This window comes from Chrysemys picta, chromosome 13, assembly GCF_011386835.1.
Source record: "Chrysemys picta bellii isolate R12L10 chromosome 13, ASM1138683v2, whole genome shotgun sequence".
In the NCBI taxonomy this organism is placed as follows: domain Eukaryota; kingdom Metazoa; phylum Chordata; order Testudines; family Emydidae; genus Chrysemys; species Chrysemys picta.
In genome coordinates this window covers 22,688,521-22,831,530 of record NC_088803.1, presented here as the reverse complement: position 1 = coordinate 22,831,530, position 143,010 = coordinate 22,688,521, and the positions used below count along the sequence as shown (strand labels likewise).

Below are 143,010 nucleotides of genomic sequence, written 5' to 3'. Positions count from 1 at the left end.
TCTGTGGGACATGGACATATAATAGCCGGGTTGAGAAGATTTGATATAGATGAACATTTTATAGATATTATTAGGGACCTTTATGATAATTGCACAACTAGGGTATGGGTGGGTGATGAAGCTACTGAGTCTATTTTAATTAGGAGGGGGGTCAAGCAGGGTGACCCGTTGTCCCCAATTTTGTTTAATATTGCTATGGATCCCCTTTTAACTAGATTAGAAGTAGAAGGAAGTGGTTTTTATGTTAAGGGTAATAGTGTCACGTCATTGGCTTTTGCCGATGATGTGGCAATTTTAAGTAGCTCATATAAAGGAATGATCAAAAATTTGGGTATCTTAGAGGAGTTTTGTAAAAATACTAATCTCTCTGTTAATGTGAAGAAAACGAAAGGCTTTCATATTTTAACTAAACATAAAACCTATGTAGTTAATCCTAAGGATAATTGGCAGATAGGGTCAGAGAAGATTGAATATGTTCAACCAGGGGATTTTGAAAAATATTTAGGGGCTAGAATAGATCCCTGGATAGGTGTAGGGGGACCGGTACTTAAAGAAAAATTGAAAGATTGGAGTGAGAATTTAATCAAGGCCCCATTAAAACCGGCCCCAAAAATATTAATTTTACAGACATACATCTTACCGAAGCTATTTTATAATCTTCTTTTAATAGAACCCCCTTTTAATCTTTTAGACGATCTTGATGTGTTAGTTAGAAAAATAGTTAAAGAGATTTTACATTTACCTCAGTGTACCACAGATGGGATATTTTATTCTAGAGGTAGGGATGGTGGTTTAGCTCTCACTAAGTTTAGTGTGCAAATCCCAAATATGTTAATTCGTAAATGGAGGAGACATATTGTCTCGAGAGATGATTGGATGGACCTATCTTATCTATATGCAGGAGAAAATCTTGTGGATAAAATATTGTCATTTAGTGCAGTAACATCTCATCCCAAGAAATGGAGGGAAGAGGAATTTTTAAGATGGTCGGAACTGAGATGTCAGGGAATAGGGATAAAATATTTTAAAAATGATTTAATTAGTAATTCGATTTTTAGAAACTCTAGTAAAGTTAAATCGTCAGCGTATATCGCAGCATTGCAGCTTAGGGCAAATATTTATCCTACTAGGGAGACATTAGCAAGAGGAAGAGGAGGTGTGAATGCTCTTTGTAGATGGTGCGGTAAAGTGCGGGAGACTGTTCCCCATATCTCAGGACAATGTTATAAGACTAAGAATGCTAGGATAAAAAGGCATAATAGAGTAGTGTCTGCAGTTGTGGATAAGGTTGGTAAATTAGGGTGGAAGGCAATGATAGAGCCCCATTTGAGAAATAGTAAGAAAGCCGGATATTATATTTATAAAAGGAGATACAGCAGTGGTGGTTGATGTTACAGTGCGATGGGAGGATAATGCCGGAAGTTTGGAACAAGCCCACAGTGAGAAGGTGGCTTATTATCTTGAGTTAGAGGAAGAAATAAAAAACTTAACGGGAGGTAAAAATATCCACTTCTTTGGTTTTGTGCTTGGGGCGCGTGGCAAGTGGAGTGAAGGTAATAATGATTTGTTACAATTATTGGGAATGGACAGAAGTAAAAATTTTAAGGAGAGTATATGTAGACTTGTTTTATATTCCACTATTGGTATGATGGCTATATTCAGTGACAGGTAAAGATCCCGGAGTTTCCATTCCGTGTATCTTGCCAAAACTAAATTTTAGCTATTTTGGTTTCCATGCTCTAAATTTTCAAATTTTTAATATTGTTTTGAACATTAACATATTTAGTGTTATTTAATATCTGCCCTTCAATAGAATGGTTTTAACTATATAATAAATACTTATTAATGGATGAAATTCCAATTTAAATTATTAGTTTATTTATTTATTTATTTTAACTACTGGATGTGGATGCGGACTGGCCGCGTATAGTAACCAGGAAAGGACAGGTAGTCACGCCTGTACATAAATAGGGGGTGGAGTCCTGGGGGGCAGTTAGGGGCAGGGGTCCCAGGAGGTGGCAGTCAGGGGACAAGGAGTGGGGGGAGGGTTGGTGGTTCTGAGGGGGGGAAGTGGGAGGGGAAGGGGCGGGGCTAGGGCAGAACAGGGGCGGGGCTCCTCCCGTCCTCTTTTTTGATTGCTGGATTATGGTAACCCTAATATTTCCATGTAAGTTTTCTGGAGCCAGCCAGCACAAGCGGGTCGTGGCTGCCAAGGGTGTGGGGGTGGCTACAAACAATGGGGCAAGTTCCCTAGATGGAAGTGAGCAGCCCTCTGCCCCAGTTCCACGGACTCAGATGGGCAGGGGACACCTGGGCATGTTTGGGATGGTCTCCTGCCTCCGTGTTGGGGGCCTGGAGGAGCTGGGAGAGGGGAGCTGGGACTCAGGACTCCTGGGTTCTCTCCCTGGCTCTGGGAAGGGAGTGGGGGCTAGTGCTTAGAGCAGTGAGGGCTGGAAGTCAGGACTCTTGGCTTCTATTCCTAGCTCCTCCACAGACTTGTGTGAGTGGCTTATGGAGAGAGCCTCCCCCCAACCAAAGGTAACTGGTAGGTGGGGAGAGTGCTGTGGTCCCTGGGCTGGGTGCAGGGAGTGGGGAGAGTGAGTGGAGGGTGGGACCCTGGGGGAGGGTGGTGGTGCAGAGGGTGGGGCTACAGGTGGAGGAGGCAGAGCAGAGGTGTCCAGTCTTCAGAAATTGGAAAGATGGCAACCCCCTGTTGTCAATGTCACCAGCTCCTCTAGACAGCAGCTTCACCCAGGGCACCAGAGTCTGCAGGCCTGGCAAAATCTGGGACATGACATTTTGTGTCATACCAAAAGGGACATCTGGACAGGCCTGATAAACAAGGACATTTTCAGGTTCCTAGAGACAGAGGGTCACCTCATTATTATTGTTGATCATTTTGCTGGACAGCTGAGTCACAGGAAGGTGAATCTTCTCCATTAGGACTTTGCAGTAATAGATTTCAGCAAATAGTTGCTCTCCTAACACAGTCTGTCGGTTGATGCTGCCTATGCAGTCTCCTCCTCCTTTTTGGATAGCTCTTTGGTCAAGGTGTAGATTCTGTCTGAGCCCAGTGTCTGGGAGCTTTTCTCTTGATCAGCTCAGCCCTTATCACTGCAGTTAGTATGATTCTTAGGTTTCAGGGGACAAGGGGATAATTCCAGACAAAATGATAAATGCATAAATGAATTTTAGATAATTTCTAGAATAAATTGGCTGTTCTAAGCACGCAGCAAAGGGCATTTACTATAGATATTTGTCTTCCAAAAATAAATTCAGATTTCCCTCTTTATTAGAAGTTGTTGAGAAGCAGTGAAATCTGGTGTAATTTTGTGTCTGTCTTTTAAAAATACCATTTTATTACCCAACAGCAATAGTAATTCATAAAATAACATGTGATTGACCATGACTACGGATTTTTTGTTTGGTTTGTACATTCTTATTAGGCTTGGCTAAGATGTTGTAAAAGCAGTATCTTTTAACACCTTTTATTATACAAGGGTCAAGGGGTTTTTATGTTTCTTAAAGACAGCTTCAAATAGCCTACATAGCGGGTTACTGCATCTTTCATACGGCTGCTGTATAAACAAGCACATTTTACACAGGAAATGACATAACCATGTAAAAGTGTACATGGAGTATAGGCACATATTCAAACACTAATGGGAATGCATTGTTTTAAATGGCATACTTTTATGTTTACCTATTAGCTTAGTACCCATATTTTAGCCAAATACAACAAAAATTAGCTTTACATACCTGTCTTATAGTGTTCTGTTTATTTGAAATTTGGACCTTTACAAAGACTCTCAAGGGACAGCTAATGACCCTAAAAAGAAAATACAAATGAGGCATTCTCAGTGAAAGTGAAACCTGCTGTCATAAACATGGAAAGTTGAATTTTTAACCTGTATTATTTTATCACTCGTGTTTCTGCATGCTTTTACCGTTGGACTGCAAGTGCCAGTTCACCCATGGAAAGTGGGGCCGCTGACAGTACCAATAATTAGGGGTGCCAGGTTTTGCACACTGTATTAGGATTACCAGTAGAAAAAACAGTGTGGAGTTTTTGTGATTCCAACGGCCTCTGCTTTTTTCCCAACTTTCTCCATGTGCGTCATTCCCACATTGGTGCCCTAGAGCTGACCCTCTGTATTCAGAAAGGAAGTTGGCTGAATGAAGTCCACCTGGACTGTATTTTTGAGTTTTTCTGTGATAATTATTATTTGTAGTAGTTAGAGACAGAGCCACTGTTAGTAGTACTTTTGAGCCTGGAATATGTCTGTTTCTATTCTAGCTCCAAATATCTCAAACTGCAAATTTTTATGAGAAACCCTGGCAAGATTTACAATTGTGAACAGAAATATACTAAAAATGTTGTGAAATTCAAAAAAGATTTAATGGGCAACTCACTTTGGAAGTGGTTCTACTTTGCTCCCAAAACTTTAGACATAAGGAATACAGGAATTACCTTCAGAAAAGCAGATAATACTGCAGACTTCAGTGATCCATAACCCTGATAATCAATTATGGAGACTTAGGCCTGCTCCAGATACCCCTTTATGGCAGTTACAGTACATCAGCAAAAAGTCTGCATGATAGTCTATATTCTACACCACCATTGAGGCCATTCAACAGTTCCCAAATAAAAATTAAGGTTGAGTTATTTAAGGGTAAAACCATTATAAGGATGTTCTCCTTATTCCCCCCAAAAGCATTGCAAATCAAGGAAGTGCAGAGTTGAAGTTAAACTTAAAAGAAAACCTTAACTTTGCCCTTTAGTGATGCCATGCAATTAACATACAATGATAATAAATGCTTTTTAGCATTTGTAGTCCCAGATTAGATTAAGTTAATTTTTAAAGACATAGTAGGGTTTTTCTTTCTTTATGGTCTCATTCTATGGCTGAGTTAAGGTTGTTTGGGTGCCTAAAATGACTTTTCCATACCTTAACATATTTGTATGTCTTTTATCTTTAACCATAACTCTGAATTCCCTAGGTTTGTAATGCTTGGTTTTGGGATAATTATAACATTCCTGTAATGATTTTACCCGTAAAATACTGATATGTACTCTCAACCTTAAATCTTGTTTAGCATAGATTTTATCTGTATGTTTTTAAATTATGTTCCTTGTACATTTTTTTAATTATTGAAAATTTCATATATGAAATGAAAAATCCAAAGACATTACCTATGAAGTAGCAACCTCAAATATTTTTATATTAACTTTTACAGCCAGATACATCGGTACATTCTGGCCATTTTGCACCTTTCTGGAACAGCACAAAGCAGCCAGAAGTTCTGGCCAGATTTCCAGATTCTAGAGCTCTCAATATATGGGGGTAAGGCTACAGTCTACTAATAGCTAAGGTCCCCTATTCCAAAATAGCCACTATCTCACTGTGGGTGAAACCAATCTGCCCTCTGGGAAGAAAGTGGTTGATTATGCTGTCAGGGGCTACCATCTTCCCTGAGAGCAGCTTGGCTTCATTCCCGTTTGGAAATAAATTGGAAACAGTAGCCATTTTGAAGAGCGCATCTTTGCTAAGGGCAGTTTTATTTATATTGAGAATAATGGGAGATGGCAGCCATTTTGAAAGAGGATAGTTCTTCATGGAATTTTCTGTAGCACACTATTCTTCAGAAGAAGAAACTTTCATTTGTGAAGAATAATGGCAAAAAATGACCATTAATCCTAACATATTGTTGCCCCTTTTTGACCCGAGCAGCTACTGAAAGTTTGGGGGCCCTGGTGATGTTCCAGCTGGAAGCAAAAATTGATGGAATCTGGTACTTAATTTGATGCAGTTTTGTTTATTTACACAGAATGTACAAAGTCCCATATCACTGAATGCAGAAGGAATCAAATAGTAGGAAACAGCTTCTTTTGTTCTCAGCACCAAGAGCAGTCTTTTCAACCTGCTCCTCTCATGCAAAAACCTCTCCTCAGGTTTCTTCCAGGGTCAGCTTCTGTGCTTTCAGCTGCTGCTTTAGGCTGTTTCCCAGTTTTCCTGTTCTGCCTCCCCCTCCCCTGACACCTATCCTAAACAATACTCAGCCAAAAGCTCCAGGGCAGGTTCACACACTTTTGTTTTAGGTGGGGCTTAGCTCAGCCCATAAGGAGGTTCCGCCCAACTCATAACACCCCCCCACCTCAGCTTTACTCATGGTCCTGATGAGACCTAAAATGGTGGCAACCACTAACCCAACCCAGGCAGAAAGGAAAAAAAAATAGTTTCACAAATTTAAAGTGATACAAGCTACTGACATATATACAGTGGCTTTCTGTTAAGATGTTTTCATATCACCAACCCAAAATAACTTTATTTCCACCCAAATCTCATTGGGGCTTTTCGCTCACTGGATTTCCATCCAGTGTGCTCCTGAGGTGCATCTATTGTTTCTGTGGAATTTGCTGGCTGACTCAGACCCTACCCATTTTGTTCTAATGGGGAATACACCTCTATACCAACTTTTGCAGCCTCAGCTTCCACAGATACATTGTCAGGCCATGTCTACATGTACAGTGCTGCAATGGCACAGCTGCCCCAATACAGCTGCAGCACATCTGGTAAAGACGCTTTATGCCGACAGGAGAGAACTCCCCCGTTGGTGTAAAATAACCACCCCTGCGAGCAGTAGAAGCTATGTCGGTGGGAGAAGCTCTCCTGCTGACAGCACTGTGCACACTAGCGCTTATATCAGTGTAACTGATGTTGCTCAGAGGGGTGGTTTATTCACACCCTGAGCGACATACATTTTGCCGACATAGACGGTAGTGTAGACATAGCCTCAGATACAGGGGGCAGCCAAATTGAAATTCTGTCCCCCTGATATCTTTACAAATGGTCCTTATGGATAAGGTTGGGTTTAGTCCTGGGACCCCACTGTATCCTATCCTTCATTTCTTTGTGTCAGTATTGTATAGGGTCCCTCCCAAGGTTTATCCAGTTTAGGGCTCCTATCATCTTTTGTCTAAGACTGTGGGATCAGTCCAGGCGCCCTCTTTTAAAAGTTTCCCCATATGATCATACAGACTTTTCATTTTGTCAGAGGCTGGCCTCACATTTTCCCTAGCATTTCTTTTGGCTCAGTTTCTGCCATTGGCGGCCCCACATGAGAGCTCTCCTGCTGCAGGCCACAGCATGACACATACCTGCCTCAGTTTCCCTCCTTCAGAATCCCCAGGAATAGTCCACAAAGCCTTTCTGAGGGCAAACAGCCGTGGTGGGGTTCATTTATTACAAAAGTCCCGTGCACATAAATATCACAAAAGTCCCACAACTTTTGTCCAAAATCTAGTCCTGGGGGAATTCTGCGCTAAAAAATCCAAAATTCTGCATATTTTGTCAAAATAATGCAATATAATCACACCAGTTTCACTTATTTTGGTAATTTATTTAAACTACACCTCTACCCCTATATAACGCTGTCCTTGGGAGCCAAAAAATCTTACTGCGTTATAGGTGAAACCGCGTTATATCAAACTTGCTTTGATCCACTGGAGTGTGCAGTCCCGCCCCCCAGAGCGCTGCTTTACTGCGTTATATCTGAATTTGTGTTATATCGGGTCACGTTATATCAGGGTAGAGGTGTACCATAAAGAAAAAAAACCACAATAACTGTTCAGCATTTTCTAAATACATGAAAGTTAAGTTACAAATACTTGGTAACCAATACCCTGCATTCCAGTTATAATCCCGGATTTTCATGTAAATTACATCACTTTTATTTTGGTGTTTTGTAAAGTAGAATGCCACTTTAAATTGCTCAGACTTTCACACATGAAAGTCATACAGTTTTGCTAATCATTATCCTGAATTTTTTTTTTTAAATGGATAAGTAAATTAGATCTTGAGCTGTCATCTAATCCCATTGTGCCTCTCTGGCACAGGGAAAAAAGCGAGAAAGCTCACAGACCTTCCTAGCTGAGGATTCTGTTACAGGCGAGTCTCATCTTATGTGCATTTAACATGCGCGAATTCAGCTTTGCGCGTTCAGCAAAACCAAAAAAAAAAACCCACCCCAAAAAGAGAAAAATAACAATGTAAATACTGTACCTGTAGTGCTGGCGACTCCGCCCGCCATTCCACTCAATGTAATTTTGACTATACGCAATTTTCACTTTACGTGCTGACAGTGGAACGTAACCCCAGCGTAAGATGAGACTTGCCTGTACTGTCATTTACAATAAGGCTTCTTTACACCACCCTGGCAAGGGAAAGGAGCCTTACTTGACTAAGAATGGGAACAATTAACTAACAATGGGAACATCAGCAGCCTGCCTGCTTAGCTGTTACATTTCTGCTTGGCCTCAGGGACAGAGCCTGCTTCACACAGCCCTACGCCTCCAAGCCCGGGATGCAGCGAGAGGGACAGGGACAGAGTGAGTCTCTCTCACCCGTTCGCACACAGGCACGCATGCCCAGCCTCCACCCTCCCCCCCCCCCCCGACCCACCCCGTAGTGATCTGCTCTCTGCTGCTGGCTGCTCACAGCAGACGTGCCCGAGCTGCCGGAGAAGGGGCGTGTGTTCCCCACAGATTTCTTGGCTCCCCCATTTAGGGTGACCAGATGTCCCAATTTTATAGGGACAGTCCTGATTTTTGGGTCTTTTTCTTATATAGGCTCCTATTACTCCCCACCCCCGTCCCAATTTTTCACACTTGCTGTATGGTCCCCTACCCCCATTTTTCTGCAGGGGAGCCAAGAAATCTGCAGAAGATATGAATTCTGCATCCCTGCAGGGGAGCAGAGTTCCCCCAGGAGTAAAAATCCCCCAGCATAGTCCCACAAGTACAGTCAACATACATCCCTGCCATCCCTCACCACGTCCCAGCTCTCCAGCGCAGTCCTGGCTTCCCTCACCATGCCCTGGCTCTCCAACACAGTCCTCTCCTGTCCTTTTACCAGCATAGTCTCTGTAGCTCTTCCAGCTGGAGTGCAACCGGCTCTTCCTGGGGGAACCTCCACAGCCTCTCTGCTGGGGCCATCCTTGCCAGGGGAGCATCCCTCACTCCCTCTGGCTCTCCTACAACTCCTCTGGATCCAGCTCTCCGGCCCTGGAGATGTCAGTAGGTAAGCTCCTCCACTGCTCCCCCGCCTTCAGCCCTTGGTTCCAGCTCCCCAACTTAGCGCCACCAGACAGCTCCCTCTAGATGCTCTCCTGCCTTCAGCCTTCTTCCAGGTCCCATAAAGTCTCATAGCCAATTCCTCCCTCTTCCCAAGGAGGGCCAACACAAAGTTTTCTGCTCTCTACAGCTTTCCCCAGAGATCCTCACCAGTCTCCTGATTGATTCTCACCAGGACTCTCTGAGTCTCCCTCTTACTGGCTCCCTCTTCTCTCTAGAACCCAGGTGCCTTGATCTTTTGGGTATGTCAACACAGCACTTTGGAGCAAGCATCATAAGAACAGCCATACTGGGTCAGACCAATGGTCCATCTACCCCAGTATCCTGTCTTCTGACAGTAGCCAATGCCAGATGTTTCAAATGAATAGAACAGGCATTCATTGAGTGATACATCCCCTGTTGTCCAGTCCCAGCTTCTGGCAGTCAAAGGTTTAGGGACGCTCAGAGTATGGAGTTACATCTCTGACCATCTTGGCTAATAGCCATGGATAGGTCTATCCTCCATAAACTTATTTAATTCTTTTTTGAACCCAATTATAGTTGTGGCCTTCACAACATCCCCTGGCAATGAGTTCCACGGGTTGACTGTGCATTGTGTGAAGAAGTACTTCCTTTTGTTTGTTTTAAACCTGCTGTCTATTCATTTCATTGGGTGACCCCCTGCTTCTTGTGTTATGTGAAGGTAAATTACACTTTCTTATTCACTTTCTCTACGCCAGTCATGATTATATAGACCTCTATCATATGCCCCCTTAGTCGTCTCTTTTCCAAGCTGACCAGTCCCAGTCATTTTAATCTCTCCTCATATGGAAGCTGTTCCATACCTTTAATAATTTTTGTTGCCCTTTTCTGTACCTTTCCCAATTCTAATATATCTATTTTGAGACGGGGGACCAGATCTGCATGCAGCATTCAAGATGTGGGCGTACCATGACTTTATATAGAGGCATGGTATTTTCTGTCTTGTTATCTATCCTTTTCCTAATGGTTCCTAACATCCGGTTCACTTTTTTGACTGCCGCTGCACATTGAGCAGATGTTTTCAGAGAACTATCCACAATGACTCCAATTTCTTTCATCAATAGTAACAGCTAATTTAGATCCCATTATTTTGTATGTATAAAAAGATCAGCCTAGCGGGACTTGTGCTGGCTCTCTAAAAGTAGCATTATAGGCAGTGCTTTGAAGCTGCAGCTCGGGCTTTGAAGCCCACTTCCCTCCCTAGGCTTCAGAGCCCCAGCTCCAGCCTGAGTTGCAATTTCAGAGCACTGTCTGTACAACTATTTTTGGAGCGTGAGGATGAACCCCACAAACTTGAATCTGTTGACCTAGGCTGGGAGACTCACTCCAAAATGCTGTGTAGACATGCTTTTATAACCCCGGGGAGCTGATCCACCCTCTTAATTGGCCACCGGTTTTGGCACAGGGGAGCTGGACCTGCTTCATTTACAGGGCCAGCCACCTTGTGACAGTTTCAAATTGGCCAGCTTCAGCTTATCACAGACCATTTGTAAATGTGTTACTTCCTGCTCAAATGTTTTAGCATGTACCAGGATATCCTGTAGGCATAACTGCCAGGCTGAGCGGGGTATGTCACCCTCTCCATTACTCTCTCAAATGTATCTCGTGCATTGCACAAGCCAAAAGCCAGCACTTTAAATTACCACAAGTCTTGTCCTGCTGTAACAGCAGTTTTTATCTGTCTTTTGGATACACTTCCACTTGCCAATACCCATTTCTAAGGCCTTGTCTACACTGGGGTGGGGGGGGGTAAGCGCAAGAATCGATCTAAGTTAAGCAACTTCAGCTACGTGAATAACGTAGCTGAAGTCGACATACTTAGACCTACTCACTGCGGTGTCTTCACTGCGGTGAGTCGACCGCTGCCGCTCCCCCGTCGACTCCACCTGCACCTCTCACAGGAGTCGACGGGAGAGCGCTCGGGGGTTGATTTATCGTGTCTAGACTAGACATGATAAATCAACCCCCGCTGGATCAATTGTGTAGACATACCCTAAGATCCAGTGTGGAAAACCAGATTGAACCTGCTACAGAAGCTAGGGTACCATCTATTTGTGATAACAGATAAGAATCCTTTAAACTGACTTCATTTGATTTTCTATAGTCCACACAGACTCTGGTGCTGCTGTCCTTTTTCTTAACCAGAACTATGGGTGAGGCCCAAGGGCTGTTTGAAGGCTCAGTTAGGCCTTCCAGAGACATTTCTTCAAGGATTTATTGTGCTTCTTTCATTTTTCCTATGGGTAGATAATGGGGTGGCTGTTTAATGGGTCAGTTCCCTCAGTATCAATCTTTTGTTTGACCAGGGCAGTACAATCTATATCTTTGTTGGACTAGGAGAACAACTCCTGATTCCTAACCAGGAAGTCTCTTAGACTTAGGGCATGTCTTCACTACCCGCCGAATCGGCAGGTAGCAATCGATCTATTGGGGATCGACTTATAGCGTCTAGTGAAGACGCGATAAAATCGATCCCCGATGGCTCTTCTGTCGACTCTGGAAATCCACCGCGGCAAGAGGCAGAAGTGGAGTCAACAGCGGCGCGGCTGTGGTCGACTCGCCGCCGTCCTCACAGCCAGGTAAGTCGACATAAAATACGCCACTTCAGCTACGCTATTCACGTAGCTGAAGTTGCATATCTTAGGTCGACCCCCCCCCCCCCCCCGTAGTGTAGACCAAGCCTTAGTTCTGCTGTTCCCCATTTTAAGTGTACAGCACTGCGCTGGAACAAGTCCAACAGAAACTCTGGGAGCCTCTTCCCCCTTGTTGTTTTCTTCTATATCAGCATTTACCAGAACCACTGGCTGGCTTCACAACTGCAGACCCTTTTTTCACTGTTTGCTCTTTGTCAGAAACATTCAGCAAACAAGCAGGGATCAGTTCTTGTTTCAGCTCCACAAGAGCTTTAGCAACTAAATTTATGTCTACACTGCAACTAAAAACCCACAGTTGGCCTGTGCCAGCTGACTTGGGCTCACGCTAAGGGGCCATTTAATTGAGATGTAGATGTTCCAGCTTGGGCTGCAGCCTGAGCTCTGGGACCCTCCCACCTCTCAGATCCTAAAGCCCAGGCTCTAGCCCAAGCCTGAACATCTACACCACAATTAAACAGCCCCTTAACCCAAGCTCCACAACCCTGAGTGAGCTGGCACGGGCGAGCTGTGGGTTTTTAACTGCAGTGTAGACATATTCTCAGATTCCCCCAAGACCCTGGATCTCAGCACAGATTCCAAATACTCCCCATCTTTCTGTTGCTGGAAACCTTCCATAGCATGTAGCTGTTATAATGATTTCTGCCCCCAGAGGAAGGGCAGTTCATTCACTGTAAACCAATTACCTATAAACCATTTGTCTCACCCGGGCCATATCTTTAAAGGCAATTTCCATAGACTGAATTTGTAAGACACCTTTCCTGGCACTGATTACACATTATTAGCCATAATGAAATCTAAGCCAATTATTAGCTCATCCACTATTTCATCCACCCAGACCTCTTGCTCGAATTTTGAAAGTCCAGTTTTCCCCGTTTTTGGACATGTGGCCTTGCCCTAGTCACTACCTCCGTTTCAGACCAATTAGGCAGGTCAGTTTGGGATCCCCTATTCCCTAACCTTTTTAGCAAGTCTGGTCTAATAACTGTTATATATGAGTTCATGTCAATTATCCCTATACACAGCACAGGTCCTATTACACACATAATAGCCAAACTCCCGTTATTGTTGTTTAACTGCCCAGATTTAAACATAAGCTGTGGGGCTCATCTTTGTACCCCCAAGCTTTGCCCCCTCAGTCTGATGTCCCTCCATTTCCCTAACTGGGAGAGAGGCTTTCACTAGGCACTTGCTACAGTGCATCTTGGCCTGCCTCAAATTTATAACAATCCTTCTTTTTGTGGTGAATGTTGTCACAGTACCAGCTCTTTCCTTTCCTTTAATTTTTGCATTATTGCCAATTTTTCTTGTTTTACAAACCAATTTTATCATTGTTGCAGTGCGGGAGGTCTAGGTTGGATATTAGGAAACACTATTTCACTAGGAGGGTGGTGAAGCACTGGAATGTGTTACCTAGGGAGGTGGTGGAATCTCCTTGGAGGTTTTTAAGGCCCGGCTTGACAAAGCCCTGGCTGGGATGATTTAGTTGGGAATTGGTCCTGCTTTGAGCAGGGGGTTGGACTAGATGACCTCCTGAGGTCCCTTCCAACCCTGATATTCTAGGATTCTATGATTCTGTGATTGTTCCAATCACTCAATAGGGCTGTGGACAAGATTAGAATCCCCCTTTCATCATACATATTAGAAAAAGAGTTGTACTTACAGGACTCATGGTAATCAGCTTCTCCGTCACTAGCAGCTGCTTCCTCTTATGAACTGCTGCAAGATTCAAGTCCTGTAGCAAATTGCACAGCCTCTCAGAATGTTTTTGGCCTCCTTTTATTGTTCTTGATCTGCAAGTCTAAGTCCAGCTGAGCATCTAGACATCGGTCCATTGCCCATCTATCCTGAAAGGCCTTGGTGGTATCCAGAGATGCTAGGAACACAAGTCTCTGCAGGTCCTCTGCTAGTTCAGGTGAGGCTTCTTCTTTCCTTCTCCTTCTAGCCCTTAACTGTGCTCAGGCCAGTTCAGATTGATGGCTAGCTCCAAACCACATGTCCAGGGCTAGTACCAGGTCTGAATATCTTAGTCTCTTTTCTGGTGGTTAGTTCTGCAGCACTATCAGAGCTGGGTCACCCCTTTGACCACTAGTAACCTCCCTTTCTGCCCATCTTCCAGACATTGATTTGAGCTATAATGTTGAACTGAGCCAAATAAGCCTCCCAGGGAATTTTTCCTCAAAGATAGTGGGGTTTTTGCATTGCTGGAGCTCAGAGAGCTTGACCTCTCCCCTCTTGGCCTCTGTGGGTTACAAACAGGCTAGAAAACTGTTGTAAATGTCTGGTCTGACCCAGGCCTGTGTCTGATTCAATTCCTCATCCAGGTGGCTGCCTTCCATTTTGATCTGTGACCCTTTGATTTCCTTCTGGAGTTGAATTTTCAGCACCTGAAGTCCTTGGTGCAGCTCATCTCTGTTAGAATATTCCAAGCTGGCTAAAGCTTGCCTTTTCTCCACTATTTCATGGAAGAATCTCTGGTCTATGGCAGTCAGGTTTTTGGTTACCTCTTTGATCTATCTTGCCATTCCAGCCTGGAAGCTTTGCAGCTTGGCTTCCCAACCCGTCTGGACACTTTGTAGTAGTTGCTCCAAAAGAGATTTGACCTCCACCTGCAAGGCAATCCTCAGCCCTTTCTGGGAATCCTCCAAATGCTGCTTTAGTTCCCTTATGAAGTCTTTAAAACAAGACTTAAAACAGCACTCAATTTCCCTTGACCATCTTTTATTTCTGCAAGCATTCTATCATTTGCTCCATCTTGATTCAGCAGGCGTACCAGCTCCCTATTTCTCTCCTTTTAAACTGGATCCCAATCCTCAGAGTACCAATGTTTCTCCTTTCTTATCCCAGGAGCTTGTCAAAGTTTTGGGGTTCTCGGGATGTTCCAGCTGAAAGTAGAAATTGATCAAGTCTGGTATTTTCTTTCATGTAGTTTTGTTTATTTACAACGAATATATAAAGTCCTGTGTCACTGAATGCAGAAGGAATCAAAGAGCAGAAACAGCTTCTTTTGTTCAACAGCACCAAGAGATCTCTTTTCAGTGTGCTTGCCTCATGCAATAACCTCTCCTCAGGTTGTTTCCAGGGTCAATCTCCGTGCTTTCAGCTGCTCCTTTAGGTTTGGCTGTCTCTCTATGTCTTTCCCAGTTTTTCTGTTCTGCTTTCTCCCCTACACACACAACTACCAAAACAATACTCAGCCCAAAGATCCAGGGTAGGTTCACACACTCCTTTTATGTTAGGTGGGGATTTTAACTCAACCCATAACAAGGTTCCATCCAGCTGATAATAATATTTCTTCAAAAGTAGTCTAATCACAAGATCTCACTGAATGTTAACTGTATGGGAAATCTGAATATCTGTAATTAGGTTACTGATATCATTTGGGGCAGAAAGAACAGGAATACTTGTGGCATATTAGAGACTAACAAATTTATTTGAGCATAAGCTTTTGTGGGCTACAGCCCACTTCATCGGACGCATAGAATGGAACATATAGTGAGGAGATATATATACATGCAGAGAACACAAAAAGGGAGTTGCCCAACCAATTCTAAAAGGCTAATTAATTAAGATGAACTGTTGTCAGCAGGAGAAGTTTTCTTTCTCCTGCTGACAACAGTTCATCTTAATTAATTAGCCTCTTAGAGTTGGTTGGGCAACTCCCACCTTTTCATGTTCTCTGTATGTATATATATCTCCTCACTATATGTTCCATTCTATGCGTCCGATGAAGTGGGCTGTAGCCCACGAAAGCTTATGCTCAAATAAATTTGTTAGTCTCTAAGGTGCCACAAGTACTCCTGTTCTTTTTGCAGATACAGACTAACACGGCTGCTACTCTGAAATTTGGGGCAGAGAAAAGGTTGAACAGACGGATGCTAAATTTCTCAAAGAGCTCATTGTTAATTAACTTTAACTTGTAAAATAACTAATGGATTTACTTGTAAATTCTCAGAAAACTCACTCTGTTCCCAAAGAGTAATTGTTGTAAATTTGGGGAGAATTGCTTTAATTCATCTCAATCTTAACTATGGAACCTCACCCGATGCTTCCTTAATGCCAGCTGAGTCCAGTAGATACTGTTCACAAGCTTACAGATTTCTCAACAGCACATGACAGTAAAAGAGAGATATGGTAACAGGAGGTGTGGCAGCAAGAAATCATAGAATCATGGAAGTGTGGGACTGGAAGAGACCTCAATAGGTGATCTAGTCCAGTCACCTGCACTCAAGGCAGGACTAAGTAATAACTAGACCATTCCTGACATGTGTTTGTCTAACCTGTTCTTAAAAACCTCAAGTAATGGAGATTCCACAATCTTCCTAGGCAGTTTGTTCCTGTGCTTAATTACCCTGACAGGAAGTTTTTTCCCAATGTTTTCATAGAATCATAGAATATCGGGGTTGGAAGGGACCTAGTCTAACCCCCTGCTCAAAGCAGGACCAATCCCCAACTAAATCCCCAAATCCCTAAATGGCCCCTTCAAGGATTGAACTCACAACCCTGAGTTTAGCAGGCCAAAAAACCTCCCTTGCTGCAATTTAAGCCCATTGTTTCTGGGACTATCCTCCTTGTAACAACCTTTTATGTACTTGACAACTGTTACCAGGTCCCCTCTCAGTCTTCTCTTCTCCAGACTAAACTAACCCAATTTTTTCAATCTTCCCTCACAGGTCATGTTTTCTAAATCTTTAATTATTTTTGTTGCTGTCCTCTGGACTTTCTCCAATTTGCCCACATCTTTCCTGAAATGTAGCACCCAGAACTGGACACAATACTCCAGCTGAGGCCTGGAGTAGAGTGGAAGAATTACTTCTCATGTCTTGCTTATAACACTCCTGCTAATACATCCCAGAATGATTTTTGGTTTTTTTGCAACAGTGTTACACTGTTGACTTATATTTAGCTTGTAATTCACTATGACCCCCAATTCCCTTTCCGCCGTACTCCTTCCTAGGCAGTCCTTTCCCACTTTGTATGTGTGCAACTGATTGTTCCTTCCTAAGTGGATACTTTGCATTTGTCCTTATTGAATTTCATTCTATTTATTTCAGATCATTTCTCCAGTTTGTCCAGATCATTTTGAATTTTAATCCTCTCCTCCAAAGCACTTGGAACCCCTCCCAGCTTGGTGTCATCTGCAAACTTTATAAATGTACTCTCTATGCCATTATCTGTCATGTGCAGAGGTATGGCAGTATGCAGAATGGTGGCAGGAGGCATGACAGGAGAATGCTGCCATAGGAGGCACAGCATTAAGAAGTATGACAGTAAGAATGACAGCAGTGGGACTGGCAGAAAGAGATGGAATCAGGAAGAATTGTAGTAGGGCATCACAAACAAATCCTCCATGTCTCTCTCCTATTGTCATGCTTCCAGCCATCATGTCTCCTGCTCCCATGCTCCCTGGTATAATGTTTCTTCTTCTTGCCTTCTGATGCAGCATTAGTGACAAAAGTACATTTGGGGCAGACACTTTTCACAAAGGGTTGTGGCAGTGTGGTATCAGGCAGTGAAGGTAGGTGGATAGGCGGTAGTAACTGGACACGTGAGAAAGAGCCTGAAATCTATGGTCCTTGGAATTCTTGGCAAATCTCTTTGTAATTTCACCTAAAAGTTCCAGCTTTGTAGTGAAAGGTGGGGCTTATCTACTTTACCCTCTGAATTGGCGGGCAGCGATCAATACGGCGGGGAACGAGTTATCGTGGCTAGTATAGACGCGATAAATCGACCGCTGAGCACTCTCCCGTCGACTCCGATACTTCACCAGAACGAGAAGCGCAAGCAGAGTCAATGGGAGAATACCAGCTGTCAACTTACCGCAGTGAAGACACCACGGTAAGTAGATTTAAGTACGTCGACTTCAGTAGCTGAAGTTGCATATCTTAGATCGACCCCGCGTGGTAGTGTAGACAAGCCCGTAGTGATGAGTAAAGCTCAGAGGTTTGGTCTGAAGAAGTTCCCAGCAGTTGCTTATCCAAATTATCTGCATTAGAATCTGTGAGATGAAATTAAGAAAGGGGGAAATTAGGCCATATTTTCCTTACAAATGGCTGGAAAGACAAGCTGGTCTTGCTCATGTCTGAAGTACATGACTCTGTGGTTCTTTGAGCTACATAATTGGGTTGCAAATCTCCTCAGGGTGGTTTTTGCTATGGTACTGAGTTCCTTCTGCTTCCTGCCCCGCCCCAGGCTTCAAGAGCTGTCAACAACCTCCATCAAACAGAATAAGAAACTTCACCAAATTTTTCTACCTTCAGGAAAGGTTGTGTTGTTTTCAGTCCAAGGGATGGGGGAATGCTTTTTTTTTTTTTAGACAAACCAATGTACGGATCAGTACAAAAAATCCTTATGTAAGTTCAGCGAGCTTGTTTACACAGCATACACAGAACAATGGCATTTTTCCTTTTCTAATAGCTACTTGTACTTGAATATATAGCACTTGTGTGTGGGTGATAACCATGAGGCAGATTTCAGAACTATGGGATAAACTGCAGAGCCATGCATGTTTAACTACCTGCTCATTGATCCATCTCCCCAGGACTTATTCTAATACGGTATTACAAAGCCCTGAGCAGCTTCAGGCAGCCGTCACTTTAAAATGTATATCAACCTGCTGTTGAGTGATGCTTCCCCCTTTAGTCCCCAAACGCAGAATTCTCATCTCCCCCAGCCCTGTAAAAAAAATAAAAATCACCCTGGCACAAGGCCCAGGATGGGTCATATTCAGTCCTGCAGGTAGAAGCTTTATACCATTGGAAAGGGATCATACATTGGGAAGTTACCTACAATCATTTTTCTAGATCTAAAAATATAATTGCCAGATTCTCCATTATGATCAGGCACCTTTGAGTTGCACAGGCAGCACAACAGAGCTGGAGTCTCACTGTGTTTCACCAGAGGGGTGGCACCCCTCCTGCATAAAGCCAGCAGAAGTCAGCTTCTGTGCCAACTGCCCCAACCCACTGCAGCACATGGGGCGAGGTGGACAGTGTGGGGCTCCTCACGCCATTGACCCACAGTGGAGGGATACAAAAAATAGTCCCAAGACAAATTCATACCTTAAAATATTTCTAAAATAGATGCAGCATGCACACAATACAGTGCACTAAAGGTTAGGGACACTCATTTGCAATCACCACTCTCATCCCACACTCAGCCTAATAAACCCTTTACCCCACACCCTACCATCCTGCATTCTCTCAGCAAATAGTTCTTCTGATACTTCCACAGTGAACAAATGCAACTGGAGGCAATCAAAGGTACACACACAAACATGGGATCGACACCGTTAGCACCCTGCCTTACTGACAGCTCCCTTTCCATTGTATTTATTGTACAGGATTCAAAGCAAATGATGTTAGTAAAATTATAATTGTGCAGATTAAGAGAGCTAGCTACACCACAGCACTGTGTCAATAATTTATTACATTTTATGCTGTTACTGAGTAATTTTACTACGAGCACTTGAGAACAGCTTGAACCTTATACAGAGTAATACAACTTGCAATATACCAGTGGATAGGGTGAATAGTTAAGAAAGAGATGAAGCTTGGAACAAAACATACATTGAAACAAATATGCTTCCGCATTTATCTAGCTCCATGTACAATCGAATACTAAATCAACATTATTATATTTAATGATTTTTTTTCATATACACATGATTTTAAGAGCTAATTGGAAAAGTTAATCTTACAGTGTAACTATTTACACCAAACTCTGAGTGTTTAGGGACATTATTTTCTCTTACAGACATTAGTATTCTCTTCACACATTTCCTAATGGACATGGTGAGGAAGATATTGGAAGTGGGACTCAGACTTGTCTTAAGAACAACATTTAAAGGAACAGTAATGTTTTTTAAGAGGTGTATATGCTGCCTATTGACTTTACATTTAACAGTATCCTTAGGGATTAAAACAGCAGAGCTGTTTGTGGTATGGAATTTTAATTTCCTTGGAAGTGATCTTTAGTGAGAACAATTCTCTTAAGATTATGGAATTCTTTACTCAAAGCCCCATTCTGGGCTAACTTTGGAGTGTAACAGTATTGAACTACTGCTAAAATGTGTCTACCACTAAGAGCCATACAGACACAGTGAGATTTTAGCAGATTGTTTCTTATTACCGTTGTTGTAAACATACTTGTGCTAGGGCTAAAAGGATTAGTTACTCTTGTTTGAGAAGAGGTTCTTGTCAATTTTTGTAAGTATCTTTGTTAATGTATTAATGTGAGGGATTGTGCTGCTACCTACAACCACATGACTCCACTACCATGTCTTCATATTGTTTGTAGACCACGTTATTTGCAGAGTCTATAAAGAGAATGCTAATAGGACTCAGTCTGGTTGGAACACAGCAAGTTGGAGGAGTAGATTCTGGGTCCATTGAGTTCATTAACGTTTGGATAACTGCGTGATTGGTGGGTTCTAAGTGAGATCGAAGAGGAAATTCACAAAGCCCTTCACAGTGATAAGCTTCATATTCCAGAGGGGCTATTATCCAGTCATCCCAGCCCATATCCTTAAAATTCACATGGAGAGCTTTTTTACTACACCTTGCCTTCAGGTTCTTGTTGGGCCTCTTCCCCTGCCTCGTTGCTAGAGGAGCTCTTCTCTTCCTCCGCTGATTGAATAAGTATTCATAAACAGTTTTGTCATCTTGACCTGATCTCGCCTTGATTTCATTGAAAAACAGGTCCCTTTTTTTTGTTCTCCCAAATACCAAGAAGAGAGCCTTTTCATTGACCTGCCTCCCTGTTCTATTCAATCCCATACTCCTTAGATCAATAGCTCTCCCCCTATCAAAAGCTTCGAGTTCAAAACACAAGTTAACGGAGTTTTTAAAATTCCTAAAAAGTTTCCAAATGTCAAATACTTCCCATTTTGGTGTATCTGCAATGCTGACAGTGCGAGAGTCCAGGAGAGTTGCTGCTTGTCTGTTTGTGGGGCAACTGAACAATTTCACTTGGGAAGTTTTCCCAGGAGAATGAGTCTTCCAGGTCTCAGAGGGCTTTTTCCTTAATATCCGCAGCTCTGCCCCCAACAAACCATCTTTTTCTAATGCACTGATATCAAAAACATATTTTTGTTTTCTTATGGCTGGAGCTCGGTCATCTAAAACAAAACAAAAACCACATACACTTTTAAGTTTATTGTAAACAAGAATGAGTATTAGCTCTAAAATTCCTCCTGTTACTTCTGAAGTTTGCTCATAAACTCACAAGGTCACTCGCTATTAGCCCACAGTCTTGGAAGTCATAATAAAGAGCCTTTTAACCAATACGAACGCAGTCATAAAAATCTGCTCTGAGCTGAGACTCAGAGGAGCTTAACGACTCAGTAGTGAAATGGCATTCTGAACTCTTCTTGTTTCAGCCAAAGAAATGTCATCTCACCTGTGTGTGTTTTCTGGCCCCAAAGTATCAATTAGTCAACTGGCAGAGATTCCTCCTTCAAGTGTGAGCCTTCACAGTGCATAGCCACCACTTACATTCTTGAAATAGGACTGAAGTGGGGCTTAAGTCGTCCCTGGACCTCATGGTGGCCCCCTGTACAGAGGTGAGTTTCACCAATAGACAGTACAATGGTTAATTTGTCCTTTAAAACCCAAATCCTCCAGGAACTGCCAGGCACCAGGACAACTGCTTTATTAACTACACAAGGCTCACAACTTATTCTGACGGAGCAAAAAATATAACCCCCAGAACGATTGCCTGGTAAGGTTCATAAGAAGCATTATTAAGAAAAATGGCTATTTAAATTCAGCATGATACATTGACACTGCCTGGTAAGGTTCATAAGAAGCATTATTAAGAAAAATGGCTATTTAAATTCAGCATGTTACATTGACATTGTCTTCCAAAGGAGAATCAAGTATTTCATCTGGAATGCAGCTCTGCTGAACAGCATTCCATTTCTCTACAGCAGCCAAACTGTGATCATTAAATGCCTTTTGTGTCCCCATTCTAGACTGGATTGTCAGGTGACAGCCTCATCATTGCTCCCTCATCCATAGCATTCCCAGGAGCTGCTCTACATGGGCACCATCAATTCTCACTGAAATCCCTGAAAAAATGCATCCTAACATCATGGAGAGCAGCATTAGGCTCCAATTGCCCTACTTGAGCAGTCAGGTGAACACCTGATCTGGGACACTGTCCATCTCACCAATAAGAAGCTACGCGATGAACAGGAAATGAAGCATGTTCATTTATTGGAGGAAGGGGTGCACTAGGCTAGCTCAATTTTCTCAAAATTTTCCACAATCAGAAACTCGTGCCACAGAGTCTCAGTTCTCCCCTTGAAGAGGCCAGCATTTTCACAAAGAAGCTCTTTGTTTTGCTCCTGGAAAAGCACAGAAATAGCACTGTCTTTACAGCGCCATATGCCTGTAGACATATGGCTAACAAGAAATAAAATGGTATTTTACCAACGACTGTAGTTTAAGTATGAAAAAAGCTTCCGAGTCATATTTTCAAAGGTGTTTAGGCACCTAAACGTGCAGACAGGCAGTCAGTGGGTTTTCAGAATCACCTAGGCATCTAACAGCCATTCATTTCAATAGGAGTTAGGTGCCCCAGTGCTTTTGAAAATCCCATTAGGCACCTAGCTGCATCTTTAGGCATCAAAAAGCCTTTGAAAATGTGTCCCTAAATGTTTTGCTTAACTAGCATACAAATACTATGTCCTGCTGCCAGAAGAATCTTCTGAGCTTAAACTGAAAAGACAAAAACTGCCTATAAGTTACATGATTCTGATTACATTCGAATCAGTCAAGCTATTTTTAATGAGCATTATTTTTCAATTAACAATACATGCAGACATGCATCACACACATACCAATGTCACACACACACACACACTCACACTCATAAATGCTGTAGCTCCTTTCTTACCTTGTCCTTTATCTATAAAGCTTGTTATTGTATTGGCAAGTCCAGTCTCCAGTTTTACACTTCCATTAATGCCTTTTCTTTCTGCATCCGAGAGAGTCCTGTAGAGGGAGAGCATGTATTCATGTGGCGTTATAGGGGGGTGTTTGAAAGTCTCTTTAGGTTCCCTTTGTGTTACAGGCTCTTTAGTCTTTTTGGTTTTGTAAGAACTGGCATCAGTATTGCCTGTGCCAGTTTTTCTGAGCGAGGCTTTGCTGCCAAGGTTCTGAACCTTTGGGGTCACTGTCCTTACTCCAGATTGTCTGTTTGGGGACTGTCCTACCTTTGTGTCTGTGGTCCCTTCTCTAGAGAGACTCTTCTTTGATTCATTATTCTTTGCCAAGAGAGCTGCTGCTTGAACAGTATTGCTTTTAGCTCTCGCCTTTAAGGTCCCAGCACTATATCCATGGTTTCCAGTCCTAAAGGTACCTGCCCTTGGCGAGAGATTTGTCTCTTTTCCTTCTGCTTTTAACAATCCTAACTTGGATCCTGGATTACTCTGACCTGCTTCGGAATTACTCAACACTACAGAAACTAGAACTAGGTAAAACCAAGTCAAGTGCCAAAGCAATAAAGTGAGAAAGTGCAAGATTTTCATCCTCTGGTCTTCCTTTGAATGCCACTAAAGAAAAAATCAGAAAAGGTTCCTCCAGTTTGGCATAAGAAAACATGAAAGAAATTAAAAACTGAAGTCAGCAGGAATAGTTTTCTTTTAAGCTTAATACACTTTAAATCTGTTTGTTTAACATTTGTATCCAGTCCCATAGTGGAAATGCTCATTTATTCAGATCTAATCTTCTCCTGGCCTCAGTTAGCAGCTAAAAAGAACTTGTTCTTGAAAAGAGAAGGTTTACCACCCCTTTTTCTTCTGTAAAACTGACTGAAAGCTTGAAGGAGTCTTGTTTAAATCTGAAGGGTTTTTTTTCCAAGAAGGAAGAATGGCGTAATGCTGCCTCTGTGTTACAAGTTTCTTTTTCTTTCTTTTTTTTTTTTAAAGTTTTGAATCCTTTCCAGTGAAAATATTTCACACACAGAGACCTGCAGGTGCTTAGAAATTTTTTACAAACCTGAACTCAGGAATTGGAAACGGAATTCCAACAAAAACCTATTTAATTACTCTCTGATGTCATGCTGTCTAAACTAATTTAACTGCGATATATTTCTTTAAAAAAAATCTTCTTTACCCTTTCCATTAGCATGAGTCATACTCTGCTTCATGTGAAACAACTCTGTACGATCAAAACTCCAGAGGATGCCTTTTAAAGTGGCAATACGACCTTTACATTAGCCTTAGATGAACTTCACATTTAAACAGAACAAAGTACAAACTAACAGTATGAATCTTGTACAGAATCTATTGGAATAAGTACATTCAAATATCTTATGATTCATAAGACATATTTCAAACAGTTCTGGACTTGGAATCTTTTCCTGATAATTGCAACAGTGAAGTTGCTTTTTCGTTTGGTAACTGAAGGACTTTGCTAACAACGTCATATGCATCCATTCACACAATAAACATATTTTGAAGCCATTTATTGTTACACTTTTAGAAAATAAAGTTAATTTCAGTTTGATGCAAACACTTGAACAAATGAACTGAAGCCTCATGAAATACTGAGGGAATGTTTCTCTGATTTGTAGACAGCATTTTCATGCCTCTCCAGATTTCCCCATTTCTGTAACGTTCCCTGACTATAGAGCTTACCCATCAGTTCTGATTCTGTCCAGAATTAAGCAGCAGTGTCCCCTGCAGGAAAATAGAGTTTCTGTCAACCTAAGGCATTGAGGGAGCCAGAGAGACATGATTCTAAAACTCCCAGTCACAGGCTTGGTTTACACTAGCAAGTTATCTTGGTATAACTAAATTGCTCAGGGGTGTAGAAAAACCCCTGAGCCACATAGTTATACTGACCTAACCTCCAGTGTAGACAGGGCTATTTTGATGGAAGAAGCCCTCCTGTTGGCGTAGGTAGCTGTGGCACCCTGTATCTTGGGGGAAACACCCCGCACCCCCATGTTCAATCCTTATAATATGATTGTGTGGTATCCAATGCAAAGTTTGTCATGTCGGGTGTCTTTGAAGGCTCATGATGCACTGAGCATTGTTGTTATAGTAATGTTATAGGTTGTAATTTCATGTATATAGTTATGAGGATGAAAATGTGTCCTCATGGCTTAAAACAAGCCCAGACAAAACTCTCCAGTTCACACCTCATCAGGGCATGTATGGGACAAACCCAGCCCAGCCTCACAGGAACAAAGGACACTAGCCTAGGCAGCAACAAAGGATCTGTTGGACTCTCGAGTGAGTCACCCCCCCTTCCCTTGGCCAGTTTGGGACTGTGATGAGGTAATGCTCACCTGACCCTGAGGGGGGGAGGGGCAAAGCCAAAAGGGAAGAAAGAACATGATAAAAGGGAGAGACGTTTGCCATGCTCTTCCTCTCTCTTCCACCTACATCTACAGACACCACCACCAAGCGACTGAAGCGCTGATCAAAGGGGAGAGCCCGGCTGAAGGACAACCAGCCAGCCTGTGGTGAGAAGCATCTAAGTTTGTAAGGGCACTGAAAGTGTTAAGATCAGCTTAGAATGCGTTTTGCTTTTATTTCATTTGATCAAATCTGCCTTGTTGTGCTTTGACTTATAATCACTTAAAATCTATCTTTTGTAGTTAATAAATTTGTTTGTTTATTCTACCTGAAGCAGTGAGTTTGGTTTGAAGTGTGTTAGAGACTCCCCTTGGGATAACAAGCCTGGTACATATCAATTTCTTTGTTAAATTGACAAACTCATATAATCTTGCAGCGTCCAGCAGGCATAACTGGACACTGCAAGACGGAGGTTCCTAGGGTTGTGTCTGGGACCGGAGATATTGGCTAGTGTCATTCCATTGCATAATCCAAGCATCTTACATGCCAGGGGCTGTGTGTGAATAGCCCAGGAGTGGGGGTTCTCACAGCGGAGCAGTGTAAGGCTGGCCCCCAGATTCAGGGATTGGAGTGACCTAGCAGATCACTGGTCCAGATAACACCAGGGGAACATCACAGTGGCGCAGCGAGCAGGGTGTATGTACAGCTTGTTACCCCAAGTGGAGTTCACACTTTAAGCACTGATATTTGTGATTTTAAGTGAGTCTTAAGTGCAGTGGCTAAGGACAGTTAGGAGGAGGTCACAGTTTTGTTATTTTCTGTTTGTTTGTTTGTTTGTTTGTTTGTTTGTTTGTTTGTTTGTTTGTTTTGGGTGAGGGAAATAAGCACAAGAAAGCAGAAAAATGACTATCAGTGAAGCAGCTACAAAATTAGAGCTGGCCAGATTGGAAGCGCCAGAGAAGGCAAAGGACTGCAAGTTTCCAAATGGGGCAGGCAGAAATGAGGCCCAAAGAAGAGGCTGCACACAGAAGGGCTATGGAAGAAAGAAAAGAGAGAGAGAGAGAAAACACCAGCAGGACTTGCTAGAGAAGCAGAACCAGAGACCCTTGACCCAACGACTCCCATCACTCCAAAACCCACAAATGGGAACACTTATGTCCTGCATACAGCGAGGAGGACGATATTGCTGAATATCTGACTACCTTTGAACGGCTATGTGTAATACATGAAATCCCTGATAAGAGAGTTCCTGTTTTGCGAAGTTTCAGATTACCCCTGAAACGTATAGGGTTAAATTTAGGAATCTTAAGAGGGATATTGGCGTGAGTAATGGGGAGTATGTAAACAAAATGAAAGATTTGTTGGGAAAATGGGTGAGGAGTAAAGAGGTGGCAAGTTTTGAAGTAATGCTTGATCTTGTTGCTCAAGAGCATTTCCTAAGCATATGGAAGGCTGATGTAAAGCAGTGTCTATGGGATAAAGATGTAAAGACTGTGGATGTGTCGCTGGGGGGGGAGGGGTTAGGGAAAGGTTCTCCCCCCGCCCCCCCGACTCACTGGTGGCGGGAAGCGGAGCCCCGTGGCTGGGAGCTGGCGGAGTAGAGCTGGCTGGGGCCGCGTCTCTCCGCTTCCCGCCACCGGCGAGTGCGGGGGGGGGGTGTGTCCTTTCCCCAACCTCCCCAGCCCCCGCACTCACCAGTGGCTGGGGCCAGGCTGCTCCACTTCCCACCACTGCTAGTGAGTGCAGGGGGAAATCCCTTCTCCCAAGCCCCCTTCCCCGAGCGACATGGCTGGGGCTTGGGCAAGGGAAGCAGAGTGGGCTGCTCCCGGCCCCCCGCTAATCCCCTGGGACACTCTGGGCCCGCAAAAGTGCCCCCCACAGCTCCTGCCTCCCAGACCCAGTGGGGAGGGAGGCCTGGGGGGCTGCGTAGGGCACCCAAATGGCTACGGACAGCCCTGACGGTACCCAAATCCAGGTCCCAGTTTTTCAGGATGCTATTTCTGGTAAGTTTTTGGAAAGTAACGGTCTCTCTTTACATCAAGATGCAACTCCAACGCCTGGGACAGCAGAAGAGTTGAGACCAGGATCTTGCCAGGTGGTAGTTTGTGAGAACACAAATGACCCAACTGACAGAGAAGGGGTGTTTTCCCCCAAGCTGGTGAGAGACAGGAAGCAGTTATGGAAAAGCAGCTGGGAAAAGGTGCATCTGATTAAAGGGTAAACACACCTAGCCCAGAGAGCACAGGTCACAGCCCTCTAGGGGGCAGGGAAGGACTCAGTGCTGGGAGAGGGAAACACCAGGTAACCCCAAAAGGGGAGCTGGATTTTCTGCATATGTACAGTCCTGGGGTTGGGAGACCGCTCCCCAAAGGGCCAGCCAATGTGTAGGAGCCCCCTGAACCCTTATCTTGCCAGACCCTGAGATACCAAAATTCCAGAAACATGATTAAATTAAGAGCCCACACAGAGGGGAACACTGGAGGGAAAGAAAAGCCAGTGACTGATTCTATGGGGGAGTGTCAAAGGACACCATGGGTAATGAACAAACTAACCTCAAACTACACTATTTGAACAGAGGACGTGGTATCATAAAGATACTAGTAAACGCACATCTGTGATAAAATTTTTGGTATTCATGTTAAGTTTTGGGGATAAGAATTTTGACACGGATGTTAAACCTTATGATAATGCTACTTTTCAATTAATACCTGTAAAGAGACTTAAAGCTTACCACAGCGGAGAAACCATAACAAACCTAGTTTGCTGGGTTTGGGGGAAACTGAGGCACGCTGCCTCATGGCCTTAATGGCTGGATGCCAAGAGAACTATAACACAAACTGCTTTTGAGATACTCAGTGACTAACCCTCTTGCAGTAAACTAAGGGCGCAAGTGTGACACCCTGTATCTCGGGGGAACACCCTGCACCCACTACATTCATCTTAAACCCAGAAGGGCCACTTCTGGATAACAGTGGCTAAGAGACACTGTAAAAAAGAAAAAAAAAACTATAGAGCATGCTCCAACTGGGGGTAGAATCATAGAATCATAGAATATCAGAGTTGGAAGGGACCTCAAGAGGTCATCTAGTCCAACCCCCTGCTCAAAGCAGGACCAATTCCCAGCTAAATCATCCCAGCCAGGGCTTTGTCAAGCCGGGCCTTAAAAACCTCCAAGGAAGGAGACTCCACCACCTCCCTAGGTAACGCATTCCAGTGTTTCACCACCCTCCTAGTGAAATAGTGTTTCCTAATATCCAACCTGGACTTCCCCCACCGCAACTTGAGACCATTGCTCCTTGTTCTGTCATCTGCCACCACTGAGAACAGCCGAGCTCCATCCTCTTTGGAACCCCCCTTCAGGTAGTTGAAGGCTGCTATCAAATCCCCCCTCATTCTTCTCTTCTGGAGACTAAACAATCCCAGTTCTCTCAGCCTCTCCTCATAAGTCATATGCTCCAGACCCCTAATCATTTTTGTTGCCCTCCGCTGGACTCTTTCCAATTTTTCCACATCCTTCTTGTAGTGTGGGGCCCAAAACTGGACACAGTATTCCAGATGAGGCCTCACCAATGTCGAATAAAGGGGAACGATCACGTTCCTCGATCTGCTGGCAATGCCCCTACTTATACAGCCCAAAATGCCGTTAGCCTTCTTGGCAACAAGAGCACACTGTTGACTCATATCCAGCTTCTCGTCCACTGTGACCCCTAGGTCCTTTTCAGCAGAACTGCTACCTAGCCATTCGGTCCCTAGTCTGTAGCAGTGCATGGGATTCTTCCGTCCTAAGTGCAGGACTCTGCACTTGTCCTTGTTGAACCTCATCAGGTTTTTTTCTGCCCAATCCTCTAATTTGTCTAGGTCCCTCTGTATCCGATCCCTACCCTCTAGTGTATCTACCACGCCTCCTAGTTTAGTGTCATCTGCAAACTTGCTGAGAGTGCAGTCCACACCATCCTCCAGATCATTAATAAAGATATTAAACAAAACCGGCCCCAGGACCGACCCTTGGGGCACTCCACTTGAAACTGGCTGCCAACTAGACATGGAGCCATTGATCACTACCCGTTGAGCCCGACGATCTAGCCAGCTTTCTATCCACCTTACAGTCCATTCATCCAGCCCATACTTCTTTAACTTGGTGGCAAGAATACTGTGGGAGACAGTATCAAAAGCTTTGCTAAAGTCAAGAAATAACACATCCACTGCTTTCCCCTCATCCACAGAGCCAGTTATCTCATCATAGAAGGCAATTAGGTTAGTCAGGCACGACTTCCCCTTCGTGAATCCATGCTGACTGTTCCTGATCACTTTCCTTTCCTCTAAATGTTTCATAATTGATTCCTTGAGGACCTGCTCCATAATTTTTCCAGGGACTGAGGTGAGGCTGACTGGCCTGTAGTTCCCCGGATCCTCCTTCTTCCCTTTTTTAAAGATGGGCACTACATTAGCCTTTTTCCAGTCATCTGGGACCTCCCCCGATCGCCATGAGTTTTCAAAAATAATGGCTAATGGCTCTGCAATCTCACCCGCCAACTCCTTTAGCACCCTCGGATGCAGCGCATCCGGCCCCATGGACTTGTGCACGTCCAGCTTTTCTAAATAGTCCCGAACCACTTCTTTCTCCACAGAGGGCTGGTCACCTTCTCCCCATGCTGTACTGCCCAGTGCAGCAATCTGGGAGCTGACCTTGTGCGTGAAGACAGAGGCAAAAAAATCATTGAGTACATTAGCTTTTTCCACATCCTCGGTCACTAGGTTGCCTCCCTCATTCAGTAAGGGGCCCACACTTTCCTTGATTTTCTTCTTGTTGCTAACATACCTGAAGAAACCCTTCTTGTTACTCTTAACATCTCTTGCTAACTGCAACTCCAAGTGTGATTTGGCCTTTCTGATTTCACTCCTGCACGCCTGAGCAATATTTTTATACTCCTCCCTGGTCATTTGTCCAATCTTCCACTTCTTATAAGCCTCTTTTTTGCGTTTAAGATCAGCAAGGATTTCACTGTTTAGCCAAGCTGGTCGCCTGCCATATTTACTATTCTTTCTACACATCGGGATGGTTTGTTCCTGCAACCTCAATAAGGGTAATTGAGGAATCCCACAGTGAACGGTCTGGTCAAATCATGCTGCTCCCAAAACCAGACTACAGTATTCAGTTTTGTATTGACTACCGCAAAGAAAACAGAGTATCTGAATTTGATATGTACCCTATGCCTAGGATTGATGAGATGCTAGATCAGAGGTTCTCAGCCTTTTTCTTTCTGAAGCCCCTCCAAACATGCTATAAAAACTACATGGCCCACCTGTGCCACAACTGTTTTTCTGCATATAAAAGCATAGTTGCTGGAACTGGGGGTGCAGCTGCACCCCCTGGCTTGAAGTTTTTTCCATCATGTACAGGGTTTACAGTTTGGTTCAATGGCTCTCAGCCCCCCCACTGTACAAACTGTTCCAGCACCCCGTATAAAAGCCAGGGCCAGCACTGGGGGCAGAAACCAGGGCAATTGCCTCAGGCCCCACACTAGAGGGGTCCCGCGAAACTAAGTTGTTCAGTCTTTGGCTTCAGTCCCAGGTGGCAGGGCTCGGGGCGGCGGGGCTTCGGCTTTCTGACCTGGGCTGGGCTCTAGTGAGTCTAATGCCAGCCCTGCTTGGCGGACCCCCTGAAACCTGCTTGGGGGCCTCGGACACCTGGTTGAGAACTCCTGTGCTAGATGGACTGGGGAAGGCCCAATCCATAACAATGTTGGACCTTACTAAGGACTAAGGATTATTGGCAAATCCCCTTACCTCTGGAGTCCAGGGAGTTGACTGCATTTGCCACACCTTATGGCCTCTATCAATCCCAGCAACATTTTAAAGACTTATGGGTCAGATATTCTTACCCCACTCGGGCCTACCTGGATGATTATGTGATTTATACAAATACCTGGGCAGAGCATCTCCAGGGGGGCAGAGCAGTATTTCAAACCCTCAGGGAAGCAGGCCTCACCACCAACCCTGCCAAATGATGTATTGGATGTGCAGAGACAAAATACCTGGGAGACACTCTGGGGAACGGAGAAACAAGCCGCTGTTAGACAAGGTAGACTCGCCAGTCCCCACCACTCAGCAACAAGTGAAATCTTTGTTGGAGCTGACTTGTTACTATTGGCAATTTATATCCCTGTTCTCCACAATCACAGCCCCTTTAACAGACCTTCTGCACAATAAGACACTCCAAAAGGTGCACTAAATTCCCACATGTGGGTGCATTTGGGGAAATAAAGGGGATCCTTTGCAGCACACTAGTACTACATAGCCCAAACTTTACTAGGGATTTCATCCTGCAGATTGGTGCCTCCGAATGGGGGCTGGGGACAGTGAATTTGTAAGTGTCTGCTTTAATACATGGCTTGACTTTGGTTCACAGCCTTTCATTCAGGCCTCAGAACTTGCACAAGGCCCGGAGCTCCAGACTTTCTCTCACTACTATATTCCCCTGCTTTTTGTCTTTTTATGGGGAGGATGTTTACCCATCATTTCAGAAAAGCGTAAGATGACCTGGGGGCCTAAACACTGTTTCTTGGCCATTTTGCTTTAACCATCCATGCATTCATGTCCCATGTGTTCAGTGGTTTGCACATTCCCTCATACAACCTGTTGACAGGTTTTTTATTTCAATTGTTTTTAGGTTCATATAGTGGGCCTGGGGGAATGTTAGGTTCGGGACTTTAGCTGAGAAGTGTAGTTTTAGAGTTGTTTTGAAATACTGGGATAGCACTGTGAAACACACTGTAATAATGCCTATGTATCTGAGGGGTAAAACAGAACTTTGGAGTAGTGACATTACAAATAGGACCTTTATATATAAATCTTTTATAATTAGTTACTACACAGTACTGTCCATTCATATTATCGGTTACCCTTACTGCTGGTTGTCACCATTTCGGATACACCAGTAATTGACGCTGATTTAATTGTTTTTGTAGATGCTGTTTTTCAGATATATTGGTTACTGTCCATTCAGCAGGTTATCAGATATTGCTGTCAGAATTCAATATTGGTAATCTGACTGAACAAACTTGTTTTGAATAACATGTGCCTTAGTTAGGATGCAGTGTCACTGATTGGCAGCATGCCTCAGTGGGTCACGGCTGAGGATGCCAAACTCAGGACGAACTGCTAAGAAAAAAGGCAGACACACCCCAGACTGGTGGTTATTCTACCATCAGGTACACTAAACCAGCAACAAAGTAAACATCTGTTTCACCACACTGATTAACAAGAAATCCAAACAACAGTCCCCTTAGCCATCCCAGCCCTTGTTTCACCACCCAGACACTAGACTTAATGATGAGCGGTTATTTAAAACCAATTTCATCAAACAAAGGGTCCTTCTAATCCCAAGAGATCAGTCATATAGCCAGGTCAACATATAACTCAGATCTTACCCAATAATCACACTGTTGCCAATCCTTTAGTATCTAATATCTAAAGGTTTATTTATAAGAGAAAAGAAAGAGGCGAGAGTTAAAATGGTTAAAGGAAGTTATATACATACAATAATTGCAACGTTCTTGAATTAGGTTTGTAGCAGTGATATTACAGACTGCTGCCTTGCAAAGTCTCTGGTAACTTCCAAAAGGTCAGACCACTGACTGGAACGCTCCTTTTAGTGTAAGTCCATAGTCCAGAGATTAGAGCAGGAAAAAGGCAAAATGGAGATGCTTCCAGGGTCCTTTTATGTCTTCTCCCTTCAGTCTTAGTTTGTAGGAAATTACAGGCACAAGACAGAGTCCAGGGTCACATGAGCAAGTCACATGCCCTTGCATGCTTTGATGACTCATAGGAGCAGCCATTATCCATATTCTGGCTAAAGCGTCCACAGGAAGGCTCACCAGGTGGGGACGAGCTTCTTCTATGGCCCATTGTGTTCTTTAATGGGCCACCAACTTGAATGGTCCATTCATAATGCGCGGGTTAGACTGGATGTAAACTACTTTGTGGGTGTTACCCTAGGAGCAAACACATTTGAAATATTGGTACATAGTCAATATGCATAACTTTAGATACAAAGATGATACATGCATACAAACAGAATCATCATATTTGATGGATCGTAACTTTTCCATTGATACCTTACATGACATACTTCCTCCAGGATTTGTTGCAATTGTCTAACAGTGGTAATATTAATGATATACATGCTTGTATTTCAACCATACAGCATCACACTGACCCCAAATTATAACTGGCACTAACAAAAAATTTGTCTATACAAATGCAGATTATGTACAGCAGTGCTATGCTGAGTTGATCAGACTTAAATGTAAGGGCATTGGATGCAGGGTACATTACAATTTCAAAATTACACAGAAACCTTTTTCCTTTATATTGTATACAGTTTATTTTACAATGTATTGCATTTACTATATATTGCAGGCATGGTGGCACATGCCTGTAATCCCAGCTACTTGGGAGGCTAAAGCTGGCAGATTGCTTAAGCTCAGGGGTTCTAGGCTGCTGTGTGATATGCAGATGAGCTGTCTGGTGCTGCTGACAGCCTGGCCATCCGGTTGCTGAAGGACTGGTTAGAAAACACAAACTGGACAGTCTCTACGCAAAAGAATTAATGGACACAAATCTGACATCAGGAATCAAAATACTCAAAAACCAGTGGGAGAACACTTTAACCTGTCTGGTCATTCAGTGACAGACCTGCGGGTGGCTATATTACAACAGAAAAACTTCAAAAACAGACTCCAACGAGAAACTGCTGAGCTAGAATTGATATGCAAACTAGACACAATCAACTCCGGTTTGAATAAGGACTGGGAATGGCTGAGCCATTACAGACATTGAATCTGTCTCCCCTTGTAAGTATTCTCACACTTGTTATCTAACTGTCTGTCTGTACTGGGCTAGCTTGATTATCACTTCAAAAGTTTTTTTTCTCTTAATTAATTGGCCTCTCAGAGGTGGTAAGACAACTCCCACCTGTTTATGCTCTCTGTATGTGTGTATATATATCTCCTCAATATATGTTCCATTCTATATGCATCCGAAGAAGTGGGCTGTAGTCCACGAAAGCTTATGCTCTAATAAATTTGTTAGTCTCTAAGGTGCCACAAGTCCTCCTGTTCTTCTTTTTGCGGATACAGACTAACACGGCTGCTACTCTGAAACAGCATATTGTGATTGGCATGGCCTCAATGAGGGCTGATGGACCAATCAATCAAGGTGACAGTTGCATTACACATGCTTGGCTTGGTTTCTTTGCAGGAACCAATGCCTGTGCAGTATGTGCTGATCACACACTGACCATGGTTTGAATTTTTTAAAAATATTTTTAAATTTTATTTGTTATTTAGTTTATAGTAAATAGTTTTTGGGTGTTTTTTCTTTTCTATTAGTTGGCTTAGGCATTTTGCTTTTTAGCCCGCTGACCTATTTACTTATCTTCTTCAGCACATTTTGTTTTTAACCTAATAATTTTTTTTTAATTCTATTTTTTGAAAAAATTAGACCTCCATTCATGTGTTAATTACTTATGTAAGGCCAGGCCTCAGCTTTTTTTAGTAGCATTTGTTTTATTTGCATAATATTTTTGTTTTTTGTGCTTTTTTGTTTGTTTGTTTATTACCCAGCAGCACAGTTTCAAGATAACAGTGGTAGTAATTATTCGAACCACCATTAATATTAGGCTTAAAGCAGTGGTTCTCAATACTTCCAGACTACTGTACCCCTTTCAGGAGTCTGATTTTAGTCCTGGATGGTGTGGCTCAGACTTTGACTTCAGTATGTATCTTAGCTTCACAGGCCCAGTGCTTGCCAACCTCTAATGATAACCCTGCACTTGCAACCCCCAAACCCATCCTGCCACCCCGCGGTTGAGAAACACCGATATGCTATGTGGAGCAATATAAACAAGTCATTGTCTATATGAAATTTTAGTGTGTGCTGACTTCGCTAGTGCTTTTTATGTAGCCAGTTGTAAAATTAGGCAAATATCTAGATGGGCTGACGTACCCCTGGAAGACTTCTGCATACCCCTGGTTGAGACCCACTGGCTTAAAGTATGAACTGGGGTGCAAGCTGACTCATAGGCTGCTGCAGCCCCAGGCTTGAAGTGGATTCTATTATATACAGGGCTTATAGTTTGATTCAACGGCTCTCAGCACCCCCACTGTAAAAATTGTTCCAGCACCCCTGAGCTCACCTTCTCTGGTACAGTCCACCAGGGTATTTTCACTGCCTGTAACAATATTCTTCTCAATTTTCTGTTGCTTAGCTATGAGTTGGGCAATGGGCACCAATTGCTTTATTTTTCATTGTATCAAATTAGGTGGTGTTAATTGACAGGGGAGGTATGATTGATTTTTATTTGGTGGTGTTTGTTACAGCTTCTGTCACATTTTTCATCATCTGCACATTTGGCCATAGGGTGCGAGTACCAATCTGAGAGAGGTGAGGTTCAGACAAAATTCATTCAGGTTTCCCTGGCATAGTGTTGTCTCCACTGAGAAGCTGTGATATTCCAGAGCACATACTGTGTTTCCAAGCCATGCCACCTTCTTCATTGTTTTCTTAAATGACTAGATGGGCCCACAAAGTTGCTTGATTACTTTCAATTATTTTTATTTCCTGCATTAGATGCATAACAAGTTTTGTAGTATATATGCTGCATGCAATTGCTTGAGAAACGTTATTTAATAAATGAATTATAGTTTTTACAAATATAGAATTATTTTTAAAATTTGTGCAATGGAGTGCATATTACTAATAATGCCTTTTGCTGGATGGTTAAAGTGCTAATTCCTCCTCCTTTTTTAATGGCTTGACCTAATTTATTAGTTAATGAATTAATTAAGTGATGGGCACAGCAGGCATTAACTGAAGGTGGGAGGGCCAGGAAGAAGAGAAGACAGGCTAGTCAATGAAGATACCCAGAGTTCAGAGCCCCAGGATGATCCAGGGTGAATCACAGAGGATTGCAAGGGAGAATAAAAAACAAGAGGACTTCAGTAGACCCGCTCCCACCCCTGGCTCAGTGGCATTGAGGTGTGCAGGGGAGAGAGTTACCCTGCTGGGAACCGGCTCTGCTTGACGGGCCCTTGCATCATGTTGTTGAAAGGAGCCGGTGGAGACCCATGGAGCCACCTCCCCAGCCCGCTATTCACTCGCCACCCCCAGGAGCAGCAGTGCTGCAGCCGCCAGTGAGAGGAAGGCCCAGGGCTGCGGCGGGGCTGTTAGCTCCATGGCACTGCCCCTTCATGCCGAGATTCAGCCTCACGCCCCCCCTCCCATCCCAAGACACACAGAGACCCGAGCACCCTGCCCCTGATGCTGCCTACCCATTGGCTGCAGCAGTCCCACAAGTCCCGCCCCCTTCCCTTTAAAAAAAGAACTAGTCACCCTGCCACAGCTCAGGATGGACACAGTTATCCCGGCCTGGGGGCTACAGTCCACCTGGTCACAGTCAGCGCTGCTCCTGAGTGGCTGTTAGCCAATGGAACTGTCCCTTCCTCTCACCTTAATCTGTCCCAGTTAGCAGCCACAAACCCAATATAACCAGGGTGCAGAAGAAACATAAGTGCTGGGGGGGGCTGCCGTACCCCTTGGCTTGAAGTGGTTTCCATTATATACAACATTTACAGTTTGGTTCAATGGCTCTCAGCACCCCCATTATACAAATTGTTCCAATGCCACTGTCTACAGTGTTAACACAAATTGTCATAACAGCTTATAAAAGCTTTAACTTTTGAATTTCAGTGTTGTCATTAACTAGTGCCCCCCATAATGTCCCACAACTACAAAAATGTAAATTGATCAAAATCTTTAAAAATGCTTAAAAATAAACATCAGTATTATCTGTTGAAATTATTTAAAAGATAAAAATTGAATTCTGCCAAGTCTACCTGAGGGGCTTCCATTTGCCTTTTAATAGGGCCTCCAGTACTGCTAAAGTTTCCTGTTCTAGTAGTTTGATTGTCTTACACAAGGCTGCAGGGCCACAGCATTAAGGGGTAGGCAGGATCTCCCAGGATCACAATGGGCATTTTGACACTACCGTGGCTCTTTTGGGTAATGTTGATCGCTAATTTGGCTCCTGAACCACTGGAGGTCTGAATATCACTGCTTTACACTTCTCTTTTCCATTGATGCCCAAATAGCTTCGTTAATCCATTCTTCCCTTTTAGATTCTGTTATTAGAACTGCCTTTGCACTTTCTTGATAGCACTCGGATGTTTTCTTATTGAGTATCAGTGTGAGGAGTAGGATGCTGGTAAAAATGTTCTGCTCCCTTGCAGAGACCTGTTGTCTTCTGTTTGCTTTCATGGAGGTATCAGAGACCGAAGCTGGTGTGTGCCAGATTGATTTGATGGGTTTCAGCAGCCCATCCCTGATTAGCGTGACCAAGCTCCCTGGAGCTGTAGAATGGAGAATATCCAGGAGTTTATGTTATACAGGGGAGCAGCTCTGGGGACGGGTAGTATGTGTGTGTCTGGAGTCGGGGGGCAGCACCAAGGGGCACAGGTGGTGTCTGGGGATGTGTCTACAATGGTGGGGCAGCTGGGGTGACAGTGTCTGTGATGGTGGGGCAGCTCTGTGGGGGGTGGGTATGGGCAGCAGGTATTGAAGGCCTGGGCAGGCTAAGCCTCCCCTGACACAGGCCGTGGCCCCGCCACCCATGTCCCCCCAGGAGGCCCTGCCCTCCTTCCTCCCTAAAATCATAGGACTGGAAGGGATCTCGAGATGTCATCTAGTCCAGTCCCCTGCACTCATGGCAGGACTAAGTACTCTACCCTGAAGCCAGCCCAGCATGGGCTCAGCTCCATGCTGGTGGCCTTGGGGCTCCTCCAGTCATGGGGGGGGGAGGGGGGAGGGCCAGCAGACTAGCCTCCCCAAAGGCGGGGGTCACTCACCACCATGGGGGTGCAGGGGTGTAAGAGTCACACTCATCTCTCACAAACACCCCCTGGCTGAGTGCATGTGCCTGCCCTCTCTCTCCCTACCTGTTTGTGGTGGGTCTTCAGTAACTCAGCCCTCCAGCCGAGGTTCACACACTCGGTGTGATAAAAGCAAAGCAAAGCAAACCACTTCCAGGGTAGAAGTCCAACAGGGGGCCTATTTCAGCACATTCTAAGGTCCTTCGATCTGCAGCCCTGTCCTGGAGCTCACTTTTCAATCAATCCAGGAGGGCCTATCACAGTACCCTGATCCAAAGTGTCTCTCAGCCCCTTCTGGGCTCTCTCAAGTTTTCCCTGCTCTTTAAGCAGTCCCAGCCCTGGTGTGGGGCCAAGTCCCCCAGGGTTCTCTCCTTGGAGACTCTTCACTTCTCTGGGCCTTTCTAGCCCCAGCTCTTCAGAAGAGTTCAGTTCCCCTTGTAGGGTGTATCAAAGTCCAGGACACTTTCCCAGTGGCTGGTGGCAGGGACTCAGGCCTGCCTTCTACTCCAGGTCCAAGCCCAGGGACCCTATAGATAGCAGCCATCCACCAAGTCCCTTTAAATGTAGCTGCAATGCAGCTACAATTCCCCAGGCCACTTCCCCATGGCTCCAGCACAATCTTCGCCCTTACCTCAGGGCTTTGTCTGGGTGGAGTCCCAGCAGCCAGCCCAGACCCATCCACACTCCTCCACCACTAGCAAAGAACTGAAGTTGCTCTGGCACTGCAGCTCTACTTATACTAGCCTGCTGGGCCCTGATTGGCTGCTTCCCACACAGCCAGTCTAGGCAGCTTGGAGGACCTCTCTACTGCCCTTTTCTTGGGCAGGGTGTGGCAGGGCCATCAAGCCTCCAGAAGGGGGCCCTCAGGGCCTAGTACAACCCATCACAGGGTGTCTGGGTTGGAGGGGGCAGTGCCACAGTGTGTGGGCATGTTTGGGATCGTGGGCAGGTCAGGGTGTGTGTGTCTTGGATAGGATAGAGGGCAGGTCTGGGCACGTTTAGAGTTGCCAGGTGTCTGCTTTTTGACAGGAACGCCTGGTCAAAAAGGGACCCTGGCAGCTCCAGTCAGCACTGCTGACTGGGCCATTAAAAGTCCAGTTGGTGGCGCAGGCAGGCTCCCTACCTGGCTCTGCGCAGCTCCCAGAAAGCTGCCGGCATCTCCCTCTGGCTCCTAGGGAGAGGGACAGCCACAGGGGCTCTGCATGCTACCCCCACCCCCAGCAACAGCTCAGCAGCTCTCATTGGCCAGGAACCACAGCCAATGGGAGCTGGGGGGGGGCACCTGTAGGCACAGGCAGCATGCTGAGCCATGTGGTTACACCTCCACCTAGGAGCCGGAGGGAGCAGTCACTGCTTTCCAGGAGCTACCTGAGGTAAGCGCTGCCTGGACCTGCATCCCAAACCCCCTTGAGTTCCCCAACCTCCTGAGCCCCTTCCTGCACTCTGAACCCCATGGCCCCAGCCTGAAGCCCCCTCCTGCATCCCAAACCTCCACCTCAGAACCCACCCCTCCCCCACACCCCAACCCCCTGCCCAGTCTTGATCCCCTTCCCGTACTCTGAACCCCTTATTTCTGGCCCCACCCCCAGAGCCCACATCCCCAGCCCAGAGCCCTCACCCCCTCTCATACCTCAACCCCCTGCCCCAGCCCGGTGAAAATGAGTGAGTGAGCGAGGGTGGGGGAGAGCGAGCGACGAAGGGAGGGGGGATGGAGTGAGCAGGGGACAGGGCCTTGGAGAAGGGGCGGGGCAAGGGTGTTCAGTTTTCTGCAAATAGAAAGTTGGCAACCCTAGGTGGGGTGTGTCTGGGATGGGATGGGATGGGATGGGAGGGCAGCCTGGGGTTATGTCTGTGATGGGAGGAGATGGAGGGGCTGGTGGGCTGCATGTGTGTCTGGGATGGAGAATCGGGGGGCAGCTCTGAAGGAGTGTGATGGGAGGTGTTGGGGTAGCTCTGTGTGTGGGGGATGTGTCTGGGAAGGGATGGGATGTGGGGGCAGCCAGGGGGTGGGTGGGTGTGTGTCAGGGCAGGGTGGTAGTTTTGGTGTGAGGCTAGGCTGGGCAGGGGGGCAGCTCCTGGGTGGGGCTGGGCCAGGATATCTGCTCTTGTGTGTCTGTCACTCTCCCTGCATGAAGCAGCTGCCTTGGCCACTTCCTCCCAGGCTTGCGGTGCTCTCAGCAGTTCCCCTTCCTGGAGCCGGACGTTCCGCTCCTGCTGGCCAGACCTTATCACCCACCCGCAGCACCCTGCAGATGCCCTTCAGGATGCCGGAGCTCATCTCCGTCCAAGACTTCATCTCCCAGACTCTGGAGGATCTGAGCTCCCCAACCACCTCCTCCTTCACCAGCCACATGGGCAAGTGCCGAGGCACCATCTGCAGCCTGGAGGAGGTGAGGGGGCTGGGGAGGTTCTGCAGCCTAGAGCCAGGGAGGGGGTGCAGCGGTGGACAAAGTCCCGCTTCCCTGCCTTCTCCTGTCTTGGAGCACAAACAGCTGGTGGGGTCTGCCAGGGCTCGGCTTATTGCTGCACTTTGTCTGCTGCTGTCTCCAGACATCTCTCACCTCCCCACCCTTCAGACCTTGACTTCCTCTTCTACAATCTGCTTGCGCCTGCCTGCTGCTTCCCCATTCAGTTTTTCCATTGTGAGGCCTAAACTGAATGTCCTGGCCCCACAGAGTCACTGAGAAAGTTACTGTGGAATAAGGTTTAGGAGCCTGCCCTGGGTCCAACTCCACCCAGACTAATGGATATAATTAAAGTTGGATATAGGGAAACATTAATTTGAAGGAAGATGAGACCAGAGTCATTACAGGGAGTTATATGCACCACTATGGTAAAGGCTATAACTTACTATTTAACAGTTTTCTAAGAGCTTTTCTTCACCAGAGATGTAGAACCATAGAATTATAACCCTGAAAAGGGTTAAAATGGATTGCAAGGGTCATCTAGACCAGGGGGTCTCACAACAAATTTTTTAGTGGCCTTGGAGTGTGGCCACCCAGGGCAAGGAAGTTTTGCGCCTTAGGTGAAACTTCCACCTTGCTCCCCCCAGCCCTGGAGCAGCTCCCCACCCCCCCTCCACCCTGAGGCGCCCCCCCCCCGCGGCAGCGCCCCGGAGGGCCGTGCGGCAGCTCCCCGCCCCAGCTCACCTCTGCTCTGCCGCCGCCCCCACTCTAATTCTCCTTCCCTCCCAGGCTTGCGGTGCCAAACAGCTGATTGGCGCCGCAAGCCTGGGAGGCGGGAGAAGTGGAGCAGCGACTGTATGCTCGGGGAGAGGGTGTAGCAGAGGTGAGCTAGGGTGGGGAGCCCTGCGGCAGCTCCCCCCCCCCTGCCCTGAGGCACCCCTGCGGCAGCTCGGCACCCCTGCGGCAGCTCCCCACCCCCCCAGCTCAGGAGCCGTGCGGCAGCTCCCCACCCCAGCTCACCTCTGCTCCATCTCCTCCCCGAGCACGCCGCCCCTGCTCTAATTCTCCTCCCCTCCCAGGCTTGTGGCGCCAAACAGCTGATTGGCGCTGCAAGCCTGGGGTGGGGTGGGAGAAGTGGAGCGGCGACCGCGTGCTCAGGGAGGGGGCATAGGAATGCTGTTAAAAAAAAAATTGGGGGCACCGCTTTTTAGCACCCCCAAATCTTGGCGCCCTAGGCAACCGCCTAGTTTGCCTAAATGGTAGCACCGGCTCTGTGGCCACCAACTCTTGCTGGGGGCCATGCTCACAATTTTTCCAAAAATACTTAATTAACTTTAGAAAAAACAAATATGTGCATATACATGTCCAAATCATTGGCATTTATTTATATAGGACTTTTTTCTGACTCAGTAATACAAATAATGTACATTTGTGTCTATTCTTTACTGGACCTAAACAGAATAGAAACACAAATAAGGTGCTTTGCATGTTCGTGTCTTTTTGTTGTTGCTTCTTTTTTAACTTGCTAGATAGTAAGTCTGCTGCTGTGAAAAGTGATATTTGTTAATATCACTTTTCACAGATTTACTCAGCCCAGGCAAGCCCTGGCACAAATTAAACCCTAGATGAGGAGGTGGGCAGGGAAGCCGCAGGACCCAGGGATGATGGCCTGGGTGGTGAGCCTGGGACCAGAGCCTGCTACCACGTAGATGGAGCCTGAAGCCCTGTGGCCAAAGCCTCCTTCCACCTTGAGAAAGTGGGGAATTCACTAGCTGCTTGTGCCTCCAGTGTTTGTGTAGCTGGAGGGGGGCAGGGCCCACCCCCCACTGATGGCCCTTGGAGAGGAGCCACTGCTCCCCGCCCCCCATCCAATCACAGCCCAGGAGGCTGTGGCTGCAAGAAAAAGCCACTGGTGGCCGCATTTGAGAAATGCTGAATTCTAGTCTAACTTCCTGCAAAGATGCAGGATTTGTTGTGTCTAAACCATCCAAGACAGATGCTCTCCAGCCTCTTTTTGAAAACCTCCAGGGAAGGAGATTGCACGACCTCCCTAGACATCTGTTCCATTGTCCGACTGCTCTTACAATCAGGGCCGGCGCTTCATTTAGGCGACCTAGGCAGTTGCCTAGGGCACCAGGATTTTGGGGGGCAGCATTTTGCTGCCCTTGGCGGTAATTCGGCGGCAGGGGGGTCCTTCCATGCTCCAGGTCTTCAGTGGCAATTCTGCTGTGGATCCTTCACTCGCTCCAGGACCCGCTGCCGAAGTGCCCCGAAGACTTGGCACTCGGAAGGACCCCCCCGCCGCAGAATTGCCAACGACGACCGGGAGCGCGGAAGGACCCCCACCTAGGAGGCCAAAAACCCTGGCGCCGCTCCTGCTTACAATTAGGAAGTTTTTCCTCAGATTCAATCTGCTGTGCTGTAGTTTGAACCCATTGCCTCTTGTCCTGCCCTCTGTTGCAAGAAACAACAACTTTTCTCCATCTGTTTATAACAGCCTTTCAGGTATTTGAAGACAGCCGTCATGACCCCCTTTAATCTCCTCTTTTCCAAACTAGCCTTCAGCCTTTGCTCATATGGCTGCATTCCCTTCTCATATGGATGATCCCTTTGATCATCTTTGTCGCTCGCCTCTGGATTCTTTCCAGTTTCTCTTCATCCTTTTTATACACTAATGACCAAAACTGGACAATGCTCCAGCTGAGGCCTAATCAGTGCTGAGTAGAGTGGTACTATCACCTCCTGTGACTTGCATGCTGTGCCTTTGTTAATGGAACCCAAAATTGAATTTGCTGACTCACGTTGAGGTTGTGAGCCACAACTCCCAGATCCTTCTCAGCAGTGCTGCTGCCAAGCCAGTTTCCCCCATTCTGTATTTGTGCATTTGGTTTTTCTTCCCTAAGTGTAGCACCTCACATTTGTCTTTGTTGAATTTCACTTTTGTTATCTAAAGCCCAGTTCTCCAATTTGTCAGGATCCCTCTGAATCTTAGCTCTATCCTCCAAAGTGTTGGCAACCCACCCACCCCCAGCTTTGTGTTGCCTGCAGATTTGATCAATTTGCTCTCTAGTCCTCATTGTCACCACCTGCGTGGCCATGTATTTACTTCCCCAATTTGACACTCCTTATCCGGGCCTTTTCCTTCAAAAGGGAGGATGGATGAGAACACCACTTGCACCCCAAGCTCTCTTATCCTCCTTCCCACAGCCATATAGGGTTGCCAACTTTCTAATCGCAGAAAACTAAACACTCTTGCCCTGCCCCTTCCTGAGGCCCCACCCTGCTCCTTCTCTGTGGCCCTGTCCCCACTCACTCTCCCTCACACACTTTCACTGGGGTGGGAAGGATTGGGGGGAGAGGGGATGAGGGGTTTGGGGTGCAGGAGGGAGCTCAGGGCTGGGGCAGGGAGTTGGGGTGGAGGAGGGAGTGTGGGCTCCAGGAGGAGGTTCTGACCTGGGGCAGGGGGTTGGGGTGTGGGAGGAGGTTCAGGATGTGGGCTCCAGCCAGGCAGGCAGCCTCAACCTCAGGAGGCTCCCAGTCCACAGCACAATGAGACTAAGGCAGGCTCCCTGCCTGCCCTGGCGCTGCGTGGGTCCCAGAAGCATCCAGCATGTCCAGCTCCTAGGCACAGGGGTGGCCAGGTGGCTCTGTGCGGTGCCTGCGCCCATAGGTGCCCCCCTGCAGCTTCCATTGGCAGCTGTGGAGCCGGCGCTCAGTATGGGGGCAGTGTGTGAAGCTTCCCTGATAGCGTCTGCACCCAGGGGCCGCAGGGATACGCTGGCCACTTCTGGGACCCACATGGAGCCAGGGCAGGCAGGGAGCCTACCTTAGCCCCGCTACACCGCTGACTGGACTTTTAGTAGCCCAGTCAGCGGTACTGTCTGGAGCAGCCAGGGTCCCTTTTTGACCAGGCGTTCCGGTCGTAAAGCGGATGCCTGGCAACCCTAAAGCCATGTAATCTGCAGTGATCCGCTCAAGGTCATTCTTGGCAGTATTGCTGGTGCCCATGTGAATAAGTAGGAAGGAGCAGTGGTCCAAGGGCTTGATGAGTCTTGAAAGACTCTGTCACATCCTGAATTCTAACTCCAGGCAAGCAGCACACACTTTTTGGGATTCCCTGTCTGGGTGGCAGATAGATGAATGTCTCCCTTAGGAGGGAATCCCCGACCACCACCACCCTTCTCCTCCTCTTGGGAGTGGTGGTCGTGGAACTCCTATGCCTAGGACAATGCATCCCATGGCTTCCGGTCAACGGGGTCTCCTTCTGACTCCTTCCTCAGATGACTCTTCCAAGGCATTCTCATCAGTAGTACCTGTGCAGAGAGCCTAAAAGCAGTTGTTTACTTCTATCTGTGCTGGGGTATATTGGTTCTCCTCCTCCTTCTTCTGGAGGTCACATGCTGCTAACTTTCTTCTTCAGTCCCCCCCTGCACTGCCCTCTCCAATTCTTCGGCATGTTGTGCCCGCAGTACCAAATCCTGACAGCTATCCAGGAAGTCTACATTTTCTCTGATGCAGTGCATGCAGGGTCATTACTTGGGTCTCTAGTCCTTTAACCTTTTCTTCCAATATGGGGACCAGCTTGCACTTTGTACAGCCAAAGTCACTTCTAAGCTCCAGGACAAGGACAAAGATGGCACATCCCATGCAGGTCACGACAGCTCATACTTCACTATCCATATTTCCAGCCTTGTAATGTATCAAGAGTCTCTTCAGATGCTGTAACTACTGCTCGCAGAAGCCTGAAAGGCAAAACCCTGTGTGGGCTTTCCCCCTAGGAAAACTCCCTCTGTTTGCCTCTCTTCTTTTTGCTGCAAGTCAAGTGTTGCCCCTAGCTTGAGTACTGGTCACACACATGCAAAACACGTAACTTGAGCATGGTGGGGCTGGTAACTGGACTTGGCTGGCCTGTCCAGGGCCATAGGCTAGAGTCTGAGTTAGGCCTTGACTACACTTACAGCACTGCAGCGCCTCAGTTGCACCAGGGCAGCTGTGCCTAACGCTTAGTGAAGTTGCTGCCTATGCTGACAGGAGAGCTTCGCCCATTGGCACTGGTACTCCACCTCCCCAAGAGGCGGTAGATGTGTCAACAGGAGAAGCCCTCCCACACACATAGTGCTCTTCACATTGAGAGTTCGGTCAGTACAACTGTGTCAGTTGGGGTGTTTTGCACCCTCCTGAGCGATGTAGTTTGTAGTGTAGACCAGGGTTTACACACAATGCAGCAGCAGCAGCAGCGAATGCAACCATTCTGTACAGCTCCCGTGGTATTGGGCAGTGAGACTGCTCTCACTCGAGCTAGGCTAACTCAAGAGGAAATGACTTATGGGAGTTTACTGTAGAGTTAAGACATAGCCTTGGTGCTCTGAAACCCATACGCTTATGTAACCTTTCTGCCTGTCAGGAGTTGGCAGCAACGAGTGCCAGGTTCAGCATCTAGGGGTTCTGTTTCAATAAACATGCAAAACCAGCTCGAGCCCCCACCCAGTGACCTGGGACAATTACATACCACCCCCCGGGTGCCTCGAAGAGGCAATATTCCCCTCTTGCAAGCACAGAGTGAGTGTAGCAAAAGCCTTTTAATAAAGGAGGGAAACATTGTGGCATTATGTTGGGGAAACATCACAAACAGGATTCATAACACAAACCATGAGCAAAAGACCCACCTCCAAGTAAGTTTGGCAGTGTCCTTTTCCCCTCAGGGTCTTAAGTCCAGCAACCCAACAGTCACCCCACCCACAGTTTCTGTCCTTGGTCCGTGCAGCCCCCAGAGTTCAGAAGCTCATCTTCAAAGTTTACCTCCCAGCCTGGGTAGAAGTGGAGAAGGTATGAGGGGCAGCTTACATGCTCCGCTGCTTGGGTCGATGGCTGATTGCCCCACACCTCTCTGGTGTTCTGCTACAGTCTTTACTGTCCGGCAAGCCGCTCCTCTCCACCAGCCATGTGGCTAGCCGCTCACCAATGTGTCTTCAGGCCCCCTCCACACTTAACACAGCTCTCAGCTGTGTGTAGGAGGGGGGCCCAGTGCCAGCACACTCAGAACCACTTGCCCAAGCCAGTGATTTCACCATCAAAACTGCTCTATTACACAGTGGAGAGAGGAGGGGTCGAAGTGGTGTTTAGGGCCCACACTTCTGGGTATGCATACCTGTCCCCAGCCTCTCTCAGTTCACTGGCCTTTGGAACCCATTTCCCTTGCCTAGCAAGTACTACTTAGTTGAGGGCGAGTCCCTCCATCATAAAATGCCAAGTACAGTTCTACTGTCCCTGATTCCATAATCAGGATAACAACTTATTACTCCTGCCCCAGTAACAAAGAGACTAGGGGTCCCACAGCAGACAAAGTGACCATTTGGGCAAGCAGTCCCTTCATGCCAGGCGGGGTGGGTGTGCCCATGCAAACGAGATCAGCCCCTGAAGTCCTTTTCCACAACTCACCGCCAGATGTCAGGGTAGAACTCATTCTGACTCTGCTTACACTTGGATAGATTGCCTTGAAATTTGCTGTGCCCGCTGAGGGGAGGTTGGAGGTTGTTTGAGCCAGGGGTTCTCAAGATACTCCACCCAAAATGTCATCAATATTTTACTGTTTGTATTATTTTTTGTGCACACTTAGCGCTCAGAGGATAGCTCTGATCCTCCTCAGACTCACATCACCCACTTGTGATTTATCTCAGAGATTCCCCAAAGGGCCAGTGGGTAACGGATGCTATTTACTGTAAATGTTGGCTCTACAATGTGACAACTATTGACACATGTGCAGCAGGACTGAGCCTCTGCTGCAAGCCAGAGTGTTTGACAGCCTAATATTAGAGTGAGTGGGTGGCTCAAGGTGCTATGCTCTGCCTATTCACCCTGAGCACTCCCACTTCCCCCCCAATGCATGGTGAGTTTGAGTCCTGCTTTGGCAGCTTTCAGAGTCTGTGGTGGGCATATTAGTTGCTCTTGCCTGTATTCCTTCTGGAAGGTTTGTTCTCTTCCTGGTTTAAGAGCTGATGTTTCAAAGTTCTCTGAACAGATTCCTTGATAATAATTCTAAAGTAACATCTGAAAGTAGCATTAATTAAATAGAAGGAAGATGAAACAATATTATGGTAATATAATCACACCACATCCTTCCCAACAATTTCCTGACTAATAGGGCTGATTGTAACCAAAGAAAAGTAAGCAGTTGCAACTTTTGATCAATGTCAGCATGATTAAGGGGGTGTTGCTGAGCAACAGGAAATTAACCCCTAATACACCAGTCCTTAGAGTACAGCTGTCTAAGGTCAACTTAGACTAATGCTGTGCCAGAATAGTGTCACTCAAAAGCATAACTTATTTCTCATGAAAAACAAACAGAAAACAAATTGCAGCTTTCTACAACAATTCATTGACAAACCTAGGAATGATACTTATCCATTTCACCATCAAAGTGTTGTAGTTCCCATGAGCCCCTCCCCCACAAGAGTAAGCCTCTTTGGCTTCAGGGCCTCCTGGGACCCCAACTTCCACAGTCAGCAGTGACTCTCAGCCAGCCTCGTAAAACAGAAGGGTTTATTAATCATCTGGAACACAGCATAGAACAGTTCTTTGTTAGCTGCAACTTTCTGGTTTCTGTGCTAAGTACATCTTGGGCAGGCCCAGAGCCCTGGCTCCCCCCCAGAGACCCAAACCAGGAGAGTATCCGGTTTCCAGCAACCCATCCTCAGTCATGCCCATTTGCTCCTTCTCTGCCATTGTCATCTTTCCTAGGCAAAAACCTGGCCTCCACCTCAACTCTTTGTTCTCTAACACATTACAACTGGCTGGCTTCTTGCAGAGGTGGGACCCCTTGGCCATCAGTTGCCTAGGTTACAAAGTATCCAGCCGTTGTCTGGGCCCAAGCAGCCAGGCGATAATCATACCTGGTCCTCCGTGTCTCTACAGATATTAAACCACCTTTCCCTAGGTAAACATACAGCACATAGGGGAAACTGAGGCACACAGTAGTCATACAAAATGTTAAGAAAATCCCCACTTTGACACAAAGGCATACATTTTTAAAGATGAGTAATTAACCACTGGAACTATTTACCAAAGGTCATGGTGGATTCTCCAGCAATGACAATTTTTCAGTCAAGATTGGATGTTTTTCTACAAGAGCTGCTCTAAGAATTATTATGGGAAGAGCCTTGGCCTGTGTTATACCAAAGGTCAGACTAGATGATCACAATGATCCATTCTGGCCTTGGAATCTATTAATCAAATCTACCAATATCTGTGCCCAGCACAGCTCCAAATATCCTAGGATTCTATGAGTGCTATCAGAGTTGGAAGAGACCTCAGGAGGTCATCTAGTCCAAGCCCCTGCTCAAAGCAGGACCAATCCCCAGACAGAGTTTTGCCCCAGATCCCTAAATGGCCCCCTCAAGGATTGAACTCACAACCCTGGGTTTAGCAGGCCAATGCTCAAACCACTGAGCTATCCCCCCCTCCTCATCCTGTCCAGTGGCCCCTCACAGTGCTCTGTGGAGCGCCACTGATTCAAGGAACACTTGCTGCTGTTTGGGATAAGGAACAGGTACCTCACTGAGGGACTCTGCAGGGCAGGGATCAGAGAGGGCAGAGGTAGTTTTTTGCATGTGAATAGGGATGTGACATAGTGTAACGGGTTGCAGGACTCACCACCCACTGGTTGCTCCAGGACTTAGCTCTTTTCAGCTGGGGAGTGCCCTCTGCATATGGTGTCTCACCCATTGTCTGCTCTGCTGGTTTGGGACCCACGTTGCTCCCCGCTCAGCAGTGCCCTCTTCAGGACACTACCCTCCAGAAGTGCTCGCTACTGCTTTCTCACCCCCCTTCTGGGGGTCACGGCCATCCTTTGGCTTGCACCCACTGCAGGGGCCAACCACAACCCAAAGTTTAGCCCCTCACTTCAGGGGCAAGTTGCAGTCTGTATTGGCCACACACCTCTGCAGCCAGGTGCAGTGCAAGGAGGACAGGGGGAAACCCAGCCCCCCACCCTGGGTCCAGACCCAGGGACCCTCTAGCAGCAGCCTCTCTGCTTTCCTTCTCTCCCCTTGTCTGCCTATTGTCCCTGGGCCACCTCCCTTTGGCCCTTGCACCTTCTTGGCCCTTTCTGGCAGGGGCCTGCAGCCTAGCAGGTAACAGGCCAGAGCTCACTCTCTGCTCACCTAAGCCTGCCCAGCACTGCTCTAGCTCAGGTACTATCCCTGGGAGCCAGTCCTCCTCCCTTGCTGGTCGGCGAGAGAATCCCCTCCTTATATCTGGGCTGCCCCAGCAGCTGCCTCCTATCTGGCTCCTAACAAGCCTGGCTGTAATTAGCTGGAGGTTTCTACAGTCTCCCTGGCTGCTTCTGCCCCACCCCCTGCTGGAGTGGGCCACCTGCACCACTACAATCTCCCTTGAGTTCATTCTCACATCAGTCTCCTTGCCCTTTTCCCGTGGTATTGATCTTGCTGACTAACACAGGACATGGTGCAATTTCCTTGTGTTGCTTCATTCTCAACCGTCACTACTTATATCTCTCTCCAAAGCCAGAATCTCTCATTTAAAACAGAGCTGCTACATCAGGAAATTGTGGTTATGGAAAATGTTGTTTACTACTGAGTCCAGGCCTAGGTCTCTGCAGACATTAAGGAATAAAAGGTAACTAGAAAACCAGTGGAGTTGTGCCCCTTTGTGCTGCTTTATGGTACCTAAGCAGGGGCGGCTCTAGGCACCAGCAAAGCAAGCACATGCTTGGGGCAGCCCATTTGCAGGGGCGGCAGGGATCCAGCATGGGAGCTGAGAACCAACAGGGGGCCCTGGGAGCTGTAGTTCCTTGGTTAGCACCCTGCCTATACAGCCAGCCCTGGAGCATGGAAAGAACTACATTTCCCAGCATTTCTTTGGCCACTACCAACAGGAAAGAGGGGGAGGGAGTGAGGTAGCTGAGACCTCATGCTGCAGCTTGCTATGAATGGAGAACTGCACTGTGAGTAGGGATACCATACTTTAACATTAAAAAAACAGGACACTCTACAGGGTGGGAGGGTAGCCCCACGCTGCCACCATCCACCCCCTCCGACTGCCCCCCACAGAAACCCCAACCCATCCAACCCCCCCTGCACCCTGTCCCCTGATCACACCCTCCCGGGACCCCTGCCCCTAACTGCCCCCCAGGACCCCACCCCCTAGCTAAGCCCCACTGGTCCTTGTCCCCAACTGCCTCCTCCTGAGACCCCCCCCCCCAACTTCCCCCCAGGACCCCACCCCCTACCTGTCCCCTGACAAACCCCTGGGACTCCCATGCCTATCCAACTGCTGCCTGTCCCCTGACTGCCCCCCCGAATCCCTAACTCATCTAACCCCCCTTCTCCCTGTCCCTGACTGCCCCCCCAAACCTCTGCCCCATCCAACTCCCCAGCCCCCTTACCGTGCCACTCAGACCAACATCTCTGGCTCTGCGCAGCGCCAGGCATACTGCTGCATACATGCGGCCGTGCTCCCCTGCGGAGCCACAGCCCCCTCTCCCCCCCCCCCAGCACCTGCCTTCCAGATTTGAACACCTCAAAATCTCAAAATTCAGGAGTGCTCAAGCTCAGTTTGGGCAGCTGTTACTTCATTTTTCCCAAATCAAATATACTGATCCACTGTAACTTGCTGTAGAAAAAGTAAGATAAAATTGAGCAAGAAATGCATCCCAGTGGTTATTAGGACTGGAATTGGTATTTTCAACAGCCATTGCCTTTTTGTTTGTTTGCTTGTTTAAAAGGAAGAGTGATATTGCATTGGCAAATTCCCCATAGAAAGAAAGAGTGGAAGAAAAGAATAATAAAGGCACCTCAACTTTTCCTCATTTATGTAGGACAGTCTTATAATATGCATCCAGATATCCTCCAATCACACAAGCTGAAAATTGTTCCACTTTACTGCAGTTCTGTAACCATATGGGAACCAATCCTGTCTGTGTTCTGTGCACATCTAAAATTCCTGCTGAATGACCTGCCGTGGGAGCGAGTTACCAGTGACCCAGGGCTGCAACGGAAGGAGGGTGCAGGTGGGGGAGTGGGAGAGAGAGCCCAGGGCTGGGGCAGCAGGAGGTGTGTGTGGGGAGCAATGGTGGGGGGGAATGAGGGAGCCCAGAGCTGGGACAGCAGGGGGGTTGGGTGGGGAAAGTCCAGGGCTGGGGCAGCAGAGGGGTGCGGCGAGGAGCCCAGGGCTGGGACAGGCAAAATTTTTTTTCCTTGGGATGGCACAAAACCTAGAGCCGGCCCTGTACATAAGGAGGGGCCTGGAAGTGTTGGTTTTTGCTTTAACATGATTTTTACAGCTTGTTTTTACCTTAGAAAGGTCAGGAAGGAGACCACTAGCTAGTCTTTCCTGGTTTTGCTGGAGGCTCCTCGGTGCCAGGGTGGAAAGGCTCAATAATGTGGCCATTGGGCTTAATGGAAATGTGCATTTTTATATGTGCATCTTGCACTCTGGAGCACATATAAAAATTGAAATACAATGGTGAGAAGGTCAGAGCTGATGGGGGGGGAGGGGAATTGCGGAGATGGTGCTTGACATGGAGCATAAATTATTAAAATAACATCCACTCTCCAGATTCATAGATTCCAAGGCCAGAAGGGCCCACTGTGATCATCTAGTCCAGGGGTTCTCAAACTGGGGGGGTCAGGACCCCTCAGGGGGTCATGAGGTTATTACATGGGGGGGTCATGAGCTGTCAACCTCCACCCCAGACCCCGCTTTGCCTCCAGCATTTATAATGGTGCTAAATATACAAAAAAGTGTCTTTAATTTATAAGGGAGGGTCACACTCAGAGGCTTGCCATGTGAAAGGGGTCACCAGTTCAAACGTTTGAGAACCACTGATCTCGTCTGACCTCCTGTATAACACAGGTCAGAGAACAGCCCCAGAATAATTCCTAGAGCACATCTTGTAGAAAAACGTCCAATCTGGATTTAAAAATGTCAGTGATAGAGAATCTACCACAATCCTTGGTAAATTAGTCCAATGGTTAATTACTCTCACTGTCAACAAATTACATCTTATTTCCAGTCTGAATTTGACTAGCTTCAGCTTCCAGCCATTGGGATGGTGTTATACCTTTCTCTGCTAGATTGAAGAGCCCATTATTAAATACTTGCTCTCCATCTAGGTACTGATAGAGCGTAATCAAGTCACTCCTTAACCTTCTCGTTGTTAGACTCAAAGAGCTCAACCTATTTAGTCTAGCAGGTTTTCTAATTCTTTAATAATTCTCAGGCTCTTCTCTGAACCCCCTCCAATTTTTCAACATCCTTCTTGAACTGTGGGCACCAGAACTGGACCCAACATTCCAGCAACAGTTGCAGCAGCGCCAAATTCAGAAGTAAAATAACCTCACTACACTACTACTTGAGACTCCCCTCTTTAGACATCCCAGGATTTCATTAGCCCTTTTGGCCAGTGTCTCACTGGGAATGCATGTTCAGCTGATTATCCACCTCAACCCCCAAAACTCTATCCTGGGAAGCAGTGACTCTGAAAGAGTTCCCCATCCTGTAAGTATGGCCTATGTTTTTCGTTCCCAGATGTATACATTTACACTTAGCTGTATAAAAAAAACATAGTCCACCTGAGCGCTTTACAAGCGCAACCCTTATGTAGATAGGTCAGTATCATAGTCCCTGTTTTACAAGTGGAGGGAAACCGAGGCAGACAGAGGGAAGTGGCTTGCCCAAGGTCATACTGGGTATCTGCGTATAGAACTCAAAACAACGTGTGTTACGAACTTGCATTTAGCTGTAGGTATATCTAGGAACAAAGAATGCTGGCTGCACTTACAAGCTGGAGTCTGTATTCTGAAAAGGATTTAGCAGTCATGGCAGAAAACAACCAAACATGAGCTCCCTGTGTGACACTTTGTATCAGACGGCAAATGTGATCCTTGGCTGTATAAACGCAGGAATATTGAGTGGGAGTTGGGAGGTGATGTTATCTCTATACAGAGTGATGGTCAGACAGTTCATGGATACAGCATCCAGTTCTGGTGTCCACACTTTAAACAGGATATTGAAAAACTGGTATAGTTGAAGAGAAGAGCTACAAGAATGATTTAGGGTCCAGAAACCCTGGCTTACAGTGAGATACGTAAGGAGCTCAATCTGTCTAGCTTCTTGAAGAGAAAGTTAAGCGGAAACTTGACCAGGATCTAGCAGTACCTACCCAGGCACAATTCTGATAGCTCTTTAATCCAGCAGATAAAGCAGAACAAAATCCAGGGGCTGGAAAGTGAAGTTTGACCATTTAAAATAAGGTGCAAATTTTGAACCGTGGGGTGATTAATTACTGGAGTAATCTACCATGGGATGGCTCTCTACAATGTATGCTCTAGGGGGAGGTTCTCTGGCCTGTGCTCTGGAGGTCAGACTAGATGATCACAATGGTCCCTTCTGGCCTTAATATCTAGGAATCTGAAGGCTGAGTCTGAGCCAGGCATAAGTGATCTGACAAAGCCAGAATCTCCCAACACTTTCTACCTTGGCATTGAGGGCATGTTCTCCAAAGTATCAAGGGAGACAACTTCTCTGGAACCAAGGGTAATGGCAAGTAGCCCCAGGAGTCGTTGGTACAAACAAGGGCATTGGAGGAGGGTCTGTGAGATGGTGCCAGTGTTGTGGTTTGGGTCTCGTGGCTTCACAGAGCAGGACCCCACCCTGTGAGAATACTGCAGCTCATAAGAATGGCCATACTGGGTCAGACCAATGGTCCATGGAGCCCAGTATCCTGTCTTCTGACAGTGGCTGTTGCCAGATGCATCAGAGGGAGTGAACAGAACAGCATAGTTCTCAAGTGATCCATCCCCTGTCATCCAGTCCCAGCTTCTGGCACTCAGAGGTCTAGGGACACCCAGAGCATAAGGTTGCATCCCTGACCAGCTTGGCTAATAGTCCATCAAGGGCTATCTCATTCTTTCTTTTTAACCCAGTTATACTTTTGGCCTTCACAACATCCCCTGGCAACAAGTTCCACAGGTTGACTGTTTCATATGAAGTACTTTCTTTATATTACTTTAAACTTGCTGCCTATTAATTTTATTAGGTGACACCCTCCCCAGTTTGTGTATTATGTGAAGGGGTAAATAACACTTTCTCCACACCATTCCTGATTTTATAGACCTCTGTCAAATCCCCCCTCAGTTGTCTCTCTTCTAAGAAGAACAATCCCAGTCTTTCTAATCTCTCCTCAGATGGAAGCTGTTCCATACTCTTCTTGTTGCCCTTCTCTGTACTTTTCTCAATTCTAATATCTCTTTTGAGATGGGGCAACCACATCTGCATGCAGTCTTCAAGGTGTGTGTGTGTGTGTGTACCATAGATTCATATCGTGGCATATGTTCTGTTTTCTTATCTATCCCTTTCCTTATGGTTTCTAACATCTGGTTAGCTTTTTTGACTGTCACTGCACATTGAGCAGATGTTTTCAGAGAACTATCCACAATGACTCCAAGATCTCTTTCTTGAGTGGCAACAGCTAATTTAGATTCCATCATTTTGTGTGAATAGTTGGGATCATGTTTTCCAATATGCATTACTTTGCACTTATCAAAATTAAATTTCCTCTGCCATTTTGTTTCCCAGTCACCCAGTTTTGTGAGAGCCCTTTGTAACTCTTCACAGTCAGACTTGGATTTAACTCTCTTGAGTAATATTGTATAGTCTGCAAACTTTGCCACCTCACTGTTTACCCCTTTTTCCAAATCATTTATGAATATATTGAACACTGGTCCCACTACAGAACCCTGCTATTTACCTCTCTACACTGTAGAAACTGGCCATTTATCCCTACCCTTTGTCTCCTGTCTTTTAACCAGTTACTGAGCCAGGAGAGGACCTTCCCTCTTATCCTGTGACTGCTTAATTTAAAAGCCTTTGGTGAGGGACCTTGTCAAAGGCTTTCTGACAGTCCACGTACACTATATCCACTGGATCACCGTAGTCCACATTTGTTGACCCACTCAAAGAATTTGAGCAGAAATCTCTGAAAATTACTTTTTTTTTGTGGGCCTTCCTTGATGCCAAGGAAATTGGTGATGGCACAAGTGTTCATGAGTCGCTGTGCTGCCTGGCTACAAGCTGTTCCACCCCAAGAATGGTAAATTTGGCCTCTTCCCTAAGGAGGACTCTCAGGCATCTGCATGAGCCCAAGAAATGAGGAGTAAATTTGTGTGCTTTTCCCAGAGGGAATGACTGTCACTGCATGAGAATGGGTCAGAACTATTTGTGATGGGTTGTCACCCCCAGTGCAGTCTGAGAGCTGTGAGAACCACTGCACCCCTCTAACCAGCCAGCTGGGTCATCCCCTCTCACCCTACTTTGTTGATGATTTAGCCTCTCCAGGCCCTGTTACCACCCAACACAACAGCAGGTGGCGCCACACACCCAAGTAAGCTACCTGAGTGCTTACTTAAGCCACTCATAGACAGACAAGAGACAACAGCCAATTTCCCAGGCTTGCACCCCCCCCATTGGAGTATAAACCCAAAATTATACCATTTTGCACTGCACAGGGGTCTGTACAATGTAAGCTCATAAATAGTTCACCCCTCCCTAGGGCAACCAGATGTCCCGATTTTATAGAGACGGTCCTGATTTGGGGGGCTTTTTCTTATATGGGCACCTATGACCCCCTCACCCCTGTCCCAATTTTTACATTTGCTATCTGCTCACCCTACTCCTCCCTCAATATGGAGAGGACAATGCACACTTGTGTTAACCAAGCTGAGGCTTTCCCCTGACACTTCACGTAAAGGCACACTGGTTTAGATTAAAACATAAAACAAGTTTATTAACTACACAAATATAGTTTTAAGTTACTAGAAGTGATAGTAAACAGATCAAAGCAGGTTACTTAGTAAATAAACAAAACTGCAAACTAAGTCTAAAATACTAGAAAGATTGGTTATTGTCAAGCCAAAGGGGATGAGGGGGGCTCGGATACACTCAATTAAGCCACAGCAGGTGTATAAGTATAACCGGTTTTATTGCTAAAGTATAAGAAGCTTCCCAGCCTTCACACGTTACTAAATACATGCTTTCCAGCAACCAAGCAGGCAGGCAAGAATCAATGCTTACACCCCCTTCTGCTACAGGCAGTCCTGGACCCTCCAGCCTTGTCCTTGAGGGCTCGTAGCAGGTGCTGCTCCAGCATGGGGAATTCCCAGGCACCCGCAAGGTCAGGGTCCACAGGTGAAACTGTTCATCTAAAGCAATTCTCATAGCTGCTTTTATCATCATCTCCTTCGGGGGTGGGGGGTGGATTCACCCTGTGACAAAGTTCCTCCTCTATCTTGGTGGGTCCTGCACTTATTGGCGGATTTTCTTGCCGCAGAGATTCACCATGTGGGTTGGTGAACAGCCCAGAGACCTTCCCCTCTGGAAGAACCCACAGTCCAGGTCAATTGGGAGGGGAACCCAGGCCCACCCTCTACTTCGGATTCTAGCCCAGGGCCCTGTGGACTGCAGCTGTCTATAGAGTCTCCTATGACAGCTACAACTCCCTGGCCTACTTCCCCATGGCCTCCTCCAAACACCTTCTTTATTCTCACCACAGGACCTTCCTCCTGGTGTCTGATAACACTTGTGCTCCTCAGTCCTCCAGCAATATACCCTCTCAGCTCCTTGCACCTCTTGCTCCCAGCTCCTCACACCACAAACTGAAGTGAGCTCCTTTTAAAACCCAGGTGCCTTGATTAGCCTGCCTTAATTGATTCTAGCAGCTTCTTCTTAATTGGTTCCAAGTGTCCTAATTAGCCTGCCTGCCTTAACTGGTTCTAGCAGGTTCCTGATTACTCTAGAGCAGCCCCTTCTCTGGTCACTCAGGGAACAGAAAACTATTCATCCAGTGACCAGTATATTTATCCTCTATCAGACTCCTGTACCCCACTGGTCTGGGTCTGTCATAACCCACAAGCAGGCTCTGGCAGGTAACACAACTGCTCTCCATTCCCACACTCAACACTCTCTGGCCTTCCTTATCAATTTACTTGTTTATCCAGTCGAGTGGCTGCAAGCCAGCCCAGCTGGTCAAAGCCAGTCCACTACTAGTTTCCCCAAACCATTCTGTAACAACAGCCCAAGGTAATTTGTGGTCAGCTCCAACAGATATGAATTAGCAATCACTCACCGTGGCTGATAATACAAGCAGGTTTGCAGATTCTCAAGGAACAAGCTGCACTTGCTTTGCAGCTTGGGCTCCCCACCCCCATTCCAAGTCCTTTTCTTCCAGAGCTTCTCTCAGATGATGAGTTGTGGGGGAGTGAAGAACAAGAGATGATGTCACTCCCGGCCTTATATAGCTTTTCTGTATGGCGGGAACTCTTTGTTTCAAACTTGGTTCCCAGACCAGTTTGTGGAAAAATACAGGCACCCAAAATAGAGATCAGTGTCATGTCATCTGGTCACATGCCTTTGTATACCTTGTGTTAGAGGGCTTTCCCTTCACCCTCTCCCCTGGTTCTTGTCACGCAGACAGAAAGCAGAAGACCAGCAGTCCAAAGTGCAGGCAATGGGATGTTTATTGGGATTATTTTCCAGCAAGCATGTGTCCCATAACTCTGATGCCTCAGTGTTCCCTCTCCCCCTCCTCAGCAGGCATAATTATACCTGAAATGCACATCCACAATCCCACCCCTTATAACTTAGCATCATATTCCATTTTGGGTCTGGGGTCTTCGTCTCAATCCTTTTGTACCCCATGGGAGGGGTAAGGAGTGAGGTTGTCGTATGGTCAGGGACAGGCATTTCTTTGGTCTTTTAGTGTTTTATACCTTCCCCCAAATTGCCCTTTGCCCCTCCCAACTGGTTGCTTGACTTTGCCTTGAGATAAGGGTTGAGGCAATCTTCAAGTGTTCGTTCAAGTAACACTTTAACCGCTTTTATCTGTTCCCATTGTACTAACAAACCCATCTGACTAGGCAGAAGCAATATACACAGTTTTTGTTTACACATATTAGTGTAAGATATAAGAGTATCAAAAAGTCAAACCCAAAAATCTATCCCAGGCTAACAAACAGACTTATATGCTAACACCCTGCTGAGTCATAGCAGCCGTTACCCATAGGCCGTCTGGAGCGTTCTCAGGAAGGCTCTCCACATGGGGGATAAGCTTCTCCTAAGGCCCATTACCTTGAACAAGACCCTCCCCAAACAGCTGTCTAGACTGGAAGCATCTTACCTACAGATGATGTCACTCAGGTGTCACTACGTTTGAAATACAGCTACATAGTCAATATTCTATGTCATAGTCAACTTTAAATGCAAAAATGATACATGCACACAAATAAGATAATCATATTCAGCAAATCATAACTTTTCCCTTCTTCTCTGGTGATGTGTAAGGTGGCCTTGAATGTGCCATCTCTCTCTTACGTACTTTTCTGGTCCCAATGGGTGTAATATCTGAGCACCTCAGAGCCTTCGGAAATTAGAAAACAGGTCTTACAGTCATCGACTCAAGGAGCTCAATCTAGTTAGTTTAACAAAGAGAAGGTTAAGGGGGGGACTTGATACAGTCTGTAAATATCTACACGGGGAACAAATATTTGATAATAGGCTCTTCAATCTAGCAGAGAGAAGTCTGACACAATCCAATGGCTGGAAGTTGAAGCTAGACACATTCAGGCTGGAACTAAGATGTAAATTTGTTAGAGTAATTAACCAGTGGAACAGCTTCCTAAGGGTTGTGGTGTAGTCTCCATTACTGGCAATCTTTAAATAGCGATTGGATGTTTTTCTCTAAGATCTGCTGTAGTTCAACCTCAGCCAGAGGATTTAGAACAGGAGTAACTAATGCAGGGATACCATGTGTTATGCAGGAGGTCAGACTCGATGACCTTAAAATCCATTAATCTAATGTGTCCTCACCCACCCCTGTAAGGCAGGGCAGTGCCCACTCCCCATAGTGCCATCAGGGAGCAGAGAGATGGGTGACTTGTCCAAGTCACACAGGAAGGCTGGGGTGGAACAAGGCACCTTAATGCTGCCCTGCAATAGCCATACAATTATCATTAAGGCAGCGTGGGATTGTGAGCCTTGTTTAGATTACACTGATTGAAAGACACCATCATTTTTCCTCTCATGGTGTATCCTGACCCTCATGTCTTGAACCCAGGTCTGTAGGGGAGCCTCCAACCCTCCACTTGGCAGCCTGCTGGCTAGCACTTACTGGGCCCCGTGAAGCCCAGCCCCAGTGTGAGGCTCCACCCCTGAGGTCCAATTGGTAGAGTTCCATGGTGGTTGATTAGCCACTGGCCTGCTGAAGCTATCAGCAGGGACAGGGAGCTGTCTGAGCAACTGGGCTACACCCTGCTCTAGACTGTGTGCCTTGTGGTCCCTGCTCCCCCAGCTTCATTCCTGGCATCCAACCTGGCTTGACTTCTGGCATCTGACTTGTGGTTTCTGAGTCCAGTTTGCCTCTGACCCTCTGGTATCCTAACCTGGCCCGACTCATGGTTCGAATCTCCAGTTTGTCTCCTGCAGCGGACTCTGGCTCTGATTTCTAGGTCTGGCCCCCCATACCCCGGCTGTGACATGGCAGAGTTAGGGTCTGTGGGTGCCCTACCCTTTCTTACCTTAACAGATGGGGATTTCTGGCAAGTGTAACCTTAACTCTGAATTGCTTGGGTTTGCAATGCTTGGTTTAGGGCTATTTAAACTGTCTTAACCATGGTTTTGTCATATGTTACCCAGGCAATTGTAATCCTGGCATTGGAGTGCAGGATGTTGCTACCTTAATAATGTACTTGGAGCATGGGCTGAGATGGGCAAAAGTTCCTGCAGGAGTTGGGTGCAGTGAGCTTTGGGCACTGAGGGCTAGATCCACAAAGGGACATAGGCCCTAAGTCCAACACTTAGGCACTGCTGAGATCGTCCAAACCCTCACTCGGCTGCCACCTAAATTCCCTAGGCCCCTAAGTTTTTGCAGTTGGGCATGTGGAAGCTGCCAAGTCCTGATGCTGGTGTGCTCTGAGCATGTCTAAACCCTCGCAAAAGACAGCTGTGGGTTAGCAGGTCAGGAGTTTTGGGGACGGGCTAGCTGGTGTGTGTCCCCCAGAATACCCACAGATAAGGCCTTTTGTGGGTCTAGCCATGACTGTTGAAAACCCCAGCTGCAGTATTTTGTGTGTAAAGAGGGGAAAGATAGGGTTACCATATTTCCACAATCAAAAAAGAGGACACTGGGGGGGGGGAAGCCCCGCCCTGCCCCCATCCACTCCCTCCCACTTCCCACCCCCTGACTGCCCCCCTCAGAACCCCCAACCCGCCCTGCTTCTTGTCCCCTGACTGCCCCCTCCTGAGAACCCCCCACCCTAACTGCCCCCCTAGGACCCTACCTGTCCCCTGTCTGCCCCGACCCTTATCCACTCACATGGGTGGCAGGTTTGTAGAAATTTTGGTGGTGCCCAGAACCCGCCCCCCACATCTGCCTGGGAGGGGAGTTGGGTGGGGGGAGGAGGTCTGGGGTACAGGTCCTGGTCTGGGGATTAGGGTGCAGGAGGGGTGCAGGGATAGAGTTTGGGTGTTGGGTGCAGGCTCCGGGCTGAGGCAGGGGGTGGGTGTGCAGGAGGGAGTGAGGGGTGCAGGCTCTGGGATGGAGTTTGGGGGTGGGAGGTGGTGCAAAGGGAGGGGGTGCAGGCTTTGGGAGGGAGTTTGAGGGCAGGAGGGGATGTGTGGGAAGGGGAGGGAGTTTGGGGATAGGAGGGGGTGCAGGGGTGAGGGCTGTGGGTCTGAGGATGAGGGGTTCATGATGCAGGAGGGGGCTCAGGGATGAAGTAGAGGATTAGGGTGCAGGGGGATGAGGGTTGGGTCTGAGAATGAGGGGTTCATGATGCAGGAGGGGGCTCACGGATGGAGCAGAGGATTAGGGTGCGGGGGGATGAGGGTTGGGGCTGAGGATGAGGGGTTCATGATGCAGGACGGGGCTCAGGGCTGGGGCAGAGGATTAGGGTGCGGGGGGGGATGAGGGGTTTGGGGCATTGGAGAGGCTCAGAGTTAGGGTGGAAGGGCAGGGTAAGGGCAGCCTGCCTTGCCATGAGTGGATGGGGGGCACTAGGACCCTGGGGCAGCAGACAGCAGTTGCTGCCGGGAGGGCATAGGAATGTGGGCACCACAAGCAGACATGGGAGAGGCGGGGGGGGGGTGGCAGGTGAAGGCCGGGGACCCATCCAACCTTCCCCCTGCTCCCTGACTGCCCCCCAGGACTCCCCTTACCATGCCCATGCCGGTCAGATGCTGGCTTCACGCACATGTAGGCAAAACACGCTGCTGGTGGGGCTGTTTGTGTCGTTACACCGGGCTGCAGGGAGCAGGGGAGGGGCTCTGGCTGCTGGAGGCCAATGGGAGCAGCTCAATCAGGCCCAGCCACCCAATCAGCCGCACTCTGCGTGGAGGGGAGGGGGAAAAATCCCGGACCTTTTAACCTTGTTACCAATTCCTCCCGGACGGCTATTTAAAGATGCAAAAGCCGGACATGTCTGGGGAAATACGGACGGATGGTAACCCTAGGAAAGAGCAGGGTATGAGCAACAACCGGGCTGTTGGTTATTAGGGATCCTTCTAGCAGCTTCCCTCAAACCAAGCAGGATGGACAAATGAGCAGAGGCTGGGCAGGGCAGTGTGTGCTCCTTGGGCCCTGGGGTGTGCTGGATGGTGCCCATAGGCTGTATAAAGCAAGCCACCTCCTGGCTGTGTAGCCCATCTGCAATGTGGCTGGGTCTAGTCTCATGTTTAGAGGGTTTGGCAGGTAGAAACCCACAAAACCTCTTTTGTTGTTCCTAGGCCTTGGATTCTGATCGAGCTGTATTGCAAAAAATGAGGAAAGCCACCAAAGCAGAGCATGCTTCTGGACAAGGTGAGAGCAGAGCCGGAGACCCAGAGTGGGCCAGGGGGAAGGAGGCTTGTCTGTTGGACTGGAGAGTGGGCAGGGGGAGCTGGGGTTTTGGAGACATGCCCCCACATTTGTGCCTGTTTCTGGGTGTGTTGGAATCCCTCCCATTGCAGGGGAGTCCCCCAGTCCTGCTGCTCTCTCCACACTCCTCACTGCCATCTGCTATCCAGCCCTGAGCCTTCCTCCCAGCTTTGCAGTGGACATCAGGGTTGGCCTCAGCTGCCTTTCTGCCCTCCTCTCAGATACCCTGCAATGAGTGCTGGGCATGAGCGGGAAATGGGGCAGGCCAGGCCAGGCAGCACCCTTGTGAGCAGCATGCACCCCAGCCACGGCCCCACAGCAATGCCCTCTGCTTGGTGAGCAGCTGAGGGGCAGAGACCACCCCCAGCAATAAGAATGGCATTGCATAACTAGTAGCCATGGCATCACCAAACCCCACTGTGCCACCCAGCTCGGCTTACACGCCCCTGCTTGCGCCACCCAGCTCCTCCGCATCTCCCAGCCCAAACGGGCCTGGGGTCACTAGTGCCAACAGGCCCTGGTGCTCCCTGCCCAGCCCAGTGAGCACGGAGCTGATAGGGAGCAAGTGCCAAGGTGAAAGGAATGGCTGTTCCCCTGCCCCAGCCCAGCTCCCTCACTCCGCTGATGGGGCTGGATGGGAGCTAGCTCTGCGCTGGAGCTTCATCCTCCTCCCCTGCCACCCCTGCGTTGACCGGAGCATTAGCCCGGGGACCCTGCAGTGTGCCAGGAGCAGGAGGAGGTAACGCCGCTGCTTCTGCTGCTGCTGCCGAGGGGCACAGCCAGGGCTGGGGGCAGGGGGTGGAACCTTGCCAGAGGCTGTTTCTCAAGGGCACCTTCTGTGCCCAGTGCCCAGAGCGGGAGCCCACTGGCTCCAACTGCCCTGGTGCAAGGTCCTCTCGCATCACGGGAGAGGGGCTGTAGGAGACACACACACACCGTCACCTCCTGCTCTGCCCCACTCACCTGCCCATCCCTGCCTTGCCCCTCCCTGACCGCCCCACTCACCCCACCCCCACCCCTGTCTTGCCCCATCCCCCAGCCCTGCCACTGTTCTGCCTCACTCACCTGCCCCACCCTTCAGCCCGGCCTTGTCCCTCCCCACACCCCAACCCTGCTCTGTCTCACTCATCTGCACATCCCCCAATACTTCCCCTGGCTTGCCCCACTCACCTGTCCCATCCCCACATTGCTGCTCTGCCCCAGCCCCCTAGCCCCGCCCCTGCTCCCCTCACCCCCAATCCCCACCTTCCCCCTGCACTCACCTGTCCACCCCCCCCAGACCCAGTGATTCTCTCTCCCACTTGACTCCCCCTTCCAGCCCTGTCCTACTCTGGCCTAGACGCTGACAGCTGTCTGGGAAGGGGGTTGAGGTGTGGATGACTGGACAGCCGATGGTAGCTTCCTTCTCTGCTCTCCTTATCCATGTTGATTGGGGCTTGGTGTTTCTGTGCTTAGATCTCGCTAGCCACATAGAAGCTCATATTGCAGCCCAGGAAAAATTCTCTGCAAACTACCAGAGTGATGGTGACGAGCAACTGGCCGGTGCCTTCCTCTCCTTTGCCGAGTTCTCCCGGGAGCTGCTGGCCCCAGTCAAGGGTCTGGTAAGAATTGCTGCCCAAGTGCCCCAGGCCTGGGTGCTCTCCCAGCCACAGGGCGTATGTCAGGGGTAGAGGGGCCCAGTTGGTTTCCTCACCCAGAAATGAAGCCACTGTCATATGGACAAAATAGCATGTGATGGTGTAATTGTGGACTGAGTTGTTGTAATGCTGCCTGCAGTGCTCAGAGCGTGAGTCCCCCCTCAAGGCAGGCTGTTAGGGTGCAGGGCCTAAACCCCACATTGGTGGGGAGTTCTATACTCAGATATCACCAACCAAGTATCAGGTGTAATCCTCAGGCACTACAACAGCCTAACCATGGAGTCAGATACAGTCCCCTTGGCTACTCCCATCTGTCTTGTCACCTAGGTGAGCCTGCCTTTGTGATAGCTGGTCCCTTACACCAAGAATCACAGCAATACTCAGGCTACTCCTAGTCCCAAAGGGCCAGTCACTTATCCCAGGTCAGTCGCACCTTAGATCTCACACCAAAGTTAATGCTTGTAGCCAGTCCTATAATAAGCTATATACTGATATATTTACTAGGAAAAAGAAACAAGAGTTATTTACAAGGTGAAAGTAGGTAAACATAGATACACAAATGAGTTCCAAGCTTAAGTTCCAAAAGATAATAAAAGCTTCTATAATCAGCGCTATATGTTCCTTAGGGCTAACCCACGCTAAGCAGCTGGGGATCCTTTGCTTATGCCTTGAAATCTTTGTCCCCCAGAGTTCAAGCAGCAAAGAGATCTCAGGTTCCTTTTGTTTGGCATTTTTATCTCCTTCCTGCCATGTGCTGTGATCTGCAAACTCAGTTCAGTTGATGGGAGGAGTCCACTTGCCTGGCTCATCTTCATGGGGAGAAGCAGAACAACAACAAAATATTTTGTCTTCTTTTTGCAGTATCCCACAACTGTCCATCTGGTATGGATTACCCCTTCCTTTTGGGAAGGGAGAAACACTTATTAGAGGTCAGCCCTTCATACTAGTCAGTGGCTCTCTCCTGTTTGGTCATTTACACAGTCCTAGAGACTCACAAGACAAACTGCTCAAATATCACTATCCAATCTGGGATACGATGGTAAAGGTGAGATTGGTGCAGGCAGCTACGCATGAGCATTCAATAAAGTCTGAGCATTAAACACATTCTTATGATTCTTATAATTCTAATACTTGTTATAACAACGCCGGGGAGCCAGCCTGATTTCAGCTCTGTATTTGTCAGGGTTCAGCAGAGACTGAGGCTGTTTCGATGGGCAGCAGCAGGAGGCGGATCCGTTTTGGCTGTGCCCTGTGTGCGGGTTCCATGCCATGTGGGCTTCTGAAGCTAGGTGTGGGGTAGAGCATGTGCAATGCAAAGGGAACACTGGGGGAGCTTGGGAGCAAGCCCAGGCCAAGCTGGCTGTGTGAATCGTCGGCAGGCAGTGGTGATTTTTAACAGTGTGTAACACAAGCAAATCTGAACAGATTCCATGAGGTCCCCACTAGATCCCTCCCTGGGCCTGGGCCCATCCTCTTGCCAAATTCCAAAATGCTAATGCAAGCCCTGGGGGCATTAGAGCTCTTCACCACAGCTGCAGGAACTGTTTATAATAGAAAGTGTTAGGCAACTGAACTACAGGTGCCATTGCTCTGCCCTGCAATAGTAGGGAGGGACAATAGCTACCTAGCTCCCGCCTCTCGGGGAGGTGCCGTACCTACGCCGGCAGGAGAAGCTCTCCTGTTGGCGTCAGCAGCATCTTCACTGAGTGCTATTGTGGTGCAGCTGTGTCGCTGCAGTACTGTTCAAGGAAGGGCTTTTAGCTCTGCTCTCCATGGGCCCAGCACCATTCACTGGACTATTCTGCAGGCAGCCCAGCTGCCCAGCCCCACCTCTTGCTCCCCTTATCCCCTCCCTGCAGGCAGGACTCCTGCTCTGGCTCCCCAGTCCCTGCTGCCTGTCTCCATGGAGCAATGCAGGGAGCGTACACGGGTGTCTAGTTAAGACCCCTTGTGCGAGGAGCTAAAGAGAAAGTGGCAGCTACAGGCAGGTCCAAGCAGGGCAGGGAGACAAAAATAAATGTCAGGCACCTAGCTGCAGGAAAATGGTGAATTCCATGGCAGAATGGTGAATTCCATGGCCAGATTACTTGGCCACAGAATCAGAGTCACCGGGGCCCTGACTGAGATAAATGGGGCAGTTCACACCTTTCAGAGTTACTGTTTCAGGCTGTCTGCAGACTCAGGCATGCCACACTACATCAGTCATACTCAAGGTTAACTACGTTCATTTAAAAAAAGTGGAAACTCCGGTTTTGGAGCCCAGCTCTGCATAAGTGGTGAGTTCTGCAGCAAATTTGATGACTATGGTCTTGTGCAGTACAGGGCCCCAACCACACCGACACCTACAAAAAGAAAGATAAGTGCTGAGCCTGCAGTTCCTACTGGGAGCAGTTTCTGGATGGGAGTAAGTGACAGTCCTAGTGGCAAGTGTTTGCAGGTTGAGCCCTCTGGTTTGAGCCTACTGACAGCTTTCATCTAATATATTCTGTCCCAGTCGAGGAGGCTCTGTGACAGATTTGCAATATCCTGACGAACCTGATGGAATGAAGATAAGCTTTATTGAGTTAAGTTAAACCGTATGAAATTGGGGTTAACACCTTTGGGCACAGTATGAAAAATGCAGTTGTGGCTGTGTTGTTGTGGCTGTGTGTGCCCCTTCTCTAGCAGGGAGGGGGGATACTAATGTACCTCCTCCATTCCCAGCCCTTTGAAGTCACCCCCTGGGGAGAGCTGCATATGCTTGTGCAGACTGGATTCTCCAGAGCCCATCAGACAAAGAAAAGACTTTTGCATAAAAGCCTGGGGTTTAACCTGTCTCAGGGCCTTCTCCCTACTCCAGCAAATGGGCAGGACCCCTGGACCCTGGAGGGCCCCAGTCCTTAGGGGAGGGTTGCAAAGACTTGGCCTACTGAAGCCTCATATGACTGGGTGCTTGCTCTGAGCTGAAGCTCTGATGACCTTGTAACCACAAGGATGCTCCTAGGGTGCGGTATTAAAAGGAGTTGGGGTAACTCTGGTGAGCTTATTAGCATGCGGGTAGGTTCTTTTGTTCTTTTACTGTTTTCTTGGTAATGCTTTGTACCTATGGAATATACTTGGCCTGCTTAGGAAGAGTTTGGTGGTAACTTGTATCTGTGGCAATTGCACTGTTCTCTGTCTCTGAAGAGCAGGGCTGGCTCCAGGGAAGGAAGCAGGTGCTTGGGGCAGCCAATGGGAAGGGGCGGCATGTCCGGGTCTTCGGCAGCAATTCGGCGACGGGTCCCTCAGTCCCTCTCGGAGATGAGGAATGAAGCGGCGCAGTAGAGCTGCCGCCGATCGCGGCTTTTTTTTTTTCTCTCCTTCGCCACTTGGGGCGGCAAAAAAGCCTGAGCCGGCCCTGCTGAAGAGAAAGCAAACAGGTGTCCTTGGGCAACCAGTCTGTGCTGGGAATGACACAGTGAAGACAGGGAGCTGTGAAGCCTGGGAATACCCTGGGTCAGAGGGGTCTCCACCCAAAAAGGCAATGGCTGGGGAGCTACCAGCGTGAGAGTGGGTGCCCTTGCTGAACCACAAAGGGGAAATCCAGGTGCAGCCACCCTGAACCACAATCTCTATGGTGGCAGCATTGGTGGGATCTCTTAACAGTGTCAACTGCATAAATGCCAACAGCAGCAAAAGCAAGTTACTTAGACAGGAGAGGCACAGAGGAAAAAAAGCCTCAGTAGTCTCTCTGGGGAAAGGAACAGTGAAAAGGGAGATGGGGGAAAATGAATTATGGACAACTGAAGAAAAATCTGTTGTTGAGCTATGCAGAGAAAGGGAGATTAACCCTGAAGATAGAACAAAATCATATTTAGTTGATTTGCTATATTCTAATGTCAAGGAATGATGGTCCATGTTCACAGAGAACATCCAGTCGACTGACAGAGGGCCCAGCAGACAGGGAGAAATTTGGACTCAACGCCCTGGAGAGAAACAGGGAAGAGGCTGACAGTCAGCTACTGTGTTCCATCCAGACCAAGGCCACCACTGCAAGAGGAGTGCTGGATGCCCAACAGGTAGAGCAGAAGAGGCTTCAGCTGGAGAGGGACAGAGTGCATCTGGAAACCCAGCAGCTTGCAGATCTAGAGCAAGAGAGAGCAGTCTGGGACCCGCAGCAGTGCCAGTAAGGGCTGGTCCACACTAACCCCCCACTTTGAACTAAGATACGCAACTTCAGCTACGTTATTCATGTAGCTGAAGTCGAACTATCTTAGTTCGAACTTACCGCAGGTCCACACGTGGCAGGCAGGCTCCCCCGTCGACTCCGTGTACTCCTCTCGCAGAGCAGCAGTACCGGCGTCGACGGCGAGCACTTCCAGGATCGATTTATCGCGTCTAGACAAGACACGATAAATCGATCCCAGAAGATCGATTGCTTACCGCCGGACCCGGAGGTAAGTATAGACGTACCCTAAGACCCAACGTTAGTGCCAGTACCAGCAGTAGAAGAGAGAAAAGGACAGGGAGCATCAATATCAGATCAAGATGGAGAAACTGTGGCAGCAGAACCATTGTCCAGTAGGTGGAGCCAGACACCATGGACCTGTGCCCGTGAGTGGCATAGACTCCAAATGACTTCCTTGCTATGTGAATTAAATAAGCTCGGACAAGGGAACATGGTAAGGGACCTGGCTCCACTGCTTTCTGGGCAAAGGCCCTGGACATCTTTACCCTTATGGGAAGACTGCAAAGATTATGATAATTGAAAACAAGCTTTGTGGCTGAAGTTTAAACTGACCCCTGAAGCGTATTGGAGAAGGTTTCTGGCAGCTCAAAAGAAAGAGAACATAACCTATATTGAGGCGTCAGCTCAATGGGGAACTGGTTGGAGGTTTTCCACAGTCCATGAGGCCTCTGAGGTAATGGGTATAGAACAGCAGTTCTTAAAGTATGGGCCACACCTCCCAAGAGAGGCATGGGAATGTGTAAAGGGAGGCGCAAGCTCTCTGTATGTATGTGTGTGTGTGTGTGTGTGTGTGTGTGTTTTAATAGCTCCAGCTCTCAGCCTGGGCTCCCGCTGTCACAGCAGGGCAGGTTGCGACTCTGGCTCTCAGCCCTGGCTCCCGCCACCAGAGCCGCAGCCTGCCCCACGGAGACAGGGGGAGCCACAGCCACACCGGGCACTGCAGGGCTCTTCACTAGTCCCACACAGGGCTCTCTTAGCAACTGTGACAAGTCCTTTGTGTGGTTTTTCCCCCCAAGAACTTAAAACCATTAGCAGCAACACGCTTATAGCGAGAAAGAGCTAACACGAGAAATGGATGGCTTTGTGACAAAGGGAGTAAAGTGTACAACACAAGCCGAAGTGAGGGCAGCAGCAAACGTTCCAGCAAAATGCAAAAGCTGAAAATATGACAAAGCTTATTTCAAACTGAGCTTTATATGGAGCGGGTCCAGCAGCTTCAATGTGTTGTATGTGGTGAAGAACTGGCAAATGACAGTATGCTGCCCTGCAAGCTACGCCAGGATCTCAAAACAAGACATGCTACCTGAGTAGCTAAACCTAGAGAGTTTTTTCAGAGGAAGCTCCATGAGTGAATAGGACAAAAGTTGTTGAAGTATTAACATGAAGGCTACTCAGGTTTCTTACTATGTGGCTTTGCGCATTGCCAAAGCTGGTAGGCCACACAACGTAAGTGAGAAACTACTACTTCCAGGTGCAACGGATATACATGCACGGTCATGATAGGAGAGAAAGCAGCATCACAGTTAGACGTGATCCCGTTTTCCAATGACACAGTTTCACGCTGTGTTGTGGAGATGGCCCCGATGTAAAAGAGACGCTCCTAGAAAGTATTCGTCAGAGCCCATATTATTCAATTCAGCTAGATAGATCAAGTACTGCACAGCTACTGATGTATAGTCAAATTGCTACAGCAACAGAATTAAGAGGAATTTCTGTTTTGCCGTCCACTTCCAACACAAGCAACCGATATAGAACTTTTAAAACTATTAAATAATTTTGTCCAAGACACTGGTCTTGACTGGGGATGTTGTTTTGGAATTTGCAGCACTGGAGCATGGTCTATGACAGGATGGCATAGCAGGATTGTGAGCAAGGTACAAGAAGTGGCCCCTACAGCTACCTGGAATCATTGTATGGTCCACAGACAGGCATTGGCTGTTAAGATGATGCCAGAGGAGCTCAGCAATGGTCTTTCAGTGGCAGTAAAAATTATAAACTTTATAAAGTCGCAACTGGTTTAATTCAAGGATTTTTGACATTTTATGCAAAGAGATGGAGGCAAACTTCACACAGTTGTTGTTACATGTAAAAGTTTGTTAGTCTTGTCAGCACTTTGCCCTTGGACATCCATGTGAACTGCGTGAGGAAGTCCGTATTCTTCTTGCCAATACCTCTCCACTTGTACAGCATTTCAGTGACATTCATGGGATATCCTTGTTGTCATATCTGGCTGATATATTTGAGTGACTGAATTCTCTGAATGTGGCACTTCAGGGACGAGATGCAAATGTTCTCATTGCTAATGATCGGATAGCAGCATTCATTAACAGACTTAAATTGCGGTTTTCACGTGGTTATCGGTGGGATCTGAGTTTTGTGAGTTAACACATGGGGCTTTTAAAGCCCTCGCTCCTTTTTCAGCCACCTAACTATGCGAGTCAGCATTAACCGCAATTCGAAGTATTGCTCCTGGCTTTCTACTGAAGATGACTTACGTCTTTTCCTTCCTACACAGCAATGCCAAATTCCATTACTTTGTATAGTGAGGAAACAAACACTCTCCTCCCACTGATAAGATAGGGCTGATGGATATTATACTGAATTAATACACCATTGTTTGGTGTTATGTTTCTGAAAATGTGTGTGAAGTTTCATTTTTGTTGCTTCCATTTGTACTATTTTTTAACTTAAAATTAATACTTCTGAAACTCGTACTGATCTATAATTGATCAAATCTTTACTTTTTTATTCATTTTTGGTGGTAACTTGTATCTGTAGCAATTGCACTGTTCTCTGTCTCTGAAGAGAAAGCAAACAGGTGTCCTAGGGCAGCTGGTCTGTGTTGGGAAAGGCAATTAACTAGGGAGCTGAATGCCCAGAGTGGCTGCCCTTACTGCGGGATCCAGCTGACCTGCCCTGAACTGAGACAGGCTCCTCTCCCAGGGTTTGATTTTTTCCAAGTCCATCGGCGAAGTTCAGCCAGTGTCCTTTCTCCCAAGTATTTAAAAAGCCTGAGTTAGGCCTTCCAACAGTCATGAGATTTAAAAACATAAACTGGTTCTTTCACTCTGCCTTCTGCTTTTGAGCCTGTGGGCTGCACTCAGGTCGTGTTGCCACGCTTTTCTCCACAACAAGGAGGACTAGAAACTTCCTTTTTTAATGGAAGCTGATGGTCTCACCTATTCACATGACTCGAGGAGCTGGGGCTTTAAGAAAACTACCAAAGATTGGAAGAGACACGAGAGCTGCAGCGCTGTGTGGGTCATGGTTTGTATGGGGCTAAGTGCTTTGGGCTACATTCACAAGGGGGACCTGGGCATTGCAACGCCAACTCCTAGTCACCCGGCCACCTTGTGGATTCCTCAGCCCCAGTTCGGCACCCCGCTCCCCATGCATGCCTGGAGAAGCGGGGAGCCTAAGAAAGGGTTGCTCAGGTGCCAGTATGCTGAGCGGGGAGCCACTTGGGCCAGCCAGTGGGAAATACCAAGGAGCGGCAAAAGGAATTAGGTCTTTGCTCACAAAAAATGACAGAGGTGGTGCTGTGCCCAGACCACTCATCTGGGATGGGGGAGCTCTGGGTTCAAATCCCTGCTCCAGGTCAGGCAGATTTGAACCTGGGTCTCCTACACCCCAGGGAGTGCCCTACCACCGGGCTATTGGGTATTGGGAGAGGAAGGCTCTGAGTATGCCTATTGGATTGGGCCCCGCGGACAGCTACATAGAGAATGTCTTGTTTGAGACTCCCAGGGCTAGGCATGAGCGAGGGTGCCGAGCTGCTCAGCACTGTCATCAGGACATAGGCAGTTTTGCGCATGCTTGTTGGGAATGTAGGGAATATATGTGGCAGCTGAGCAGGGGTTTTGTGAATGCCAGTGGTGCCTGCATGTTGGACGTGGGCCCCTAAAGGGCAGGTAGGCATCAAAATCCCCTTGTGAATGTAGCCCTTTGGGGCAGGGGCTAGCTCTTATTATGTCTTTGTACAGCACCTAACACATCGTGGTTGTAGCCTCCAGATTCTTCTGAAATACAAATGATACAGAGCCTGATCCTCTTCACCTGTGTAACTCTGTCAACTCCTGAATTACCCTGCTCAGAATCCGCTCCCTGCTGGGAACACACTTGTAAGGGTCAGAGTTAAGGTTTTAATTGCATTTTGAGTTAGACTTTGGTTGTGGTTTGAAGTTATTGGGGTATCTGATATATTCAGAGAGTAGAATAGATGGTGAAATGACTTAATCTCCTTTCCTTGCAGTGTTTGTCTTGTTTCAAAAATCCCTTGTATAGTGATAACTGAAAGCGAATGAGGTTTCCTGTCTGGGAATTAGAGCTGGCACGTGACCTCTCTAGTTATGGTTGGCTAAATGGATCCATTTTAGAGGCCCTTGTTTAGTTGCTTATAACTTGGACAAGTTTCATCTTTCAGGCTGGAATTTTCCAGCTCTGGTTTCTGTCTGAGGGCTTTTTTTTCTTTCAAATATGAGCAGAATTGGTTTTTTTGAGAATTAAGAAAATGAAAAGTAGCCAACATTTTTGCCCGTATCAAACTCTCTTTCTCTGTCTGAACTGCTCTGGAAGCTCTGTGTTTGGAGTGGGACAGACATATGCGTTACAGAAGGCTGGTGAAAATCCCCTTGGATTTGGTTGTGGGAGAATATTTTCCACCCTGCCCTTTGCCAATGCACACCGGCTTTTCCCTCACAACCTCTGAGCTACCCACACAATGTGAGGAACCAGCAGGGAGTCTCAGCCCCTGTTCCTGCCTGAGGGTGCGTGGGATGAGACAGAGCTCCCCCTGACACCTCCACACCCTGCCTGCTCCAGTTGGGGTGGAGGTTGCTGAGTTTGTCCTCCAGCTGCAGAATCAGGGCCCATGGGAAAAGATGGCAATCAACAGAATCTGTAAGATAAGTGCTTCCCCAAGGAGCCGTTGTCCAGGATGAGAGCGCTGAGGGGGATCCTCCTGTAGGCTGCAAAGTGGGTGAGACCCGCTGCCTGGCTTTGTGCTGGGGGCACTCACAACGCAGGCTTCAGGGTCTCTCTCTTTTCTTTCCAGTTGCAGAGCTTGTCTCACAACATTAACTTTTCCTTGGACTCGCTGGTAAAGAGAGACTTAAAAGAGCTCAAAGGGGTGAGTAGATGCTGAGCGGGCCTGTCAGGATGGGCCCTGGGAGAGGGGCTGCACCAGCTGAAGGATGTTCCCTGCCCCCCCGTTTCACTAGCAGCAGGCAGTAGCAGTGCTTAGAGCTGGGTTCTGAGCTCTGTGGGAGCAGCTGGGCCCAGCAATGCTCCTGAGCCCTCCAGAAAACTCCATCTCTGTCTCCAGGGCCTTGGCTCACAGCCACCTGCCACTGCTGCTCTCCAGCCTGGATGCAGGCATAGATGTGATTGACAGCAGGGCAATGTCCCCGCCCACCTCTTCACTCCTCCCCCTTCTGTGACCCAATTTGCCTACAGCCCTTTGGCTGAACCAAGGGGAGTCCCCTGGGAACAAAAGAACCTGTTTACCCCCAAATACTTCATAGCTTCTCATTACATCCACCACATGAGCACTCCCCATGGCCTCCCAATCAGCTCCCTCACTGGGTGAGTGTGCACGCCCCCTGCATTGAGTGTGCCTGGTCTCCCAGAAAGCCCTTCCCCTGGTGACTGTGTGTCCTCGTGGCCTCCCAGTGAGCCCTCAGGCGAGTGCATGTCCCCAGGGCCTCCCAAGGAGACCCTGTTGAGTGCGTGTCCCAGGGTTGCCGGCCCTCCTGGTTTTGCTGGCAGTCTCCCAGAATCAGGCTCTATCTCCCAGAGGCTACTGAAGCCAAACCAGGAGATTTTAGTCCAGCAGTGCAGCGGGGCTAAGGCAGGCTCCATGCCTGCCCTGGCCCCATGCTGCTCCCCAAAGTGGCCAGCACATCCCTGCAGCCCCTGGGAGGGGGGCAGGGAGTCTCTGCGCACTGCCCCCACCCCGACTCCACAGATCCCATTGGCTGGGAACTGTGGGGGTGGTGCCTGCAGACAGGGGCAGCGCATGGAGCCCTCTGCCCCACCAGAGGCCACAGGGACGTGCCACCCGCTTTCAGGAGCAACATGGTGCAGGGCAGGCAGGGAGCCTGCCTTAGCCCCGCTGTGCTGCTGCCTGGGAGCCGCCCGAGGTAAGTGTTGCCCAGCCAGAACCTCCACACCTCACCCCCTCCTGCACTCCAATCCCCTGCCCCAGCCCTGAGCCCCATCCAGCACCCAAACTCCTTCCCAGACCCCTGCCCCAACCCTGAGCCCCCTCCTGGAGCCAGCACCCCCACCCCTTCCTGAACCCCACTCACCTGCCCCAGCCCTGAGCCCTGTCCAGCACCCAAACTCCCTCACAGAGTCTGTACCCCAACCCTCTTCCTGCACCCCAACCCCCTGCCCCAGCCCACTGAAAGTGAGTGAGGGTGGGGGAGAGTGAGCGATAGAGGCGGGTGAATAAAGAGCAGGGCATGGCCTTGCGGAAGGGGTGGTGCAGAGCCGGGGCATAGGTGTCTGGGTTTCTGTGATTAGACAGTTGACAACCCTAGTGTCCCCATGGCCCCCAGGAAGCCCCCAGGTGAGTGCATGTCCCCCATGATCTCCCATTGAGCCCCCAAGTGAGTGCATGTCCCCCATGGCGTCCTGGGGCACCCCCAGGTGAGTGCATGTCCCATGTGGCCTGCCAGGGAGCCCCCCTGTGAGTGCATGGCACCCATGGTCTCTCAGCGGGGCATCCCTGGGCGAGTATGCACCTCCTGTGACCTCCCAGCAGGGTTTCCCCTGGGGTGAGTGTGCACTTCCCATGGCCTCCCAGCAAACCCCTGCCCCCTCCCCGGTCAAATCATGCCCTCTGTGGCCTTCCACAGGCAAATGTACACCTGCTGTGACCTCTCAGTGGGGTCCCTTTGGTGTGAGCGTACGGCCCCTATGGCCTCCTCGCCCCCCGTCCTCTGGTGTTTCCTGCCCACCCCCCGTGGTCTCTAACATGTACTCTCCCAGGGAACTCACCCACTATGTGTTTGTGTGTGCACTTGTGGCTATGGGTGTGTCTGGGTGTGCATGGCTCTCCTAGCCGCATAGATTCCAAGGCCAGAAGGGCCTATTGGGATCATCTAGTCTGACCTCCTGTATAGCACAGGCCAGAGAATCTCCCTGAATCAATTCCTCTTTGAAGTAGAGCTGAACTTTTAGAAAAACATCCAATTTTGGTTTAAAAATTGCCAGTGGTGGAGAATCCATCTTGACCCCGGGTACATGTGTGTAAGTGTGTGTTGCTTTCAGGTGTGCTTCTCTGTATTGATAACTGTGTTTGCACGTGCCCATTATTAGATGAAGATGGTAAAATTGTTAAGGATGCAGAAGAGGTAGAAGTGTTCAATAAATATTTCTGTTCTGGATTTGGAAAGCAGCAGGATGATGTGCTTGTATCACATGAGGCTGAAGAAATACTTCCGAGTCCATTAGTAACTGAGGAGGATGTTAGCAGCAGCTAGGGATAAATATTGCACCCAGAGGGCCTAAAAGTGTTGGCTGAGGAGTTTTCTGGCTCACTGATGTTAATTTTTAATAAGTCTTGTGTATATAAATACCTCCTCTGACAGGGGCCATGGCTGAATTTTGTTCAGGCTCCAGGATCTTGATACACCTCTGGGAATCCCGAGCACAGAGGCTGAGATTGCCCTCACAGCAATCCCAGGGGGAGGCCAGGAAGAGGCACTTGCTAGGATCTGGGACAGAATGTTAATAGCTGTGGGATACTGGGACAGATAAGCAACATTGTGGCCCACGACTCCACTGAGAGCAAGGAAACTAGGCACTGCTAATAGGTGGTAGGTTTCAAAACTCTGCAGGGAAAGGGAAACTGAGGCACAGCTTAAAGGTGATGTGTCAGAGCTCCCCTGGAATGATGGTGACTCTGGATAGTAAAGAGTGCTGCCAAATAATGATGCTTGGCAGAATGTGGGAAAAGCCCTAGAGAGGTGTGAAGCAACCGCTGGGTGGAGTCTTGAGGTTAAGGAGGGAGAAAGTTGCCCCTTAATCTATGGTTTCACATTGGTCAGTGGAGGTGTAATTAAACCTGAGGGGGATGGGGGGAGCAAACACACTTTACCTTGCCCCAAGGAGGGGGGGATTGGGAACTGATCTATAAAGTTGTCATGAAACTGTTTTGGTGTGGTGATTGGAACTGTTTATCTGTTGATTGACTGACTGTATGAAGTTTAAATTAATAAGTAGTAAAGCAGATGCGCTGTCGAAATGGGGGAGGGTGGGTAGAATATCCTTGGAGTACTTGTCATGTACCCCTGCTCTGTTCTCTTTTGAAAGGGGAAGAAAAGTGATGATTTGGGGGTGCTGTCCTGGTGCTGACAGCCCTGCTGGGGTACGAGGGAGGTTCCAGATGTCAGCCCTGCACCCAGCTGAGCGCCAACAGGCGATGTAAGTAACGCAGTGTCTGTGTGGACACTGTGTCGCCCTAACTACATCGACCTAAGCGCTGCGCCTTTCGTGGAGGTGGAGTTAAATCGATACAGTGGGTGACGTACATCGGTGGGAGCACCATTGCAGAGTGGATGCTGTCTTACGTTGACCTAACCCTGTAGTGTAGACCAGGCCTAAGTGTAAAGAGCGTAGAGTTGATATATTGAATAAAATGTGTGTGTGCATGCGTGTGTGTTGACTGCTTCACAACTGCTGTCTGCCCCTGAAAGACTTGAAGTGTAAAGCAGAAGCTTCCTGCTGTTGGGTGGAGTTCTGGCAGAGGGGTGTCTGAGTACAGGGGAGTCTGAAGGGTCAGTGCTGTGCCCAGAGGGGCTAGGTGGCTGGACAGCAGGTTCCAACAGTTGGGGGTTGCCAGCTAAAAGGTCTGTGGCCTGAGAGTGTGCTTAGGGACCCTGAGCTTCGGGTAGTGGCTGGGCTCCATTCAGGCTCCAGGAGCTTGGAAACCCCTGGAAACCCACAGCACAGCTTGGATTCTCTCGTAACAATCCTAGTCGGCAGCCAGGAAGGGGTGCTAGCTAGGATCTGTGACACTTTCCTGGGGAGAAAATACCAGGTTATTAAAGGGCTCTTTAATCTAGGGAAGAAAGGCAGAACAAGAACCAACAACTACACGCTGAAGCCAAACAAATTTGTAACCATGAGAGTGATTAACCATTGGAACAAACTCCGAAGGGAAGAGGTGGATTCTCCATCTCTTGGTGTCTTCAGATCCAGACTGGCTGTCTTTCTGGAAGATGCTTTAACCAAACACGAATTACTGGGCTCAATGCAGAGGTAATGGGGTGAAACTGAATATTCCGTGCTAGCCAGGAGGTCAGCTTAGATGTTCTAATGGTCCCGTCTGGCTTTAAAATCTACGTGCCTGTGTATCCTTGTGTGCACACATCTGTGAACATATGTCTGTGTGGCTCTGGGTCTGTGTATACACACGTGTGGGTCTGTGTGTGTGCATGTGTTTGGGGTGTGTTCCTGTTTTAACTTTCATGCACGCTGCATGAGCAATAGGGGAACTCACTCTCAGCGATGTGCAGAGTGAGATGACGCAGATTCTCCAGCTGGTGAGTGCGACAGTTTCACTCCAGCAGCATGGGGGTGAGGGGGAGGGGGTAGCTGTAGAGAGCACTCTGGTGTCCCCTGCACAGCTTCCAGCCCCTGCAGGTTTGGAATGACATGTCCATAGGATACCACTACATGGGACACACAGACCAAGCTGACTTACTAGCTGGGCAGCTGACGTGGCCATAACGAACAGGCTAGAGTGCACATTTGGGCCCTGACTAGGCAGGCTAGCAGCGTGCTGTGGTGTGCGTAGAAAGCTCTGCCATGCCAGAGTGTCACTAAGCACTTACCCGTCTCTTACCAGGACTTCAAAAAGCCTTTTGACAAAGCCTGGAAAGACTATGAGAATAAACTGTAAGTTGACCTGCCCCCATCCTCTACTCAGGCTCACTGGGAGCTGATTCTAATAAAGCCTGGCCCAAGAGAGCCTTTCAGGGTGTTTTTTCCCTTTCTTCAAGCACAAAGATTGAGAAGGAGAAGCGGGAGCTGGCGAAGCAGCACGGGCTGGTGCGGAGCGAGGTGGTGGGAGGGGAGATCGCGGAGGAAATGGAGAAGGAGCGCAGGATGTTCCAGTTAAACATGTGTGAGGTAAGGGGGGGGGTGGGAGGGAGCAGCAGCATCCCAAGCACCTAGAGCAATGACCCTTTCCACTGAGCAGCACTGGCCTCTTCTCCGCAACTCCCACCTGCCGTGAACTTGGAAGTCTCAGCTGCAGGCCATGGGAGGGAAGGTGCAGAGTGGCTCGGGGATGGGGAGAGGAAACTCTTGAAGAGAAAGACCCCTAATTCTCACATGGTTGTGGGGTTTTTTTTTTAACTCCAATTGAATGTCTTTGTGAGGATTGTATCAAGGCCTCTTCCATTGCCAGCCAGCCTAGCTCCCGGTGGCTGCTTTTCAGCTTCTTGTGTGGCACAGAGATGTTTCTAGTGTTCATTTTTGACCAGATGCCTTGTTTCCTGTAGACTGACACCTTGTTCAATTTACAGAAATTACAATTGTGCTCATCCCCTCTCCCTTCCCCATGGGCAGCGGGTAGAAGAGGCCAGGGGATGCTAAGCCTCCCCAAACAGGCGGGTGCTGCCAGCCTGTGTCTTTGGAGCCCTGCCACCAAAAAGGTGCCATAGTCTGGCCCGTGTTCCCCTGTGGTCCCGCCTGCCGCTCATGCCTCTCCACCCGCCGAGTGGTGGGCAGGTAGGGGGGTGGAGAGGTGCGAGCAGTTGGTGGGGGCTTTGGGGGAGGAGGCGAAGAAGCGCGAGTGGTGGGAGGGGGCAAAGATGGGTAGGGTGGCCTCGGGGGAGGGGGCCAAGCCTCGAGGCAGAGCAGGGGGTGGGGCCACGGTCTGGACACCAGTGGCCCCCCTACTTCTCGGGAGCTTCCAGCGCTCACGTCCAGCCTCCCAAATGTGGGAGTCATGTGCTGCCCATGCCCAGGCCAGCTGTATTTGTGTCCCGCCCTTCACTGGGTACAGAGCTCTTGCTATTCCTGACATCCAGACAGCTGCTTTGTCTGACTCGGGTGCTCCTCGGGTCTTGTCAGCTTCGCCCAGCAACTCATTAAACACCCCCAAGCCTCTAGTCCTTTCTGAGCAGCAGCCAGGTTCCACTGTAGCTACAGCCTGTCCCTTCCCCTTAATGCTCCCTGCTGCCTCATAAATGTAACCCCCTCCTTGTTAAATGCTCTCCTCCTCCCCCACTGAGTCCCCGGAGTCCCCAGTCTGGCTGGTCCTGCATGGGGAACTGGAAACATCCAGAGAAAGCTCCCATGGGGCCCTGGGTATAGCCTTTGTCCTAGCCATCTAAATGTAGCTTGCACAAGTTCCCTCCTCCTTGGAGGGGTCAGGGAGCATGCTCGGTGCAATGGAACATTCAGTGAATTTACAAGCAAGTAGAGAAGCTCCTCTCATGGATTGGTAACTGGTTTAAAAATAGGAAACAAAGGGTAGGAATAAAGGGTCAGTTTTCAGAATGGAGAGAGGTAAATAGTGGTGTTCCCCAGGGGTCTGTACTGAGACCTGTGCTGTTCAACATATTCATAAATGATCTGGAAAAAGGGGTAAACAGTGAGATGACAAAATTTGTAGATGATACAAAACTATTCAGGATTGTTAAGTGCAACGGAGACTGCGAAAAGCTACAAAGGGATCTCACAAAACTGGGTGAATGGGCAACAAAATTGCACATGAAATTCAGTATTGATAAATGTAAAGTAATGCACACTGGAAAACATAATGCCAACCATTCACACAAAATGACAAGGTCTAAATTAGCTGTTACCACTCAAGAAAGAGATCTTGGAGTCATTGTGGATAGTTCTCTGAAATCATCCACTCAATGTGCAGCAGCAGTCAAAAAAGCGAACAGAATGTTGGAAATCATTAAGAAAGGGATAGATAAAAAGACAGAAAATATCATATTGCCTCTATATAAATCCATGGTATGCCCACATCTCGAATACTGTGTGAGTTATATTGGAATTGGAGAAGGTTCAGAAAAGGGCAACAAAAATTATTAGGGGTATGGAACAGTTTCCATATGAGGAGAGATTAATAAGACTGGGACTTTTCAGCTTGGAAAAGAGATGACTAGGGGGATATGATTGAGGTCTATAAAATCATGACAGGTGCGGAGAAAGTAAAGGAGGAAGTGTTGTTAACTCCTTCTCATAACACACAAACTAGGGGTCACCAAATGAAATTAATAGGCAGCAGGTTTAAAACAAACAAAAGGAAGTATTTCTTCACACAATGCACAGTCAACCTGTGGAACTCTGCCAGAGGATGTTGTGAAGGCCAAGACTATAACAGGGTTCAAAAAAGAACTAGATAAATTCATGGAGGATAGGTCCATCGATGGCTATTAGCCAGGATGGGCAGGCATGGTGTCCCTAACCTCCCTTTGCCAGAAGCTGGGAATGGGCAACAGGGGATGGATCACTTGATGATTACCTGTTCTGTTCGTTCCCTCTGGGGCACCTGGCATTGGCCACTGTCGGAAGACAGGATATTGGGCTAGATGGACTTTGGTCTGACCCAGTATGGCCGTTCTTATGTTCTTAAGAATCTATGCTGAGCATGTGCAAATGGCAATTTTCTGCCCCTTATAACTCGGCCAACTAAATCTGACCCACGTGTCCCAGGGAGAGCAAAGGTACCTCTCTGACCCCAGGACAGCCCCTGAAAATGCTGAGTCCCTGCTCCAAATTCTGGAGCCAGTGAGCTCTTAAACCCAAGTTGGCATGAGCAAATGCAAGGAGCCTCATTTGGCACTGCAGCAGTGCAGGGGAGGGGAAAAGATGGTGCCAAGGGCGGCATGGCCTGCCCAAAAGCAGGGGTAGGGACGGGGGCCAGGGGCCAGGGCAGCTGTCCACATGGTTCTTACTTATGGCCCCCCAGCCAAGCCATGTCCAGCTAAGAGCCGCATGTGGGGAGCTGTGGACCCTCTTGCCCTGGGTGGGGGGGCCCACAGGGCGAGGAAACAGGCCACTCTTGACCCCACCCTCACCCCTGGCAAGTGGAAGGTCCACGGCACGGCTCCCCACAGTTGCCCAGGCTCCCCAGCCAGGCTCCAGTTGCCGTCCTGGCTGGGGGGACAGGACCTGGGGGAGAATAGGAGGGGCCCCTGCCAAAAAGTGGATGGGCCAGGCCTGTCCAATTTCAAAAGGTGGGAGTGCCCTGGCTCCCTGCCCCTCCCCCCCCCATTCCGGCACCACTGGCTGGTGCACAGCTGGGAGTACTGCTCACCCAGCACTCCTGGATCCAGAACTATGCAGGGACCCCTGGCCAGGGTACCAAGGATCATTTCCTTGAGACAGAAAGAAATCCCAGGTAGGAAATCCCAGCCCGGGGTCAGAGAAACTCTATTAAATTAACAGGAACAGGCACAGGGCATGGCCTGTCTGGGACCCAGGGTTGCCAACTTTCTCATTGCAGAAAACCAAATACCCTTGCCCCATCCCTTCTCCGAGACCCCACCGCTTCTCTGAGCCCCCCCAGCTCACTCTATCCCCCCTCCCTCCGTCGCTTGCTCATTTTCACCGGGCAGGGGGTTGGAGTGCAGAAGGGGGTGAGGGCTCCGGGATGGGGCTGGGGATGAGAGGTTTAGGGTGCAGGAGAGGACTCTGGGCTGGGGCTGAGGGGTTCTGGGAGTGGGAGGGGTGAGAGCTCTGGCTGGGTGTGTGGGCTCTGGGGTGGAGCCAGGAATGAGGGATTTGGGGTGTAGGAGGGGGCTCCAGGCTGCTCAGGGGGTTGGAGTGTGGGAGTGGGTATGGACTCTGGGCTGGGGCTAGAAAGGGGTTCAGGGTGTGGGAGGGGGCTTTGGGCTGGGGCAGAAGTTTGGGGTGTGGGAGGGGGTGTGGGCTCTAGAAGTTTGGGTGCAGGAAGGGGCTCAGGGCTGGAGCAGGGGGTTGGGGCATGGGATGCAGACTCTGGGAGGGAGTTTGGGTGGGGGAGGGAGCTTAGGGCTGGGGCAGGAGGTGTGGGGTGCCGGAGGGAGTTTGGGTGTGGGAGGGGGCTCAGGCCTGGAGCAGAGGGTTGGGGTGCAGGAGGGGGTGCGGGCTCCGGGCAGCACTTACCTCAGGTGGCTCCCGGGAAGTGACTGGCATGTTCCACCAGTTTGGGAGCGGCCAGGTGGCTCTGTGTGCCACCCCTGCCGGCAGGCACCACCCCCACAGCTACCTGTGGTTCCTGGCCAATGGGAGCTGCGGAGCTGGCGCTCGGGGCAGCAGCAGCGTGTCGAGCTGCTGTGGCCGCCCCCAAGCTGGCGGGACATGCCCGCTGCTTCCCAGGAGCTGTGCTGCGGAGCTGGGGAAGGAGCCTGCCAGCCATGCTGTGCCACCAATCGGACTTTTAATGGCCCGGTCAGCGGTGCTGACCAGAACCACCAGGGTCCCTTTTCAACCTGGTGTTCTGGTAAAAAACAGACATCTGGCAACCCTACTGGGGCCCTCAGACACTGATGATGTCCCAGGAGCCCAGCTGGCTATCTGCAGCATTGCTATGAGCACTCTTCTCCTGTGCTGATTTGGCTGCCAGCTCCAGCTCCCTCCTACCCCCTCCTCACACAGTCTGACTCATCACAGTCTGACTCCCAAGTGCCCCCCCAGGCTCCTCTCCTTCTCTCCCTCCCCCTGCTCTTTTCTCCCCTGCCCTGCCCTGCCCTATAATACTTGTAAGAGAAACAGAAATAAACTAAGCCAACCCTTTCTCCCCTCCCCCCACAAAAAAACTGAAAAAGAAAAGAACAGAACTGAAAAAAAACCCGTCACCCAGAAGGGAAGAGAAACCCCAGCCCTGCCATGCTGTTTGCTACCCAGCACTCTGCTCCTGTCTTCTAGCCCTGCCCCTCCGGGGGTGGGTCTGTCTTTCTTCCTGGTCTCATTTCAAGTGTTGGATTCATGTGTGGGAGCTGGGTGGAGGTGGTGACCTGTGCAATACTGGAGGTCAGACTTGATGATCTGGGTGGTTCCTTCTGGCCTTAAACTCCGTGACTCTCTTTTTTGTGGGGGCTGGATGCTCCTCAGGGCTGGGCCTGTCTCCTGCTGCCACAGTGCACATAATAAGAAATACAGTGCGTTAAAAAGGCTGGAAAGTTGGTCAGTATTGTTAAAAATTACTTAGCTGTCATTGACCTCATCCCTGGAAACACCGTTTCTGCTGAAACTTTCCAAAATTATTGAGCCTGAGGCATATATTCGGCATGAATAAGTTCAGCCCAGCTTGTTAAAGTTTGGCATCATTATAAGCAACAAAACCCAGGACGTGTTAGGTAACTTCCATACAGTAGTTGCTACCATTAGAAAGGAACAAGCTTGTATCCCTGCTGGACTGGACAGCCACACAGGGGCAAACAGGTCTGTAGCAACACCCTCAATCATCCGTTCCCTCATAAGAGTGACAGGGAGGGGGAGGGGGCTTTCTGGAAAGATGAGTTTATTAACTCACGTTCCGGCCACTTTGGAGCTCACACAGGCAAAATCTCCCACGCACTCGTAATCTCAAACACACTGTCAGCCACACTCTCTTCTTAAAGGGCCAGCTCCCATTAGCCAAATTCATGCACTGAAAATGCAATAGTAAAAGAAACTAGCACAGCATCCACATTCACTTCTAATTACAAGGTTCTGCAATGTAAAGTCATTCCAGTAGTTACTTCAGAGTCCTTCCACTAATTGTTATACATACATATTTAAGCCTTCAACACAGACCACTTCCACATTAACTACAGGAGTAACTGGGGTCTGTATGTTGTTGCTCTCTATGCTGGACCATCTGATAGGGAGCCACAACACACACACAGGCAGTGGGTTACACAAATATTTGTGAGACAGTGGAACACTGTGCATCAGGATTCTTGGTTTCTATTTCTGGCTCTGAAAATAGATTGTGGTGTTGTGGTTACAGACTGGGTAGCTAAATGTACCTGTTTGGGGCATCTCTGGGGTTTGAACCCAAGACCTCTGGATGTAAACACCTGAGTCGTTGACACCTGACCTTAAGAACCAGACCTGTCCAGTATGGAAGTGAAGTGGAGTCATAACATTCTATATGTGGTCTAGCTTCTAGAGAGTAACCGAGCCAGAGTGGGTTAGCGTGGGATACACAAGAGCCTAGTTTGACAGGTATATTCTGAGGTGTGTGGCAAAGTAAATGAGACTTGGCCTTCTAGTATGAGCCCTGGGTTAGCATTAAATGACCTCACTCCCGTTCAGTGAATCTGTATGAAAGCTTGACTCACAATAAGAGCTGTGAAGAGCACAGAAGTGTGAATAGGAGCTAGTGGAATAGCTGGGGCTAATCTCCAGGCTTACAGATCAGTGCACCATCTACTAAGGCTACACAACACTGTGTTAGGCAGTCTCTGCTGGTCTCTGGCTCGCTTCCCAGGAAGTCTATAGCTAGCACAGAATGGCAAGACTGCAGTAGTGGGAGCCCAAATCATAAGTCATGGCAACACAGAGGGTGATAAGTAAACAATGCAGAACCCAGCAGGTAACAAGAACCAACTCCTGGGTGTGTTTTCCCCTCAGTATCTGATCAAAGTGAATGAGATTCAAACCAAGAAAGGAGTGGACTTGCTGCAGAACCACATCAAGCATTGCAATGCTCAGTTCAAGTAAGAGTGATCAGTCATCTTTATTCCCTATCCTCCCTTTCTTTGCAAGGTCCCCAGTTTAACTGAGGAGACCTGGGCATTGATTTATTTTGCAGTGAACAAATATCCTGCAGTCACCCTCCACCTATGTGGTAACTTGCTCAGCTTCCTCTCCCTCTGGAGATGGTGTAGCCGTAGGACTCTACGGTTGTGTTTGTCCTGCAAGTTACAGTACTTGGTACTTGCATTTTGACAGTACAATACAAAAGCAATTAGAGTGCTGGCTTCCCACTCCTCGGTTTGTTGTCACTGGTTATTATGAGAATCTGGGGTTCCTGATAATGATAAGGTGTGTGAGGCCAGGACTGTTGGCCCAAAAGGGTTAATAATGACACAGCAAAGCAAAGGCTCTAAGGACCGCAATGCTCAGCGGCATGTTGTTCACATGCAGCACTGTCAATGCTAGGAGCTTCAGTTCAAACCATTCTCTCACATTCGCTTCTCCTGTTAGTTTTTTCCAGGAATGTTTAAGGGCAACAGAGACGCTTAAGCAGTTGATAGAGAAGCTCACCCCTGAGCTACAGAGCGTGAGTATGCATCATAACGCCAGCTCACCAGGGACCAAGGCAAGAGGGGGGCATGGGCCCTGCAGGAAGAATGTCTACCCCCTAAAGCCTCTTTTTACTCCTAAGGAGGCTTCCCATATGTCCAGCTTTTCTGGGTCATGACCTCGGTTTTGGTCTGCCAATCTCTGTCTGGGTAGATTTTTAAAATATTAGTAATTGTCCAGGATTTCTCCCCACCCCCACCCCACGTGGGGGGCTGACAGCTGGGGTTGCAGCCTCCCCACCAAATACCCCAACCCCTCTCCCCCCAGCACCTCCTCCTCCTCTCTCCAGCCATATCCTCTTTTTGGGAACCTGAAATATGTTAGTCCTACCCCTAAGGAAGTAGAGAAGATTTAAAGGCTAAGTGGAAATTTCCCAGGGCTTGATAGCTAGGATAAGTGCATACAGCTCATGAAAAGATTTGAGGATGCTACTGTACACTCCATGGTCCTATCATCTTTTTAAAGCGCTGCTTTTGTTATCTCTCTCTGATGAGGATGAGGTTGCAATCCTCATTTGGGTGGAGTACTGATCTTTAGTGCTGAGCCCTCAGTCACACTGCAGGTAATTTTGGAGCCTTCCTTACATGCTTCCCTCACAGTAATTTCGAGTTTAATAGATGTACAGTTGGCTGGTTTTGATATTTTGCATGGAGACTGACTTCACCAGCCCAAGGTGGGTTCTCCAGAAAAGGCTCAGTGCCAGTTCTTTTAACACTCTTGGTCTCTTTACATTTGTAGCACATTAATACAAACAACATTTAAAAAAACCCTCCAATACATTGTCTCAATACAATCTATTTACAATCAGTAACTTGAGGAATGAAGAACAAGGCATAATACACAGCACTTGCAGTGTCTGTTAATGCTATAAACACACAAACCCTTCAGCTATGTCTGCCCTACAGCACGTTGAAAATTAACTGTCATTTTCTGGCAAACTGAACTTTTGATCCTGTTAACTGTTTTCATTACTGACTCATCTCAAGAGGTGACCATATTGAGCTTCAGACTTTTGGATAGTCAGTGCCTGGTTCAGAAACATAAACAGCTGTTGTAATGATGACATGTCCTGAGCAAACGTTGTTTATATTATTTAGCCAAACCATAGCCACTATGCACCCACCAGGCTCCGTTTGAGGAGCGCTGAGGAAACACTGCTGTTCCCTCCACCTGCAGATAGCTCTGTCCAAGCTGCTCTGGAGGAGATGGGATTTTGGAGAAGCTTGTATTACAGTAGTACGTTCCCTGTGCCGTGGTGCTGCACGGGGGGGCCGTGTTTTCAATATGGTGCTTCCCACATGAATGGAAACTCATGTGTTATGTAGTGTGGGGGAGAAATGCCTGTCTTGCCTAAGAGAATGAGAGAATGAGTGGGACGTACAGACAGAGGCAAAGTGAATCACTGTGGTGTGATGCCTTTCAGATGAAGGTCAGGCAGGACGAAGAGAAGCAGCAGCTGTGCTCTCTCCGGGACCACCTGAAAGCAGCATTACAACTGGAGCAGAAAGAGGTAAAGCGTGTCCCCCTTCCTAGGCACTGCCATTACGGCTGCCTGGTGGAGTATTCATGGGGAGCAACCAATCAGAGCAGTCACTCCGGCCCAATACTGTGCGTTGCACAGCATCCCCGGAGCTCATGCAGGGAACAAGGCATGTGCAGGGTGGCAATGGCAAGTCCATCTCGTTCCTGGCTATGGGCTGAGCCCTGTGAGGTGGGCTCTGCCCCCCCACCCAGGGAGCTAAGGGGCCAAAGGGAAGCAGCTCTCCTTGCTCAAATCCGGAGGAGCCAAGGGGATGGTGAGGGCTCTGCTCTATCCATGGCCCTGCAGAGTTCTCCTTTGGAGGCTGTGGATTGGATGTTCTGAGTGAATTTCATGTGCCTGGAAGGTGCTGGAGTTGCAGCCCTGGGGACTGGAGCCCACTCTTTCCAGAGCAGTTGGGGAATGGGAAGTGGAGGGCATGTCTCCCTCACCCCTCTGTCCCGGCAACACGCTCCTCCTGTTCCACAGAGACCCAGCTGCTGGAGATGCCTGGCTGTCCCAGGGGAGTAGGTTGAGGCTGAGGTGTTGTCGTGGTTTCTGCCTATTGAGATTGTTGACTGCCTCCCTCTCCAAGGCAGCCCATCCTGACGGCCTCACCCAGGGCAGCCCGTCCTGACTGCCTCACCTGCAACCCTGGTGGTGCCCCATTTGCAGGCTCCCTTTGCAGGATTGTGCACATGCCAACGGGCAGTGCAGAGTGGGGCATGCAGCATCCCCAGGCTGGGCCGTACCAGACTGCCCTAGCTGTGGGGAGTAGGGACTCCAGAGAGAGGGGATGAGCCCAGAGGGAGCAGCAGGATCCCCTCTGGTACCTGCCAGAGGCTATGGGAAGACAAGGAGATGAAGGGGCCCAGGGAGATTGGAATGGGGGGAGGAGGCCTCCAACAACCCTCTGGTAAGACTCCCAACTACTCCCCTCAGCATTAAGCACCCCCCCAATGACAGGAGCTCCAAACCTGACCACTCACGTACCCAGCACGCTGGCAGCTTCCCCAGGGCTTACTCTGTCACTGGCCTCTCTGCTGCCGCTACCGCAAGGGGCCTGTTCTGGTGGTGGCTGTGTGATGTGGCCATGTCCCCTCCCACACACCCCTCCTTTCAGCCAGGCCACAGAGAGCGGCTAGGCAGAAATGGCTTCAGTCACTACTGCCCTGCAGCGGTTTGGAAACAGGGCCGGGCTCCCTCTCCCTTCCCATGCCCAGCTTGGGTATGGGGCAGTGCTGTGGAGCAGACTGAGGGATCTGTGGCTTTCTGTACCACTTGGTTCAGTCTGTGTTTGCTCCCTGGGCACTGCTCTCCGAGTTTGCTTCTTGCCACATTCGCTGCACTCTGTATTAACATCACATCTCCTCCCTGGATGGGACCTTTCTAAGATGCCAGTCTGGAATATCCCATCAGGAGGAGTCACCCTAGGGAGAGATGGGCATGGGCTAACGGCTACCTCTTTCTGTCTACTAGGACTCTGCTAACAAGCAGCTACGGTACAACATGCACCAGCTGCAGGGGAACAAGCAGTATGGGACCGAGAAATCGGGGAACCTCTTTAAGAAAAGTGATGGGTAAGTGCAGATCTCACTAGTCTGTAGCGTAGACATTAAGGATCTCCAGTGCAGCCCCGCAGCCCCCTCAGCTGAGTTACTGAGCTGACCTTGATACTGTGTCTCCCTCACAATGCGTTCATTTTGGATCAGATGGGAACAGTGCTGTGTGCAATGAAAACTAGGGGCAGCAGCATAAACAAAGGGGAATGAGAAATAACATGGGGGGGCAGTTTCTAGTGACAATCTGCGTGGGGGCTGGGCTTAGGGATGGCAGCACCGTGGTCCCAGGAGCATTCACTGCAGACTCCCAAGCTGAACCTTCTTTGTTTTTTTTCTACCAGTTCCAAGTCTTTCCAGGTCCCTTTCCTATCCTCCCCACGCTCAGTGGCATGACACTCTGCCCGGGTTAGCCTCCCCTGCACACTTCACTAATGTCGCTCCCCCGCAACATTAAGGAAGATATTAAATGATGGAACAGTGATCTTCCTGCACAGACCAAAGCCATTCACAGGAGCTCAGTACCATGATCCCTCTGTGACAGAGGGGGCAGGGAAGACACAGGGTAGTGAAGGGGCCACAGCTGGTGGATGGCAGAACCAGGAATAGAAGCCAAGTCTCCTGCTCCACTGTCTTATACACAATGGGAGGGAACACAGGGCAGCTGGGATGCTAAGAGACGCGTACGACGATGGTGTCCCAGATCAGGGCTGGCTGCACCTGTCCCCACCTTGGGTCTCTCTGAATGCATCTCCTCCAGATCTGAGGCCTCTAGCTTTCACTTCTGTGAGTGGAGTCCTGTGATTTCCCACACTCAGACCGGGTCCTTGTTTTCCAACCACATTTGACCAACAGGTCCGACTGGACTAGGAACCTGTGTTTCTTCCTTTGGGAAGCTGTGATGAATACAGTGACCCAAACTGCTCCTGTTGTCTATTGTGAACAGCAGTAACAGCTTAATGAGAGAAAAGGATTTTAAAACAACAGCAGGCCTACACACGACTCCTGCTATGATAGAGACCTCTTTCTTCTTCAAGTGATGGCCCTCTATGGATTCCAAACGTGGGTGCACATGTGCATCAGGTGCCAGAGCGGGAACAATTCTGTAGCCGTGTCTGTTGACCCGGATGTGCATCATGCATTGTCCTTGTATTCACAGCCAAGGTTATAAGAGGTTGTGTGCATCGACTCTGCTCCAATTCCCTCTTACCGCCACATGGGCAGAGTTGGAACCCCTGTTCCTCCGCGTTCTTCGCCTAGCTAAGAGAGTTGATAGTCTGTTCTGCCTTTGCGTACATAGTTACAAATAGTATTTTTCTTGTTTTTATAATGTACTGTAATTAGTTAGGTTTCCTTTCCGACTTCTCCCATTGGGGAAACTTCCTCACCTGGGGACTATGCCCTGGCAAGTCAGCTTCAGAAACTGCGCTTTGTGCCCGCGCTCCTTCTCTGTGAGCGACGAGCACCAACAGTGCCTCTACTGCCTCGGCGAAGCCCATGTTGTGGCCCACTGCACCATTTGACGTTTGTTCCCAACCCGAACACGGGAAGCCAGGGAACTTTGTCTCTGTAAGTTCCTCGTGGAAGAGGCTATGTGCCCATGTATCTGTCGATACTGCTGCCACCTGACAAGCCCTGCCCCTAAATGCAGCATTGCCTCCGTGAGCCAGGCCCAGTTGGGTGAGAAGTCACATATCAACCTGGCTGCTGCAGCTCCCAAGGAGTCCAGGACAGAGAACAAAGAGAAACACTGCTGCATTCACCAGGGCCGCCACCAACTGCAGTGCAGTCACCGCTCCAGCAGCGTTGTCACTGCACCCGCCACTTGCACTGCCAGCATCCTCCAGTCTGCCATGCGCAGTCCCCCGCACTCCCAGCTGCCTAGAACTGATTTCTTTCAGGATGTAGTCCGCATCAGGTGTGGGTTGTTACTGTTTGATGATATGTTGTATCTAGTGTGGGATGGTAGATGACAACTAGGGGTGTGCAGTCAGAAGGGTTTTTTTCCCTCTACTGAAATAGATTCTTCTGGGATATTTGGGTGGCCCATTCAATGATGCAATATGCTTCTCTGATGGAGTGTCCTTGTTTAGTGAAGGCAGTTTTAAGTGTGTTTAGGTGTGTATCCTGGACTTTCTCTCGGGAACATATTCTGTGGTATCTGATGCTTGGCTGTAGATAACAGATTTCTTGGCATGTCTGGGACAGTTACTGGATCTCTGAAGGTAGACCTGGTGATCCATGTGTTTCTTGTGCATAACTGTCTGTAGGGTTCCATTGCTGAAGCTGATCGTAGTGTCCAGGAAGTTGATGCTGGTGTGGGAGTGTTCTAGAGAGAGTTCAATGGATGGATGGTGGTTGTTAAAGTTGTGGTGGAAATCTATGAGGGCGTCTAAGGCATCTGTTCAGAGGATGGAAATATCATCGATGTATCTCAAGTATATCATTGATTTTGTGGGGCATTTTTCCAGAATAGTCCATGAAGAGGAACACCACAGACAACCATATACAAGAAATCCATGGATCACCACACCTACCTTCACAGATCCTGTAACCACTCCAAATACACCAAGAAATCTGTTATCTACAGCCAGGCACTCAGATATCACAGACTATGCTCCGAGGAGAAAATCAGGGATACACACCTTAACACACTTAAAACTGCCTTCACGAAGCAAGGACAATCCACCAGAGAAGTAGATTGCATCATGGAACTGGCCACCCAAATACCTGGGAAGAACCTGCTTCAATACAGAAAAAGTGAGAGCCTTTGACTGCACACCCCCAGTTGTCCCTATCACCCCACATTGGAATCCATATGGGGTATCATCAAACAGATACAACCCATATTTGATGGGGACTACATCCTGAAAGAAATCTTTCTTGAACCCCTTTTCTGGCCTTCAAACCTCACTAAGCTCATCATCAGAAGCAGGCTCCCCACTAACCATGACACAACAACTCAAAGCAGCACCAGACCCTGCCAGAATAACAGATGCAAAACCTGCAGACATATCTCCATTGCTATGATGACCAATACTCCCCACAACACACTTTTCAAGTTCCATGGGTCCTACACATGCCTATCCCAACATGAGGTGTACCTCATCCACTGCATCAAATCCCCCAAGTATGTGGCTGAAGCTAGACAATCACTGTGCTCTCGAATTAACTCTGACAGAAAAATGAAAAAGACAAAAACACCAGATCACATGTAGGCAAACACTTTTCACAAAATGCTCACACCACATCTGACCTCTCAGTCCTTGCTCTCAAAGGAAACCTGGACAACACCTTCAAAAGATGAGCCTGGGAACTTAGGCTATATCTACATTACCGCCTATGCTGGCAAAACATATGTCGCTCAGGGGTGTGAATAAACCACCCCCCTGAGCAACATAAGTTACACCGACATAGACAGAGACCCTGGATTTATGGTCTATTACAACAATTTGTAACATACCCTGCTGCCTACTAACCCTCCATTATCATCCACTGCAAAGGTGCTAATTGCCCACTTCATTTTAAGTGGTCTCCTACAACATGTGAAACCCTTTTGCTTAACAATCTGTTCCACCTTAGAATTGTAGAAATTTAGGACTGGAAGGGACCTCAAGAGGTGATGACCCAGACCCCTGAACTGAGGCAGGACTAAGTATTATCTAGACCAGTGGTTCTCAACCTTTGTGGACTCAGGGCCCATTTGTAAATGTTTATGGCCTGTCACAACCCAGTAAATAGTTTGGGGGTAGAGGCCCTCGGGTGGTTTCAATTGGATCCTGCCCAGCACTCATCCCAGAGTGGTGGTTCCTGCAGCTCCAGTGCTGTGGGACTGGCTGGACTTGGCTCTCCGCTCTAGGCATTGCAATCTCAGGGGTTGCAGCGCTGCTCAGGTTTGGCCCTGCTCCCCTGACTTTGTGAGAGTGGAGTTGTGACCTGGCTCCTTAGGTGGCAGTGCCACTCACTCCCATTTGGCACACTGGGACTCCTGACATGATGACAGCTGGGCCAAATCTGAATGGCGTGGGGACCTCAGAGGTTGCAGTGCCTGGAGCAGGGAGGCGAGTCCAGCCTGTCCTGTGGGACAGGAATCACAGGAGCTGCCATGCGACCTTTTGAAACATTCTGGTGACCCAATGCTGGGTCCTGACCCACAGGTTGAGAAACCCTGCTCTACACCATCCCTGACAGGTGTTTATCTAACCTGTTCTTAAAAACCTCCAGCTTGGACACTCTGGTTACCTTCTCCAGACCTGAGGAAGAGCTCTGTATAAGTTGAAAGGTTATCTCTTCCATCAACAGAAGCTGGGCCAGTAAAAGACATTACCTTGCCCACCTTGTCTCGTGCATAGATTATTACAGACACTTCCAAATCCATCATGAGTTTGCAGTGCAATATGGCAGCAAAGAGGCCAGGTAAACCCTGGAAATGATTGGGGCCGAAGGGATTGATGTGCAAAGGAGACTGGAAGGGCGTAACATGTCCAGCTTGGCTGAGCAGTGCCTGCAGGTGGGGAGGGGACAAGGCAGTTTACAAACCCCTGTGGGGTGTAAATATCAAGGCAGGAGAGGAATCTAGGACATGACAAGGGCTACAGCTAGAAGTGGAAGGGAGCACATGAACTGAGAGGCCTGGAGCGCATCCTAGCAGTGAGCTCTGACAGGCTGGGACTGGCAGCAATGGCAGCCCATTGCTTAGGGAAAATGCTGTATACATCGTCTCCAGTAAGAGACTGTGCTGCCCGTCCATCACGCCTCTTGTGGTGTGCCACAGGCCACCTCACTCAGATCACAGCAGGCCAAGGGCTGCCCCACCCTGCTCTTGCTACAACCCCCCGCCTGCACGAGCCAGGCAGTTTGTCAGGAGCAGAAGCTGTGGCCTTAGCTGTGCCCTCCTCTCCTCTCTGCATTGCTACCTGCAGTGGTGCTGCTCTGCACGCTCCTTTGACAGGCTGGTCCCTGGCTGAAGGGGTCTCCAGCCCCCTGGGCAGAAGGACTTTGAGCATCTCCTTTGAAATGAGAGAATTCCCGGTTCATTTTCAGGTTGAGGAAGGTCTGGCAGAAGAGGAAGTGCACGATCCAGAATGGCTACCTGACCATCTTTCACAGCACGGTAGGGCCGGTGCCTCCATCACCTTCATGGCCCATGCTCAGAAGTGGTGGGCTGAAAAGGCCTGTGGGATTCAGTCCCTTCCAGGGGGTTGTGCAGATGATACCCACAGTGAATCTAGTGGCTTTCCCTGAGCCTGACTGGAATCCCTGGAGTATGATCTTCTCCGGCCCCATGCTGCTGGCCTGGCCCAATGCCCACTGGAGTCTTTCCATTGAGGCTGGAGTCCCTGTGCCCTCAGTGGACCACAGGCAAAGGCACTAGGGTCTTGCCCAGACTGAGAGCCTGCATGGCGAGTGCACCAAGCATCCGGGAGCAGGGGAAAGGTCATTGCTGTGATTTCTTTTATCGTTGTTGATGACAGCACCAGCAAGGAGAACGTGCCTGGGTTACTGGGAAGGCCCACTGCGTTCTGTCTGGCTCCTGTCACTGGCCTAGCTGAGTGCTCACAGGCTTCAATGGATTTCCCCTCACAGCTCCCAAGGGAGGCAGGGCAGGGCTGTTATCCCCGTGGACAGAGGGGAACTGAGGCCAGAGAGACTAAGTGACTTCCCCAGGCTCTTACAGAGCAGGGTCTTGAACCTGAGTCTCCCAAGTTTAGGTTTGTCCCTAACCGCTGGAAAGTTCTTCCACCCTGTTCCTTGCCTCAATGACCCTAATCGCTTGGGAGCATGGCAGAGACCTGCCCCCAGGGGTTGCTGTCCTAGCAATGCTGCGAGTACTAAGGCTCCATCTTCCATCCACTAGCTAAACCGCCCACCAGCCAAGCTGAATTTGCTGACTTGCCAAGTGAAGCCGAACCCGGATGATAGGAAGTGCTTCGACCTCATTTCACGTGAGTCCCATTCTTTGTTTCGTAATGCCTGGGGAAGGCCCAATTGGCAGCCGCGTGCTGGATTTCTGACTCAGGGCCCCGAGAAGGCGGCATGTCAGAGAACCAATGCAAGCAGGCAGCAAGGTGCAGGGCAGGGGCACTGATTGTGTGGTTCCAATGGGGAGCTATAAGCCAGGCCCAGGGCATGGGGATACAGACCATGTTTGCGAGGCTGTTTGCAGTTCTGAGCTTTCAAGCTGCTTGACAAACACCGAACTGGGGTGTAGTGATGAAAGGGAATCTCCACAGCAGGATTCGCTGGAGTATATCCATGCTGGTTGTCTGCCTGGGTGGGTGGCACTAGCAGGAGGAAAGTAGAGGTTCAGTTACAAACACATTGTAATGCAGGCAGCTTAGCCAACCACAGGTGTTCCTAGGTATTGGCACTGCAGCTCCGAGTCAGGGCCCATTCTGCTGGGTGCTGTTCGTGCAATTCAGTGAAACACAACACCCTGGATGGCTTCCTGAAAGGACTTGGGGCTGAGGAAAGATTGACAGCAAGAGCGATAGAGCTCAGTGATGCAGCACCTTCACAGCCTCAGATGCTTGCGGCTTACGGGCATGTGGTCCAGAGCTCTTGCACCTGGCACCACCTTCGGGTGGGGCAGGCAGGGTGCTAACCTATGCACATTGGCTGCAGAGGCTAAGTGAATGAATGGCATAGGAGCGGCCCCTCTCTGTGTGCTGGACTGTGCCACACACCCCTCATCTGGGGAGTGCAGACAGCTGGCTCTGGGCGGCGTTGGTGCCCTCTGGGTGCTGGTTTGTTTCAGGTCTAAACACAAATTGTTCTGTGTATCTCAGATAACCGCACGTACCACTTCCTGGCAGAGGATGAGCAGGAATGCACCGCGTAAGTACCGGGGTGGGAGCAGAACGGCTCCTTGGGGGGGACAAGTACCAGCCCTGAGAGCTGCTGAATGGGAGCCAGCTCGCTGGGCCATCTCACTCTTCTGCCACAGGCTGGAGCCCTGTGTCCTCCTCGCCCCTCCAGGAGGGAGGGCAGCAGCGTAGCCAGGCTGAGGCAGAGGCTGCTGATGCCTGATTTGCCCAAGGCCATGGCTGGAATTCAACGGCCCCTGGCTCCCGGGCCTGCGTGTGGAGCAGTAGAGCCAGCAGCCTCCGTGTTACCTGGCCCTAGCACCAGCCAGCACAGTGGGACTTGCCTGCAAAACTCTGCTGCCTCCAGCCTCCTTCTCTTGCCCATCCCCAGCTGTGGACCTGGGGGCTGAAAAGTGGCATTCTCTGTTGGGCTGCCTCTGTCAATGGCCTGTCTGAGTTCACTGGCCCTCACTACCAAGTTCCTACCAGTAATGAGGTGTGGGGAGGAGCCTGCTGTGAGCCCACCCTACTTCCTCCTCTGAGCCTGCACAGGCCTGTAGCCAATGCTTTGGCCCACCCCAGGCAAGTGTTGGTGCAAGGCAAAAGGTGCTGGGCAGGTCTGGAAGCACAGTGCCCACCTCTGCAGCCCTGAGATGCTGCTCTGCAGCCACTCCGGGGCTCCTGCCAAGGGCCAGGCTGAGGCCATGGAGCAGAGTCCCTCTTCAGAGCAACGTGCATATGCAGAACTCGAGGTCTCCACTGCCCCATCACCCTCCCCATGTTAGCCTTGAGCACAGCAGGGCAGCCATGGCTCATGCCTAGCCCTCGCCGCTGCTCCCCCGTGCACCAGAGTACAGAGCCCGTACCCCCTTGCTGACATGGAACAGGGGCCCCTCTGACAGCAGCTTCCTCCTCCTCGCAGCTGGATTTCTGTTCTCAGCAACAGTAAGGAGGAGGCTCTGAACGTGGCATTCAGCCGGGTGCATGGCAGTCGAGAGAGCAGTATGGAGGGGCTGACCAGGGCCATCATCGAGGAAATCAAGTGCATGCCAGGGAACAGTGTGTGCTGTGACTGCTCAGCACCAGGTGAGCGTAGTCATGGGGGGATGGGACAGGGACAGGCACCCTAGAGCCGCTGCACAGTCAGCACCCAGCACAGTGATGCAGTGACCGTACTTCAGCCAAGCCAGCAGCCGTCCCGAAGGCAGCCGCTAGCCCCTCCGCAGCCCTGGACTCCACTCACAGCATGGGGCTGCCGGAGCCATGGGTGGTAGGGAGCATCTGGGCACCTTACCCCCACCCCAGCCAGCACACCACTGCTCCCACCCCCCTCACCAGCACCATTCAGGGGCTTTCTACAACTCTCTGGGAAAATGCCCTGCACTCCTCCCTCCTGCAGAAATACCCGGTTTGGCAGGAGTCCCACATAGAGCTTTCCCTGAATTACAGCCTTGAGGGAGGGGGACCAAGGATCTGCCCTCAAGTTCCTTGGACCCCCCAGAATCAATGGAAGGATCCTGCTGTGACACTGCTCGGTGAGAGGAGACTGCGTCCCCTCAGCCATCACTTAGCTGAGCCCTTTGCACCTCTCAAATCAGTCCCTCTAGCTCCCCTCCCTCCTGTCCTTTGGCTCCTCCCACTCAGTCACTCCTGCCATCTGCTGCTGGAATCCTAGGTCCGGTTCTGGTGCCCACAGTCCAAGAAGGATGCGGATAAATTGGTGAGGGTTCAGAGAAGAGCCACGCAAATGATGAAAGGATTAGAAACCTGCCTCACAGTGATAGACTCAAGGAGCTCACTCTAGTTAGCTTAACAAAGAAAAGGTTAAGGCGGGATGTGATTAGTCTAGAAGTACCTACGTGGGGAACAAATATTTGCCGGTAGGCTCCTCAGTCTAGCAGAGAAGATCTAACACCCCAGTGGCTGGAAGTTGAAGCTAGACACATTCAGACTGTAAGGAGGTGTACATTTGGCGGAAGGAGTTACTAAGGGGAGTGGTGACTTCTCCATCCCTGGTAAGTTTTGAATGAAGACAGGGATTATTTGGAGTTCGCTGGCCTGTGTATGCAGGAGGACAGATTAGATGAGGCCTTGGAATCTGTGAGTTTTAAAGGTGGGATGTCGGGCAAGAAACCCCAGGAACTGCCTTGTACTGGAGCACTGGCAGCACTATCACCTCTGCGCTGGCAGCAGCCTACAAACCCCATCAGCATTTGCCCCTTTCCCAGGGGGAATGGAGGCACAGGGAGGGGAATGACTTGGTCAAGGTCATCCAGCCAGTTAGTGTCGGAGTCTGGCAGCCCCATCACTACCGGCAGCGATGGAAAGCGCATTTCCGTGGGCCGTCGGGGAAAGAGCATCTTCACCAAATTGCTACAGCAGTGCAGCTGCACCAGTGCAGATGTAGACCTGCTCTTAGTGCCATTTTAAGTGTAGACCTGCTCTTAGTGCCGCTGCGCACAGCATGCACAACCCACAGCAACAGCATGGCAAAGCAGCCAGCAGACCTGTCCGCTTCCATCCACAAACTCCAGGGGGATGACCGTATCCAAGGTGGGGAAAGGGCTCCCTGCCCAGACCCAACAGGGGCCAGATGCGGGGAAGGGACTCCCTACTCTCCTCCCACCCCCATCCAAAGCTGGAACATTTTCAAATTATTTTTACATGTTTGCCATGAACAGCCCCCTTTGCCATCCTCCACTCAGTCAATTGTGTAAAGTCAAGTGGTAAGCGGCTCCTTGGACCCCATGGCACTTCCCTTTCCTGTTCCTGGGGGGAGGGATAGCTCAGTGGTTTGAGCATTGGCCTGCCAAACCCAGGGTTGTGAGTTCAATCCTTGAGGGAGCCATTTAGGGATCTGCAGTAAAAATCTGTATGGGATTGGTCCTGCTTTGAGCAGGGGGTTGAACTAGATGACCTTCTGAGGTCCCTTCCAACCCTGATATTCTATGATTCACACATTTTTTTCTACAGCCCAGATTCTCTATTCTGTCCAGTTATGCCTCCCTGATTCCCTGCCTGTCCCCCAGCACAGACTAAAGCATCCTGGGGGTTGCTCTGACCTGCACCAGCTGGCTGTGGTCCCTGAGGGACCATCCACCAGCTTGAGATTGCCAGAGAGCATTGTGCTCCAGCCATTCCCTCTGGGGCACCTGAGGCTGCATGGAGGAAAGCAGAGGAGCTATGACAGCTCTAGGCCCAGCAAGGACTCCCTCAGTAAAGTGCACCTGGTCTGGGAAGGGGAATCTGGCTCTTACTGTCCATGTACCTTCATTCCCAGTTTAGCCTCTCTTCCACTCTCCTTCCTTTCCTGTCTCTGTCCCAGTCCATCCCCCCCTCCTCATCCTCTCCCTTTTCCATTTCCACCCCCTACTCAGATGCCCCACTGTAGAGTGAGACTGAATGGTTGACAAGGTGCCTTGCCCACCCCACCCTGTGCCCGTGACTACCCAGCACTTTTGGCAGGATAATGGGGCTAACCAGAGCAATGCGCTGTCTCCCCAACAGACCCAGCCTGGCTCTCCATTAACCTGGGCATCCTGATCTGCATCGAGTGCTCCGGGATTCACCGGGAGATGGGCGTGCACCACTCCCGCATCCAGTCGCTGTCTCTGGACAAGCTTGCAACCTCTGAGCTCTTGGTAGGGAACTGCCCACGCGCGGTCCCCCAGAGCGCCCCCTCCCGCTCTGTCGCCAGCTGTGCTCCCTCGGGGCACCCCGCTCCCGCTCTGCCGCCACCTGCGCTCCCTCAGGGAGACCCCTCCCGCTCTGTGACCACCTGCGCTCCCTCGGGGCACCCCCCTCCCGCTCTGCCACCACCTGCGCTCCCTGGGGGCACCCCTCTCCGCTGCCACCCACGTGCACTCCCTCAGGGCGTCCCCCTGCTCTGCTGCTGCCTGTGCTCCCTCAGGGCACCCCCCTCTGCTCTGCTGCTGCCTGTGCTCCCTCAGGGCACCCCCCCCCGCTCTGCTGCTGTCTGTGCTCCCTCAGGGCACCCCCCCTGCTCTGCCATTGCCTGTGCTCCCTCAGGGCGCCCCCCTGCTTCGCTGCCGCCCACGCACACTCCCTCAGGGCTCTTCCCCCGCTCCGCTGCTGCACATGGGCCGGAGCCACAAAGCAAGCTTACAGGGAGAGGCGGGCTCGCTATGCCCATGATTACCTGGCCCCTGCCCTTGAGCTCTACTGTCCAGCACCCTTCCCTCCCCCACCCCACCCCCCGGTACACTGGCTGGCATGCACTCCCAGCTCTCAGCATGGCGCTGTATGTTGCGCCAACTTGTTTTGTGCCTGTTTGTTTTGCAGCTGGCTAAGAACATTGGCAATTCTGGCTTTAACGACATTCTGGAAGCCAACCTCCCCAGCCCTTTGCTGAAGCCCACAACTGGCAGTGATATGTAAGTAGTTTCTCAGGAGCCCGGAGACAAGACAAACCTCTCTGGATAGGGCTTTGGGGCATTAGCTGTGGAGCATTGGGGTGCTTAGCCTATCTCCTGCACCTGTTTGGAATGCACTGTATATTCCCAATCGCCCTCCCAATTTTCTTGGAACAGATGCCTGGGTTCCTCCGGGAACGCTCAGTCATGGAATGAGGGAGCCGGCCAGCATTTCTTTCTGGAGGATTCCACAGACTGCTCTGGGCATTTAACAAGGACAGGCACAGCAGAGAGGCAGTTCAAGCAGGAGGGATGTGACTTCAGGGCTGAGATTTCCAAAGCTGCCTGGAGCATGGTTGCCCGGTTTCCTTTAATGTTACTGGTAGATTTCCCTGGGTGTCAATGAGAGCAGTTAGAGCAATGCTGAGTGCATTGGAAAACACTCCTCCGCATGGGAAGGTGTCACGGGCAGGGGAATACCCTTGGGTGCCAACTCTTCAGTAACGACCTTCACATCAATTACATTTCAGATCAGACTATGGGCCCAGCCCCCCATTGCCCCAGGGCACAGTAGGTCGTGTGCCCCAGGGCATGGTGAGCAGTGGATGCTACTGAGTTGGAATGGCAGCATTTTACAGGTGTAAATGCCAGTGCTGGGCGCAGCCCAAAAGGGGATCAGGTCCAGCGTGAGTGAGGGCAGAAATCCAACAAAGGGAGTGTAAACACACAGTAGAAATAACAAGGTGAGATTCATTTTGGAAAAATACAAGACTGTACTTCTAGGGAGAAATAACACCAAATAAGCCCACAGCAGGTGGGAACAGGAACAGCTGCCGGAGAGCAGTCAGCAAATTCCACTGTGCTTCCAGCGCACTGAGGTGCCCCAAGGGAATCTGGGCTGCCTGGATAAAGATGTCTGTGACCGGATCCCTGGGTTGCAAGCTGGGACCGTGGGACCACTGTGCCCCCTTAACTGACTAATCTGGGTTGTCTCTCACAATGCCTTACTGGTCACTTGCAGCAAACCCCTCCAGTGCTATCATCACTCAGTACAACTGCATGTGGAGCCCCACACCCAGCTAGATTGCATGAATGCCCCCAGAGCCACTCACAAATCACAGAGAGAAAGGCACCAGCCAGATTCCCTCAGCTCCCAGCCTAGTACCTCAGGAATATACCATCTTGCACTGCTCGAGACCCTTTCTTGAGCAATGCAAATTATTAATTGGTTCACCACTTCATGAATGGAAAGTGGATATACACCAGCCTTTGTAAACCTCAGCACATTTACCAAACACTTCAGGCAAACTCACTGGTAAAGATAAACAATTAAAAAAATGTATTGACTACATAAGATAGATTGTAAGTGATTATAAGTGATAGGCAAAAAGTCAGAGTGGTTACCAAAGGAAAATAAAATTTAAACACTCAGTCTCAACCTTAACTCTTATCACACTAGACAGTATTTAGATCAAGCAATGTTCTCACCCCCTCTGAATCTTACAGTTCTCAATATACAGGTTTGTCCCTTAAACCTGGGCCAGTCTCCTCTGTTGAAATCTTCTGTCTTCTGAGCATCCTTGTTGCTTGCAGCATAGGTGAGGGGAGGAGAAAAGACCGAGCATGGGCCCACTGTGTTCTGTTTTATACCCTTAGTTCCATGTGCTTGGAGAACACATGTCCAGGCATGTCTGGTGGGCATTGCTGAGTCACCAGGCAAGGTTGAGCAATTCCCCTGGTGTAGCTTTGTGGAAGTGAGTCATTGTATTGTAGCTCCCTTGCTGGACAATGGCTGTTTGACACCTGCCTGGGCGTTGGTTATCCCCCTGGTCATTGTCTTTGGGGAGCTAGTATCTGGGCGCTTCCCAAACCCACAGCATATTTAAGTGACAACCATGCAACACAACTCTCATAACTTCATAGGCATTAATGATACACATATTTAGATGGAACAGTGGGTTTCAGCAGATCATAACCTTTCCCATGATACCTTACATGGCCTGCTTTATATGCAATATCACAACTATATACAAATGACGAATATGGGGGTTACAGGGTGCTCCCCTGGGGTGTAGAGTGTTATAGTGTCAATCACAGACCAGGGAGGCGACTGCACTGGCACCTCTCGAGATCCCCTGGACATTGAAGTCCAGGCTGGCAGTCTCCTTCTAAGCTCTGCTCTAGCTCAACCACAGGTTCTGGGCTGGATCTGGAAATCCCTGGGTGGGTTCTCTGGCCTGTGTTTGCAGGAGGTCAGACTAGATAATGCTAATGGGCCCTCTGGCCTTAATATCTATGAATCTCTAAACACTGCATCCAGCTCTGGGCATTGCCCTGTCAGAAAGATATAGACGAAGGCCTGAGAGCAATGGAACCAGCCATGAAGTGAGAGACTCTGCTTTGCAAGGAAAGAATAGAGAGTTCAATCTGCAGAACGTGGCTAAAGCAAGACTGTCTGGGGGGCACACACAACTAGGCGTGGGGTGGTCTAAGTGATCTGTGGGGCTAGAACCTGGGGAAATGGGAGGAAACTGAGAGAGAAGAGAGAGGCTGCATCTCAGGAAATGCCCCCTGAGCTATATAAGGTGATGCAATCACCTCCCAGGGGACAGGGCAGGAATCCCATGACTTGGATATTTAAAACGAGATGGGACAAAATGCTCCAAAACAAATCCTGGGGAACAATCCTGCCCTGGCCAGGATAGGCTGGAAGGGCCAGCAGGTGTCTCCATCGCTAGCTTCCAGCATTCTGTGACCCACCGTGCTTGCCACTGGTGAAAGCGCCTGAAGCCCACCTGTTCAGAGGGCAGCAGCAGGGGTTGATGTGCTCTTGTGCACCATGCTGGTGCTCTGCTCCCCCCTCAACTCCTGCCCTGCCCATCCCTCACCTCACAGCACCATGCCTTAGTGTAGCGCATTGCAATCCATATGGAGACATCTACAGAGTGCCCCCGAGGCAGAGCGACATTGCTAACCCGACACATCAAAATCATGTGTCAAGCCCAGATATCATGAGATGATAACATTTGATAAGAACATAAGAGTGGCCATACTGGGTCAGACTAAAGGTCCATCAAGCTGAGTATCCTGGCTTCCGACAGTGGCCAATGCCAGGTGCCCCAGAGGGTATGAACAGAACAGGTAATCATGAAGTGACCCATCCCTCTCGCCCATTCCCAGCTTCTGGCAAACAGAGGCTAGGGCCACCATCCCTGCCCATCCTGGCTGATAGCCATTGATGGACCTACCCTCCATGAATTTATCTAGTTCTTTCTTTGAATGCTGTTATTGTCTTGGCCTTCACAACATCCTCTGGCAAAGAGTTCCACAGACTGACTGTGTGTTGTGTGAAGAAATACTTCCTTTTGTTTGTTTTAAACCTACTGCCTATTAATTTCATTGGGTTCTTGTGTTATGAGAAGGAGTAAATAACACTTCCTTATTTACTTTCTCCATACCAATCATGATGATGTCCTTTGCCTTCTGATTTGTGGGCCTTTCGCTTACATGTGGGACATTGCTTCCAGTGGCCAGAAACTGACTTTTGAAGACTAGAAACCGTGATTCGCACATAATCACCTGACTGCAGCAGCTGCAGTTTAAGACAGCACCAAATATCTCGAGAGTTGGCAGTGCTTCTGGAGCATGATCTGGGGAGCGGTACAGGAGGGTGGGGGCCAGGCAAGAGGAAAGGAGGGGCAGAGGTAAGAAGGAACCAGCAGCAGGAGAGGAGGGGAAGCACCACCTCTCTGATGGCTGCCTGCCTTGGCAGCCTTGAGCCTATGCCTGCCTTGCCCAGGAGTGGAGCAGGAGCGATCGGGATCAGGAGCACAGGGCCTGTGCATTCCCATGTGAATTCTAACTCTCTTCCCATGCTGGCACCAACCCAGGGCCCTTCGGAAAGATTTCATCATCTCCAAGTATGTCGAGAGGAAATACGCCAAGAGGAGCTCTAGGAGCCCAGCTGCCCAGCGCCAGGAGCTACAGGAAGCCATCAGGTGGAAGGACTTATTTGCATTGCTCCAGGCCTATGCCGAAAAGGTGGATTTAAGTGAGCTTGTTCTGGAGCCTGTGCAGGTGAGTGCTGCTGTGCTGGGTGCCCCAAGAGGCAGTGTAGATGGAAGGGAGCAGCCCAGGCAGGGACAGTGCAGACTGGGGCAGTGGGACCACGTCACTGACCGGGGGGGACAGGCATGGGGCACAGTGCTGAGGCAGTGCCCAGGCCTACGATAAGCGGCTGACACACAGGCATGTGGTAAGGCACTCAACACCTCTGGTACAGTCCAGGGTCAAAAAGAGGTCTGGGTTCTCTGTCTCCAGTGGCTGCTGCTACACGGCCCCAGTTTTTCTTACCTTAGGTCAGAGGTTTCAGCTCTTTCTTCTTGCTCCTGCTGCTTTTGGCACCTGTGTTGGCTTTCCAGAGGCAGTGCCCCCATCTGGCCCTGTCAGGAAGCACAAGCTCTTGGTAGATGTGCAATTTCTTTGCCGTTTGTTTTTCTTCCTTTCCTGCCTCCTGCAGCAGCTATGATTGGCTGTTCTTCCCCAGGAGGTGGGGAAGTGGGAAGCAGCCATTCAGAGGGGGATTTCCTCCAGGCTGGCTAAAATGTGTTAAGGCTGCAGCTTCTCCTATCATCGTGAGACTGGCTCCAGCAGGGTCTAGAATGCCGTGACTGTGATAAATTTGGGAGAGTTGGCCACACTGGCTGTACTATTAGTGTATGAAAGCACTGTGCTTTGTTTCAGGTAAGGTTGCACTGCAGCTAGCACACCCTTCTCCTCCTGAGAGTCTGGCTCCAAAACTGTGCAGAAGGGGTGGTAAGAGCAGAGGGCTGCTGGCTTTGAGGTGGTGAGAGCTTTGGAATGCAGAGGCAGAGCTAGGGTTGGGGTTGATTTTCTGGGGTGTGCGGTTGTGCTAGTGGGGAGGCGACGGCTCTGGGTTGAGCAGATGAAAAGTTCCATTGGATGGCTTCACTTTGTATTTCCGTCATCTTTAGATTTTCTGTAGAGCAATTTTAACTGATCCCCAGTGTAGTGTTTTGACATATGATTTTCCTGGTCTCTGGAGACTTGGATAGGGTCTCCAACCCAGTGACGATGCCTTAAGATGGGCAGGACCTTTGTCAGACACCCAGCGGGCTCAGAGCTCGCTCTCAGCACTTTCAATAAGATCTTGGTATTCACCAAAAAGCTCTTTGAAAAGCTGTTCTACTGGCTCATACTCTGCTCCTGAATCGGCTCAGGAGTGTGACAGGCGTCCTGCCAAGGTAGATAAAAAGCAGTGGTTTACCAAAAAAATTAGCCTTTTTAAATTTAAAATTGATTTTTTTTATTTTGTTGTTTAAATTATAATATTTTTTCTTTCCCAATGAAATCTGAATTTAATACAAAATTTAAGGCCTAAACTTATTATAATCTCTTCTTAAACATTGAAATAAAAAATAAATACGTTAATTCAATGAGCCACTGCTTTTCTATATCAAGAAAAAATCGGGGGACAAACATCGAACTTTGGAGGTCAAGCTTTATGAATATGGCACAATAGGTCATGTGCTGTGGTAAGGGCCTGATCTTGTGGTGGACCCGGGGCTGTGCTACTGGGTTTAAGAGACAGAGAAAGTCATCACAGGTGCTGGGACCCAGCCTGTGACTCCAGGAGACACCATCATATATCTCACCAGGATCATCCACTGAACCCATCTGGGGGGGTCTCATACTCCTGTTTTATAGCTTCTCCCTCCCTGAGTTCTGTTCGGCTCAGTTCTCAGATTATGAATATTTACGACTTCACCCACCATGGAAACTTACTAAGGGACAGTATTCATCTGAGTGCAGCCTCTTGGGTTGATTTCAACACCTGAGAACTGGAGGGGGAAAAACTGCCATGGCTTCAGCTCATTTGAAAAAAAAAAACCTATCTGGGAATATTTTCAAGAAATTCCTTTACCTCTGAGTAAAAAGGGAACAGGAGTCAAATGTAAATAGTGCAACAAGGAAACAACATTAATAAAGGGCCGCTCAGAAGGCAATAACTTTGAAGCTGATATGGACTTGTCTGACCAATCTGAATCAGCTGGTTAGCAAACTTATTTTTGCACCATTCTTACAGACTGCCTGCCATGCTTTACTATGCTAGTAAATGATTACTTAGATTATTGTCAGACATTTGTGTTTTGAGTGGATTAATTGCTTATGAATTTCAATATATTTGTGTTCAGAATATAATTGGTATGTTAGTTTGTTGTGGGAGTATTTATCAATTACATTTTTACTGTTATTGCTGGACTTCTGAAGTGATCTTTTATTGCTCAGTATAATCAAGCATCCTAGGTGAAGTTTACCTGTTTAAAAGTAAAGTTTTATTAGGCATTTATGAATTTTGGCATTAAACATTTTTCCAAGCTGTTTGGTATGTTATTAGAGGTAAAGGTTCAAAAAATTAGATAATTCTTACGATGTATTAATTATTTTCCCTATGAAAATGGGTTTAGAATAAATTATATCATTTCAACTGAGGCACAAACAGCTTCAGTAGGAGGAATCTTTCATTTAAATCCCTTTTTTTTTTTTAAACAGTGCACTGAGTAATAGTGACTTTTTGACCCTTTTGTTTCAGGGTCCAGCTTAGACAGGAGGGGTTATAAATGTCCATCATTTGCAATATCTACAACTTGCAATCATTCGTAATCAGGACCAGCACATTCCAGCAAAGCTCCATAGATGAAATGGTTGCTCAGTTCATTTATGCAATACATTTTTCCTTTTGTCTTGTTCAGAACAAACATTGCATTGACACGATTCAATCATTACAAGCAGGCTGTGCTCCACCTGGCAGAGCAGACATTGCAGGAAGGATGCTGGATACAGTATATGAGAAGGAAATCGAACAGTGTGCAAAAACATTGTGATTAATTGCACAATTAAAAAGATTAATTGTGCGATTAATTGCACTGTGAAACAATAATAGAATACCATTTATTTAAATATTTTGGATGTTTTCTATATTTTCAAATATCTATATTTATATAGATATATATATCTTTATCATGAAATTGAACTTACAAATGTAGAATTATGTACAAAAAATAACTGCATTCAAAAATAAAACAATATAAAACTTTAGAGCCTGCAAGTCCACTCACTCCTACTTCGTGTTCAGCCAGTCACTCAGACAAACAAGTTTGTTTACATTTGCAGGCGATAATGCTGCTCACTTCTTGTTTACAATGTCACCTGAAAGTGAGAACAGACGTTCGCATGGTACTGTTGTAGCCTGCTATAATATGAAATAGGTGGCAGAATGCGGGTAAAACAGAGCAGGAGACATACTGTTCTCCCCCAAGGAGTTCAGTCAAAATTTCATTAATGCATTATTTTTTTTAACGAGTATCATCAGCATGGAAGCATGTCCTCTGGAACGGTGGCTGAAGCATGAAGGGGCATACGAATCTTTAGCATATCTGACACATAAATACCTTTCAGTGCCGGCTACAAAAATGCCATGCAAACGCCTGTTCTCTTTTTCAGGTGATATTGTAAATAAGAAGCTGGCAGCATTATCTCCTGTAAATGTAAACACACTTGTTTGTCTTAGCGATTGGCTGAATAAGAAGTAGGACTGAGTGGACTTGTAGGCTCTCAAGTTTTACATTGTTTTGTTTTTGAGTGCAGTTATGTAAATTAAGTTGCACTTTCACAATAAAGAGAATGCATTATGGTACTTGTATGAGGTGAATTGAAAAATACTATTTATTTTGTATATCATTTTTACAGAGCAAATATTTGTAAAATATTGTACACTTTGTATTCTGTGTTGTAATTCAAATCAATATATTTGAAATGTAGAAAAACATCCAAAAATAGTTAATACATATTCAATTGGTTTAAAACTGTGATTAATCGCGATTAACTTTTTAAATCATGATTAATTTTTTTAATTGTGATTAATTTTTTTCAGTTAATCGCATGCGTTAACTGTGATTAATTGATAGCCCTAGTAGAAATACTTCTGAAATTAATTTTAAAAGATATTGTACAATAGGCAGTACATATGCAGAGTTTGTTCAAATCTTCCATAAGAATTGCAGGGCTAATCCAGAATAGACATGGAGACCTCAGTCTTGCAACTTCAACTTCCCCTGACCAAGTTTAAGCAGAACTGAGATGGTAAGGATCAGGCTCGAAAATTCCTTTATAGCCGAAGTGCAGCTGATAAGCCTCTTGGCAGCAAGTGGTCATAGGAGGCATTCCTTAGGTGAAGAATAGGTAATATACATTATTGCTTTGAAGTAATTCTCTATTTCCTAGGCATACAGCAATAACTAGTTGCATTGATTAGCATAAGGCAATTAACCATTCAGACAGTTCGTAGGTAGTTTACTACAAACTGCAAAGAGAAATAAAGACAATTATATTATTAAACCACAAGTTTCATCTAAATATTAATATCCCCCTTTGATTGCTGAATCAATAGAATATAGTAATGAAACATTACAGACAGGAACCAATGTTTAGCATCTACAAGCTAATTAGATCACAGTGTTCAACTTCTAATAAGATATAGGTAAACATAAACAATTAGTATCTACTTCTGATTCTCTAACAATACAGGCCTACATTTCAAGACTTCTTGTCTATAGTTAATATAAAGGACCTCTAGTCCTCTATACTGTGGAAAGGGATCTGAGGGTCATAGTGGACCACAAGCTAAATATGAGTCAACAGTGTAATGCTGTTGCAAAAAAAGCAAACATCCTTCTGGGATGTATTAGCAGGAGTGTTGTAAGCAAGACACAAGAAGTAATTCTGCTGCTCTACTCCACCTTGATTAGGCCTCAACTGGAGTATTGTGTCCAGTTCTGGGTGCCACATTTCAGAAAGGATATGGACAAACTGGAGAGAGTCCAGAGAAGAGCAACAAAAATTATTAAAGGTCTAGAAAACATGACCTATGAAGGAAGATTGAAAACATTGGGTTTGTTTAGTCTGGAAAAGAGAAGACTGAGAGGGGACATAACAGTTTTCAAGTATGTAAAAGGTTGTTACAAGAAGGAAGTAAAATTGTTCTTCTTAACTTCTGAGGATAGGACAAGAAGCCAAGGGCTTAAATTATAGCAAGGGAGGTTTAGCTTGGACATTAGGAAAAACTTCCTGTCAGGGTGGTTAAGCACTGGAATAAATTGCGTAGGGAGGTTGTAGAATCTCCATCACTGGAGATTTTTAAGAGCAGGTTAGACAAACACCTGTCAGGAATGGTCTAGATAATACCTAGTCCTGCCATGAGTGCAGGGGACTGAACTAGATGACCTCTTGAAGTCCCTTCCAGTTCTATGATTCTATGATTCTATTTAACATGGCTTTGCTAACTATCTATAAGGAATGGCCCTATTTACCATTTCAATATTCTTCTAATATGTCCTTAAAGGTTGCTTTTACTTCAACCATCCGGCTGGTTGCTTAACCCTCACTGGCTCAGTGTCACAATAGCTAAAATGAGAAGAAATCTAAAAGAAAATAATGTATCATAGAATCATAGAAAATTAGTGTTGGAAGAGATCTCAGGAGGTCATCTAGTCCAACCCCCTGCTCAAAACAGGACCAACCCCAACTAAATTATCCCAGGCAGGGCTTTGTCAAGCCGGGCCTTAAAAACCTCTAAGGATGGAGATTCCACCACCTCCCTAGGTAACCCATTCCAGTGCTTCACCACCCTCCTAGGGAAATAGTTTTTCCTAATATCCAACCTAGACCTCCCCCATTGCAACTTAAGACCATTTCTCCTTGTTCTGTCATGTGCCACCACTGAGAACAGCCTAGCTCCATCCTCTTTGGAACCCCCTTCAGGCAGTTGAAGGCTGCTATCAAATCCCCCCTCACTCTTCTCTTCTGCAGACTAAACAAGCCCAGTTCCCTCAGCCTCTCCTCATAAGTCATGTGCCCCAACCCCCTAATCATTTTCGTTGTCCTCTGCTGGACTCTCTCCAATTTCTCCACATCCTTTCTGTAGTGGGGAGCCCAAAACTGGATGCAATACTCCAGATGTGGCCTCACCAGTGCCGAATAGAGGGGAATAATCACTTCCCTCGACCTGCTGGCAATGCTCCTACTAATGCAGCTCAATATGCCATTAGCCTTCTTGGCAACGAGGACACACTGCTGACTCTCATCCAGCTTCTCATCCACTGTAATCCCCAGGTCCTTTTCTGCAGAACTGCCACTTAGCTAGTCGGTCCCTAGCCTGTAGCAGTGCATGGGATTCTTCCGTCCTAAGTGCAAGACTCTGCACTTGTCCTTGTTGAACCTCATTAGATTTTTTTTGGCCCAATCCTCCAATTTGTCTAGGTCACTCTGGACTCTATCACTACTCTCCAGCATATCTACCTCTCCCCCCAGTTTAGTGTCATCCGCGAACTTGCTGAGGGTGCAATCCATTCCATCATCCAGATCATTAATAAAGATGTTGAACAAAACCAGCCCCAGGACCGACCCCTGGGGCACTCCACTTGATACCGGCTGCCAACTAGACATCGAGCGGTTGATCACTACCCCTTGAGCCTGATGATCTAGTCAGCTTTCTATCCACCTCATAGTCCATTCATCCAATCCATACTTCTTTAACTTGCTGACAAGAATGCTATGGGACACCGTATCAAAAGCTTTGCTAAATTCAAGATCTATCGCGTCCACCGCTTTCCCTATATCCACAGAGCCAGTTATCTCATCATAGAAGGCAATCAGGTTGGTCAGGCATGACTTGCCCTTGGTGAATCCATGTTGACTGTTCCTGATCACCTTCCTCTCCTCCAAGTGCTTCAGAAGGGAATTTGAAACTTACAACATATGGATGCAGTGCTCATTTGATGCATCTTGTAGCACTGACTTAAGAATAACTGCAGGAAAAAGGAAAATGTTGTTGAAATTTCGAAATACTTCTTTAGCAACCACTTTGCTTCAGCTTTACTAAAGAAAGCAGGAGAACATAAGAACAGCAATACTGGGTCAGGCCAAAGGTCCATCTAGCCCATTATCTTTTCTTCTCACAATAACCAGTGCCAGGTGGTTCAGAGGGAATGAACAGAACAGGTAATCGTCAAGTGATCCATCCCCTGTCACCCATTCCCAGCTTCTGGCAAACAGTGGTTAGGAACACAATCCCTGCCCATCCTGGCTAATAGCCATTGATGTACCTATCCTCCATGAATTTATCTAGTTCTTTTTTGAACCCTGTTATAGTCTTAGCCTTCACAACATCCTCTGGCAAGGAGTTCCACAGGTTGTGCGTTGTGTGAAGAAATACTTCCTTTTGTTCGTTTTGTTTTGTTCGTTTTAAACCTGCTGCCTATTAATTTCATTTGGTGACCCCTAGTTCTAAGGAGTAAATAATACTTCCTTATTTACTTTCTCCACACCAGTCATGATTTTATAGACCTCTATCATATCCTCCCTTAGTCGTCTCTTTAACAAAATGAAAAGTCCCAATCTTATTAATTTCTCCTCACATGGAAGCTGTTCCATACTCCTAATAATTTTTGTTGCCTTTTTCTGAACCTTTTCCAATTCTAATATGGCTTTTTTCAGATGGGGTGACCACATCTGCATGCGGTATTCAAGATGTGGACATACCATGGATTTATATAGAGGCAATATGATATTTTCTGTCTTATTATCTATCCCTTTCTTAATGATTCTGTTCACTTTTTTGACTGCCACTGCACATTGAGGGGATGTTTTCAGAGAACTATCCACAATGACTCCAAGATCTCTTTCTTGAGTGGTAACAGCTAAGTTAGACCCCATCATTTTGTATGTATAGTTAGGATTATGTTTTCCAATGTGCATTACTTTGCATTTATCAACATTGAATTTCATCTGCCCTTTTGTTGCCCAGTCACCCAGTTTTGTGGGATCCGTTTGTAGCTCTTCGCAGTCTGCTTTGGACTTAACTATATTGAGCAGTTTTGTATCATCTGCAAATTTTGCCACCTCACTGTTTACCACTTTTTCCAGATCATGTATGAACATGTTGAACGGCACTGGTCCCCCTGGGGGACAACCAAACTAATTCTCCCCCAAGATATACAATGGAATTTAGGGCTGCTGGCGGCGCGCTGACCCGGGGAACCCCTGGGCTGCCGGCGGCGGCTCAGACTCCCTCTCCCTCTCAGCGCAGCGGCCGCTGTAAAAAAAAAATGGGGGTGCTGCTTTTTCGCACCCCAAAATCTTGGCGCCCTAGGCAACCTCCTAGTTGGCCTAAATGGTAGCACCGGCCCTGGTCCCCGGCCCTCATGACTGGGGTAGGAATTCATCCATCTGTGGACTCCGCCAGATGTCCAGTCCCAACCACTGAGTTTTCAAAGTCTTTACGCTCCCCTGGCTTCTTCAAGGCGGAGTTTGGAAGTGAGGGGCCTTGTGCTCTCTGTAACAAAGGTGGTTGGTAGGAGAGCCCAAACCTTCCCACTCCACTGGGCTCTGGCCCAGGACCCTGTAAGAGGCAACGATGTCCAGCACCCGGGAGTGCCTTAAGACTGCGTCCCTGGGCCACTTCCTACCACCCTTGCTCCCGCCCAAGTCTCCCGGTGTGACACAAAGCAGTAAAGAAAAGGAGAGTAACTGACCGGAAGCCCCTCTGAGCGCAGCAGACAGGCTCTGTCTTCCAGGGACAGGGTTCTGCAGCACCCTTCTCAAGGTGCTCTCTCCCTGCCCTATCAGGCCCCTTCTGAGCTGTCTGGCTCCCTTTCAAGCTCCACCTCCAGCTGGCGCATGCTCTGTAGGTGCGGCTGGATGGGGTCACCTGGGCCCAGAGCTGCTCTTTAACCATCTCAGTCCCAGTGTGGGTTTTATACATCCCATCACAGAGCTATTTATTAAGAGCTGGCCTAGTCTGATGACAATTTGTGAAGAAAATCATGACAAAACAGATGAAACTATCACAGCCAAAGTAGCCACCATTGGACTAAAGAGAAACATGAAAGATATGCTGGATATACTGAAACCAGTTTCCATGGCCTTGGACAAACTACAGAAAGATTGCTGTTGCATTGCTGATGCTCTTAACGTTTGGAAAGAACTTCAAGAGACATTAAAGAAAGAAATGTAGACAGTAAAGAAACAGATGGATCAAGCACTTACTCCACCTCACTTTCTTGCTAATATCCTCAACCCAAAGTACCAGGGTAGATGTCTAACTGCTGAAGAAGATGCTGCTATGATATGGGCATTTAATAATCATCCCTTAATCATATCAACCATAATGAATTTCAGGGCTGGAGGTGAACCATTCACACAGGACATGTTTGCTGATGATGTTTTAAAGAAAGTCATACCACTGAACTGGTGGCAGTCAGTAACTAAGCACCTGGAACCAGAGTTTGTTGAAATGCTAAACCAGCTTTTGACAGCAGTAGCGTCTTCTTCCAATCTATGAATAAAAACGAGAAGGGAAGGACAACCTAAGTCACTTAGGAGACTGTTGTCTCATTTTCAGGAGACTTAGGTGAGTAGGGACTTAAGCTCCAGTCACTTTCAGGTATATTTGAAATTTTTTCCAGGCTGACCTGAAATAATCAGTTTCATTCACTGACTACAGTGAATCCCTCTGTCCTTGTAATAAATTATTTGTGGTAAATATGAAACCCATTTTGGTAAGAGAAGTTATGTATCCAAAATACACCTCTACCCCAATATAACGCGACCCGATATAACACAAATTTGGATATAATGGGGTAAAGCAGCGCTCCTGGGGGATGGGACTGCGCGCTCCAGCGGATCAAAGCAAGTTCAGTATAACGCGGTTTCACCTATAACACGGTAAGATTTTTTGGCTCCCGAGGACAGCGTTATATCGGGGTAGAGGTGTATTTAAGGTTGTTTTGTTTAATAAAAATAAATTCTATATGGTGTGTTTAATTAAGTTCCTGTTACCATCCTAATGTAGTGTGATATAAGTCATGAGCAAAAAGTTAATTATCTAGTAAATAAGCAATATATCATTCACCATTTTCTAACACTAAAATGTACAGTTAATAAGAATGTGAAAATATTAAGTTATATAATTGATTAAGTAAGTGTATGTAGGCATAATATACCCTCCAAGGCAGCAAAAAGATGTACCAAATCTAGTGTAAAAGCTCTATTTAGTTGTAAATCAACGTGTTTTTATAAAAAGAACAGGAGTACTTGTGGCACCTTAGAGACTAACAAATTTATTAGAGCATAAGCTTTCGTGGGGGGCTACAGCCCACTTCTTCGGATGCATAGAGTGGAACACACAGACAGAAGATATTTATACATACAGAGAACATGTAAAGGTGGAAGTACACATACCAATTGTAAGAGGCCAATCAATTGAGATGAGCTATCAGTGGCAGCAGAAGAAAAAACTTTGAAGTGATAATCGAGATGACCTATAGAAGGTGTGAGGAGAAGTTAACATGGGGGGGAAAAAATTCAATTAGTGCAGTGGTTCCCAAACTTTAACAGCCTGCGAACCCCTTTCACTAAATTGTGAAATCTCGTGAACCCCCACCTAAAAATGAATAGTTTCAGGAATTTAAGATTAAATTTCCTCAGTGTGATGGATGCCCCAACCACCGGGCCCTGCTCTTCCTGGGGCTCGAGCTGGGGTTTGGGATGCTGGCTCCCCCGCTGATGGGGGTGGGGCTCACGCTGCCAGCCCCAACTGCCCATAGTTATATTAACCAATGAGAATGCACCTTTCTTTAGAAAATAATAAATACAAATGGAAAAGTTGATTAAAATTGATGATTTAAATTGAGGTTTTCCCACTTGATGATTTAAATCACCTTGATTTATATCAACCCACCCTGCATCCAGGTCATGGTCAAAGCAGCTGCTACTGTGTCGAAGATCTTGCTCTTTGTAAAACTGTCCAGCTGTCTCGGTATCTCAGTTTCAGCGAGATCCTGATCTCAGCAAAGCATCCATTCCTTTGTCCGTGATCTTCTCTAGCCCAACACCAATGCCCCTGGACGAGCACTGCCCACTCCCCATACACCGTGGTCGCCCCAATTTCAGACACAGGGAAGGTTCCTGGGGGCATCTGACAAAAGGCAGTATTGTAATCCTTTCTCACACTTTTCAGAAAGACTTCCCCACATTGCATCAGAGAACGGAGGTGGCCAATTTAAAACATGCTTTCCATAAGCTAAGCACAGTGCATACAGATTTAATTATGGTAAATAACACTAATACATTCTCTTTTTTTTTGTTAATTAGCAGACTAGTCACATCTGAAGAGTGATGCCACACTTTCCCTACATGCATTTCTGTGTGCCATAGTTTTTAAGCTAGAGAGGCTTGAACAATCATAAAACTCATTCTTTTTGAGTTAGAACTTTTAAAGGCCAATTTTTAACTGATTAAAACTCAGAAATTAACAGATTTATTGAAATCCTCAGAAAGTTCACACATTACTCAGATTATGGGCTGAACAGTTGGGACAGATACATTAGGTTTTCAAACCAAAGTCTGAAAGATAATACATGCTTCAAGTGAAATAATAGAACATAACCGTAACTCAGAAGTCACTGCCACTGCTCTATAAATAGTATGGTTACCTCAGGAAAGGGATACCTGTAGAGAGAAATGAGAGAAGGAACTCAGCCTAACAAAACGATGAAATGAGTGACTTCGACGGGGCAAACGGCACATCAGTTGCTTCTTGGAACAGCTAGCTGTAGAGCACACAAGCCGAGAGGCAGTTCTCAACTTCCTAAGTAAGGCCTGGTCTGCACTGCACAGCTAGCTGTCTTACGTCGACCTAATTATGTCAGTGTCTGCACGACAGCCTTGTCCCACTGACGTAAGTGCCCTACTACACTGAAATAATAACTACTTCCACGAGAGGTGCAGGGCTTATGTCGGTGTAGTTAGGGCGACAGTGTTTGTGTAGACACGGCCTTACTTACAACGGCTGGTAGCGCTCTTAGCTGAGAAATTGACAAGAAAGCCAGGCAGCTGGAACCCAGTTGCTCCCTGCTCCCCTGGAGAGCTGGGTGGCTGGACCCCGCTCCCAGCTGGGAGCTAGGGCAAAAAGCCTGGGCAGCTGGACCCCACTCCCGGCAGGGAACGGGGAGGCGAGAAGCCCCAGGCGGCTTGCCCCGTGCCCGCCCGCAGGGAGGCCGGGAGCCTGTGGGGCAGCTGGGCTTCCGTCAGGGAGCTGCCAGCAGAGATGAGACCAGGCTCTCAGTTCCACACGCTGCCCCTCGGTGGAAGTGCTCCTGAGGAGGATGTGCACCACTGACCCAAGGAGGTAGTGTGGACTAATTACTGCGGTGGCTGTAAGTCGACCTAATATAGGTCAACTTAAGCTTTTAGTGTAGACAGGCCCTTACACAGGAGTTAAATCAAGAAGTAAGAATAGCTGAGCCACGATGGGTGTGTCTACTGTACAATTAAAAACCCGCCGCTGGCCTGTGTCAGTTGACTCGGGCTCACTTCGCTCAGGCTAAGGGGCTGGTCAGTTGCAGTGTAGATGTTTGCGCTCGCCCTGGAGTCCAGGCACTAGGACCCTGCGAGGTGGGAAGGGCCCAGACTTCAGGCTGCTGCCCAAACCCAGAAGTCTACACTGCAATTAACTAGCCCTGCCAGCCCAAGTCAGCTGGCACAGGCCAGCTGCAGGTGTCTAATTGCAGTGTGGACACACCCTTAGTGGCAAGCTGCCAGGAGGAGGAAAGATTCCAGTAATAAGCACGGTGACACTAAACTTCAAGAAAAGGAGGAAACAAGTAAAAAACCCTAAAGTAAGAAATGAGGCAATTAAAACCATTGAATTCAGCATGGAGACTGTTTAAGCAACCCTAACAGTGCCCAGAACATATGTACCCTCAATTGGAAAGGGAAGCAGAAAGACAGGAAGTAAACCTGGCTAAATGGCAGGTTCAAGGGCTATATAAACTAAACAGGTATCCTTCCAAAACTGGAAAGCCAACACTAGTGAAGCCTGTAAAAGAACATGTAGACTATGTCAGGCAATATGGCTGAAGGAAATCACGAAGCATAAGAGGGAATCCAAAGATGCAAATAGCTAACGGCATAAAAACAAATCGCAAGACATGTTTGAAGTGTATCAAAAGCAGGACACCTGTCCTGTGAGAGAACTCGGGAGTCTGTTGGGCTGCTGCAGGGTAAAGGGAACAATTAAGGAGGATAAGGAAGTGATTTTTGGAATAAAGATGAGGCACTGCCAGAAACTGTGGTGTCAATATAGGAAGTGTTAGAGCAAACTGATCATTGAAAGATTGAGTCTCCAGGATCAGATGGCACACATCTAAAAGGAATCCAATGGGAGGCATTGTGGTCCCTTTGGATAGGGCACTGGATATGAACTCAGGAGAGTAGGGCAGTTCTGCTGTTGACCTGAAGTGTAACCTTAGACAAGTCTGTGCCTCAGTTTTTCATCTGAAAAATGGGGTATTTACTATAAAGCTCCATGTGATATACAGTTGAAAAGTGCACTATGCGGAGTAGGTATTGTTTATTATTGAGAAATGAAATGGCTGAGCTGCTTATAAAATATGTAGTCACTTGTTAAAATCAGCTACAGTACTGGTCAGCTGGTGGGTAGCAAGTGTAAAAACAATCCCCGGGGTGATGTGGGGAATTACAGATCACTGAGTCTTCAGCACTAGGAAAATTCACTAAAGTAATCATTAGAATTATACACCACCACGATGAACTGGATGTAAGGGAGAAACCAGCATGGCTTCTGCAAAGGAAAATCACACCTTGCTGATACATTGCAATGGTTTGTACATGTCAGTACAAATGGGTGAAGAGGGAACAGTTGGTTTAGCTCAGGTGTCTGTGAAACAACGAGACCCTAATTCTACTTGTGGCCTCTGGGTGCCCCGCTAATACTGTGTGATTATAGTGTGGTGACCTGGCCAGGCAGGCAAGGCAAACTGGGAAGAGAGGCAAAGGCAAATCAAGACAAATGGGTCCTTTGAAATTTTTAGAACTTTATAAGAGAAAACCCCCAAATTGTACCAGGAGCTTAAATCATGTAGAACATTGCCAAAGATCAGAGGGGTAGCCGTGTTAGTCTGAATCTGTAAAAAGCAACAGAGGGTCAAAGAGTTACTGTTCATATTACTAAACTATAGGTTACCAACTTGTTAACCTCTGGGGCTTGTACATGCTGGGCAGTTAGTACCAAATGGATTGTTATTAAGAAGAGCAAAGAGATTTCTTAACAATAGACTGTGTCACTTCACAGAAGAACTTTTCTTCTCCTTGGCTGCAAGTCCAGCTCCACTCTTGCTGGCCTGTTCTTTGCTTCTCTTTGGCTTGAAGGGCTCCTTAGATTTGCTGTTCCTGTGGCTGTATCTCTTTTCACAGAATTTATCTACAAGTGGGGTTTCTTCACCTAGTGGGCCCTCATTTGTGCATTAGGCCCCTTTGAACTGTATCCCGTCACTAGATGGCCACAGTCACTTAGGGTTACCATACGTCCGTTTTTTCCTGGACATGTCCAGCTTTTCGGCAATCAAACCCCCATCCGGGGGGAATTGCCAAAAAGCCAAACTTGTCCAGGAAAAATACCGGCCGGGCACTTCCTCTCCCGCGGCTGCTCTGCTCCTCCCCTGACTCAGACTTCGGCTCTGTTTAAGAGCCAAGCTGCCCGCGCCAGCGCTACCGGCTTCGGGCAGCCCCCTTGCCTCCGGACCCTGCGTCACCAGAGCAGCTGGAGCCCGGGAGGGGAAGTGCCCGGCTGGGGTCTGGAGGCACGGGGGCTGCCCGAAGCTGGTAGCGCTTCTCGTTTACCATTTTCGGATCTGCTTTCATCTAACACAGCTTTTTGATCAAGTCCCTTTTTCACCAGTTCTGTTTCCTTTCAGTTTTTTCCCTTGGTGCCCTGTCTCTGGTAAGTCTGTAGATATTATTTCCCTCTACTTCCCTTCTCTATTAGTGCCTGCTCACGCCTGCCAAGTCTGTTTATTTTTCTGCTTCTCCTGCCCTGAAACCCTTGTTATTTTCCTTCTTTCCTCCTCACGTCTCAGTCCCCTACTTTTATTCTCCTGTTCTTCTTTCATTTTTCACCTCGCCTGGGCTCCGGTTCACCCGCTAGCTCAGCATCTCGATTCTTCTCCTCTAACAGCTTTTCCCAACTGCCCCTTTGGGTGGATTCAAAGCCACCACCCCAGTTTGAGCTGCTCTCCCATTGGCCGTCCTCTCCCCAGGACAGAATTGTGTGCTGCTGCATTGCAGCTGGAGCAGGGGCCAGTGCCAGGGGGTGGGTTACTGCACTACTATTATTGTAATAATGATAATTTGACAGGGCTGCCGGTGATAGCAGGGATGGACCCATTGTCCCAGGCGGTCCCTTCCAGATCTGTGTCCTAGTAAGGAAACTATGTCACCATTGTCTCTTACCATTTGGTGATTGCACAACGGGGCCCTGATCTAAGCACTACTGCAGTACTGCTGCTCTTAATTACTGATGACTTCATCTGCAGTTATATTACATAGAGTGGGGATATGAACCCTACCCTGCCCCGCTTCAGGATGTGAGCAAGCCTCTAACTGATGGGTGTGAGGAAGACACTTCCCCTATGGATGGATTATTCCAAACTTGTCCACTCTGGGGTTTCTTGTGCCTTTCTTGGAAGCAGCTGGTACTGGCCACAGTCAGAGACAGGGTCTGGGGCTAGACAGGCCCCATTGCTGATCCATGGTGGCAATTCTTCAAGTCCTGGAAGTTACGGAGGGGTAGAACATGCTTGTTTTGCACGGAGATACTGAGAAACTCAGATGCATCCAGTCACTTGCTGTTTGTGTCCCGTTTACAGGAACCCGGGGAAACTGTTCTCCACCTGGCAGTGTTGTTAGCTGACCGAACCTCTCTACACATTGTAGATTTTCTGGTGCAGAACAGGTAAGCTGACTGCAGCGCTTGCAGGGATAGGACTGTCTGCTCAGGATAAGACACATAAGGTCATCAGCGGAGTTAGTGCTGGATAGCCTTGGAGACTAAGTGCCTCTGGATATCCCCTGAAGTACCACCAGGGGACAGCACCAGGGCATTTCCCTGTGGAAGTGCCTTAGTTTTGACATGGAGAAACCATCTTTAGGGTTAGAGGGGAATTCCTGGCCATGGCCCTTCCCTGGACTCTCTGCTGAGGGGAGCAATGAGTGCCAATGGGGATGGAGATTTTCCGACTAGGACACCTATCCCCCTGGATGGTTCAGCTCAAGCCCCTCCTCCCATCCCGCCACTGAACAGCTCTCCAATGGGCCCGCCCACCCTGATTGCAGTCCACTGGTGACAGGCTCCATATCCCATTAGCCACTACTCCGGGCCAGCCAGGCTCGAAGATGGGCTTCCCAAGGGCCAGCTCTTGGTTTTCAGAGTGAGTCTGGTTCTTCCTGAACAAGAGGAGGTACATTTTTGTTCCTTCTGCATTCAAGCCCAGTGTGCCATTGATTGGGGTGGAACCAGTGCTAAAGTCTGTCTCCCTAAGGGCCGCCCCACAGTGTCTGGGTACCTCCCAAGTGTTTATGGATTTATCTTCCCAGCACCCTTGTGAGCTCAGGCTCCGTTATCATCATCTCCGGTGTACAGAAGAGGGAATGGAGACTCAGAGTGAGAAAGTGACTTGTGCAAGGTCACACAAGAAGTGTGTTGGTGCTGGGAATGGAATTCAGCTCTCCTGGATTCCAGCCTATACAAAACCATCCTTCCTCTTAGATGATCCTTCTAAACCCTTAACTTCTGCATCACCTCCTGTACTGTGAACTCTCCTCTTTATCTCTAACCCCCATTTCCCCTGCAACCGTATATGGTTGTAAAACTTGAAAGCTGATAAAACTGTGTGCTCACTCCATGCAAAATTCCATGCTGGCATCGCTGTGTCTTCACGGATGTGCTGCCCTGTGTGATCTGGTACGCAAGTGCAGGATCATGTTCTGAGTTCGGCTGCTGCTGCAGTAGAGCGGGTATTGTACCAGCCACACAGCACTGCCCATTGCTGGGGAACATGCACACAGCTGCCAAGATTGGGGAAATTCCATGTCAATGAGAAGATTTGCATATGCTCACATAATTTGCATACAATCCTAATTATTTTAATAAACGCTGTGTGATTTATTACTGGAGGCAGCATCTGGCAGCTTGGGATGAGACAGCCTCCCCCGACCCTTTTCAGACCCTGTCTTAATCTGGGCCCCAGTCAGTCCCTTCCATTCAGCGTGTGTCACACTCCCACCCCCACAACGAGATGTCCCCTCCTGCCCGAAGCCATGTGCCACAACAGCCTCTTGTGGTCACAGGATGAACTGCAGTTGCTACCCGCAGCTGAGTCAAATGTCTGAGGTTCCAGGTGAGCTGTCAGCAGGCGTGGCAGGGCTGCCCAGTGCACAAGAGCCGCACAATATGCCAGACGTTTGGCAGCCCTAAGTTCACATGCCTTGGCTAAAAGCCCGAATGCTGGTCAGTGTCCGTTCTGATCTTCATTCCTGTGAGCTAGGGAGAAGGGTTTGGGGTTGAATGTCACGCAGTTATTGTTATAGACGAGAACTGCTCTTTCTCAAGCATACTGATACTGACTGTCCTTTGCTTCAGTGGGAGCCTTGTGAAGCAGACAGTGAAGGGAAACACACCGCTTCATTACTGCTGCCTCCACAATAAACCCGAGTGCCTCAAGCTCTTTGTGAGAGCCAAAGCCAGCATTGCCATCAGTAAGTGACTGCACGGGCTCTGTTCTCCAAACAGGGAAGAAGGTGTTGGGATTGGGTTCCTTATTTTTTTTACTGTCTCACTCGCAGGCCTGTGTCTGCTCTCTGCACCTTGCATGTCTTACTGGGAACAGAATAGGAGCCCTTTGCACCAGGTACTAGGCCAAATGCAATAGAAGAAGCATGAAGAATCAAGTGGCTTTTATACACAGAATGTGTAGCATTGACAATCCACAGGGCAGTGTGTCTCAGGAGCAGCGCTGAGGTGCCCCGACAGGGTCAGCAGTACATGGTGTGTAACAGGGATTATGGCTTAGCTCGGGTTAGAGAAGTCAGGTGCTGATCCTTGATGACTCAGTGGGCTGTAAGAATCCTGATTCCTTCAGGAGATACCTGGACAGGAGAGGCTGTGACTGTGAATGTGACAACCCTGAGTTTTATACAGGAGTGACAATTCCAGGCCACAGGAAGGCAGAGATTGCGGACCCACTGGCTTGGAGTTACTTGTATTTTAGTGACCAGTGGTTTTGAAGCAGCTCTGAGCATGTTTGAGGCGTCACTAATGCCTATTAAGCAGATGTAGAGAATTCTAAAGCAAAAACCTTGTTACAGTTAAGGTTAAGTGCAAGTCAAGAGCCGTCTTACAATAAACCCATCTTAAACCCCTCAGACATTAACAATTTGGACAACAACCTATACTCGAGCATTTGCACACACACACACTTACCATTAAGGAGAAAAATGCTCAATGACCACCTCCCAAACAACCTTAACTCTGCCCCTGTATTTGTGTTATTATGTTAGGCCCTGACCTGACCTCTGCTAGAGACAACAGCAGTCTTTGCTTTCACTTTATTGGGAGCTCCCTTGGTCCCTTGTGCTCCTGTTACCTAACCTTATATGTGTCCTTCCTCTAGTGTGTAATTCTGTCTCTGATTTGTGATGATGTGCACAGTTCCTGTGTTAATATAATGAATGTGGATCTTTCTCAGCTGGTGTAGAAGATCTGGTTAGTTCATACAGTAGCTTTGTCTCTAACGATATGTCTTTAATTAGAGGTGCATGGTAGTAGTAGTAGGAAAAAATCACTCTTTGGATGGGTTTGCATGCTGTGCCGATGGGCCCTGTAACAAACTTTAGATGCATATTGTGATGGGGTGTATAGACCCCATGCAGACAAGGAAGGGCTAGCCCCACCCCTTTGACCCTGTGAATCATGTCTGATTGGGAGGAGGCCTTTTAAAGAGAGGACACTGCAGTCAGCAGGGTGGGAGAGGAGCAGGATTGCCCTAAGCTGCAGACTGCAGGAGTGACTCCTAGCCAGGAGACCTTCACCCTGAACAACAGACTCCCAGCGTAAGATGGACAGGCTGAGCCTGACTCAGAGGCCCGGCCAGAGCAATTTCCCCAAAACCAGTACCTTGGTGCACTGTAGACTTGCTGCCCCCTCCCCTTTTGCTGGAGTCACTGGGAGGGAGTATCCCTGAATGGGTTGGGGTTTGTGACTCATTTTTGATACCCCCCTCTGGAGAGACTTAAAAGGGCCCACAAAGGGCAGAGCCCCCCACCCTCAAATAGTAAGGAAGTGGGGCCTGAGCTGGGACCCCCCAGTGCAGATAACTGGGCATTGTCAGGTTCCTGCCCTTCCCCCACCCCCAAGGGAGGAACCACCAAGGACTCTGTTACACATATGAATTCAGGGATTCCTGAATTGATAAAGTGCCTTTAGTGTGTTGGATTGGATTTTAGCTTTACAAAAAGCCTGATTGATGACAAGGGGTACCAGATGTGATAAACACAGGCCTATCTTAGACTAGTCTTGGGATTTTATAAATGTTATCTCAATCACTGTAAGCCAGGCAGTGTGTGCTGGCTGGTGGAGAGCTCCAATCACTCCAGGAGCTACAATCAGTGAGGGTAATTCCTGCAGACCTGGTACAGGTAGACAACTCCGGAGAAGTACCACCCCCAGGGGAAATTGCACAGACTAATTCAGACCATTCAAGGAGACAAAGAAGAGCTTGTAAAGGCCCAGCCTGAACTGGCTGAGGAGGTCCTGCTTTTGATCCCACAAACTGACATGATCCTTTGACCAATGGGGCAAACCCTACCCAAAGGATTGAAGGACTATGACTTACCAGAGCCCCCACGTGGATGATAGGCGACCTCTGATAAGCTAGCATGTGTTTAGACCTTTCTTTGTTGTATGATATATTTCCTCTGTAATACTTTTCTCCTAAAATCAATGTTCTATGCTCTGTGAAACCTGTCTGGTACCAGGTAACCCCTGTCTGGTACCAGGTAACTCACGGACCTTGGAGGATCAAAGTAAAATGCAGGTGCTGAGCGAGGTCAGATCTACTGGAATAATCACCGTGAGTTGCATGGGGACTGCAGCCTTTAAACCCCCAGTCTGAAGGGAGAGGGGAGATGGCTGGAGGCCTGAGATCTAAAGGGTGCCCTTGAGCAGACAACGGAGGGGGTCAAAGGTGCAGTTACTCTGAAATGGTGATACAAGCTTTCTATAATAAAAGTAATGTGCCCATGCTTTTAGGTGCAGTTCTGAGAGAAAGCTCTGTGATGGATGGATCAATTCGTTCATGGAGTGCGCTTTCTCCTGGCGGCACAGTTAAAGTTGTTTGGGTGCTGGGCATTGAGAAAGTTGTTGCTGATGTCTAAATTGTTTAGGTATCAATTTCTATCCATACCTGTTAATGTTGAGTGGGGTTGCTTTTATGTGTCCAATGTGGTCTCTTCTCTGGACTTTAACTGCAAATTGACAAAGTCTTTGAGTTGGAATCCCTGTTTTGGTAAGTCTCAGCTGGAATCCAAGGCCAGACTTTTCCCTGGAGAGCTCTGTGCATATCAGTGTAATATTAGTTAATGCTTTCTTGGCCAGATGTGCAGAGGTTTCCTCAGAGCAGCTATGGTCGTTTAATTCTTCCACTGCAGGTAAAGAAGTAAATAATCATTGAAGCAGGGGGCCTGGACGCTGGGTCTCCCACCTCCTGGATGAGTGCTCTCTCCACCAGACTACAGAGTCATTCTCATGCTTGTGCTTGCTCGCTTTCCCTCCCCCACCCGCTTCTTGCAAACTGGCGTAGGCGCCTAATTCCAAAGAGGGTTTCTGGCTGAGAATCACTAGCAGAGAAAGGCGCCTGCTTCTGAGGGCTTTTCTTCACTACCCGCCCGGTAGTGAAGACGATAATTGATCCCAGAATCGACACATGTACTCCACCAGCCCAGGTAGGAGTAAGCGCCGTCGATGGGGGAGCCGCGGCGGTCGATTTGCCACCGTCCTCACAGCGGGGTAAGTCGGATCAGATATGTCGAATTCAGCTACGCTATTCCCGTAGCTGAATTTGCGTATCTGAAATCGATCCCCCCTCAGTAGTGTAGACGTAGCCTGAGAGAGAGCTGGGGCTTAGTGCACACCCCTCTGGTTGGCATCTCCTCGGCGCCTAGCCTGCTGGCTTTTGTAATTTGCATTCTAAGGTGCATCTCTCTCCCCGCTCCTAGGCGCCTACCTCAGGCTTTGAGAGTTACAAGGTGTTCCCAGGATTTCCTAGGTGCCCAAGAGTTCGGCATTGCAATGCTCAGTGTAACCACCCTATGTCCTTTTGTGCATTCAGGCATAAGTGGCTGAAGGAGCTCAACTCTATTCTGACTAGGGTTGCTAACTTTTGTTTCAAAGCTAAAGATGGGTCAGACTGGGGAGAGAGGTGGGTGTTACTCTTCTGGGCTCTGCCCACTTAATAAGCTCCACCTTGGTGCATTGCCAGCACGAGACATGAGACACAGTAGATTATGTCGATGTTCAGAATATGATCGTGTGCCGACTGGGCTCCTTGAGCTTGGTTCTGCCTTGGCAGGGCCTGAACAACATTTGGGCTCTGCTGGGTTCAGCACCTTTTAGACTGGGGAAGAAATGAATTGTGGCATCTGCCCAGTGCCACCCACCTGCAGCACCAACATGAGCCGTTATTCAGTAAACGGCAGGTGTGTGGCCCTCACTTTCCTCTTGTCCAGGGGGAGGAAATAGCTCCCCATGGTGACACCTGAATGTTCATCCCTAGGCCTCTGAGCAATCACCTCCCTGAGAGGAATGAGGCAGGGCACCCTTTTCAGAGCTGCCATTCCAGACTCAAGCAGACACATCTGCACAAGTGATACTTTGCTCACAGAACAGCTAGAGACTTCCTTTCTTAAAAAACGAGGGCTGAGATTCTGGAGAACAAAAGAGCGGGCGTGGAGCAGTACTGGTATGGTGTATGGGCATATGTCGGCTGTTTTTGAGCCCTGACCAAAGAGCTAATAATCTGCTGTGCATGAAGGTATGAAAAATGTACCTGTTTTTGACCTTTGAGATTTATAAAGAATTCCACTTTAAAGTTCAGGCTGGCAGTAAAATCATGAGAACTAATTAGTGTCTGTATCTTTATCACGCGTTTGTCAGCGGTGTCACACATTTACCTTTAAAGGCTGCCTCCTGTGACAGGAACCATTTAGTAGCAAGGGCTATTTGGTTGTTCTCTCCTCTTTACAGTCTCTGGCTATAGACATATCTGTGCTCGTGTGCAGAGCAAATTCTGCGGGGGCCAATCAGGGGGCTAAAGGTGTGTCCTGATCTGAGGGAAGCCAAAACTCCCAAGGCTTGGCAGCCAAATGTTAAACTCCCCTGTGCCAGCGCCGTGCCAGGAGCTCTGAAATCCTGCATCCCACATAGAAGCACCCAAACAACTCACTCACTCAGAGCAAGAGCTAGAGGAGACGGGGGTTAGCATGGAACTCCCAGGACAGACTCCCTAGCAGGAACTGCCTTCGCGCTCACAGGGTTCATGACAACTGCTTTTCCCCCACAGCCAATGAAGCTGAAGAGACGGCCCTGGATGTGGCCAGGCGCATGAGACACTCCCTTTGTGAAGAACTGGTAAGAAATGGCACCTTACAGTCTCCACCCTTGGAGTGTGAGCTCCACGCAGCAGGTGGGGCACTCAGTAGCAAGCCAGGGATTGGATCTCGTTAGAAGGGGAAGGTGGCAGCCCCACCACACTGCTTCTGCATGGTGCTTCCCTGAGTTCACATTGCACTCCCTCCAGCATAGCTCTAGCAGTGTGCTGGGCAAATAGCTCCTTTCTAAGGTCTTGCCTCTTGTTCAGTGGAGGTCCATAGCACTTGGCTTTATTGCCCATAGTTGCACAGTGCCAACAAGACACCTAAACTTCTGGCCCAGGCTGCACCGGGCTCCATGTGATGACTTGGCTGAATTCTGTGAGGTTGGTCTCTTCTTGGTCTGGAATCTGACCTGAACTTTGCCTGATTGGTAGGGGGTTCTGAGCTTAGTGGTGGGGGGAGAGATGGGGGTTGCCCCCCCCCCCCCCGGCTCATCCAGGATCGCCTAGGAGTGCTGCAGGCAATGCATGCTGCTTCTGCTGGTCCTGGCTGACAGCTGGTGCCCTGATGCAAGGCCTTGTCTGAGTTGCTAGGGCTCTGCTGGTACCCATGAGGGATGCAGCGCAGGACATAAAGTGACCTCAGGCAGATGCCTGGTCTGCTGTTGCTGACAGAGAATGGGATTCGTTCAGACCCCACTTGGGGGATGGGACAGCTAATTTGGAGACATTTCTAGTGGTAGTGCAGACTTTGAGGTTAGAGAGGTGTTTCTTCTCCCAGCTAACAAAATCAGAGTCAGTACTGATGGGACATGGTCTGGATTTGCCAGGTTGAGAGGTCTCTGTGGCTATAGCTGCTGGGCTCAGAGCGGTCTGCCATGGTATGATCTCCCGCTGGCATATGGCAGGATCCCACACCCAGAGCGCAGAAACCACCCAGAAATCTTGCTTTTGTGCTGCCCAGGGCCATGTGTTAGGGCTCCAATGCAAACAGCAGTGTCCTGGGAAGAGAAGGAAGGTTATAGGAAAGTCCCCAGGTAGAGGTGGGGCAGCCTGGGCACCATGCTTATCAGCTGGAAACCATTGCTTCAGACTGAGGTGTGTCTTCCCCCAGGACCTGTCTCTGTGATCCTGGGCTGCCCACTCCACTTTCAGCCTTGATGCAGAGCACTGTAGGTGGGTATAGGAGAGAGTTTGACCTGAGCCTGATTCCTCTGTGTTCCAGCTGCTGCAGGCTCAAAACAATCAGTTCAACATGCGTGTTCACGTGGAATATGAGTGGCGGCTGGGCCAGGATGACATGTATGAGAGCGATGATGATCTGGATGAGAAGGTGAGATCCCAGCACACTACAGCTGTCCCCAGCTACAAGCCGAGGTTCTTGCCCACATATATATTGACTGGTATGGATGCAGCACAGACCTGGCTCAGCACTTCTTCCCATCACTGAGCCATTAACCAGGGCTACGTGTGCAGATCTTGCCTGTCCACCTTATTGCAGCTGCCTCATTTCTGATCCTGCCTCATTTCCCTTCGAGGTTATCATGTGAAATTGTATTGGATGCTTCACTGAAGATGAGCAAAAATACGGCACCCATTTTCTCTTCCATGTTGTGCCATCAACGCAGGAGCTGAAACTGGGCTGGAATGGGATTTGCTGCAGCCATGCTATTTGCTGTTTATCACCTGCCTTATTATTGTTACAGTAATTTACCGGGTGTGGAACTCTTTCGTCCGTCCGTCTGCCTGCTTAGAAATTGGCACGACACATGCATGTATCATGCTCAGGGAACTCGGCAGTTGAGGGTGAAAGAGCTTTTCAGCTGAAGCTTGCTGGATTGAATCCAGCCCAGGTTGCAGTGACCAAAAGTCTTCATCAGTTCACAGCTCCACATAAACAACACGCCTGTCTCTTCTTTTCAGTTGGGTTCCCCGAAGGAGCGCATTCTCCGCCCTCAGAGCTGCTACCATTCACCTGCCACTGCCTCCCAGCCATGGGGAAATGCACCAGGGCTTTCAAAGGGTGCAATTCCAGCTCCCCAGGGGAAATTGCATGACATCTATGCACACCCTCACTCCCACATACCAGCAGCCCCTGGCTCTGCTCCATGTGTGCCGCCTCTTCCACCACGCAGTGTAAACCGAGGTGAGACTTTCCTTCATGGTAGCCCTGCCGCAGCAGTGGGGTTTGTGGGGTAGGGCCAGCCCCAGAGCAGGGGAGTCTGGCTGGACAGATTTCAAACAATAGCGATGCCCTTCCTTCTTATCCTGGGCAAAATTGGCAGTTCATTGTCCTGTTGGCCCCACTGACAATGCCCCATCCCTGCAGCTCCCTGCCCCAACCCCGGAGCTGACCACCACTGGGCCAAGGCCTAGAGCAAGCGTTGTCAAAGCAGTCAGGCCCAGACCAATCCACCTGCAGCAAATGTCTGTGAGGAAATGTCTTCAGTGAATCTCCATGTACGGAGGGCGGTGACCTCTCAGGGGCTGAGGCGGGGCAGCCCCCCCAGGTACAAGGGGCAGCATTAGTAGCTATCCATGCAATTCAGTATCAGCCCCTCTAAGTTTTTGTCCATCTCAGGCCAGATTCTCAGCAGGTGTAAATCAGCCCTGCTGTTAATGTCCATGTAGCTACTCTGATGTACACCAGCTGAGGCCCTTTCCACCGAAACTGTCAGTAGCCCCCACCCTGTACGTGTCCCCCTCCCTCTCCCTCTGCTCTCCTCTCACTGCCAGACTTGCTGTTGATTTTGTGTAGCTCCCAATGTGCCCCCGCCCGCTCCTCCTGCCAGCCTGCTGGCCAGTGCTGTGGACCCCGGAGTCAGGAGGATCCTGTCGCTACCTCTGAGCATCAAGCACAGACGAACCTCGTCAGAGCCTGTGCCCTGGGTGCCGCTCAGCCCCACGCAGCCCAGCCCAAGCAGCCTGGCTCCAGGTAAGGGACTGTCCAGCAGGATGGGGCTCTGTGGGGAAGAAGCTTGGGGAGCTGAGGACACTCGCTCTGTCTCCGTTGCCCTTGGATCCATCCCTGCCTGAGGTAGACACCATTCCTGTCAGTCCTGGCCTGGTGGGCATGTCCAGCTCCCTGGGATTGCAGGGTCTGGCCCTTCCAGTTGAATCCTGGGAGATGCACCCCCCCCCCCCGAAGGCCAGAGAGCACAGGGATGGAGAGGATCCGCAGACGGCAGCGGACTGAACCGTGCAGCTGCCAGGGACTAACCCTGCGCCAGCCCTTCACCCTGGATTGTTCCCTTCCCTGGGGATCTGAGGCTCCTTGGCCAGGCCTGTGGGGCATGGGGGAACGTACTGAACCTCGGAGCCGCATGTGATCCCAGTGCAAAGCATCTGCACCTGGGAATCCCTGGCCGTCCTGGCTGGCATAGTACATCGCTCCCAGCTCTGGGCCAGGCTCAGCTCTTAGGGGTGCTACGGCAGTAGCTGAACGCTTGCCCCGTGCCCGGGAGGGTGTCCCCGGTGCTGAGTAGGGGTGGGGCATGGCGTGGATGTGCGCATTGCCCATCCGCAGTGGGTCAGCAGCTGCCGAGAAGGCACCACCCGCGGGCAACACACCACCTGTTTCTCCATTGCTCAGGCCATTTCTCTTCTCCCGGTCAGATTCTGGATCCTCCTCACCCCCCAAAGGCCATTCTGCAGCAGGAGACCCTCCCAGGAGACTGAGGTAACTCCCCATGGCTGAGCTCACTGAGGGACAAGGCCCTGGCACCCCTTAGCCTCGGCCTGAGTTCACATGAAGCTGAGAGAGCTGGAGCCTAGTCACGTCACTTGGCTAGAAGCCCCATGAACCTGGGACGAGCTATGCAGGGCCTCTGGGGATCACAGGGGAGAGCTTCCTGGGCAGAAGGCCTCTCTGTGGGGCAGGGTAACCTGGGGCTCTCTGGGAGCTCCCTGCACAGCTGGGGGCTTGTCAGTGTTCAGGGGAGGTGAGTGTCCTGATTGTGCCTCGCACCCAACAGGAGGCTGAAACAGGTGGGGTGGGAGAGAGGGGGACAGGGGGACGCTGCCATCTGCAGCCATTGTCTCCCAGGGCCGCTGTCCCAGGACTGGGACCCTTGGTGATGGCTCTGGGTGCCACGTGCTGCTGTTGCTAAATATCATGTCCCAGTGCCCTGACATGGACATGTCTGGCCAGCTGCCCTGTGCAATTGCCCCTTCCCGTGGGAGGGGTGGTGGCCGTGGCATTATGGCGAGGTGTGGGTGAGGCTTTGCCCTCTCATGTCCTGTCCCCTTCCCCATGGCAGGAGCCCCAGGCTGCCCTCCATGGAGGCTGCAGCATGGCTGGATGCGGCGGGGCTCCTGGATGGGCTGCCTCCACCACTGGAGAAAGACCCCGGGCCAAGCCCATAACCCAGCTAGTGTCATACTCCTCTGTGGCTCTGCCTGCCAGTCGGGCTGGCTGGCAGCCAGCAAGGGAATCCCACAGAGCCCTGGGGCCCACCTGAGATCTGCTGCCCACCGATCCGCGCTTCAGGAGCGCAGGGTACCTGCGGCCCCATTCTGCACCCCACCCATCCTTGTCCTGTCTGACTGACCAACCCTTCTCTGCGGCTTCCCTCAGCACCGGATCCCGCCAGGGCACCAGCCACTCCGCCACCAAGGACACGACACAGCTTGGTAAGGACGACCTGAGCCCTGCTTGGCTACCAGAACCTACCCGTGGCCTGCCACATCGGGCCCAGCTTCCTGCCCTTGCACCCCTCACTTTGGAGGCACTGCCCGCCTAGCCCAGTTGCCCGCCACCATCCCATCCCTCTCCAACCCCCTCCACCACCCTTTGTCATCTCACCCCTCCCCCAGCCCCTCCACCATCCCTCCCCTCGCCCAGCACTGCCACCTCCACTGCCCCACCCCTCCGCCACCGTACCTCTCCCCCAGCCCCTCTGCCATCCCTCCCCTCACCCAGCACTGCCACCTCCACTGCTCCACCCCTCTGCCACCGTACCTCTCCCCCAGCCCCTCTGCCATCCCTCCCCTCACCCAGCACTGCCACCTCTACAGCCCCACCCCTCCGCCACCGTACCTCTCCCCCAGCCCCTCTGCCATCCCTCCCCTCACTCAGCACTGCCACCCTCCACTGCCCCACCCCTCCGCCACCGTACCTCTCCCCCAGCCCCTCTGCCATCCCTCCCCTCACCCAGCACTGCCACCCTCCACTGCCCCACCCCTCCGCCACCGTACCTCTCCCCCAGCCCCTCTGCCATCCCTCCCCTCACCCAGCACTGCCACCCTCCACTGCCCCACCCCTCCGCCACCGTACCTCTCCCCCAGCCCCTCTGCCATCCCTCCCCTCACCCAGCACTGCCACCCTCCACTGCCCCACCCCTCCGCCACCGTACCCCTCCCCCAGCCCCTCTGCCATCCCTCCCCTCACCCAGCACTGCCACCCTCCACTGCCCCACCCCTCCGCCACTGTACCTCTCTCCCAGCCCCTCTGCTATCCCTCCCCTCACCCAGCACTGCCACCTCCACTGCCCCACCCCTCCGCCACCGTACCTCTCCCCCAGCCCCTCTGCCATCCCTCCCCTCACCCAGCACTGCCACCCTCCACTGCCCCACACCTCTGCCACCATACCTTTCCCCCAACCCCTCTGCCATCCCTCCCCTCACCCAGCACTGCCACCTCCACTGCCCCACCCCTCCGCCACCGTACCTCTCCCCCAGCCCCTCTGCCATCCCTCCCCTCACCCAGCACTGCCACCTCTACAGCCCCACCCCTCCGCCACCGTACCTCTCCCCCAGCCCCTCTGCCATCCCTCCCCTCACCCAGCACTGCCACCCTCCACTGCCCCACCCCTCCGCCACCGTACCTCTCCCCCAGCCCCTCTGCCATCCCTCCCCTCACCCAGCACTGCCACCCTCCACTGCCCCACCCCTCCGCCACCATACCTTTCCCCCAACCCCTTTGCCATCCCTCCCCTTGCCCAGCTCTCTGCCATCTAACCCCAGCCCCACTGCCCTCTGCCATCTTGCCCCAGCCCAGCTGTTCTCCTGTCTCCCTCCTTTGCCCAGCCAGCTGCCCAGGGTAGTGAGGGAGCTTGGCTGGCTGAGGGTGGTGCTGAGCGCCCTGTGCTGACCTGCGGGTGGTGCTGATTGCCTGTGAAGAGAGGGAGTTGGTGACTGTTCTGCTGGTGTCCTAGCTGCCCTGGAGACAGTGGAGACGCTCTTTGAGGCCAGCCCCAGCAAAGGAAGAAGCCGTGGGCTGCCGTGGCCCTCACAAGACCCAGGTGGAGGCCCTGGCCCAGCACAGGACGTGCCGCCCCCGATCCCAAGGAGGGACGGCCTGGTAGGTGCTCTGGTCTGGGATGTCGCGCTCAGATCCCCCTTTTCTCTCCGTATTTGGTTGTAATGTTGGCAAACGTGCCCCCCTTCTAACTCCAGCGCTGCCCTGCTGGCACCCCAGCCATGGACAGGGCTCGGAGGGCAGCAGAGCCACGTGGAAATGGCAGGAGCTGATTGCAGGCATGGAGCCCTCCCCCTGCGGGGGCATTCACAAAACACCATGGGGAGCAGAGGCTAGCCCAAGTCCCTAGGTGCGCATCCCTCTCATCCCCACACAGCCGGAGCAGACTGCCCTGCGGCCAGCAGCTCCACAGGGCCTGATTTCTGAAGGGAGGGACTGGGGTCCCTGTACATCTTGCCTGCTCCCTTCCCCTGAAAGCACATGCAGAGTGGGTGAGCGTGCGTCCCCGAGGACGTGTCAGCTCCTCTGCCCGGGCAGACGCAGGCGTGTACGTGGGGGGATGGTACACACAGTGCAAGGTGAAGACTGCATGCTGCAGATCAGGCCCTCAGCCTCCTGGGGGTGCCCTGTCGCTGGGGCCCTGTGGAGGCCAGAGCCTGTGCCTCACTCTCCCACCTCTCCCTTCCTAGCACCAACCCTTCCCCCTGGCTCCCTGCCCCCGGGAGAGCTCCACACAAGCCCCCCTCTCCCCCAAAGGCCCGCAGGGCAGCAAATAAACAAGGACACAGGACTTGCTGTCTCCAGGAAGATTATAGGGTTTCCAGGTGTCCGGTTTTCAACTGTAAAGTCCGGTCGAAAAGGGGACCTAGCAGTGTCCAGTCAGATTTACTGACCAGACACCAAAAGTCCGGTTACCGCAGGAAGGAGAGAGGCGCCAGGCCATCAATCCACATCCTCCCACTGCATCTCATGGGCAGGCAGACATCAGGGTCCGCATGAGGCTGCAGCTCCTGTCCCAGCCAGGGAGAAGCAGAGGGAGCCCAGCTGTGGGGGCAGGGGGAAAGAGGTGGTGAGGATCAAGCAATGAGGAAAGGGGGGGAGGGTAGAGCAGTGAGTGAAGGTGGGGGAGAGGAGCCAGCAAGAAGTGGGGCTTCAAGGGAAGAGGTGGAGCAGAGGCAGGGCCTTGAGAGAAGAGTCAAGGCCTTGGGGAAGAGGCAGGGCAGGGCCCGGGACCTTGGGGGGGAAAGAGGCGGGGCAAGGGGTCCAGTTTTCAGAAATTAGAAAGTTGGCAATTATATGGAAGAACACTGCAGTTAGGAAGCTGCCAGCGCCACACTACACAGTCTCCCACTTCTGGACCCCTGCAGCCCTTCGTCACCCCCTCCAGAGCTCCCAAAGCACCCACAGCCACCCAGCACTCGCCTCCCCTCTCCCCCCAGCACTCTCCCAGCCTGATCCCCTGAGGCCCCATGGCATGTCCCTCACTCACCTGCTCCCATGCTGGTTGGTGCCCCCCACCCATGAGCCTGGAGGGGATTCTCTCCTGCCCTGAGTGCACAGGGGCTTGGGGACCAAAATGGCTGCATGTGTTTGTGTCTACCAAAGAGCATGGTGCAGGACACATTAGACAAAGGGATCCAGGCTTGATGGTGTTCTCCCCTCCTGATTGCAGAGTAAACCACGCTTCTTCCGGGTCCGAGCCCTGTATGACTGTCAGGCTGACCGTGAGGATGAGCTGACCTTCTGTGCGGGGGAGATCATCATTGTGGCCGAAGAGGAGGACTGCAATTGGTGGGTAAGTATCGGCCTATGCTGTAGTACGGCACTGCAGGTTCCAGTGACATGTGTAGTGCCGACAGAGCCCCGGTTGCCGGCAGGCAGGATCAAACTGGGGACCTCTGGAGCATAGTGCATGAGTCTCTAGTGCGTGAGCTAAAAGCCACTGGCTCTTAGCTGAAGCTGTAGGGCAGGTCATTTTCTCTCTCTCTTTCTCAGTGGTCTTGGTGCCATTAGACAGGACAGAACACCACACCCAGGTGTGTGGGTTACATACTTCCCCTAGCTGAGGAAGCACATCCCAAGCTTCAGAGGCTTCCCAGTTGAGATCCCGGACGAGCCCCTACTTGTAACACCGACAGACATTGGTTGTTGGTGGGCGGGATCAAACCTGGGGTCTCTGGAGCTTAGTGTATGAGTCTCTACTGCATGAGCTAAAAGCCAACTGACTCTTAGCTAAGGCTGTAGAGCAGACTCATTTTAACTCTCTCTCTAAGTGGTCTCGGTGCCACTAGATGGGACAGAACACCCAGGAGGTGTGTGGGTTACACATGCTGATGTCCCCTTGACCTGCACACCAAGCCCCTCTCTAGCCACAGCTCCCAGAATCTTAGCCAAGCTGCCTTCCTCCCTTGCCTCCCCTGGAGCGCTGTCCTGTTTTTTTCATGGTCTCCTGGTTAGAGCTGAGCAGTCCCACTCCTGCCTTGCTGATCTCCAGAGCTCTGCACCCAGCCCTCTGCACTCTCCACTCTGATGTGCTCGCCCAAACCCTCATTGGCTCTCTCTTCCCTCTGCCTCTTGCACTGATACCTGTTAATCCGCTTGCTCCTGTCACACCTACTCTCCTTCAGCACTTCAGGTTCTGCTGTTGCGCTAACCAGCTACAAACTTGAAATGCAAATGTTAGAATATTGGGAACCAGTTGTACCTGTCCCATCTCTACTGGACATCTAGAAATCTAACTTATGGCTGGCTCTTCCAAGACAAACAATACAGATGTCACCATTTTATTAAAAAATAATAATTGTGACGGGTCCCCTCTCCCCCGTCTCCGGGGTGCCACCTGGGACTGGGGTACCACTGAGCCCGCCTGACCCACCAGTCTGGGTTCCCTTAACACTGTACTGCTCTGCAGCCTGCCAAGCCCTCCCTCGGGCTTCAGCCTGCACTTTACCAGCACACATACAGGCAGGGACACACCCAGCTGCAGATTCACACAGATGCTGAGATCAGCTCTGCATGGGAAGGCTCAGCTAAGGTACTGCCCAGTACTCAAGTGCACTCCCCCTCTAGAGGGTAAACCCAAAATTATGCCGTCTTGTGCTGCACAGAGATCTGTGCAACATAAGCTCATGAAATTCGCCCTCTATGTGGAGAGGAATATACACAGCTTTCTGCCCCACAGTTATGATTTCCACACACTGGCTTTAGACAAAACAAGTTTATTAACTACAAAAGATAGATTTTAAGTGATTATAAGGGATAGCAAACAGATCAAAGCAGATTACCTAGCAAATAAAACAAAAACACAATCTAAACTTAATATTCTAAAGAAATTGGATATGTGCAGCAAATTCTCACCCTAAATGTTGTTTTAGGCAGATTGCAGAGATTCTTGAAGGCAACCTGCCCTTGCTTGCAGCTTAAAACTCCAGTTATTCCTTTCACAGGCTAGACAACCCTCTAGCCTGGATTAAGCCCTTTTCCCCTAGTTCAGTCCTCTTTCTTGGGCAGGGAGTCAGTGAAGAATGAACCACGGTGATGTCACTCCCCTACAGGGCCGGCTCCAGGCACCAGCCCACCAAGCATGTGCTTGGGGCGGCGCCTGGAGGGGGGCAGCGCGGCGGGGCGCTCCGGCCCGAGAGTGGGGCCGCGACTGGGCTCGCCACCCTCCCCGCGGCGCTCCTGCCGCCGGGGGCTCTCCGCCCTCCCCTCGGCACTCTGGCCGCCGGGGAGAGCGGAGAGCCGGGGAGAGCGGAGAGCCGCAGTGGGCTCTCCGCCCTCCTCCCGGCGCTCTGGCCGCCGGGGAGAGCAGAGCCACGGCGGGCTCGCCGCCCTCCCCTCGGTGCTCCGGCCGGTGGGGGATTGCCCTCCCCTGCTGTGCTGGGGGGGGTTCCTCTCCCTCAGATCCTAGCTCCACATGGGAGCTGCAGGTCCGGGGCTTGGGGCGGAGCAGAGGCAGCATGTGGAGCTAGGGAGCTGGGATCACCACTTCCCAGGATCTGGGTAGGGAGCCTAGGGCAGCAAAAAAGCCAGAGCCGGCCCTGTTCCCCTACCTTAAATAGTTTTTGCATATGGCGGGAATCCTTTGTCTCCCAGTTTGATTCCCACGCCTGCTCAGTGGAAAAACACTAGTATTATCATGGAGTCCAGTACTAGGTGACTTGGTCACATGTCCCTGTAGGGCCACCGCAGCCATGACTCAGAGGCTGTTTGCAGCGTCCTCAAGAAGACTTCCCAGGAAGGCTCCCTGGTGGAAGATTAGCACCTTCTAAGACCTATTGTTCTCCCTAATGGCCCTTCCCAGCCAGCCATCTAGACTGATTGCATTCCCCAGGTGTAAACACATTTGTAATAGATGCATAGACACTATTCCTAACTTCAGATACCACTGGCTGCCGCTGGGGCAGTCTCAGGGCCCCTCTGCCCCCCAGCAGAAGGAGTTTGGGTGTGGGCTCAGGGCTTGGGATTGGGGCCAGTGCTTACTGGGGGGTGGGGGGGGGTTCCTCTCCCTCAGATCCTAGCTCCACATGGGAGCTGCAGGTCCGGGGCTTGGGGCGGAGCAGAGGCAGCATGTGGAGCTAGGGAGCTGGGATCACCACTTCCCAGGATCTGGGTAGGGAGCCTGGTCCAGCCCCACGAATCCCCTCCCAGCACCCATGCCCCCCCGGGACGCGACTCCCCCCGCCCGAGCACTGCGCCCCCCTCCCCAGCACCCACCAGGAACTGCGGCCAATGGGAGCTGCGGGGGCAGCGCCTGCAGGCAGAGACAGCGCACGGAGCCCCCTGTCTCCCCGGGGGCGTGCCGGCCGCTTCCGGGAGCGGTGTGCGGAGGGGGAAGCGTGAGGCGCCCCCTGGCCCTATTTACCTCGGGTGGCTCCTGCTAAGGCAGGCTCCATCCCTGCAGCTCCCATTGGCTGCAGTTCCCGGCCAATGGGAGCTGCGGAGTCAGGGCTCGGGACACATGCAGCGCACACTGACCCCTGCCCTGGCAGGGGCCACAGGGACATGCTGGCTGCTTCCGGGAGCAGTGTGGGGCCAGGGCAGGCAGGGAGCCTGCCTTAGTCTGGCTGCACTGCCGTCCAGGAGCCGCCCGAGGTAAGCACCCCCCAGCTGGAACTCACACCCCTCACCCCCTCTCACACCCCAATCCCCTGCCCCAGCCCTGAGACCCCTCCTGCACCCAAACTCCCTCCTAGAGTCTGCACCCCACACCCTGTCCTGCACCCCAATTCCCTGCCCCAGCCTGCACCCCAACCCCCAATCCCAAGCCCCCTCCAGTACCCAAACTCCCTCCCAGAGCTTGCACCCCGCACCCCCTCCTGCACCCCAACCCTCTGCCCCAGGCTCAGCCCAGAGCCCCCTCCCATACTCCAAAACCCTTGGCCCAAGCCCAGAGCCCACACCCCCTCCCAGCCCAGTGAAAGTGAGTGAGGGTGGGGGAGAGCAAGTGACGGAGAGAGGGGGGAATGGAGTGAGCGGGGCGGGGCCTCGGGGAAGGGGCAGGGCAAGGGTGTTTGGGTTTGGGTTATTAGACAGTTGGAAACCCTAGCTGGAACCCTGGATGGCAGTGCCCTGGTTCCTGTAATGATTGGGGCCTGGGTGGTCAGGCCTCGTGGCTAGAGTCAGGCGCCATGTCACGGTTCAAAGCTGGAGTCAGCATCGGGGTCGGGCATAGGAGCAGGGATGCGGAGTGAGGCAGGAAAGCAGGAACTGGGAACAGACGGGGGTCTGGGATGAGGATGACTGCAACAGGGAGGAAGGCAGGAACCAGGAGTCATGCAAGCAGGCAGGGTCCATAGTAGTAGTAGCAGCAGCCAGCCAGGGATTCCTCTTGTTGCTCAGACAACTTCCTGTTCCTTTCTGGTCTAAACAGAGCTCCCCAGCCAGTCCATGGTGCTGGACATTCCCCCCAATCAGGAGCTTCGGAGACAGAGCCCTTTGTGAGCTAGAGCTTCATTGGTTCCCTTCTCCAGTGGCTCAGGTGAGCTGCTGGGTAGTGGCTGTGGACTGAGCACTGCCTGGGGATCCAGGGGCCCGGATTCGAGATCCACTCACAATACCATTCTGCCTTCAGTGATTCAGGAAAGACTAGAGTAACTAATGCAAGCTTGCTGAGAACCTCGTAACCTGCCCAGAACCTGGCCTTGTTCTCAGGGGAGTTGGCTAGTGTGGAGATTGGAGTGGCTGGGCACTGCCCGGGCTGCTTTAGGAATGGCTTGCAGTCATTACTGTAGTCAGTTCCTTTCCACTGGCTACCCAACCCCATGGAAGAGCCATAGCTGACTAAGCCTTTGCTGGCTTTTCTCTTCACAGAACGGCTGGATTGAAGGGCAGCCCCACAGGAAAGGCGTCTTCCCAGCATCATTTGTTCACGTGCTGAGTGAATAGGACCTGGATGGCTGACAGAAGAAGGAACATCTCAGCTGCTCGAAGTGCAGATCCCCCAGACTCCCTGTTTTCAGCAGGCTTCCTGCAGAGAACACACTTGGCGAGCTTGTGCTCTCTCATCTCTTGTACCTTGTCACTCTCACCTTCAGGCCTGCAGTATGTGGTTCGGCCCACGGGGCCCAAAGCGGGGCTTGGAGGGGTCAGGGCTTTGCCTGTCTCCTGAATTGCAATCAAGTATCCTATCGGGTGTCTTTGAGTCCTGCTTTCAGCTCCAACTGTTCAGTGTGCAGCCTCCCACACAGCAGTGCGACACTCACTCCTGCATGGTGCTGGCTGGGAGTGGCCAAAGCTGGGAGAATGCCAGTTTAGAGACACCAGAGTTTGGAGCCTGTTTTAACATGGGATAACTGACTGCTGATTAACTGGATAGTAAATGCCACTCTAGACACACCACAGATGTCTGTTCCACACTCAGCCCTAGTTTCCAGATTAACATCCACTCTCCTCCCAATCAACGTGAGTTAACTCAGGTTCAAACAGGCCCCAAGCCCCATTCTAGTCAAACCCTTCCACTATCCCAGCCAGGAAGCTGCCCAAAACAGGCTTCTTTCCATTCTCCCATTTGAACCAGTCATTCACCTTGGCAGCCACTTTGACACCCAAACCCATAGAAACTGCACCAGTTCCTGTCTGTGCTGGCAACAATTCTCAGTGTTTTTCTGCTCCGGTGCTACTACTAGTGGGAGCTGGAGTATAGCTAAGGCTAAGGCATTTTTACCAGCCCTGTTCAGAGCCCTCTTTTCTGTGCTGGAACAGAAAAACACCAATCAATGTTCCCAGTGGACAGGGGCATGTGACAGGAGAGAGCTCATAGACTTTAAGACCAGAAGGGACCATTGTGATCATCTAGTCTGACCTCCTGCACATCACAGGCCATAGACCCTCACCCACCCACTCCAGTAATAGACCTCTCTGGCTGAGTTACTGACGTCCTCAAATCATGATTTGAAGACTTAAAGGCACAGAGAATCCTCCATTTACACTAGTTTAAATCTGCAAGTGACCTGTGCCCCACATTACAGACGAAAGCAAAAAAACCCAGAGTCTCTGCCAATCTGACCTGGGAGAAAATTTGTTCACAACCCCTAAATATGGTGATCAGTTAGACCCTGAGCATGTGGGCAAGACCCACCAGCCAGGCACTTGGGAAAAAATTCTCTGAAGTAACTCAGAACTCTCATCATTTAGTGTCTCATCACCAGCCATTGGAGCTATTTGCTGCTAGCAGTCGCAGATCGGCGACATGCCCTTATAGGCAGTCCCATCATCCCACTCCCTCCATAAATTTATCAAGCTCAGTCTTAAAACCACTTAGGTTTTTTTGCCCGCACTGCTCCCCTTGGAAGGCTATTCTAGAATTTCACTCCTCTGTTGGTCAGGGTATGTCTACACTACAAAATTAGGTCGAATTTAAAGAAGCCGATTTTATAGAAATCGGTTGTATACAGCCGATTGTGTGTGTCCCCACATAAAATGCTCTAAATGCATTAAGTCGGCGGACCGCGTCCACAGTACCGAGGCTAGCGTCGACTTCCGGAACGTTGCACTATGGGTAGCTATCCCACAGTTCCCGCAGTCTCCGCTGCCCATTGGAATTCTGGGTTGATTCCCAATGCCTGAATGATGCAAAACAGTGTCGCAGGGGGTTCTGGGTACATGTCATCAGGCCCCTCCCCCTCCGTCAGAGCAACGGCAGACAATCGATTCACGCCTTTTTACCTGGGTTACCTGTGCAGACAACATACCATGCCAAGCATGGAGCCCGCTCAGCTCAGCTCAGGTCACCGTCACCATATGTCCTCTGGGTGCCGGCAGACGTGGTACTGCATTGCTACACAGCAGCAGCTAATTGCCTTTTGGCAGTAGATGGTGTATTACGACTGGTATCAGTCGTCGTCATACTGCAGTTCGATCAGATGATGGCTGAAACTCCATATGTCCCCCAGTCATATTCTGCTGCCTTCCCAATGATGATGGCGGCTATCAGTCGTAGTACACTATTTTCTACCAAGTGCCCATTATTTTCTGCCAAGCACCCAGAAGATGCCGAGGGCTATCAGTCATGCTGCACCGTCGGCTGCCAGCTTAAGATGTAAAAAATAGATTTGTTCTGTATTCATTTGCTTCCCCCTTCCTCCGTGAAATCAACGGCCTGCTAAACCCAGGGTTTTGAGTTCAATCTTTGGGGGGGCCATTCTGTGTGACAATTGTTTGTGTTTCTCCCTGATGCACAGCCACCTTTGTTGATTTTAATTCCCTGTATCTGTACGCCATGTCGTCACTCGCCCCTCCCTCCCTCCCTCCCTCTGTCAGACAATAGTTTCGCACCTTTTTTCAGACCAGACACCATAGCACTGGAATCATGGAGCCCGCTCAGATCACCGCGGCAATTATGAGCACTATGAACACCACGCGCATTGCTCTGGAGTATATGCAGAGCCAGGACATGCCAAAGCAAAACCAGGACCAGCCGATGAGGCAATTGCAGCACGGCGATGAGAGTGATGAGGAAATTGACATGGACATAGACCTCACAGAAGGTACAGGCCCCAGCAATGTGCAAATCATGGTGTTACTGGGGCAGGTTCATGCCGTGGAACACCGATTCTGGGCCCGGGAAACAAGCACAGACTGGTGGGACCGCATCGTGTTGCAGGTGTGGGATGATTCCCAGTGGCTGCGAAACTTTCGCATGCGTAAGGGCACTTTCATGGAACTTTGGGACTTGCTTTCCCCTGCCCTGAAGCGCCAGAATACCAGGATGAGAGCAGCCCTCACAGTTGAGAAGCGAGTGGCGATAGCCCTGTGGAAGCTTGCAACGCCAGACAGCTACTGGTCAGTCGGGAATCAATTTGGAGTGGGCAAATCTACTGTGGCGGCTGCTGTGATCCAAGTTGCCAGGGCAATGAAAGACCTGGTGATATCAAGGGTAGTGACTCTGGGAAACGTGCAGGCCATAGTGGATGGCTTTGCTGCAATGGGATTCCCAAACTGTGGTGGGGCGATAGACGGAACCCATATCCCTATCTTGTCACCGGAGCACAAAGCACCGAGTACATAAACCGCAAGGGGTACTTTTCAATGCTGCTGCAAGCCCTGGTGGATCACAAGGGACGTTTCACCAACATCAACGTGGGATGGCCGGGAAAGGTACATGATGCTCGCGTCTTCAGGCACTCTGGTCTGTTTCGAAAACTGGAGGAAGGGACTTTCTTCCCAGACCAGAAAATAACTGTTGGGGATGTTGAAATGCCTATTGTGATCCTTGGGGACCCAGCCTACCCCTTAATGCCATGGCTCATGAAGCCGTACACAGGCAGCCTGGAAAGTAGTCAGGACCTGTTCAACTACAGGCTGAGCAAGTGCCGAACGGTGGTGGAATGTGCATTTGGACGTTTAAAAGCGCGCTGGCGCAGCTTACTGACTCGCTCAGACCTCAGCGAAAAGAATATCCCCATTGTTATTGCTGCTTGCTGTGCACTCCACAATATCTGTGAGAGTAAGGGGGAGACATTTATGGCGGGGTGGGAGGTTGAGGCAAATTGCCTGGCCGCTGATTACGTGCAGCCAGACACCAGGGCGGTTAGAAGAGCACAGCAGGGTGCGGTGCGCATCAGAGAAGCTTTGAAAACAAGTTTTGTGACTGGCCAGGCTACAGTGTGAAACTTCTGTTTGTTTCTCCTTGATGAACCCTCCGCCTCCCCCCACCCGGTTCACTCTACTTCCCTGTAAACTAACCACCCCACCCTCCCCTCCCCCCTTCGAGCACCGCTTGCAGAGGCAATAAAGTCATTGTTACTTCACATTCATGCATTCTTTATTAATTCATCACACAACTAGGGGGATAATTGCCAAGGTAGCCCGGGATGGGTGGGGGAGGAGGGAAGGAAAAGGACACACTGCATTTTAAAACTTTAACTCTTATTGAAGGCCAGCATTCTGATGCTCGGGCAATCATCTGGGGTGGAGTGACTGGATGGCCGGAGGCCCCCCCACCGTGTTCTTGGGTGTCTGGGTGAGGAGGCTATGGAACTTGGGGAGGAGGGCTGTTGGTTACACAG

The 143,010-nt window shown here is 49.4% G+C and overlaps 2 protein-coding genes across 3 annotated transcripts; one reads left to right on the top strand and one right to left on the bottom strand.

Annotated features, from left to right (window-relative positions):
- Positions 1 to 19,215: 19,215 nt before the first annotated feature.
- Positions 19,216 to 23,470, bottom strand: GDF5 (growth differentiation factor 5). Its single transcript, XM_005294048.4, has 2 exons — positions 22,705 to 23,470; positions 19,216 to 20,923 (listed from the first exon to the last, which is right to left on the bottom strand). Exons 1-2 carry the CDS (start codon positions 23,336 to 23,338, stop codon positions 20,055 to 20,057), a joined length of 1,503 nt encoding a protein of 500 aa, XP_005294105.1. The 5' UTR covers positions 23,339 to 23,470; the 3' UTR covers positions 19,216 to 20,054.
- Positions 23,471 to 40,194: 16,724 nt separating this feature from the next.
- LOC101933973 (arf-GAP with SH3 domain, ANK repeat and PH domain-containing protein 2-like) lies at positions 40,195 to 142,754 on the top strand. 2 transcript variants are annotated; one of them, XM_065565611.1, is made up of 29 exons: positions 40,195 to 40,433; positions 62,241 to 62,313; positions 63,826 to 63,971; positions 73,268 to 73,342; positions 78,071 to 78,120; positions 78,225 to 78,354; positions 84,790 to 84,875; positions 85,366 to 85,441; positions 86,888 to 86,974; positions 88,463 to 88,563; positions 93,586 to 93,655; positions 94,400 to 94,487; positions 95,331 to 95,379; positions 96,271 to 96,434; positions 98,856 to 98,989; positions 99,651 to 99,742; positions 103,612 to 103,798; positions 119,527 to 119,612; positions 121,299 to 121,414; positions 126,274 to 126,341; positions 127,529 to 127,636; positions 128,227 to 128,449; positions 129,062 to 129,238; positions 129,919 to 129,982; positions 130,880 to 130,935; positions 132,459 to 132,604; positions 134,175 to 134,297; positions 138,375 to 138,482; positions 138,815 to 142,754. In XM_065565611.1, the coding sequence occupies exons 1-29, from the start codon at positions 40,296 to 40,298 to the stop codon at positions 138,887 to 138,889; spliced, it is 3,096 nt and encodes a 1,031-aa protein (XP_065421683.1). In that variant the 5' UTR covers positions 40,195 to 40,295; the 3' UTR covers positions 138,890 to 142,754. The 2 variants fall into 2 exon arrangements, with proteins under 2 accessions (XP_065421683.1, XP_065421684.1); XM_065565612.1 differs by lacking the exon at positions 138,375 to 138,482 and having other exon boundaries at positions 40,197 to 40,433.
- Positions 142,755 to 143,010: the final 256 nt, after the last annotated feature.

What these genes read in the sequence shown, in the direction of transcription:
- LOC101933973 (XM_065565611.1), top strand. Translation starts at nt 40,296, where the DNA reads ATGCCCTTCAGGATGCCGGAGCTCATCTCCGTCCAAGACTTCATCTCC. An exon ending in TCACCCCTGAGCTACAGAGC is followed by an intron (nt 85,442 to 86,887) that starts GTGAGTATGCAT and finishes GATGCCTTTCAG; the next exon opens with ATGAAGGTCAGGCAGGACGA. An exon ending in GATTTTCTGGTGCAGAACAG is followed by an intron (nt 119,613 to 121,298) that starts GTAAGCTGACTG and finishes CCTTTGCTTCAG; the next exon opens with TGGGAGCCTTGTGAAGCAGA.
- GDF5 (XM_005294048.4), bottom strand. Translation starts at nt 23,338, where the DNA reads ATGAAAATCTTGCACTTTCTCACTTTATTGCTTTGGCACTTGACTTGG. An exon ending in CTTTATAGATAAAGGACAAG is followed by an intron (nt 20,924 to 22,704) that starts GTAAGAAAGGAG and finishes GTTTTGTTTTAG; the next exon opens with ATGACCGAGCTCCAGCCATA.